This window comes from Coptis chinensis, chromosome 1 (genome assembly GCF_015680905.1).
Source record: "Coptis chinensis isolate HL-2020 chromosome 1, ASM1568090v1, whole genome shotgun sequence".
Taxonomy (NCBI): Eukaryota; Viridiplantae; Streptophyta; class Magnoliopsida; order Ranunculales; family Ranunculaceae; genus Coptis; species Coptis chinensis.
The window spans coordinates 57,711,430-57,855,608 of NC_141456.1; the positions used below are offsets into that span (position 1 = coordinate 57,711,430).

Genomic DNA, 144,179 nt, shown 5'->3' on the forward strand with positions numbered 1-144,179 from the left:
AAGGATATACTAGCCACCACATTTATAGAAGGATCAGGTTTTGGCCCAACAGCCTGACCCGCCCACGTCTACTAAACTAGAGAAGCAGGATAGTAATGAAGTAATCCAACAATTGTAGAAAACCAAGTCCAACATTTCCATATGGGGTTTACTCATGGCATCACCCCAACATAGGCAAGTAGTTCTTCAAGCCTTGAACCAAGCTCATGTTCGGCTTCTATCCAAATTTAACGATTTGGCATCGCATACCGCTTCCCTCGGGGAAGACAAACTCCATAATATTTTCTGATGATGATCTGACTGCAGATGGAATAACCCACATGAAAGCGTTGACTATTACGGTACATTGCAACAACCATAAGGTGCCATTTGTACTGATTGACAACAGATCCGGTTTGAATATTTGCCCGGTTAATTCTGCGAAAGCCATTGGAATCATGCCCGAAGACTTCACTTTCACTAAGGATACAGCAAGAGCAGTTCATGGGTTTGATAATCAGAGAAGAGAAGTCTTTGGCGAGTTCACAACTGACATCCAAATAGGTCCAGTCACGTTCAAAGTCACATTCGTGGCTATGGACATCGAGGCTAATTACAATTTCCTTTTGGGCAGACCATGGCTACACCAGGCCAGCGTAATTCCATTTACATTTCACAGAAAGCTTAAGTTTTTATGCCAAGGGAAGATTATTTGCATCACTGGTGATTTGGAGGATCTGGATTCTTCAAAGGAGCATAAGATAATATCAATGATTGAAGGAAATTGTAACTACACTGAAGAACCACTAGGGATTGTAGAGTTTAGAGCACCTGACAAGGAGAAGCTCCCTACCCCGTTTTGCCATGGAAATCCCAATATGACTCAGTTGTTCCGTGAGCAGAACTATTTTTCAGACTTGGATTGGGAAAAAACCAAAACGGCATCTTAAAGCCGCTGCAGATTCCTAGTTAAGATGATCGAAAAGGGCTAGGCTATAATGAGGAGGTTGTGGAAGGATTGTCAGAATTATTTATCGATTCTAGTGCTACGGAGAATTGTCTCGGATTGGCTCTACCGATCTAGGGGCAGAGATTAAGGCTATTATTGATTCCAACATATTTTGGGGCGAAAACAATGACCCAGATCCAAACTCTGAAATTACTGTTTCAGAGCCATATATTAATTCCTATTCAGGATATCGCCAGCTTAGGTTGGATCAAGAGATTAGGCAGTTTAGTTGGATAAATGAGGTTGGATCGACATCCTCCTCATCAAGTATAGACTATATTCCATCTTTTACTTTAGTCAGTTCCCCAGGGTTAGGATTTGACGCAGGAGACAAGACTGTCACACCTTATCATGTCCAATTGGACCCTCATACCACACTTGATTTGGATAATTTGTTAAATATGGAATCTATTATTGACCCAGTTCTAGTGGATGTTGAGATCATGCCACTTTCTGACTCCCAAACGCAATATGAGGTTTGGGAAATGTTTTTAGATACCTTGGATTCTGATGAGGATCCTTTCATTGATGGAAACTATGATGATTAGAAAACGCAAGTCATTATTGATCCAATCCCCAGCCATCATGTTACTCCGGTTGAGCCACCGAATGAATCCGATAGGACTCAAAGGCCATGAATCTTTTTGTTCTAACTCCTTTTGTATATAGTAATATTTCAAAAATCCAAAAAAAAAAATCAAATATTTCAAAAACCCAAAAAAATTCATATATTTCAAAAATCCAAAAAAATCAAAAAGTTTCCAAAATCCCACATATACGATTTACCCGCTTGCCTTAGTGCAAGATGAATGAATGATTTGTGCGGGTTATTATGATCCCTTCCCCCCGACAATGAAGAAGGAATGGACAATGAAGCTGCTGAGTCCATTCTTTCTCATGAGCAGTCTGAGGATTGACAGACGCTAGTCATTATGGAGACAAAGACCATCAACATTGGCACCCAGATAAACCACATTATGTGCAGATTGGTATAACCTTGATCCCCTCTGAGCATTGAAGCCTGATCAAATTACTGAAGGAATCCATAGAAGTGTTCATCATATCTATGACAATCTATTGTCTTAAGGTGGTACATGATTTTCATTGTTCAAAAATGAGAGAATCACTCACCGAGAAGTAGAAATTGAGGAGGAGGAAAGTTCAGCGGTTATGTTTGAGAAGATTTTTCAAATGTCTAAGATCACCAACATCAACATCAACATTCAGTATTATGCATTTACCCTTGTGAAAAGGGCAAAACTCCACAACATCATTTGATCAACTACCCTACTGAAAAAGGGGAATATTCTGCATTCCATCAATCAATGGCTACTTAGCCAATCAACCAACCAACTACCTTACCGTGGAGAGGGCAAATTCCATATTGCATCATTAGCCTCGATCGAAGACATGAGAGCTATCTATCAAAGAATTCAACTGACTCGAATCTGACTAGATCAAAGAGCAGAATGCTGAGAGGAGTTCATCTACGATCAACATTCTTGAGAGCCGAGATATATGAAAGAGGGCATTGATTTTCCACTAGGACTTAGATACCAATGGAGACAGATTGTTGCAACTAAAGTAGAGCAAGCGGATCCAAACTAGAGTGGAATCAATGAACCAAAAAGTTCAAACCCAACAATGAATGTCCATTCACTATGAAGATTCTACATGGAAAATCCAACCAATGCCAACCAATTAAAGATGTACTACTTTTTATCCAACTTTGTTTATTTTAAGACGAATAGTATAGTGGAAATCTTAGAGAGATGATGGAATAGACCATCTTTGATCGTTTTGTTTTTAGCCTCATAAGCCCACCTAATATCATATATTCACGATTGAAGCCCATTTGAGCCTTAGCATATTCTTTTGTTTCCCATAATATAAGCCCATATCTTTTAGGAAGACTAATAAATCCTTAGCCTACCCATAGATTACCCATACCCACTCTTACAGAACTTGTCATAGTCCAAGGGCATCATTCCATCCATTTTTTATCAGGAAACAATCACCCCCATGTTATTTATCCCAAGAAGATGTTAAAGAAAATCCTAGTTCAAGGACCCAAAAAAAAAACCTTTAGAACTCAAAATGCTTAGAGTTGCACAAAATAATCAACACCGGTCCAAAATGGAAAACCTAAACAAGGGGCAGTTTCATTTGAGATTTTGGATCCGTATCATCATCTCATTACCATCATTCCAATTACTCATCCCTTTATATGACAAGTTCTACTCCAAAAATAATTTTTGATCTTATCCCTTCTTTCTGAGCCCATCACCTAAGCCTACATTATAGTCCTATGAAAGTCCGCTCTTGATCTCTAAGTCCACTATATCTCCTAGTTGAGAAGTACTCGAGGCAAAAAAAAAATGCAAGGCATTGGAGGATTCACTACTAGTGATTGCGATGTATGAGTAAGTTGTCTCCGAAAGATTGGTCCTATATATGCTTTATGCTCTCTCTGTTTTGAAAGAAATTTTTTGGGTGCCATTTAGTACTTTGTGAAGGTCAAGCAATCAAAGGGAAAAGAATATCATCTAATTCATAGGTACCAAGTTTGATCGTACTTCTATCATATGGTCGTCCTCATGCTCATCTTCTTGTCGGTAACTCATTCCCCCACCTTCACTTGTTATTCAATCATTTGTGGTATTTCTTGTTCTGTGGATAAAAAATGTTTTGTTTTCCATTGTTTTCAAGATGAATTTCAAAAAAATAAAATAAAAATAAAAAAAATTATTTGTTTTCAAAAACTTGGTTTGCTTTGGATGGCTTATAATGAGAAATCTAGGATGACATTACAAGCACATTGAAAATTCTGAGGCCAATATATCCTAACTAAACCATGCTTTTTTTTCTACTAACATTGCATTCAAATAATTTGTTCTGTACATCCATCATAATCTATTCACTCATGCATATTCCACTAATAACATAATTGCATTATAGTTTTATGTACTGTATATTATGTATATTGCACTAACCTATCACTGAAAGAAATAATGCCCGTGCCTAATCTTTGCCAAGAAAGTTCCTCCCAATTCAAGTTCCACAGGCCGTCCAAGACCACATATTCCTGTATGTGGCTGATGAGTGTTGGTGAACAAGATGAGCTTCAATAATAAATTGAAGGGAGTAAAGAGGCGTTTCGGTTTACCACTGCTTTGTAGAGCCACCATAGCCCGATATATCTGTCTGGATGACCCATTTGAAAGGTAACTCTTCGCGTTTTGCTGATTTTAAGTAGTTGGGATGCATGACGAGTATAAGAGTTGCATGTCATTGGAGTTAGTGCATACGCTTAAGTCAGTAGAAAAGTTGTTCAATCGATTTGGTTTGACTTACCATGAAACGGCATGGTGTGGTTTGGAGTTTTTTACTGTGTGCTTGTGTGGCGCTTTGGCTCCATCTCCTGCATGTTCTCCTCTGGACGGTGGCAAGGTATGTTTATTCCTTCCTTGGTCCTGTTTATATAGACTTGGTTGGACGGTTCAATTAGAAAGAGCATGTGGTCTTGTTTAGAAATCGTTGATTTTGTTGACAAAAAGTGAAGTGTTTGATTTTTGTTTACAAATAAGAATCGGTTGCTTTTGGAAAAGAGTCCGGATTCAGAGAGGGTACCCGCACAAAGAAACTTGTGTGGGCACATCTAATCCCGTTAGATTTCATTGGGATTGTGACGTGTTAACGTGAGGATTAACACCGTCATATTTCAGTGTTACTAGAAATAGCCTGTCACCCTTTTTTATTTTGGTAACTAAATCTCAAAGATAGAATTCTACATGGAACTATTCATCTTCTTCCTTAACAAAAAAATAAAAAGGAGATATAATTCTGCCCCTAACAATTATAACTGCAAGTGGAGTGGAAAATCTACAAGTGCAAGACCTCATAATATTCTAATAAGCTTGACAACATAGCAAATCATAATTTAAGTGAATACGTGTTCGTTTTAGTAAGCTACAAGTAGCACTACCTCATCTTCTTAGTATTACACAAGGCCTTCCTAGTAACGCATAACTGATGTCCGGCACTTAATATTCCATTGCTATGTTATCAAGCTAAGTACAACTGATGTCCACCGGTCATAAACCCATGCTTAGGAAGTCTTTTATTTTTATAGTAAATTTTTTTTTTTTTTTGTGAACTATCGCCACGATAGTAGTTGTCCTAGTTCGATTAGTAAAGGATTCAATCTGATCATTGCATATCTTCATGACAGTAGAATTTAAGTAAATAAAAGGTACAACCATGTGTACAATTTAACACAAGAAGTCATAGAAGAAAAAGATTGCTTGGCATCATCGAACGGAAGAGATAAGTGATAGAAGAAGAACGAGATATGTATGATTAGATTGTTCATTAGAAATGGTAGTAGCAATACAGGAGGAAGAAGTGGCGGGAAGACATTGTTTCTTATATTTATTCCTATTTATTTTTATCTTTGTTAAGGAAGGAGATGGCTGAGATTTAGTTACCAAAATAAAAGAGGGTGACAGACTATTTCGGGTAACACTAAAATATGACGGTGTTAATCCTCACGTTAACACATCACAATCCCAATGAAATCTAACGAGATTGGGTGCGCCCACACAAGTTTCCTTGTGTTGGTACCCTCTCTGAATCCGGACTCTTTGGAAAAAGACGAAACAGTTTGATTTTGTCAAAGATTCTTTCCTTTTAAAACTGTTCTTATTTAGTGTTTCGGTGCAAGCACTCAAGGTAGGAAGGTCGGTGACCCTCACCTATTTTGGACATGGTTTTTCCGGTTTGGATATAGTTCACTGGGTTTGGCCTGGTTCAACCCGTTTGGTTCAGGTTGACCCGGTTTTGACAGTTCACCAAGTTTGAAAAAATTAAAAAAAAATCTTTCAAAAAAAAAAATTCAAAAAAAATAATGAATATTAGTACCATGGGGTTTTTACCCTCCAGTATAAGAAAATTATTCATCAAGTTTTGTTTTTCATCGCACTATTAGCAACCACGTGATTATTAATATCATTTCGGTAACTCCATTTGTGCAACATTAAAATTGTTTGCGAGAACAATGTCAGTTTTACTGACAGCCTCACGAATGGATCAACCTAAACTCATAGTGACAGTCTTTTCCAATCCGAGTACTTGAACGTAATTGATTGATTGATTGATTGATTGAACTTGAATATCATCATCCCCAGCATCCATCTTTCATCTCCAACACATCTTTTATCTTCCCCAACAGTGTTTGTCTTTGTCTTTGTCCATCTTATTTAGAATCTCCTATCCCCAGTGGATCTTCATACTCTCCCCGGTGAGTCTTTCGTAAGTGTTCGGTTATCACCATTATATGAGAATCTTTAATCTAAGTCAAAATCATGAATGAATTGATCTATCCACTTGATTTCACCAGTTTTCCAAAATGAATTTGAAAATATCAGATTTCAAAAAAATTGTCCCTTAATTTCACAAAGTTGTTCATCCTTATCCATCATCATTTTTGGCATATGTGACTGGCCTGAGCGCCATTATCCTGGCACACACTGATGTAATGTAAGACGTAAAATACACGCATTAGAAAGAGTGATACCTTTGGTTGACTACTGAAAAAATGTAAGACGTAAAACACGCATTTGTAAAGTACGCTACCATCCTATCTTGAGTGACAACCATTTTCAACTGTGCTTTCACAAACAACTTGAAAAAATTGAGGATTTCAAATATCCAGGGAAAGGCCCTCTTTCAAAAATATTTTTCAAATGAATTTTCAAAAAATTGCATGAGATCTTCTGGCTGGAGTTTGGCAAAAATGGTGTGTCTCCATGGCTTTGCAGTTTAGTTGCAAGCAACCTCTGCCAAAGAGGGGCAACTGTAGACACCCCATTTTTGCACCCCAGGAATAATTCATTCACGATTTTGCCTTAAATTAAATTTGATCATATAAGATGATTTGCTTTCTAGAGTCTTCATTTCTACATCAAACTTCTTTCTTTTTATCTTCTTTTAGTGTCTTTAGACTCTCCTCATCATGTTCTAGCTATGGCTAAAGTTTTGTTGCTTTCTGAGTTTTGAGCTGAAAATGACCAAAATGCCCCTATAACCCTTTGGAGCCCAAATTTCGAATTTTTCACTCTTTCTTTGGATTAGATTATTTCATATTTGAAATCCCCTTGAAAAATCCTTCGAAATGAGTACAAGCTTGCCTAGGTTCCTTTTGGATTTTAGAAACCCTAATCTTACTCTATCCCGTTCTAATCCGTTGTGCACACTGTTCAGTGCAATATATTATTAGAGTAAGATTTCGACCCAAAGGTATTTTTAAGAGTTCATGGGCCTTCCTAATGGATTCATGAACAACTTTTGTGAAGAAGAGTTTGCCTATTTTTGACCCGATCAAAAAGGGATTTGTAGCATTGAAAATATGGTCAAAATGGGCCTTTTTTGTGCATTTTGGACCCGTGCTCGTGGGCTGTGGATCCAGCTCGTGTCAAACCTTTTCATTAGGGTTTATAGACCATTCTCAAGCCTCCAAAAACCTAGAGAACCTTCCTTATTTGTTTGATTTGATTTGATCCCAAAAATCAAGAATATTCTGGAGAATATGCCATTTTAGCGCCATGTTTAGAAACCCTAGATTATGGGCTCATTGAGGACGTGTATGGCTTGATTTTTTTCCCTAATACATCTAAAAGATCTAAAAACAAAGGGCCAAGATCACACCCCTTATCCCACCTCTTGAATCAATGGCCAGATTTAGGAGGTGCAACCAAAAAGATATCAAGCCATTGGATTTTTCTTAATCAATACTCAGTCATTGGATCAAACTCATTACTATATTTAAATCCATCCCAAAAAGCTATAAATATGATTCTCATTCACCCACAAAAAGACATCTGGAGCTAGTATTTCGGAGTTAATAATGTGGAACTAGTTATTCAGAGCTAATAGCCTAGTAGTCTTCTTTTCTTGAGTGTTCTTCTTTTTTCTTTTCTAGTTCATCATTTTAGGGTATAATTTATTTAGTTTAATCTTGAGTTGAAGGTAAAATTTCAACTTTGAGGTTTTTCTAATGAAGTTCTTCGTGTTCTTCGTCTTGAGTCTCTTTTTCTCTTATTTCAATCCTGAGTAGAAGCTCTACTTCACCAAAAGTTGTTTATTCTCCCAAATCACCTGTTTCCATCCAAAAATCAAAGTTGTCAATTCAAAATCAAATTTATCATCACCATTCATTAACAATCAATCAAGATCAACAATCAGTCAATCAATCTACAATCAAGTATGAGGCAACATTCCAAACAAGGTGACATCTTTCTTTTCTCTTTTGTTTTATTTAGCATTGCATATTAGGTTATTTTTTTAGTTTTATATAGCATTTAGTTATTAGTCTTTAAATAATTTAGTGAAGATCATCCGACTTGGTAGATTAATTTCCAATCTTTCTCCGTTCTCCTATCTCAAAACTTTACACATCAATAGAAGTAAGGCTGGTTTTTACCAGGCGAGTGTGGGTGCCTAACACCTTCTCATATCGTACCTTGACTCCCGAACCCAATAATCATCTAGTTTCGAGGGCTAGTCCTTCACATAGGTTTTACTCAACTTTTCCTTAATAAAGTTAATGGCGACTCTAAAATCAATTGCATAGACCTAGGTACACATTTTTGTGCATAGACAATCAATCCTCTCAGTCTCTCTACCTTACTAGATCACTCCTCTCTCTTTACAGTCTCTGCAATTATCTCTCTCAGTCTTGGTCTCTCTCAAAATTGGGTTTCTTTTTCGTGACTTTTGTGTTTTCTTCGTTTTTCTCTTAGGTTTTGCCAAAAACCCCCTTTCTTATGCTGCAAACTCGCGGATCTCAAAATAGAAATTCTGACGAAAATAGACTTAAGCGCGGGCGCGCCCTTAAACAGGCCATTTCAAGCGCGTGCACGCCCTTTTCAAATTTCTCAGAAAAGTCCAGTAGACTTGTTTCGGAAAAAACTGAGAAAAAAACTATCTTCTTCTTCTCCAAAGCTCATTGGGCAAGACTAGTTTCGAGCGTTCACTCACTCAAACTTCTTTATACAAACATCACCGGATTCTCTCCTTCTTCCTCATGTGAGGGATAGCTCCAACAATGATATTGATGATTCCCAGTGAGAGCCGGACTTCACACTTGTACCAGTGCTATGGTAGCTTTTCATAATTTGTCTAAGCGCTCCATTTAGCTAGTCTTTGGCGAGGGAGTAATTCATGGGATTTATTAGTCAAAGATGGAGCCACAGATCGAGCTGGCCTGCAAAACTATCGAGAAAGATGAAACTGACAGAACATTGAACTCCTACTCACCACTGGTACATGTTTGATGTGGATCAGCATCACCACATGCTACTTGTCGAGCGAAGATGAAGATAATGACATAGCATGAAAGGTTGGTGGCTATGATCAGTGGTAATAGGAGGAAAGTTTTTGAATGTGAACTACCATAGTTGTTTTATTGGATTTTCATGTAAATATGGGTGACTAATTTTTGTACCAAACTTGTATAGTGGAAAGTGCATTGCCAAAATGTACGCAAAAAAAAAAGAAAGAAGAGAAAGTGATATGGCGGGGTTAACACAGTAGAAGATGTTTCAGTTTATTTTTTCAGTGTAATTTCATTCATGTCCGTGCACCTACTTAAACCCCCTTTTTCCGTGGAACATGTGATGGTTTCTGTTTCACTTTTTTCAATTTGTATGATAAGGCTTCTTTTAGGGTGATCTTGGACACACCCATAAAAATACTCTCGTATCCAATAACTAACCTAAGTTTTTGTTGTACACCAATAACTACCAAAATTCAATAATATCTCCCAAATTAATTTGGAGTATTTCCAATAGGGGTAGAAGGATTAAAAAAAATAAAAAAAATAACACACAAGTCTGTTTTTGTACGCATTTTTCTTCCCCCGCTCTATCTTCTCCAAAAAAAAAAAAAAAAAAAAAAAAAAAAAAAAATCTTTCGAGCCTTGCAATCTCCATGCAAACTGAGCTTTACTTTCCAGACGCGGCCCACCTGCCAGATTGTATAGGTTTTGCAACTCGTCCAAAATCACTCTAAAACAATGAGATTGTATTTGATCATGGTATTGATCATTTTAACAATTAACAGAATGCCAAGTTTGTGGCATTTTATCTGATGAGCTATATTATGATATCATTATCCTTATCTTAAATCATAATAATCATCTTCTTTTTGTGAGAATTTAAGCTTTTGGTAGGTCTAATGGAGATCATTTATGACTTTCAGCTGGTAACTTTAGCATTTTCCAGGGAACACAAAAGGTTGCAAATTGCAATATATTCGAGTAATGGATGTGGGGGTTTTGATACGGACATATCTATCAAATTGTGTTCTTCAGAGTCCATACACACCAACCATGAATTGTTGGAGCTATGATCCTTGTCATCATTGAATGAGGATTCAAGTTTCACATCTTAAAATTTCTTCTCCTTTTTTACTTTTTTTAAACACAATGGAAGATTTTAAAACTTTTAGTCATTCAGGATTTAATTGAAATAATTTGAGTCTATCGGATAATCTGGAAGTACATTCAAAAAAGGAAAATGTGAAGTGAACTAATGAGGTTGCCAATTGGTATAAAATGTTTTCACAAATCAGAACAATGGAGTATAGTATTGAAGCATTGAGTTGCTTTATTTTTGGCAATTCTAACATGTTTTGCCTAAACTTAAACGCTTTTTCTGCGGTATCAGATTGGCTAGTTCTGTTGTGACAGAAGTCACAGAATCATTGATCATAACTTTATACTTTTCAATATGAACCAAATTACTAGTTATACGGTTATACCAACTTTGATCTGTTCTAGGTTGTATGGTGCATTACGACCTCCATTACACATTAGTCTACTCAAGGTTATATGGAACTATGGCTAACAAGAGTGGAAATGCATTTGAGACATCTGTAGCAGGTATGCACCCCTCATTTGTATATTGTAAGCTACTACCTGGAAAAAAAAATCATGAGGTCCTCAAATAATTGTCAAACTGAAGATAGTGCATGAAGCCCAAATATAAAAATACAAGTTACACTCCCTGCCTTATAAAGAACAAAACCATGGTATTAACAAGAGCAAAAGCTCAATTGAACTGCTAAAGAGAAGCACACGACATGTTTATCATTACTTACAAACACAAAGCTCCTCATTATGTTGATGAACATCACTATTACTCCACTGACATCTACTATTACTATCAAAGCTTCTGTCAGTGAAGGCAGCAAATTATTTGATAGATTCACTTAATTGCAATAAAAGAAGAGGTTATTAGAGAAGAAGAAGAAAAGAAAACCGCGATCTTTTTCTTCTACAAGTGAATCACGTAGAGTAATACGTATGGTTTAGTATGGATCCCACGAGTTATATTTAATGTAAATATGACTTGTTTTAGTAAATAAATATCTTGGGTACACTTAATAAAAAGAAGGGTAATTTAGGAAGCTAAATGTGTCTAAAATCATTTTATTTATTTATTTTAAAATTGGGGTACGAGAGTATTTTAATAGGTGTGTCCAAGATCACCCTTCTTTTAGCGTCAAAGTTGCACAAAGCATCGAGTGATTATCTTTATATTATGTTAAAAAATATATAGTGGATTATGGGATCGCTGATGAGTACCCGTTTAACCGGAACCATTAAAAAAATCATAGTTCTCGTTCATATTTTTAGGAACTGTTTAAAAATGGGTACTAGAAAACATAAAACTGTGGTAAAACCCCTAATTCCGGTCTTTATTAGCCTAAAACTCATTGACTTTGGCAATTAAGACTAAACCCACCCGATTTTTTAAAGTGTGAAATAAAGGTTCCGATTTCGTTTAGTGATAAGTGCTCAAAAAGTGCTATTTAACCCTCGATTATGCCTCTTGTTTAGCCATCTTAGTGGACTAATAGTGTTTATAAGTTGTGTTTTAAGATTCTACAGGTGAAAAAGAGAGTTTTGTAGAATATTAGAGAAAATGGGATAAAACGAAGCAATTTGGAGCATTAAGGATCACATGGGAGGCCCGTGGACAATCATGGAGAAGGCCAAGGAATTGGAGCTGTTAAAGATGCGACTTGGACCTATTTTAAAGTCTATTTGGAAGCCCAAGGCCAAAAGATTCGTTATTTGGACCAAAGCCCGCAAAAGAGGATAGAAGGATAAAGCAGAAGAGAGAAAATCGGCTTATGCGTCTGGGACGCATGTATCGAGCGTCCAGACGCATTGATTAAGTCTGGGACGCATGAATAATGCGTCCAGACGCATGAATCGACACTGTAGCCAATTCCTTCTCAGTTTTGAAGACGAAGTCGGACTCTGGAAGAAGTCTATTTGTATTAGGAAACAAATAACGGTTTGGAATGCTTCTAGAGCTCATTGTAACCCCTATAAATAGAGGACCTAAGTGCCTCATGTAAGGGGCCAATTCACTTATATTCTTGTCTTCAGAACTTGAGGCAGAGAGAGATTAATAATAAAAGATCGGTTTTAACTAGCTGAGTCTTCATAAATTAGTCTTTCTAGTCTTATGTTCTTCAACTCTTCTTCTTGTTGTTCTTCCTTCTTTATGGAAGGCTAATCTTCTCCTTCAAGGGAGAAGATGAAGTCAGTGCTTAAGGTTTAATGATTCTTCTGGTTCATGGTGTTCTTCAATCAGGTTAGTTCTTTATGTTTATAGTTATTAGTTCCATTGCCCACACCAGGGGATGGAAGTATAAAATAGGGTTTATGTTTTGCAATATTAATATCATGCTAGTGTTCTTTACTTTTCTTCTAGTAGTATAGTTCTTTAGAGTTAGGAAAGTATTCTTTGTGTTTCCTTAGAAGGGGTAGCTCAGGGAGTAGCTGCATAGGGGAAGTATTCTTTGTGTTTGCCTTAAGTGGTGATTCATTGAATGGCCGCCCTATTAGGAAGTACTCCTTGATGTTGCTCTTGGTAATACATTGAATGGCTGTCCGAGCTTACATAAAAGGAAAGAAGATATTAATAGCATAAACATAGGAACAACCTTAAGTAGAGTTAATTGTTAACGATGTTTCGTCCAAGAGGGCATCGGCACTCACTCGATTGCCTAATTGTAGTCTACTTGTAAGAAAAACCATGAAGCAGAAGGTCATAGATCAAAAGTATTGGTGGATTCTAATCTCTTGAATTCCCTCTCTTATAAATTCTCAACAGTTTAGTTAGTTTAGCTTAGTTTAGCATTAGAATCTACAATCTCTACAATATTAGTTTTTAATCCATCAAACCCCCTTTCCAGTCCTGTCCTTCACATAACATACACTTAAAAGTGGAACGATACCCTACTCATCCTTTACTTATTGAGGGATAATTAGGTTTTGATACGCTTCTATTTGTTCAACGATCATCATCTATCTACATCACCCATCATCTCATCTACACACACAAAAAGAGGTAGTGTCATTTAGTTATGAGAAAAAACCAAACGTGCCTTATTTATTTTTTAAAATACCATATATACCCTTTTATATCAAATTTGTTACTCCTCAAATTAGTTATTCATATACATTTATGTTTCTTCTTCTTCTTCTTTTTTTCTTCTTCTTTCTTCCTCTCTCTCTCATTTGCAGGCCAGGTAGGATCATCAGGTTGTTTTATCTATTTCTTTTGTAAAGAAGTACAAAGGTATTCATTTAAGCTAAACCTTAACTTTAAACATTTCAAATATGTCAAGATTCATACGTTTATTTGTTTTAGATCTAATTTCGGTTTTGCAGTTGCGTTTAAGAATGGGGAAATTAAATTTTGGTGAGTTACCGCTACCAGCGTTGCTCGAACAAGCGTTAAAAATATATACCATGGCCTCTAATTCCACTGTCAACAAGGTAATAACTTTTTTGTTTTTTTATTATAATTAGTTGTAGTTTTTATATTAATTAAGAATTCGTTGTTGTTTGGGTTAATTTTGGGTTCTGTAGGACAGAGTTGAAAAAGTGGTGGAAGCTATGCACAAGTGTGAGGATATGTTAAATAAAATTGAGTTGTTTTCTACTAATGAGACTAACGAAGATGTTGCTACCACTAATCTCAAGTATAACCTGGTAATCATTTATTTATTTACTTTTAGTTTTGCAAGCGTGTGGTTGTTTGTTATTTTCATTTATACGTAGAGTTAAATGAAATACGTGCATTCGAATTGTTTTTAGGAATTATAGAGAAAATCCTAGTAGCTTTCTTCACCAGACGACCTGAATTAGAAAATACGAGGCTAAAGGCTTGGGTATAGAGTTATAGAACAATTTTAATGTTACTCCAGTTTTCTATTTGGCCCTTTACCGTTACTCCATTAGCTCACTTGAAGTAATACCTGAGATTTCGGATTATTGATTTGGAGGAAGTTCAAGTATTGTGATGGTACCTACTTCATGAATTTTCTTCTAAAAGTTGGATTTTTAGTGAGTTGAAATAAATTTTATGTAGGAGTTTTGGTGGAGCCGCTTCCTATATGGAGTTGGTTCGTATTGTGTTCGCATCCACAACTTATGAAATGTGGTTGGATGAGTTTAGTTTTGTAGAGACTTCTTCAGTAGTGAAACTCCATAATTACATTAGTTCCAAATAGTTAGATTCAATTATATAGCCGGTGGAATGGATGCTACAATGTCCCCCAATTGGATTCAGCTTAAGCTATATATTGAAATTACATTTGGGTATGTCTTGGTAGAATGAAATAATAAGAACAAGAAAGTGGATGGGCAACCTTTAAAAAAGTAATTGGCAAAGAGAAGGAAAGGAAAACAGTTGAATGAGTATTGTTTGTATGTATACTGAACAATGAGAACTCTACTTTGCATAAACCAAATAATCAACTTCTTTGAAGTTTCCATTAAGAGTGTAGTTTGCATATTTAGTAATGAGAACTCTACTTAACATATGAAAAGTGGTCGATCTTCTCATTTTTATTGTGAAGTACTTATGATTGCACTTGCAAAAAATATTCTTTTTGAACTTTGGAGTCATCATCACTTCTGCCATCTTCGGCACACTTATCATAACATCTCGATCTACTTGCTCTTTTTCGTTTTATAGTAGGAAAAATAGTAGGATTTTGCTTTTCTTAGTTTATTACTTGCGTTGTTACAAGTACCTTTCTCGTGTACAAATTCCCATTTGTAGAATGTCTCATGTTTGGGTCCCTTAATAGTGCAACTGATCCTATCATTGTTTTAATCAATATCTCTGCAACTAATTTGTCTACTCATTATATATTAGTGTGTGAGTATAATAAAATGATCCATACGCTCAAAATGGAAGAGCGCTCATTAAGTGTGAGGGTGATAGATGGAATCCATCTGGATCAAATTACTACTAGTTCTGGATTAATAAGAAATATGGTTTTGATGGTAGTATATATATGTATAATTGACAACATTTGTACAACACTTAGGTGAGTCTAACTGATTTTGTATCTAATGTAGTTATGGTTAAGAACAAGGTAATTTCAATTCATACATAGTTCTTATCTAATATCTCACTGCAACAAGGATATTGCACTGTGAATTATGACTGCAACATGGGTGTTACATTGTTAACTCTACTGCAACATTGATGTTGCACTATGAATTACTACTTACCCAAGCATTTGTACAACACTTATGTAAGTCTAACTGATTTGGTATCTAGTGTAGTTATGTTTGAGAACAAGGTAAGTATCATGCATAGTTCTTGTCTAATATCCCACTATAACATGGATGTTGCATTATGAATTATGACTACAACATGGATGTTGCACTATGAATTACTACTTACCCACAAGCATTTGTACAACACTTGTGTCACTTTAGCTGATTTTGTATCTAGAGTAGTTATGCTTGAGAACAAGTTAAGTCTCATGTATAGCTCTTGTCTAATATCCCACTGCAAGATGGATGTCGCATTGTGAATTACGACTACAACAGGGATGTTGCATTGTTAACTCTATTGCAACATGGATGTTGTACTATGAATTACTACTTACCCAAGCATTTGTACAACACTTCTGTAAGTCTAACTAATTTTGCATCTAGTGTAATTATGTTTGAGAACAAAGTAAGTTCATACATAGTTCTTGTCTAATACCCCACTGCAGCATGGATGTTGCACTGTGAATTACTACTGTAACATAAATGTTGCACTATGATTTACTACTACAACACAACGACATCCATGTTGTGACATTTGTAGACAGTGGGTTTTGGGGTTTTGAAGTTGTTCATCTTAGATCTAATGTGAGTAGAATGGTGATGGAGAAAGCCCAACTTTTTTTTGACTTCCTTCTTGTTCTTTGTAAGGTTTTTGATATATGATGATGTTGAGAACTAATTATTGTGGTTTTGATGATTAAAACATGAAAACAATAGTTATTATAGATTGAGAAACATGAAGATTAGATAAGAAAAAGGTAGCTTGGTTAGCAAGTTATACTCATTTGATTTAGTATAACCAACTTTGGTTGGGTGAATGAATAATTAAGAAGATGTTTTGAAGAACTATTGTTATGAAAAGCAAGATTAAACACTTTGAATGGAAGAAAACCAACTAGATTGCTTGAAGCTTTAAAATAATGAAAATGGAAAACAAAGAATTAAAAGTAATTAAAAACAATTAACTAAATTCTTATCTCCTACTCCTACTAGAGTCTAGCTATTAGTTAACTAGCTCCCTTATTTTGTGGGTATCTCTACATTTATATATGTGTAAAGATGTACAAGTTTGCCCTCGTCTTATCTTATCGAACAAGCAACTTAATCTAGAAGCTTCTTGTGCATTCTTTGAGTGGATAGGGTCAAGCCTTTTGGGCCCAAGCCCATGTCTTTGGGAATTTGATCCTTTGGTATTTTGATACTTTTGTGCTTAGTCCTTGTCTTGCAAAGGGTTGAGTCTTTGGTCCTTGAAGCATTGGAGTGTTTCCTAAGCTTTTGAGTTTTTGGACCCTTGAGTTGACTTTGACTTTGACCATTTTTCTCATATGTCTCATAAGGTCCCTCTTAGGCTCATTTTGGCTCTAGATCACGTCTTTTTGAGGTACTTGGTCTAGAATAGGGTTGTATCCTGAAAAAGCAATAAAAACATGAATTTTCTAATTTGACTAAATTGAAGCATTATAAGGGGATAAAAACGCATATTTGGGGACTGATCATGTTACAGTGTCAATTACTACTGCAAGTCTGCAACAACTACTCTTAACTCTCACTACAACATGGATGTTGTAGTTGTACTATCAACTATACTACAACATGGAATTTGTACTGTGAATTACTACTGTAACGACATAAAAATGTTAAACTCATTTGACATTGGACTTGACATTTGGAAAAATCATTGTCAAGTTCATTTGACATTGGAAAAAATCTAGCTATATTTGGACTGATATTCTAACAACATACAAATTTCACCAAATACAAAAATAATTAATTTGACATTTAGTATCCAGTGTACACCTGATAAACGATATTACGATAATAAAACTATATATATAAGCACAAAGATTCTTATATATATATATACAAGAATCTTTGTGGATTTAAACCACCATCCTCTTGGGATGCTAATGTTTAGTTTTCTTCTCCCAAGCACTCTATCTTTTTGAGCTAAAGATCCATTTTTTTTTATGTTAACTTTTCATCACGACATAATACTAAGAGTACATTTGAATAAAAAGTAATAATAAGTGCACTTTTTATTGTTTATAGCCATTAAGTTCTTTAACATTCATATATGAGTACAATATCTAATTACTAAATAATATATGGCAATTCAAATCAATTAAAGCCAAATATAATGGACTCGACACTTTCTACAGTACACAATAAGCAAGTTCAACCAAAACACAAAATAAAAAAGCAACCAACATAATTATTTGACCAATAATTGTAAATGGATTTATTCCTAGTTATAGTGTTGCTTTCAGTGCAACACTCATGTTGCAGTGGCAATTGACACTGCAATTTCGACCAAACAGTATTTTTTTTTCTTTTCAAGAATACATTTGACGCAACACTCATGTTGCAATGAATAACCAGACACATTCAAAAGATTTTAACTAATTTTTTCTAATTTTTTTTTCATAAAATGAAACCATAACGAATCAAAATTGTGAAATTATGAACGAATTCAATGCAACAATTGAAATAAGAATAGAATTGGACAATCTTTTTTAATTCAAGCAAGACGTATTTACCCTGTAAACTTGTAATAATGATGCAGGATGCGTGCCTTGTTCCTGAATAATAGAAAGTTGTATTCAACTTCCTTATTATTTGGAAGTCGGTTTACATGTATGAAGTTGGGTTATTTTAGAAGTCTGGTTTTCACGTATGGTTATAGTTAGGAATTCTATTTTCTTTGTTATTTTGCTAGTATAAATAGAGAGATAGACAAAGCATGTAGGATCTTCGGTCAAAACAATTGAATATATAAACTTTCTCTCCAAGTTTTTATTTTTATTCTTCAAATACATTATTTTCGTCTAAATCGCATCTCTTTCTTCACTTCGCATCTCTACGATCTCTGCATCGTGTTCTTCCACAACAAGTACTACATCAAATAATAACATCAATCACACAATTGTAAGTAGATCGGTAACTGGATAGATAACTCATTTTTATAACTCGTCCAAGTTGATTAATTAAGCAACATACTTTTTTTCCTTAATATAGAGTCTATTATTAGAAGTACTACGAGAAAAAATGCACTAACAAGTTAACATTAATAACTCTCGCACTCCCAATTTGTTCTCAAGAATTTTGACACTTCTTGTTTTGACATTGGTTGTTGAATAGTAACTGACACTGCAACATAGTGTAATATGAATGTTGCAGTGTTAATTCACAATGCAACATCCATGTTGAAGTAAAGTTGACAGTGCAATATCCATATTGCAGTGGGAATTGACAATGGTTATTGCAGTTGTAATTGATATTGTGCAGTAGAAAACAACATGTAAAACCAAACAACAAGCATTAGCAATTAAGCTTCATGTTTATCTACTCAAGAAGCAAGTTCAACCAAAGCACAATATAAAATAGAAACCAACATATTATAATAATGTAAATGTATTTCTATTTTGCAGTGTTGATTTCAGTGGAACACTCATGTTGCATTAGACCCAACACTTTCATCACGCTATCTCATTGTTGCAGTGTGGCGATAATCGAAACCGTAGAGTGTGAAATTATCACTAGGTTGAATGTTAATTAAAGGCAATGATTTTAAACATATATATGAATATTAAAATTTAGTTTCTCACATTTTTAGTAGTTGGTTGTCGTTTGTTTTGAGTAGATCTATCCCGGTTTTTGTTGCACAAAATCCATCGAATTGTCGTTAATTTCTTCATTTCGGGTTTCCATATTGCACTTTCGGTTCAATTTGGGGAATTAGGAGTTGTTTTTTAGCTAGCGATCTATTTAGATTTCTGGAAGATGGGGTGATGGACAAATTTGAAATATTACCAAAAAATTGACGGAGTGGGCTTTTGACATAATTACAAAAGTCTATGTCTTTTATCAGAAATTAAATTGGAATTGTGGGTTTCAGGCCCAATCTCTGACTAAAAAACAAGACTATATACACCATAAAAGCTTTTTTGTGACAGGGGCTTTTCCCAATTTGTGACGCCAAATAGGCGTCAGAAAATTTGTGACGTCAAATTGCCGTCAGTATTGTTGTTTGGTGTCACAATAAGTCGAAAAATTAGTTTTATTTTATTTATAAAATTTATTGAAAACATAGTGACGGCAAAGAGGGATCACTTATTAAGATCCAGAGGCACGTGTTTGGCATGTGCCACAGGATGAGGCGTCAACTTCCGATCTTTGCGATTTCTTTTTGACCTCAACTCTTTTTCTTCTCAATATAGTAGAGAGAAACCCCTTCCTGCATAAATCTCTTCTCCACTTTTCTCAATCTATTCGAATTCCACTCCCTTTTCGTTCATCTTCCCCAAATTTCGATAAAAGTGAACTAAATGAGGTAGGTTGTTCATCTCAAATTCTTCATCTTAAACAAAGGTACCATCTTTCCGATCTTTTAGGGTTAGTTTCTATAAAGATTCATTTTTTTTTCCGCAATTTTGGGTTTTGGGTTTGAAATTCTTGATTTCGTTTTCTATGGTTTATAATTTTCTTGAATGAGTTTGTTTATAATAGTTGGTTTCCAAGTTAGACTTACTGCACTACTATTATTGAAAGTTAGACTTGTCAGTTTTTTGCACTACTATAGAATTGCAGCTGCTCTGTTCCTTTAGTAAGTATTTTAGCACTTGTCAAATGTAAATGTAGAGAATCACTATGCACCATACATACTTCATAGGTTCAGCCACCAATAATTTACCTTCGGACACTTGGGTTCATATTGGGTCCATATGTATATTCCTCTTTTTTGTTTGATTGGTGATCTGATTCATTTTAGTAAGATCAGCTTTATATGTATCAGTTAGTGTATATATAATTTTTCTTACTAGAGTACTGCCAGATAAATCTTTAAACGAAATGATACGGATTTAAATTGTTCCCTCAAGGAGGTGTTGCGCCTTCTAATCTACAAAGTTTAAGTACGTTGTTGTACTTACTTCTGAATCTTGTAGCATGAACATAACCCCTCTTTGAATGAAACAGTGAACATGCTACTATTTTACATGATTTCCCTTCTAGCAAGGTTTGACATGATCTAATAATGGAAGTCGTCGCACACACGTTCTTGTTTATGCATCAAAACAGGAGTTCTACTATAGTTGGATTCCAAGTTTAGACTAAATTTTTGTAGTAGAACTCATTGCACACTTTGTGCCACTTCCTAGAGCGTATAATTTGGTGGGGATGCGTTTATGCACAGTACTTGTCTACTTCCTTAGTAAGCGGGCCCTAGGTCAGGCCATGTACCTGCTCTTGGAGTTGGAAACAGGTTGTGCACTCAATGGAAAATAGGACACGGTAGACGGTTCAATTATATTTTAACTAAACCCATTAGCCCTATAACTAAACCCGGCTGGTTGGATGGTTTAGGCCCAAACTCAATTTTAGTTGAAGGGCTAGTAATAAAATTGAGTTAAAATAGAAGTGTAGCTAGTATTTGATGTGACATTAGTATTTTAAGTGAGTGTGTGTGTGTTTTGGTTGGTAAGTACTATTTTGTAGGTGTTTATAATTGACAAATTGTAAAGTCCAATGAGTTAATGTGAAACCCACATTTTTTGTAAAGAAAAGTTTGTGAAAAAAGGATATATTGAGAACTGAGAACCATAATGTCCCTTGTTGAGTATATTTCATGACCTTTCTTTTTATTTTTTTTGGGTTGAGTTTATGTTGTGCCAATATATCTTATCAAGTAGCTAGGAATGGCAGGTCTGCTATTGTTTTCTTGTTGGTAGTCTGGAGTGGAGGTTGGTTGAGTTGCTAATGAGAATTCTCTTGTAATGTGGGGCTCCATGTTAAAGGGACATGACGTTTCATCTAGTAGATGACCGGCCTGCTGATCTCAACTAAAGCTGCTGCAAGGTTGGTTTTACTCTTGCTTCCTTTTTATTTTATTTTTTTATTTTTACAAATACATGCTTGCACAAAGTTATGTACTTGCAACTAGGGTGGTCAAGTTTAAGTTTGGTTTTTTGCTTTTGTTCATTGGATTTTATTGATTGTTACTAATTACCGTCGCGTTAGACATTAAGATTTCAATTTGTCTCAAGTAGTGAACCAATGTTGAAAGAACTGATGATTTAGATTTTGAATCTTGCAGTGCTTCTTTGATATTGCGACTCATGTTTCTTCTAGTTTGTTACAACTGTGTGGAGGGTGTAACGCATTACCTTGATATGTTATGGGCCATGACCAACTAGATACTAGGCCTGGTGAATAGCAGCTTAAGTCTTTTGATCTCTATCCTTTTAGAAACAGATAATGATAAGTTGAGGACTTATCATGTTAGTTTTGAAAAAGAAAGTTAGAACTAGAACTAAATGACAAAATAAGATAATTTCTCTTATAGCTTATGCCTCAATCAGGTAATCTTTTCTCTCCTCTTAAGTTATGGGACATTCATTTTCCTAGCTATTTCCTATAGAGCAACCATCAACAAGATAAGTATCTTTCAATATATGGTTTTGATTCTTTTGTTTTCATGTTTACGTCAATTACTTGTTTTAAGTTCTGATTTCCACCAGGTATGTAGTCAAGGGTAAGTTGGTATGGAACAACACACACAGTGTAATTATATTGATTGAACAATGAATTTCAAAGACAACATGGATTAGTACCTTCTTTCCCTCCATATTTGGATTTAGTACATTCATCTTCATTTTATACCAAGTTAGATAAGTTGTCTGATCTCAATATATTGGGTTATGCTTACTTGTTCAATGCAAATTGAACCGCATGCATGTGTTAACTTTTGCTAGTGGACAGAGTAGTCCATGCAAACCCACAGTTGTTTATAAGTCCACTACTCCATTCTCTTTAATTAGTTACTTAAGAACCCGCAGTAGTCAATTTTTGGGTTTTTTGTTGTAAAAATCAGACTTTGTAATTCATTCTATAGCTAGCCAGTAGCCACTGTTCTTCATATGTTTAGTAAGGTAGCTTTCGATATCGAATCCAAAAGTATCAAGGATCAGGATGCATAATTTCCTAGATAGTTCCATCCCTTCCATTTTGCTGTTGCAAAATAGTTTTAACTTACCTAAGTTCATGCTGAAAATGGCAAAGTCATGATTCCTACTGAATTTATTCTTTGATTATATATATATATACTCCCACATTCTAGCAAAACTTTATACCTGAATTTTGTAGAAGAAGAAACAAAACAGCTTTGTAAGTTATTTCCTTGTCTTAGTCATATATATCCTCATGTAAAAGCTTTTTTTTTTTCTTCGTTAGAACAGTTAAGAGGGTAGTCTTATACATTTGTTCTACTTGTTCTTGTGAATTGCTGCCTTGTTTTTCTGCTTGAAACAATATGTAGGTTTTACTATTTGTCCTTGTGAATTATAAGTTCCACAGCCACTCATAAACACGCAGGGAGCTCCTGTTACAGGCAAACATGCAGCTGGCACCCTTGATCGCTCAAATAGAAATAATGCTTGGAGCGGCACGGATGAGGGAAAAGGGGTATGCTTTACTTCCGTAAATTCCTTGTATTTCTATTTACACTTGAGGCAAATATGTAGGGAGTCATTTTTCGTGTGTTCTTAGTGGACTGCAGTCTACATTGAATTTCATTATTATAGTCAATTTCTTGCAATTCTTACTACGAAACCCTTCTCTAATCTCTGTGTTCTCTGTTGCATAAGCAATATGGGCTTTGATACATCTGACTTCACATACAAGCCATCTGAATCGAACATGTACCAATGAATGGAAGGACGGGTACCACAAGAACCAGGCACTTGTACCATAATGTGATTTTCATTGATGTTCTATGAAAAGAGGCACTTTTTCCATAATGTGATTTTTATTGATGTTCTATGAATTTGGACCAAACGAGACATGATTTCTGAAACAAGTTTTTGCTGGATTTTTGTGTGTAAACTACTAAATTGTATGGCATTGGTTGATTGAAATAGAAAGGTTAGTAATTCATGAAAATATATGTATTAAGAGTCATTTTTAGTGCAACTTAGTAGTAGGAAGTTTTTGATCCTTTGTTCCTGACCCTATCATCCTTTGGCACTACATTCTGGATAAGTTTCCAGACAATGCCTGCTGTTCTGGGGTGCAAGTTTTTGATTCATTAAGGTCTGACAGCTTCACATTAAAAACCTTCCAGGTGATGCCTTGAATTCTATCGGCTAGAGCTACTCCTGCCCACTCATCTTGCCATAATCTAATACTTTTGGCTTGACCCATTACCCACTCAGCTTTCATGGTGCATTTTTGTCAGCAAATGCAGCAAATGATGCCAAAAGGTAGTCTTTCTTCCAATTTTCAGTTCTGTAGCATTTGGTATAGACTAAAGGGAATGCTAAGTTATGATGATGTTAACACTATTCTTAAACTGATTGTCCCAGGATTTTGGCTAATCATCAATCAACAGCTCATTCCAAGGAACGAAAGATAAGGTATATATCTTAGAATTGGAATACGAAGTTCAAACCTTACAAACATAAGCAACTACGTTTATGCGCGGCACACAAATGACATTACAGGTGTGTATTCTTTATTTCTCTCACCCCTTTCTCTCTCCCCAACACACACACACACACACACACACACACACACACACACACACACACACACACACACACACACACGAAACACTGCCTACCTTCATTTTTTGTTCTAGTTACCTCTTTTTTACTTTAGTGTGCCTGAAGCGCTTGCCTTACTCACTCTCACACTCAACCAAATACAAATTCACTTCTTTTTAGTGTTTCAGCTCTTAGGCTAAGAAACAAACTCTTTCCAATTTGCTAAAATTTGAGTCTTCCTGTGGGATTTATAGATATTTCAGCTCTTAGGCTCTCATACTTTTGGTAGCTGGGGCCCTTCGTTGATTCTGAACATCCTAAGCTTAAGAAAGGAACGATTGAAAGAAGCTTTGATGACATTTTTCACTCAGATATTCTAAGAAGGGTACAAAGTCTTACAATTTTTTAGACTCTCATATGGAAGACGTTTTGCATTCTATAATTTTGAGTTGAATATATGGGTTATGCTACTCGAGTGGTTCTTGTACCATCTTTACAAGATGCTTACCATGATTTTACACTACACCATAACAGCATATTTGTGATGCAAACTTTTTTTCATTTGTGACGGCAGATGGGCGTCAGGAATGTTGTGACAGCTGTTTAGCGTCACCAATTGATAAAAACCGTTAGAAAAAATCAAACAATTACTTGATTTTTTTTTTTTGGTATATACTGAAAAGCTTTGTGACGGCATCTAGGCGTTTTAAAAGATGCACGTGCTAGGTTGTGCATCAAGTGTTAAATCTCTCTCCTAAATTAGTTCCAAGCTTTATCGACTTCTTCTCTCTCAATACCTAAGAATACCAACGCAATCACCAGCCTCTCTCTCTCTCTCTCTCTCTCTCTCTCTCTCTCTCTCTCTCTCTCTCTCTCTCTCTCTCTCTCTCTCTCTCTCTCTCTCTCTCTCTCTCTCTCTCTCTCTCTCAATTCGTCTATTTTTAGTCCACGGTTCGTTATCTTTTAGAGATTTGTGTCGGTATTGTTTTTAAAGAGATTTCTTAACTACAAATTGTTCGTTTAAAAACAAGTATGCATTTTGGATTTTGTTTATTTCTTCAATGCAAGGTTGATGGATTGTTTTTGTCTTTGTGTTTGTGGGTTTCGACTTTTGAGAGAGTCGAAGTAGCAATGGGTTGATGAACTTGTATCAATTGTATGTGTTAAGACCAATGTTATGTAGAGTGGCTTTGGTCTGGTGTAGAGTGAAGTGACTATCTCAAGACATGAAAACTACAAATTTGAGGGTTAATGGAGTTCAATGTGTACAGGTCAATCGGTTGATGGAGTTCAATGTGTACAGCTCAATCGGTTGTGAATTTCAATTGTCCTCATAAGTTTCATTACATACTATTGCATTCCGTTTAGAATTAGTTCCCAGTTAGACATCCTAAGGACAGATTCCATTTTCAGAAACGCATTTAGGCATTTGTTTAATTAGATTTTATTCCAAGGAATGGGAAAATCGATCTGCACTGTAAGTTGAGTTGTGGATATATACTTCTTGTGTAATCTTACTATTAGTCTCGTAAAGGACTAAGCTTTACCTTTTTGCGCAGGATTCTAAGAAGCTGCTCAATTACTAGCCCAATCCCTTCATACATTGGAGAAAGAATGTTAAACATCAAGAAACTGTAAGTTTCTTTGTGTCTCCGCTAGTTTAGGTTTCTTTGTGTTTTGCTAGTTTAGGTTTATGCTATTCTTTTTTCTCTATTGTTTATTTGTTCTGTGTGTATCACTACACCAAAACAGGATATTAGTAACGCTCCAGTTTTTTGCTTAGTAACAGTTTTAAAGTGTAACTAGGTTCCTAACGTTTTATAAGCGTTACAATTATATATAAAGTGTTACCTTAATTTTGCCAAATATGAGAATTAATTTGTTACGTTTTAAAATTGTTTGTTTGGACCAAAAAGCGTAAATAAATCGTGAGTATTAAATATAACATTAAAATAATAGCTAAATTAAAATTTAAGATTTCTAAATTAAAATTTTCGGTGAGAGGAAAGAAATTTCGGTGAGAGGGAAAGACCAAAATTCTCACGCTCTTCTCCCCTATTTAAGATTACTAATGAACAGCCCTATTTTCATCGCTTCTCTCGTTCAACAAGTTTTGGGAATCAGCACCGGTCGCCGCTGCTGCCGCTATTAGGTAACGTACTTTATGCGCCTTCTTCTTCTATGATTTTCTATGTTTCATCATCTCATATCTCTTTTTCAATTTTTCACACTACTACTAGGTGATATCACAACTGAAATTAACTTGGGTGTTGGTTGGCTACAGTTATAACCAAAGGTGCGATTTTTATTACTTGTCTTATTCATTAAAAAATTCGATTTTTGTGGTTTGATTTTGCTCTTCTATATGTAATTAGTAATTACTTATTTTAGTTATGTTATGATTTATATTTTTCCTGGTTTGTGGATTGTTAGATTAATATTCATGCTAGCAAACACACACACGATCTGTATAATGAATACCACCAGTCCTGTTGATGACAAACCCAAACCCAAACTCAACTTCATACGGTTTAAATATCAAACCCAAGAAAGATACAGGTGTGGACAAAAAGGCAACTAATAATAATGTTGCTCTTGAGTTGAAATTGTTGGAGAAATTTCATGAAGATATCAAAAAGTTTCCAGATGATAAAGGGTTGGAAGAGTTTATAGGTGTTCCGGTTAATGGGTATGGGAAAGCGGTACTTGCTGGGTATGGGTGGTATAGGGAGAGGGATTGGGAAGAATGCGGAACGAGATGTTAAGGTTGTTTAGTATAGAGGAGTGTTTGAAGGTAAAGCTGGTATAGGTTTTGTTCTTCGAAACTAACTAATTAAGGTACAAGTTTACCAAAGAGTTTTATTATAACGTTATGAGTGCCAAAGAATGAACCCGAGTAACTCCTCTCGACTTAAACCCTAGTTTTTGGTTTTTCCTCGCCTCAAACAACGCCGGCGACAATGAAGCTCGTCGGGTTTTGATGAAGTTGAACAACGAGACAATTGTCGATCGAGCTTAAGAACGGCACTATTGTTCATGGCACCATCATTGGGGTAGATATCAAGATGAATACTCATTTGAAGACGCTTTTAAACCGAGGCTGAAAGGAAAGAATCTAGTGACTCTTGATCATCTGACTGTGAGGGGCAGCAGTATTCGCTATTACATTCTCCCTGACAGCATAAACCTTGAGACTTTACTGGTTGAGGAGACAACCTAAGGTCAAGCCAAAGAAACCAACAGCTGGGAGGCCTATGGGACGTGGTCGCGGCCGTGGCCGTGGGCAAGTGATAAGAGCCCAAAACTGTAGTTTTAACCCTTTAACAGTCATACTTTTGGACCAATTATGTGAGTAATAATTAAGAGTTAACACTGATTACGTGTTTTTATGCATTTCAGGCTTCAAAGTCCATTATGTGCAGAAATGTGTCACTTTAGTGAGATAAAGGAGAAAAGGTCGGTTACTAAGGAGTTCCGTGATTAAAGGCCAAGATTCAAGAGGATAAAGCCTTCCTAAAGCCCGGTCAAAAGCTGAAAAGTCGACACGGGCCAAAAAAAAGACACAAGTCGCCAGAACTTCCGAAAGCCGTATCTTTGGACTCAGACCTCGGAATTGGGCCTACCTTATGTCAAAACGACCGACTCGGAAAGAGCTTTTCAATGGTCTAAGCCTTGATCCAATCAAAGGAGCAAAAGTGGACGAAAAGTCTGTGGAAGCCAACTATAGCTGAAGAGGCCTTTTTGGACTGAAAGAATTGGGTTTTGGGCCTGATTCTCTGGCCCAAAACATGGCTCCAAGCCCATCCACGATTTTTGGATCTGAAAGTATAAAAACCAAAGTTTAGCTCTTTGTTAATGGTAGCTAGTTAGACCTAAAATAATATAGATAATTCTAGATCTGTTTTCATTAATTAAATTAAGCTTTAGTTCCATTTTCAATTCTTGTTTTAGATTAAGTCTTTGAATCATTGTTCTTGATTGATTAGATAAATAAAATAGTTGTTTTCTCAATTTCAAATTGTGTTATTTCAATTTATAGATCTGATTTTAATTCTTGTTGATTATCATTCCGTAGTTTAAATAGATTGAACCATTGTTAGTTAATTTAGTTAAGTTAGAATTCTAATATGATGTGTAGTTATAATGAAATGGGAAATGATAGTTTGATGACTCAAGGCTAAAACCTCCATTAGAGGGATTGATGAAGCCTTGATGAAAACTTAGTGGTATAGTGTAGAAACATTGTAGAATCTATTCCAATCTAGAAGGTCGTGATTCGCCATGAGAATGGGTGGATGACCTCACATGCTAGTTAGTACTCGGTAGAAATGCCATGAACACTAGGGATTAGAACTCGAATTTCTTGCCGTAAGAACGTAAGAATCGAGATACAAGAATCTATGTTAGGCTATTAAGTTGGATTCGAGGTGGATTCAATTCCCCTCTAATCCTTTATCTAGATTCAAGCACAATCATATTTCCATAGCATTCATAGTTAAATTCAAGTAATCAAATTCAGTAAGTATCGTAGTATATCACCTTCGTAAAGCTCTCATTGACTTAAAACTGAGTAATTAGATTAGAAAACATTACATGCTAGAGCACTAGGAGTGGAACGAATTCGTTACTCCACTCTATTACGATAGACTTGAGAGTAGGAAACTTTGATAACATAGCAACATAAATAGTTTAGTTTACTTACGCTTTGATTTCATCGCTCATTTTCGTAGGTAAGCTATTCATTTTATCATTTATCAAATGCCACGCCATCTTAGTTGCACTTTAGCATTGTTTTCATAGTAGAATTAGTCATTTTTAAGTCCCATTAAACCCACCCACCCTTGTTTGATTCATACCGTGGTTATTCATTTTCGTTGAAAAATTCGGACGTAATTACACGGAGCGATCGGCGCTTATAAGGAGCTGGCGCTGCCCTATAGTCTGACTTCGACCCGAACCATACCATCTTGAACGAGCGACCGACCCTCACTTATCGGACTTCTAGCGACCGCCCTCATACCAAGCGTGACTCAAGGCCACTTATCGGACAAGGAGCGACCCGCCTATGACCGCGCCCTATGCAAAATTTTGCGGATTTCTACAGGTTTGTTTCGAACTTCGATTTTTAAGTTTTTTTTTCAGTGTTCTAACTTGTTATTTACATTGAACACGCGTAAACAAGACGTTATTCATAAGCGAAGCAAGGACGCTTATCGTATTCCTTTCTTCCATACCTCGTGATCTCCGTTAGAGGTTCATACTAATATATCAAGATTGTTTGGATTGTTTTCGTGTTTAGACTTAGACTTGCATGAGATTAAGGTCCGGCCGGAGAAAACACCGAACGTAATTAACCGCCAACAAACAAACATATCGAAAGTATACCAATCACAACACCTCTAACTACTATCCCACCAACCATACCGACATAATGGGTGAAGAAAGAGAGACTCCTCTCTTCGACTTCTACAAAGCTTTGAGCGATAGCCCTAAATCTTGCATCGTTCTAGCAGATCCAGTGGAGGATTTTCGAATCCCCCCAAACATATTTAATTTGGTACCCGTTTTCCATGGTTTAGGCCATGAAAACCTTACCAACACATGCGGGATTGAACAAGTCCTTACAACATTCCATCATCCTACGGTTGGTGCGGAACAAATTAAACCGAGGGTATTTCCCTTCACCTTAGCCAATAAAAGCGTCTTGGTTAAGCGCCCAAGCGCTTAACTCGTGGACTCGTGGGCTAAACTTGTTCAGCCTATTTATGGAACATTTTACCCACCCCTAAAGACGGATGAAATGCTTTCCAAGATTCATTTCTTTCGTAACCCTCATGAATCATTTTCTCGAGGCTTGGAATCGCTTTCACCGACCGCTAATAGAGTGTCCACACCATAACCTAGCAAAAGACACATTAATTAGGTGCCTTTTTCAAAGGACTTCAACATCACCATAAAGAAGTCCTTGACATAATGAATGGGGGTAGTTTCCTAAGTAAAGGAGCCTCGAGGCTTACAAATTTTTAGAAGAACAAACTAAACGCTAATAACAATTGGGAGTGATGATATCCCCCCCTACTAGTTCCTCTTCAACGCTTAAGGCCACGGTATGTTTGAGATGAAACCCGATCCGTAACTTAAAAATTTAATCGAATCTCTAACTAAAAAGTAGAGGCTATTTCTATTCAACAAAGCCTATTCCCGCCATGAATGTCAACTCCAACCCATGTAATTTTGTTTGAGTCCCGAAAGCACCTCGACTCCTATTGTCCTCTCAGCCTATGAACAACAACAATTAGAGCAAGATAATGTTTGCTCCATTAATAACTATCCTATTCCTAATGCCCCATGGAGACAACATCCCAACTTTAGTTGGCTTAAACAATCAACAAGTTACAACCGTGGTTTAATAACCAAAATGTTAGGCAAACAAACAACTATAATCAAGCTCCACCTAGGCAAGGACAGGGGACAAGGTCGTGGAAATTATAATAATTATAACAACCAAGCTAAAACCACGACAAGGTGTAGCACAAGGTCAGAATAATTATAATAATTATAATACCAATAGAGGTATCGTTCGGTAACAATAGTAACTATCAAAACCCACCCATAAATAATCAACGGAGATAGTTCCGCCGCACCACCGCGGACTACTACACCTACACAACCGACCATATCGACGCCTTTATACAAGTTACCTAACAACTTTTCCAATCAATGACTCAATCAAACCAATGATATTACAATCCATAAATCGGGGCATACAACAGTTAGCCCAAGAGAAAGCCCAACCAAAAGGTGTTTCCGTGACAAGCGATACCAAACCCTAAAACAACAAAACAGCCTTTGAGGTAAACGGTAATACTAGTATGGAAACGACAATAGTAGGTGACCTAAATGCCATCACCACTCTCCGGCCTCGAAAAGTGGTTGATAACAAAGTAAATATGCCTATAGTTACCCCATCGATCCTCCCTACACCGGATATCGAACTAGATAATCGAAATAGAAACCAAGAACCTACCACCGTAGAGGTACCGGTTAAACCACAACCTAAGAAACAGAAAAGCCAAGGTTACACATCAAGTCGAGCCATACGCTAAATATAGAGCTTAAACCACCATTCCTCAAAAATTAGCCATGCTAACTGTGGATAGCAACTTCGAGGAGATTAGGAACGTTTTCAAAAATCTAACGATAAACCTTCCTTTTCTCGAAGCTATTAAAAGCTACCTAATCACACTAAGTTTCTTAAAGAGTTCAGGCACTACTAGGCGAAGACCAACATACCTAAAGACGCTTTTTAACCTGAACAATTCCCAACTTTATCCAAAAATAATGGAATTGTTAAGTACAAGGACCCCGGTCGCCCCATCAGAAATGCACCTTAGGAGATTCCCACACGACGACCGCTTTTTATTAGACCGGGGGCAAGTGTTAACTTACTCCCCGTATTACTTGTATAAACAAATAGGTCTACAGGAAATGCAACCTACAAAAAATAACATTGCAATTAGCGGACAGTCTATTAAGTATCCTAAAGGGTGTAGTGGAAAACGTGCTTGTTAAGGTTCAGGATTTCTACTATCCCGCTGGATTTTGTTATCCTCGATACGTAAGTCGCTAATGACTCAGCATCCATCATCTTAGGGTTTCCTTTTTAGCAACCGCCAACGACTTATTAATTACCGCTGATGGTAAGATGTCCTTATCTTTGGCCATCTCACAATTGAGGTAAATGTTTTAAAATGATGAAACAGTTACCGATTCATCTATAGATGGGGAGGTTAGTATGATCGGAGAGCTTAGCTCAAGATTATTTTAACAACACGCTTCCCGAAAACAATATGTACAAATTCCTTTCTTTTGGAAAGTCAAATTTTGTAAATGACTCCTACTTAGAGGAAGTCAACACCATCCTTGAGTCCACACCATTGTAGACACTTCGGGTTGCTCCATTATATTGAGTATGAAGACTTGCTACCTAAGCAAGTATTCATTATGCAAAATGAGGACCCCGATTTAAACATCTATTGATTTTCCTTCCACCCCCTGCTTAAACCCTTCCCCGTGAGTTAAAATATATTCAACTCCGATCCGATGGTAGTCATCCGTAATTATATCTTCTCTGTTATCTATGGATGAAGAGACACGTTTAATCCGGGTGATTAGGGAACATCACCGAGATTGGTTGGTCCCTAGTCGACATTAAGGGAATTGACCCTAATGTTTGCACTCATCGATCCATTTGAGGATAACGCCAAGACTTCTCGCTAACCTCGCCACTTTGAACCCCCGCCATGAAAGAGGTGGTTAGGGAAGAAGTCTTACGACACTCGACGCGGGTATCATATACCCCATCTTCGATAGCTTAATGGGTAAGCCCCATTCATCTAGTTCCTAAGAAATCGGGAGTTACCATGGTTCAGAACGGAAAGGGTGACTATGTTGTCACACAAGGTCCTATGAAATGGAGGGATCGTATTGATTACAGACGCTTAAATGCTATGACACGAAAGGATCACTTTCCTTTACCTTTATAGATCAAATGCTCGAACTTAGCCGGGTCATGCTTTTTATTGTTTTCTCGATGGCTACTCGTGCTATTTTCAGATTATTATTGATATTGATGACCAAGAAAAGACTACCTTCACATGTCCCTTTGGAACGATGCCTATAAACTAATGCCTTTTGGCCTTTGTAATGCTCCCCGAACCTTCCAAATGTGTATGCTTCATATATTTAGTGACATGGGTATCGCTTTATGGAAGTTTTCATGGATGATTTTTCTATCTATGGAGACTCCTTCACACGATTTGTTTGTCTAACCCGCCTAAGGTTTTGACAAGGTGTGAAGAAAAGAGCCTCGCTTTTAAACTGGGAAAAGTGTCATTTCATGGTGAAAAGGGCATAGTACTAGGTCACATTATATCTAGTGATGGCATCAAGTGGATAAGGCCAAACTAGATAAGATAGCTTACTTTACCTAAACCACGGACCGTCCGCGGATATTAGAGCCTTTCTAGGCCATGCAGGTTTTATAGGCAATTTATTAAAGACTTGTCGAAAAATAGCTAGGCCTTTAACTAATCTGCTTTTGAAAGATGCAATCTTTGATTTTAATTTTAACCGTAAGTAGGCTTTTGAAACTTTAAAAGTCGCCTCTAACCTCTCGCACCAATTATACAGCCTCCCCGATTGGTCTAAACCTTCGAACTCATGTGTGATGCTAGTGACTATGCAAAGGTGGAGTGCCTTGGGACAAAAACTAGATAATAAGTCCACGGCCATTTATTATGCTAGTAAAACATTAAACGATGCTCAACAAAATTATTCAACTACGAAAAAAGAATTTTAGCCGCCATTTATGCTTTAGATAAGTTTCGGCCCTTATTTGGTTGGTTCTAAAACTTTAGTTTACACACGGACCATGCAAATTTTAAGTACCTTCTTGCAAAGAAGGATGCTAAGCGAGATTAATCCGATGGATCCTTCTCCGCAAGAGTTCACATTAGAAATAAAGGACAAAAGAGGGTCAAAACGAAGTTGCCGTAACCACTTATCTAGACTCACAAATGACGCATCGATCGATTCTCGAGTCCATACCGGACTCTTTTCCCCGATGAGCATCTCAGATGCCATTTTTTCAAAGACCATGGTATGCCGACATTGTAAATTATCTAGCGGCTGATGTTATGCCTTATAATTGGTCAAGGAATGAACGTAAAAAGTTTTAGCCGAGTTAAGTTATACTACCGGGATGAGCCCTACCTTTTAAGTATTGTGCGGATCGATTATTTGTCGTTGTATTCCCCGGTGGGAATATAATGAAGTTCTATCGCTCGCCATGACAAAGAGTGTGGTGGACATTTTAGTGGGATGAAAACAGCCGCTAAAGTTCTGCAATGTGGATTTTATTGGCCCCCCTTTTTAAGGATGCCCAACTGCATTGCAAGACGGTATACGCTGCCAACAACTTGGGCTTAATTACTTAAACGTAATATGATGCCATTAAATCTAATCTTGATCGTGATAAATTTTCGACATTTGGGGCATTGATTTCATGGGTCCTTTCCCCGTTTCCCACGGTTTCATTTATATTCTAGTTGCCGTGGACTACGGTCTAAATGGATAGAGGCCCTAGCTTGCCGTGAGCAATGACCATAAGACCGTTGTATTTTTATTAAAGAATATATTTTCTCGGCCGGTTTGGCATTCCTAAAGCCATCATTAGTGATGGTGGAACACATTTTTGCAACAGAGTTGTTGCATCCCTAGTGAAAAAGTATGGAGTTACACACAAAGTAGCAACTCCTTATCATCCACAAACCAGCGCATAAGTAGAAGTTTCTAATAGGGAAATCAAAAAGATTTTAGAAACAATCAGAATCCCGATAGGAAAGACTAGTCAAAGCATCTATCGGATGCATTATGGGCGATAGAATTGCTTTCAAAACTCCTATAGGTATGTCTCCCTTTAGACTTGTTTTGGGAAACCATGTCATTTGCCCGATTGAATTAGAGCACCGCGGCTCGTGGGCTATAAAAGCTTTTAACTTCAATATTGATGAGGCAGGTGTCAAACGAAATTGCAATTGAATGAGCTTGAAGAAACCGTGAGCGATTCGCTCGATCTCGCTGAAGGATTATAAAGCTAACATGAAACGGTTCATGATAAGCATATCTTGGCGAAAAGAGTTTGTGGTCGGTCAAAAGGTTTTGTTTTTACAACTCCCCCGCCTACATGTTTTCCCAGTGCAAACTAAAACCCGCTGGTCTAGCCCTTTTTCTAGTTATCAAGTCACTCCTTACGGGCAATCACCTTGGTAAATCCAAATGACAACAGTACCTTTCAAGTTAATGGTCAACGGTTAAAACATTTTCACTTAACTTCTCCCCCTCGATGTAGAGGAAGTCCTTTTTACAGTGACCCGCTTCTATGAGGATCGACCTTTGTCATTTGGTGTACTTACTTTCATTTCCATATAATCGAAAAGTACACCATTCAGGTAACCGGGCCCTCCCTATGGAGTGTGTGGCTGTAAGTACCGGATCCTAAGTCCACAGTTTACATAATTCACGTTTTCCATTTTTGCATGTTTTCTCGGTTTTTTAGTCATGTTCCTCTATGGAGTGAATTATGTATGTATTGTTTTTCGTGTTTCTTATAATAAACATACAAAAATAAAATTAAAATTCTTAAAATCATAGAAATAGCAATCCAACAAGTCTTGGGAATCTGACTTTAAACGACCCACGTTGTAAATAAATTTTGTGTTTAAAAATTTGTTTGGGGGTGGGCAGTTGATCTTTCCATCGGGATTGTTCGAACTTTCCATTAGTTTTGTTTAGGCCCATTAGTTCAATTGGGTTGACGTAATCTAAACTAAGATTTCCTTCGTTCGCATAACTTACGTCACACACGCACTTTGAGGCATTCTTCCACCATCTTATACGTCACCCATGGTTGGAATTGAGTGTTTTATGGATCATTGATTGGAAATTTCTACTGATCATTTCCATAACTCATTCGGCCAAAATCGGGCCAAGAACGTTTTATAAAAAGCAAATTGAGTTTGAAATTTGGACGATATCTTGTATAACATAGAGACTATCCACCAAAGAACAACAAACCCAAGATCAGTGATATCGAAAGAGACTTCGGTGATCGAGATGGAAGCCCAACGCTTTGTTCCGAATAGAGATGAAAGGGAAGATACGACGAAGATGCCACCCGTGGAGGACTGGACTTATATCTTGTCTAACATGGAGATATCCAACAGAGAACAACAAATCCCAAATGTATAAGGGAAGCAACGCTTTTGTTCAAGATGAAATTTGGAACGCCGAAGTCCGACAAGCATGAGCGTCGCCACCAAAGGACAGAGGGTTCAAGCCAATCTCCATCTCGTGGTCCATCATCATCACAAAACTAGGTGTTCACCCCAAAGCTTTGTTGGAGTTATTTGTTATTTCATAATTTCGCTTTATTAGAAGGATTTTAATTCAAGAGTTAAATTTAAATAGTAATGTGTTTATTTAATGTTGTTTGGATTTATATTTTATTTTATTTTTAATATAATTGGTTATTTTCGAAAGTATCTGCTTGTTTTATCATTTATCCCACCTTCCTAAATTTGTTTGGGGGTGGAAATATTTAGACCGAGCATAAGTCGTTATATGATCATATATATGTTAAGTTGTCTTGGAGGAAAGGTTGATAATTTGGCCGATATCGGCATATCTATGACTTGTGTGGTGGTAGCATGAAATCTAGGAGATTTTAGAAGTTCCTATTCTAAATCCAGTATGAAAGATACCAGGATTTTTAAGAAATCATGAAAATGGCTTGGTTTCCGTTTTCGGTTTTGGAAATTTTCCTATTTCCGGAAATTGCCTTCAAATAAATAGGGAACTTCCCGATTCGTTTTGGAAGCTCCTAACCTATTTAAACTCTATCCTTTCTACACTAACAAACCACAATACATCCCACCATCATCTTGCACCATCCACTCCAAGTTTTACCTTCTTTTTTGCTCTAAACTCCGGTTTCAAAGATTTACGAAGCGCTTACGCTTTGTCGAGCGCTACCGCCCTTTACATTTTTGAAGAATTTTTGTCGAGCGCGACCACGCCCTCCTTGAGCGCGACCAGCGCCATAACACTGTAAAAGCATTTACACAAGAGCGCGACCGCGCCCTCTTTGAGCGCGACCCGCGCCCAAAACACTGTAAAATCATTAACACACACCCGACCGCCTATCTACACGCTACAGCTACCGCCTTCGTGAACGCTGAAATTTCCAATTTTCACAGTGGTCATTCCAAGATTTTTGTGGAACTGTTCAAAGAGTAGTTAAGATGATATCTCCCCGTAGTCATATCCAAGCAGTCTTTTCAAGATGTGTTGGGCACCGGACCTATGGACACCGGTTCCGGCCCACGATCCTCGTAGTTAGGATGGCGCCATCTATCCGTAAGTGATGATGAGTCATATTCACCACAACTTACTGCTTATTTCTATGCCCATGTTAAATTCTATTGTAATCGGGATGGAGATCAAGAATTCTCCGTCAGAGTCGATGACACGCGACACATGAATTCAATAAAAATTTGGTCGCCTTTAGTTTTAGGAATACCAATACCGATCCTATTCACATATGGGCATATATGACCGATAATGCATATCTTTATGATTATACATATTTCCATGATTATTATGGGGGAGGGTATTTCGAGTAATGGACTAGGGGCTTATATAGCATTGCCTCTTGGTAGCCTTTCCCTAAACGTAGGCACCACCATGTTATTCATCCCGATGAATATTTTGGGGAATGGCGTTCATTTCGCAAACAAGATCGCTGGTGACATTTTCCTCGCTTTTAATCGAGGGACGTCGCCGATATGACATCCCCCGAAGTTTTAGTCGCTAGTCTTAAGAGAGCCCAAAGCATGAGGCATAAGTATCTTCTTATGCCTGTTTTGGTAAGCCGCATTATGCGTAGTTGTTTACCTGAATTATGTGCACAATTCACAGATTGGAAAAGGGTTGAAGTCATTAGACCCACCAATAGGGAGGTTCGCTAATCGCGAATAATGACTTGGTGGGATGGCAAAATTTCATTTGGTCGCCCGCACATCCCATCATACATAATAACACTTAACAAAGTTAGCATTAGTAGATGATAAATGGCGGCAAGCTTGGCAAGTTATAATGGACTGGCAGGATGCGAAGGAACCTCATATCTTTAATGAGGAGGAGGATGTTTAAGCGGGAGATAAGGTAAGTTTTCAGTAAGTGTCTGCTTATGTCCCAAGCAATTTCATTTTTGTTAACCCCATAATGGGTGGAACTTGTATAGAGTTGTGTCAGTTTATTTCCTATAGTAGTACGTTCTAACTTTGTTTTGCAGATGTTCCTGAATTTCACACGTTTCAATGGTAATTTTCCTACCCTCTTTATTTACAATACTTTGAGGACAAAGCATGATTCTTGTTTGGGGGGGCATAGAAACACATGTAATTGAGGCATCTGTTAGGATATAGATATGTATAATATGCATTTGTTTTCTAGTTAAATTTTTTTTTTAAAAAAAAAAAAAAAATCAAAAATATAAATAAATAAGTTATGTTATACACTTAGGAATATTGGTATTGTTTTTTTTCTCCATGCTATTAACAATCTAGAAGTCTCACGTAGCTTTTGCATTAGAATAATTGTTAGAAACTTAGGTTAATATATAGGTAATAATCTTTGCATCTATCTATAAATATATTACATGAGTATCTATGATTGTTAGCAAGAAGTTTCAAATCTAGGCTAGAGTACTTATTCTACAAAACTCGTGAGAATATAGCCTAAAGCCTTATATGAGCGTAAACAATTGAGAAATGACACAAGGGAGAAGTAAAATCCGGATAGAGATATCACACGTCCACTTGCTTGATCACTATGCCATATCCTAAGCGAGAATTTAGGCCCCTTTTGGATCGATATAGCCAGAAATTCAAACCTATGAATTATTTTCCGCTAGTCGCCCCTCTGAGCCTTTCTTTAGCCTTCCATAAACCACAATTCCTTTACCCTGTTACAAAAACAAAAACAAAATAAAAAAATAAATTAACCTACCCAATTTAGAATAAGTCTGAGAATAGAATGAGTAAAGAAAGAAGAAGAGAAAAACCTGTGTAAACAAAAATTATCTAGTTGCTTCAGAAAAAGAAAAGAAGTTTCCATCCGAGGAAAAGAAAAAAAATATAATATAGAAATAAATAAAAACTCCAAAAATAGAATAAAAGGGAGTCAAAAGCCAAAGAAAAGAAAAAGAAAAATATGGCTAAGGATGGAAACAAAGTATAGAAGCAAAAGAAAATAACAAGGTTTTCTCTAAGTTACATAATATGAAGACTCTATTATCTCAGACTTGTCCTTTTGAATATCCATTTCCTTCCTTCTTAAACCATCTCCTAATCCCAAGAACACCTAATAAAGACCTCTAGCTCAATTAGGAATAGGTTAGTGTGATTGTAAGTGGCAGGATGTGTTTGATCGAATCTCGCTTCTTTGTAGTCATTGAGATTGTAAGGTAAAGTGTGCCCACCGCATTAATCGGAGCAAAATAAACTTGAGTGGAAAAATCAGAGTGGTTTTGTCTTGACATTTATGTGAGGACCTACTTAAGGACGTTATTCCGAGTTTTCAGAAACGAACCTGCTAGGCATTTCATAGTATTACTCATAGTATATATATTTGTATCTGATACTATTAAAATGAATAGCTTTACCTACGAAATAAAGCGATGAACTCTAAACGCAAGTAAAACTAAACTTAATCTTATCGGTCTATATTTATCAAAGATTCTACTCTCAAGTCTATGAGATATAGTGGAGTAGAGTGATTCGCTCCACTCCTAGTCCTTCCCAAGATGTTTGTGTTCTCACGTGTTCGTACTCTCTACTTAAAGTCTAATGAGAGATTTTAAAAAGGCAACTAGACTACGATGCCACTACCCACGAATTGCAACTAGTCGACAATGGGAATAACTAAGGGAATGCTACATTGATTCGATGATAAGGAGTTAGAGGGGAATTGATTCCACCTTAACTCGACTTAATCCTATTAACTACAAATCGTCGTAATCCGAATTGAACTGCTTCGCAGAACAATTGGTTCTTCCTAATCCCTAATTACACATGGCATTTCTACCAATTAATAACTAGCATGTGAACGATAAAACCCATTCTCATGGTGAACTAAACGTTTCTAGAGTGGAAAGGAAATTACGACGAATCTACGTTAATCGAAATCAAGCTTTCATCAAGGCTTCTCAACCCCCTCTAATGGAGGTTAAGTCGAGAATCATTATGCAATCATTTCCGATTACTTTTAAACTAAACATGATATAAAGAATTGAAATTTACTTAATTAAACAATAATGAAATCTAATTTAATGACTCAAATGAAATAAAGACAGGAATTGAAATTAGATCTAGAAATGGAAATGACAAAATCGAAATTGATAAAAATACTACTTTATTGATCTAATCAAAATGAAGAACAAGATTCAAAGGTTTAATCTAATACAATAATTGAAATGGAACTAAACTTAATTAATCTACATGAAAAACTAGATCTAGAAGCTATTTTAATGGCTACTTTCTATTCTAAGCTACCTTTATTTTCTAACCTAAAAATCTACCATTAACAAAGAATTAAGCTTTTGTTTTTATACTTTCAGATCCAAAAATCGTGCATGGGATTGGAGCCATGTTTTGGGCCAGAGAATCAGGCCCAAAACCCAAATCTTTCAGTCCAAAAAGGCCTCTTCAGCTGCAGTTAGATTCAACAGACTTTCCATCCACTTCTGCTCCTCTGATTGGGTCAAGGCTTAAACCATTGGAAAGATCTTTCCGAGCCGGTCGTTTTGACATAAGGTAGGCCCCATTCCGAGATCTGAGTCCAAAGATATGTCCTTCGGAAGTTCTCACGACTTTTTGTGTCAAGCTTCGCCCGTCGACTTTTCAGCTTTTGGACGGGCTTTTAGAAAGGCTTTGTCTTCCGAAACTTGGCCTTTAATCACGGAACTCCTTAGTAACCGACCTTTGCTCTTTTATCTTGCTAAAGTGGCACATTTCTGCACATAATGGACTTTGAAGCCTGAAATGCATAAAAACACGAATCGTTAACTCTTAATTATTACTCACATAATTGTTCTAAAAGTATGATGTTAAAGGGTTAAAACTACAGTTTTGGGCTCTTATCAAATCACCCCAAACAGCATTTTGCTTGTCCTCAAGCAAAGATGAGAAATTAATATAAGTGACCAAAAATGGAGTTTATCTACTTCTCGTTTGAAAAGCGATTGCATTGACCATATGCAACAAAGGCCTTAAACCACTAGGAATTCCCTAGTGGATGAGTTATAGCCTCATGAGAGTTTTCCAAAGTGAAGGTACTCACAAACTTCATCTATACTACAACGACTAAGAAATAAAACTATTGTTCCCTTTATTCATGCTCTAAACTATCTATACATCTCACTAGCTATGAACAAGAATAACCAAGTCAAAAACCTAAGCTAATATATGCATAATAATCAATCATCTATAATAAACATATATACAATGAGTAATACTATGAAATGTCTAGCAGGTCCGTTTCTGAAACTCTAAGAGAGGCCCTAAGTAGGTTCTCACAATAATAGTCAAGATACAACACTCTGATTTTTCCACTCAAGTTTCGCTACTCTAGTGCGCAGTGGGCACACTTTACCTTACAATCTCAATGACAACAAGGAAGTCGGAGTCGATCAAACACATCTGCCACTTACTATCACACTAACCTATTCCTAATTGAGCTAGAGGTCTTTATTAGGTGTCATGGGATTAGGAGATGGTTTAAGAAGGAAGGAAATGGATATTCAAAAAGGACAAGTCTGAGATAATAGAGTTTTCATATTATGTAACTTAGAGAAAACCTTGTTATTTTCTTTTGCTTTTATACTTTGTTTCCATCCTTAGCCATACTTTTCTTTTTCTTTTCTCTTTTTTTTTTCTTTGGCTTTTGACTCCCTTTTATTCTATTTTTGGAGTTTTTATTTTATTTCTATTTTTATTTTTCTTTCCTTGGATGGAAACTTCTTTTCTTTATTTTCTGAAGCAATTAACTAACTTTTGTTTACACAGGTTTTTCTCTTCTTCTTTCTTTCTCATTCTATTCTCAGACTTATTCTAAATTGGGTGGGTTGAATTTTTTTTTTTTTTTTATTTTGTTTTGTTTTTGTAACAGGGTAAAGGATTTGTGGTTTATGGAAGGCTAAAGAAAGGCTCGAGGGGCTTAATTAGCGAAAATAATTCATAGGTTTGAATTTCTGGCTATATCGATCCAAAGAGGGCCTAAATTCTCGCTTTTAGGATATGGCATAGTGATCAAGCAAGTGGGACGGTGATATCTCTATCCGGATTTTACTTCTCCCTTGTGTCATTTCTCAAATGTTTCGGCTTCATATAAGGGTTTAGGCTATATTCTCACAGGATTTGTAGAATAAGTACTCTAGCCTAGATTTTAAACTTATCGCTAACAATCATAGATACTCATGTAATATATTTATAGATAGATGTAATGATTATTACCTATATATTAACCTAAGTTTCTAACAATTATTCTCGATGCAAATGTTTCAATTGAGACTTCTAGATTGTTAAGAGCATGGAGAAATAAACAATACCAATATTCCTAAGTGTATAGCATAACTTATTTATTTATATTTTTGAAATTTTAAAATTTTAACTAGAAACAAATGCATATTATACATATCTATATCCTAACAGATGCCTTAATTACACGTGTTTCTATGCCCCCCCCCCAAACAAAAAGCATGCTTTGTCCTCAAAGCAATTAAATAAAGAGGGTAGGAAAAATACCATTGAAGCGCGTGAAATTCAGGAACATCTGTAAAACAAGGTTAGAATGTACTAATATAGGAAATAAAACCTACACAACTCTATACGGAGTTCTACCCATTATGGGGTTAACAAGAATGAAATTGCTTGGGACATAAGCAAACACTAACTAGAATGAAACTTACCTTATCCCCCGTGATTACTCATCATCTTACTCATCCTCTTCTTCCATAAAGAAGTGAGGTTCCTTTGTGTCCCCGCCATGCCATGATAATTTGCCGGGCTTCCCTCCATTTATCATCTATGATTGCTAACCTAGTAAGAGCCACTTGGTCCGACGGGTGTAGGTGCAACCCGATGAGGTTGTATCCTCCACCCTTGCCAAGTCATTGCACCGGAAAGATCGAATAATACTATTGGTGGGTCGGGTCGCATGGTGTCGCACCGTAATCCAATCCGTGAAGCGCGGTACAAAAACAGGAAAGAAACATAGCATAATACGTGAAATTAAGACATGGGCATAAGAAGGTACTTATGTCTCATGCTATGGGATCGAGCTAAACTAGACATCAAGGTTCGGGAAGGTCATGACACATACGCCCCGTGGCTAAAGCAAGGAAGACGCCGCAAGTGGCATCATTCACGTAAGAAAACGCCATTCCCTAAAATGTTTAGCATGATCCAAAACATAACCGGTTCCTATGTTCATGGACAAAGCTACAAAAGGCGACGTTATATTCCTCTTGGTCCTCGATAACGAAAATGCCCGCCATACGACTCATGCAAAACTCGTAAGTGTAGACATACATATTATCTACCCAATAGCACCATGGGTCTTGTATTTCAGCGGGCATAGCAAGTCCAAGAACAAATGCTAGCAAGAACCTGGTAATTTCCATTGGTTCATTATCAATGTTGATGGAGAACACTTGTTCTCCATCTGGTCTTTCAAAGAAAATGCAGTTATCATAAAAATAAGATGCTAGAGTCGGAGAATAAAGTGCATCGATCTTACCATAAGCGGCTCCCCAACCAACGAATGTGATCGCCACAAAACCAAGCACCATAAGTAGTGCTTTGGAACAAATCTTCGAAAAGACTGTTCGGTATCAATGTTGGAGATGTCATCTCAAAATTACGCCTACGGAATAGCTGCGAATGATCCCGGATACTACGCCGAAAAACTGGAAATTTCCCGGTCCACGGAAGTCGGGCTGAAGTCGCGCGATCGATAGGCTGTAGCGGTCGCTTCTAAAGAAATTGAAATTTCCGGTGTTTGAGAGCTGGGTCGCGCTTCGCGCAGAAGCGAAGCGCGCTCTAACAAAAAGTCAAAAATATAAAAAGCGAAAGGCGCCCTCAGTAGAAGCGAAAGTGCGCTTTCGGAGTTGCGTAAAACTCGAAAATGAGCCAAACGAGGGAATCAGCGGTAGTGAAAGGTGAGTGATGGAGTTTAGGTGTAGTGTGAGTTGTGAGGATAGATTGTATCAAGTTTATATAGGTTTAAAGTTGCTAAAATGGATCGGGAAGTTGCCAAAACTAATTACGGCAGTTTCCGAAATCCTAAAATTTCAAACCCAAAACGGAAACAACTCATTTTCTTGATTCTAATTCAAACCCAAAGATCTTTTAGGTTGATTTTATGATAGAATGTACCTATTTAATCTAGATTTCATCCTACCATGATATTTATTCATATATATGCCTAAACAGCCATATTTTCACCTTGACTCGCATAATAAATTCTAACACGAGGGTTATATAAAAAATCATGCCGAATAGATAAAACCACCCCCAAACAAGTTGGGAAGGTGGGGTCAATATTAAACAACCACGCATAATGAAAATAACCCATTATATTAAAAATAATTCATGTGGAGTACATTTCACTACAAAATTCAACTTACGGAAATAAACTTACATAAAAATAAATGACAGTAATGAAACTACAAATAAAACATAAAACATCAAACTATACTATCCCTAGCTACTCCGGAACCGGTGGCGGAAGGCACACGCTATGGAGACTGCCCCTGAGCTCCTGATGGACCAGCACCATTCGCCTTTTCGGGCGACGGGCGTGTCCCGAGGGTGTATCCTCGAAGGAGAGTCCCCTTGACGGGAATCGTGTCGCATCTCGCCCCTGAACGGCGCCGAGCTTCTAGCTCGCCCCTCATCTGTTCCCACCTCGCCCTCTCTCCGGGTAACGGAGCTCGGTTATGATGCATCGTTGTCCGTCGAGTCCCGAGGTCTTCACAGATAGTGTTGAGCTTAACGATGCCACGATGGATCACAGCCATGTGTTCTCAGATCCGACCAAAGACCTCTCCAAGGCATCCGTGTCAAAACACGACAAGTCCTCCTCATCCTCCGAGGCATCCCGATTTCCCCTGACCTCCTCTTCATTCTCAGCCACCATCCTCTTCTTCTTCTTCTCTATCCTCAGCCAATCTCCAAACCCATTGGACACACTCCTTATAGATGCGAGGGTTACGGTGGAGGGTGATGTATGTCCGATCATCGCTCGAAGCTCCTCAACTTTAGCATGATCTTTGTTATCAACACAGGAGAGGGCAAATGCGGACCTCCCTACTCCCCTAATCATGCAAGTAAAACTCTAAGATGCAGAAGTCATACTTCCGCCCTAGAGTATCCATAAGATGTGGAGGCAATTCAGGCCGATGTCGCCGACCTTCCCTTCCCCTTCCCCTCGACATTCCGATTAATCCACCGAAGTCAGAGCGGTACCGGTTGGTCCTATGGAAGTTCGTCGAACACAACGCGATCTCGCGATTGTAGTCCCTCCAATAACTGTCTCGCATCAATGGCTCTACCCCATTATGTTGGGACTCCTGTAGGGTGACATCCAGATGGATTCTAGGTGGAATGCCTAGAATCTCAGCCAACCCGTCGTCCTTCCTTCCGCTTCTTCCTTCGCCACAACTACAAAAATCCTCGTCCCTTCCAACTCCCTCAGATCGTAGAACCGGCCGGACTAAGTCCTCGTGGTAATAGGCTTCAGTCGAAAGTACCACAAGCTACTCCGATCTCGACCGATCATCTCATCACCAGAAAACGGCGAAGTGGTCGGTAAAAAGCTTTTGTTCGCAAAATTTTGGCGTTGTTGAGCCATTGGAAGTTTGGAATGTAGTGGGGTTTAAATGTGATGTGGTGGTGGGATTTTAATAGACCGGTTGAAGCAAACAGTGGTGGTGGTGGTGGTGGAGTGGTGGCAGCACCAAAATTTGTTATTTTGGTGGATTTTTGGTGATGTAATTTGGTGGTAGTGGTGGTCGGTGGTGTTTGGAGTCGATTTGGGTTGGGTTTTGATTTCATGCTGGGTTAATTTTCGTTTTCTTTTATTTTGATTTTGTTTTTTTAGGTTTTGGAGCTTCACGTTAATGGCGGATGGAGAAGAAGATCGAACTGTTGGTTAAGGTAAGGACGCGATCATGCGTATTGTCGGTGCTGCCGGGGGCCCAAGCCCAAAATCGAAATTTGTGATTTTTTCCGATTTTTCGCGAAACTTCAAATCAAAATTGCCGCTTAAGATACCGGGTCCGATTTTTTTGAATGAGATATGGAAATTATCAGGAGAGAATTTCCAATCCAATGATCCATAAAACACTCTATTCCGACCGTGGATAACATATAAGATAGTGGAAAACACCTCGAAGTGCGTGCATGACGTACGTTATGCGAACAATTGAACTCTAAATTCATGGATTATGTCAACCCGAATCATAATACAATAAAACGCCTAAGCAACTCTAATGGGACATAAATATTTAGTAATGCGAACATTTAACACCCCACCCCCAAACAAATTTTTACAACGGCTTAGAAAATTTGTTTTAGCAAAGGGTCTTTTAAAGTCGATTCCCGAGACTTCCTAGGTTACTATGCTTATTCTTTTTATATATATATATATATATATATATATATATATATATATATATATATATATATATATATATATATATATATTTTAATTTTAAAAATAAAACAATAAACAATAAAGACATAATTCACCCCATAGAGAAACATGACTCAAAAAATCCGAGAAAACATGCAAGAGTGGAAAACGTGAATTATGTTTAAACGTGGACTTAGGATCCTGTCACAGCCCGAATTTCTAAACAATAACAAAGTGAATATTTGAAATATAATTATCTCAAACATCACTAGGTTCACTTGTTTAAAAACCCAGACTATGACGGAGAATACTACATATACAAACCCTAATATCCATGTCATAAAAGAAACAACTTTAAATAAAATAATCCCAATAATTATCCAAAATCTCTTTATTAAGATTACATCCTTCCAAATAAAACATCAAACAACTCTCCAAATAAAATTCATCACTACCATGTTCTCATGCCATGAAAAAGGCAAAATACGTTATTACATTCTTCCAACAAAGAAATCAAACCTAAAAGAAAACTATCAGACCGCTCCAGGCACGAATCACAATCACACGCCGCGGTTCCACTTCCTTCCACCTATGTTCCCTAAGAACACACCCACGCCAAAGCAAAACAAAAAAAACATGGGTCACAAATTTGAATTTGTTTGGTATGAATAGACTAAACACATATAAACATTTTAAACTTTTCTTATCCAACTAACACTTTAAATTCTATCATAACCTAATCATTTCAAATTTGGAAGACAAGTAGTTCCGTCATCTCAAACGGCATAGTTTCTTCCCAAGCAAAACTTCCATTTTATTAACTTCCATCTCATTAACTTATTCTAATAACTCCTTTTTAATATCTAAATAATTGAATTTCAACTTACCGATATCCGGCACAGATAAGGGTAGGGGATAAAGCGTCCTCAAGACAAAATATTATTAAGTCCTACCCTCCCCGCTAGAAAAGAAAGTTAGAACTTGTATATATAACAGATGTAGATATTCTATATGTATTCAAAGGTAAACCCAAGCACGCGTGGCAGATAAACAAATCCATTTCTCTTATCAATTAATCAATTACTTTATCTTATACACCCACCCTTTAGTACCTACTCCACGATTTGCACTCCACACATTTGCCAAATCACACATTCCGCGGTGCCTCTCCCACCGAATACCACAATATCATAGCCATCTCCGGGCTTTCATACACATATTTCACAACCTCTTTGGGACGCAAAACTCGTGTCATTCATGGCACATTCAATGAATACCTATCATATCACTAACGGGCCATTCATGGCACATTCAATGAATGCCCTGGGTCATTCCCGCCACATTCAAGGAATACCCAATCCTACATTCCCCGTACATTCAAGGAATACAACTAACCCAAGGCTTAATACCTTAGTTCCTCTTTAGGGCAACTCAACTACAACCGGTCATTCATGGCACATTCAATGAATACCGGGTCATTCATGGCACATTCAATGAATACCCTTATATAACACTAACGAGCCATTTATGGCACATTCAATAAATGTCCACCTACATATGACTTCATCACCATAAACTCAATTCTAAAAACTGAGGTGGAGAGTTCTAAAAGGGTGCGGTAAGTTTTGTTTACGCATTATTGTATTTTATTGAATAGATTATTTCAGAGAACGTAGGAATATCTTGATTCAATTAATTTTGGTTTACGCGTTATTAATTTCATGAATGTATAAGTGTCATAACGTGGTGTATTGCAAAAGACTGAAAAATCACCAAGCAGTAAATACACGTACACAAGTATATTTATAAAGGTCCTAGCCTAAATCAAACATGCTAATAGTCCTAGATTTATTCTAATAGACCGAATCATAATTTTAGGAAAAAGTCAAATTTTCGGTCAATCGGGTCAAAGTCAACCCCTGGTCAAAGTCAACGATCAACTCTGGTCAAAGTCAAATAACTCTGGTCAACCCGCCTAAACTCCAAAACCCAAAAGCCCAAATCCTAAGGCCCATAGTCTAAAAAGTCAAATTTTAAAATCCAAAACCAAAAAGAGAATAGCCCACGATTTTGGCCCAAGCCCAAAATCGTTTTTGGGTACTGTTCATCTCCTTCTTCAAACCAAACTTCCTCCACCACCGACCACCACACAGCCACCACCGGCCACCCATCAGTAAAACAAACCCCGCGGTTTGGTTCCTCGCAAAAACCCCCATCTACCCATATCAAAAAAACATAGTTCTGTCATACTGAGAAAAATCGACCGACGCCATTAAAGCCAATTCAAGCTTCAATTCTCAAATTTTCCAACACCCAAATCAACCCCCAACCATCAACATTAACCCAACAACAATCAGCAGCAAAATTCCTACCCAACAAACATTCCAAACAACACAAAAATTAGGACGGTTTGGGTTCTTGTTTGAACGACCATTAATGGTCGTTCAAAGCTCTCACCGTCCATAACATACCTCCACCACGCCTCGTCATTGCCCGGCAACCCACACAACCTATCTAACATCAATAACATTCACAAGAACCATTTCACGTAACAAAAAATAAGAACCATACAAAAAAGAACCAATAACGGTTTGAGTGTCTGGCGATGGCGACGCCATCGCCCCTAGTGTCCGGACTTCGGGCAGTTAATTGCCAAGAGTCGCCCTAATTCCTCTACTGTGGTTCCAAAGTGTATCTAACCCTTTAACAGAGTTTACAAAAACGCAGTAGAGAAAAAACGTCACCACTTGGTGTGTTTAAATCGAAACCAAATAAAAATATGATATAGTATGACTACTTCGGCTGTTAAAATCGAAGCGCCGAACGGCTCCAAATCGAAAACCTCCAAAGCCTGAAGTCGACAACGATCTTTCTTGTTCAAACCCCTTTTTTTTTCTCTCAGTAAAACTCTCACCTTTTTTTTCTTTTCTCCAAACTCTACGTGAGAAACCCTTATTTTCTAGTTTCTCCCAAACCTCTCCAAAAAACCCGGGTTTTAAACCGATCTACTTACTTACGGGCTTTTATCCTATCTACTTACTTACGGGCTTTTTTTCTAACAACTGGATATCCTATTTATGTATTCTATTTACATTATTATTATTATTAATATTTATATTATTATAGGAAAAATGCAATTAAAAAGACGGGGTGTTATAGATCCGGTACTTACAGCCCCACACTCCATAGGGAGGGCCTGGTTACCTTAATGGTGCACTCACCAATATATGGAAATGAAAGGAAATGCACCAAACACAAAAGTTGAGTCGTTTATAGTCGATACTCAAGACTTTATCTAGACATTATGTATGAACATGCAGTTTATCATATATCAACAACAGCGAAATAATTGTGGATCATTCCATAAATAAATATCACAGAAAACATATCCAAACACAATCAAGCACCAAGATTTCTATGACTCAACCTAGTGAAATGAAAGCGAAGTCGGATAACCCTATTATCTAACCTATCATGCACCTTATTTTTCATTTTTTGAATGAGTGGGTGTTCTAGTAAATAAGTGTGGAAAAGTGAATGGTTGTGGAGAATATGGTGGATATGGATAAGTTGTAGAAAGACGACATTGTAAACAATGAGGATGTGGTTTTAGAACAAAACTCATTCATTGTGTGTGTGTAGCTGTCTCAATTCTAAAAAATGAAGGTGTCAAATGGTTTGTCCTTCCAAGTAGTTGTTTACTAGGTGGATTTAAAAAATTATGTAGCCTGGAAGAAACAACAAGATCGAGTGCAAACTCGAGATTCCTTTGAAAGAGGGTGGGAGGAGGGAATCTAGGAGGTGGCTGTTGTGCAAAGTAGTTCTTGATAGGGTGATTCATCACCGCTCGAAGAAACTCATCGAATTGCTCATCTAGATTGGTTATATCCTCGTTACTATGATAGTCCTCTACATCTTTGAGAAAGTCATCTATCTCATCCTCATCCGTAATATGTGTATCGACTAGTGTAGGGATGGAAATGTTCGAGTCGAACTTCCAAAGGAAAGAAATTTGGGCATATGATTATCGGGGGGCGTGTTGTTGAAATAATCTCGAAAGCAACGCCTCGATCATGCTAACCTCTCCATCCATAGGCTAATCGAAAGTAACTATGTCTTTGTTTTAAAAACATTGACTTCAATGACAAGATGGCCAAAAGACATGGACATTGAACCATGCGGCAATTAATGGCGATTAGCGGTTGCCGAAAAGGGCCCTAAGATGATCGGGACGAGTCATTAATGACTACGTCGAGGATGACAAAATCACCCGGATAGTAAAAATCTTGAATTTTACCGAACATTCGGCGACACCCTTAGGATACTTAATAGACCGATCAGCTAATTGCAACGTCATTCTAGTGGGTTGCATCTCATCTAGACCTATTTGTCTATACAAATAAAAGGGGAGTAAGTTTACACTAGCCCCCAAGTCTAATAACGGTCGTCGTATAGGAATCTCTAAGGTGCATTATGAGGATCTGATGGGGCGACCCTTTGTCCTTTTAACAATTCCATTATGTTCGGATAGAGTTGGAAATTGTTACGTTAAAAGGCGTCTTTTGGTATATTAGTCTTACGCCTAGTAGTACACAATTCCTTAAGAAACTTAGCATGGTGTGGTAGCTTTTTATAACTTCGAGGAAGGGAAGGTTTATAGTTAGATTCTTAAAACATCCCTAATCTCCTCGTAATTTGTATCCCTAGTTAACATGGCTAATTTTTGTGGAAAGCGGTGGTTTCGTTTATATTTAGCAATGGTATTACACGGATGTTTAACCGTGGCTTCCCGCTTCTTAGGTTTTGTTGTAATTGGTACCTCTACAATGGTAGGCTCTTGGTTTCTATTTCGGTATCTAGTAATATAGCGGTGTAGGGGACTCTTGGTGGGGGTAACTATAGGCATAGTTACTTTGTTATCAACCACTCTGCTAGAGCGAGAGTGGTGATGGCCTTTAGCTCACCTACATTTTCATATTCACTACTAGTATTATCGGTTACCTCAAAGGCTATATTTGTTGTTTTAGGATTAGGTATTTTCGTGACTGGCAACACACCTTTGGGTTGGGCTTTATCTTGAGCCAACTGTTTGGTTAAATTATTAACCGATTGTAGAAGCGTTGGTTAGATTGAGCCATGGTTTGGAAAAGTTTTTGGCTCACTTGTATGAAGGTGTCAAGACGATCCGGTTGTGTGGGTGTAGTAGTCACGGGTGGTGTGGATTGGAACTAGTTCACGTGAATTATTTATGGGTGGATTTTGATAGTTATTATTTACGGAACGATACCTCTATTAGCATTATAATTATTATAACTACCTTGACTTTGTGCTTGATCTTGTCGAGGTTGCACTTGGTTGTTATAATTATTAAAATTCCCCGACTTCGCCCTTGTCGTAGTGGGGCATGGTTAAAGCTATCGTAGAGGCCTAACATATTGATTATTGTACCCTTGAGGTGTGACGTTTTGGTTATTTCTCCAACCGAAGTTAGGATTTTGTCTCCAAGGGGCGTTAGGTTCACTATTAATGGAACAAGCATGTTCATAGGCTATAGGACAGTGGGAGTCGGGATGCTCGGGGCTCCAACAGAAACTACATGGATTTGAATTTACATTCATGACGGGAATAGGATTTTGTTGAACCGAAATGGCCTCTACCTTTTTAGTGAGTGATTCGATTAGAGTTTTTAGCTCAGGATCGTGTTTAATTTCAAACATACCGGCGGCCTTAACTGTATTAGAAGAACTAGCGGAGCGGTGGATATCGTCACTACCCCCCCAGTTGTTATTTCACTTAGTTTGGTCCTCTAAAAATTTATAAGCCTCCGAGGCTCCTTTGCTTAAGAAACTACCCCCATTCATTATGTCAAGGACTTCTTTATGGTGGTGTAGAAGTCCTTTGAAAAAGGCACGAACTAACGTGTTTTTCGCTAAGTTATGATGTGGACACTCTATAAGGAGATCGGTGAAACGAATCCAAGCCTCAAAATGTTTCATGAGGATTTTGTCGAAAAAGAAATGAATCTTGGAAAGCATCTCATCCGTCTTTAGGGGTGGGTAAAATGTTCCATAAACAAATTTGAACAAGTTTAGCCCACGAGTCCACGAATCAGGCTTGGGCAATTAACCAAGACGCCGCCTTTATCGGCTAAGGTGAAAGGGAATACCCCTTAATTTAATTTGTTCCATACCAACCGTAGGATGGTGGAATGTTGTTAGGACTTGTTCAATCTTACGATGTGCCGATAAGATTTTTCATGGTCTAATCCATGAAAAATGGGTAACAAATTAAAATATTTGAGGGATTCGAAATCCCCCACCGGTCTGCTAGAGCGATGCAAGATTTGGGGCTATCGCTCAAGGCTTTGTAGAAGTCAGAGAGAGGCCTCTCTTCTTCGTCGGGCATTGTGTCAGGTGATGTGTGTGAAATAGTAGCTAGAGGTGTAGTGGGTGGTATACTAGATAGACTTGTTTGTTGGCGTTGTTGTGTAATTACATTCGGTGTTTTTGTTCGGCCAGACCTTAATCTCATACAAGGCTAAAACCAAACTTAGCTAAACACATCAACACTCCAAACAATTCTTATATACTAGTATAAACCTCTAATAGGAGGCGAGGTGTGGAAGAAAGGAATACCGACAAGCGTCCTTGTTTCAGCTTATGAATAAGCGTCTTGTTTACGCTTGTTCAGGTGTATATAGCGAGGTTAGAACACTGAAAAATATGAAAGATCAAAGTTGAATCAAAACCGCCGAAACGAAAAATTTTGTTAAGGCGCTGGTCGCGCGATAGAAGTGCACGGTCGCTTCGGTGTATCTTAGAATTCCGAGTTTAAAGGTCTGGTCGAGGGCCGATGAGTTAGGGGATGGTTAGGCTCGGGAAAAGCCAAGGCCATCGTAATTAATTTCGCCCGAATTTTTCAACTCTGAAATGGACAACCACAGTATGAATCAAACATGGGTGGGTAGGTGAAATGGGACTTTAAGAACAGTACTAACACTACGAAAACAATACGAAAGTGAAACTAAGATGGCAGCGGCGCCATTTGATACTAGTAAAATGAATAGCTTTACCTACGAAATAAAACAATGAACTCTAAACGCAAGTAAAACTAAACTTAATCTTATCGGTCTATATTTATCAAAGATTCTACTCTCAAGTCTATGAGATATAGTGGAGTAGAGTGATTTGTTCTACTCCTAGTCCTTCCGCATGCTGTGTTCTCACGTGTTCGTACTCTCTACTTAAAGTCTAATGAGAGATTTACGAAAAAGGCAACTAGACTACGATGCCACTACCCACGAATTGCAACTAGTCGACGATGGGAATAACTAAGGGAATGCTACGTTGATTCGATGATAAGGAGTTAGAGGGGAATTGATTCCACCTTAACTCGACTTAATCCTATTAACTACAAATCGTCGTAATCCGAATTGAACTACTTCACAGAACAATTGGTTCTTCCTAATCCCTAATTACACATGGCATTTCTATCAATTAATAACTAGCATGTGAACGATTAAACCCATTCTCATGGTGAACTAAACGTTTCTAGAGTGGAAAAGAAATTACGACGAATCTACGTTAATCGAAATCAAGCTTTCATCAAGGCTTCTCAACCCCCTCTAATTGAGGTTTAGCCGAGAATCATTACGCAATCATTTTTTATTACTTTTAAACTAAACATGATATAAAGAATTGAAATTTACTTAATTAAACAATAATGAAATCTAATTTAATGACTCAAATGAAATAAAGACATGAATTGAAATTAGATCTAGAAATGGAAATGACAAAATCGAAATTGATAAAAATACTACTTTATTGATCTAATCAAAATGAAGAACAAGATTCAAAGGTTTAATCTAATACAATAATTGAAATGGAACTAAACTTAATTAATCTACATGAAAAACTAGATCTAGAAGCTATTTTAATGGCTACTTTCTATTCTAAGCTACCTTTATTTTCTAACCTAAAAATCTACCATTAACAAAGAATTAAGCTTTTGTTTTTATACTTTCAGATCCAAAAATCGTGCATGGGCTTGGAGCCATGTTTTGGGCCAGAGAATCAGGCCCAAAACCCAAATCTTTCAGTCCAAAAAGGCCTCTTCAGCTGCAGTTGGCTTCAACAGACTTTCCATCCACTTATGCTCCTCTGATTGGGTCAAGGCTTAGACCATTGGAAAGCTCTTTCCGAGCCGGTCGTTTTGACATAAGGTAGGCCCCATTCCAAGGTCTGAGTCCAAAGATATGTCCTTGAGGAAGTTCTGGCGACTTTGTGTCGTTAGGCCGCGTCGCCGACTTTTTAGCTTTTGACCGGGCTTTTAGAAAGGCTTTGTCTTCTCGAAACTTGGCCTTTAATCACGGAACTCCTTAGTAACCGACCTTTGCTCCTTTATCTCGCTAAAGTGGCACATTTCTAAACATAATGGACTTTGAAGCCTGAAATGCATAAAAACACGTAATCAGTGTTAACTCTTAATTATTACTCACATAATTGGTCTAAAAGTATGACTGTTAAAGGGTTAAAACTACAGTTTTGGGCTCTTATCAGTATCATAGATGATTGATTATTATGCATATATTAGTTTAGGTTTTTGACTTGGTTATTCTTATTCAATTGCTAGTGAGATGTATAGATAGTTGGGACATGAATGAGGAAAACAATAGTTTTATTTCTTAGTCGTTGTAGTATAGTTGAAGTTTGTGAGTACCTTCACTAGAAAACTCTCACGAGGCTATAACTCGTCCACTAGGGAATTCCTAGTGGTTTAAGGCCTTGTTGCATAGGGTCAATGCAATCGCGACTCGGTAAACGAGTAGATAGAACTCCATTTTTGGTCACTTATTTTAATTTCTCATCTTTGCTTGAGGACAAGCAAAATGCTATTTGGGGTGGTTTGATAAGAGCCCAAAACTGTAGTTTTAACCCTTTAACACTTGATCATACTTTTGGACCAATTATGTGAGTAATAATTAAGAGTTAACATTGACACGTGTTTTATGCATTTCGGGCTTCAAAGTCCATTATGTGCGAAATGTGCCACTTTAGTGAGATAAAGGAGAAAAGGTTGGTTACTAAGGAGTTCCATGATTAAAGGCCAAGATTCAAGAAGATAAAGCCTTCCTAAAGCCCGTCAAAAAGCTGAAAAGTCGACACGGTGAAACAAAGACACAAGTCGCCAGAACTTCAAAAGCCGTATCTTTGGACTCAGACCTCGGAATTGGGCCTACCTTATGTCAAAACGACCGGCTCGGAAAGATCTTTCCAATGGTCTAAGCCTTGACCCAATCAGAGGAGTAAAAGTAGACAAAAAGTCTGTGGGAGCCAACTACAACTGAAGAGGCCTTTTTGGACTGAAAGAATTGGGTTTTGGGCCTGATTCTCTGGCCCAAAACATGGCTCCAAGCCCATCCACGATTTTTGGATCTGAAAGTATAAAAACCAAAGTTTAGCTCTTTGTTAATGGTAGCTAGTTAGACCTAAAATAATATAGATAATTTTAGATCTGTTTTCATTAATTAAATTAAGCTTTAGTTCCATTTTCAATTCTTGTTTTAGATTAAGTCTTTGAATCATTGTTCTTGATTGATTAGATAAATAAAATAGTTGTTTTCTCAATTTTGAATTGTGTTATTTCAATTTATAGATCTGATTTTAATTCTTGTTAGTTAATTTAGTTAAGTTAGAATTCTAATATGATGTGTAGTTATAATGAAATGGGAAATGATGGTTTGATGACTCAAGGCTAAAACCTCCATTAGAGGGGTTGATAAAGCCTTGATGAAAACTTAGTGGTATAGTGTAGAAACATTGTAGAATCTATTCCAATCTAGAAGGTCGTGATTCGCCATGAGAATGGGTGGATGACCTCACATGCTAGTTAGTACTCGGTAGAAATGCCATGAACACTAGGGATTAGAACTCGAATTTCTTGCCGTAAGAACGTAAGAATCGAGATACAAGAATCTATGTTAGGCTATTAAGTTGGATTCGAGGTGGATTCAATTCCCCTCTAATCCTTTATCTAGATTCAAGCACAATCATATTTCCATAGCATTCGTAGTTAAATTCAAGTAATCAAATTCAGTAAGTATCGTAGTATACCACCTTCGTAAAGCTCTCATTGACTTAAGACTGAGTAATTAGATTAGAAAACATTACATGCTAGAGCACTAGGAGTGGAACGAATTCGTTACTCCACTCTATTACGATAGACTTGAGAGTAGGAAACTTTGAGAACATAGCAACATAAATAGTTTAGTTTACTTACGTTTTGATTTCATCGTTCATTTCGTAGGTAAGCTATTCATTTTATCATTTATCAGCTAGGACGCGGACGTGGCAGTGGTCGCTAGAAATGTTGGACTTCTGCAAATTTTTGTAGGATTTGCTTATGTACAAGAGTGGGCATATGGAGAGATTTGGTGGATGTTAAGGATAGCCAGATTTTCGTTTACCATTCTTACTTTATTGAAATGTTTTTAGCTTAAGCCTACTTGGATGGATGCTTAGTAGAATTGTAGAATTGTTTGAACTCATTTCATGTGAATGCACGGTACAATTTGGTTCAGTATAGTTTATCTTTTGGCATTTGAGGATTATAACAATTAGAATTGACTGATTGGTGATAACCCACATTTCTCTTTTGGAGGGAAGGTTCATAGAATGGCCACCTTCTTTGTTTAATGACATTAAAATTCAGATTTGAAGAAAATAGGTGGCCATGGAGTTTCATTTTTCAAAAAAAAAAATGAACCTGAGTAAGTTGTTATACTTTACTATATTGACCAAATGTCATCTGTTAGTGTCCTCCCCTTCACCGGTTGAATGATTCTAACACTGGGTCAATATCTCAGCTCTGTCTTGAGTGATTAACAAGGTATGCTTTCGAAATGATGGACTCCCATCGATGTAACAACCGGTCCAGTTATCGTCTCACATAACAGATTAAAGCTACCCATTGTCGGCATTGGTTTGTGGATTGTTAGATTGTTAATAGTGGTGGAGCTAGGGGGGGGCGAGTGGTACTCGCTCACCCCGGATTTTAGCAGAAAAATTAGTGTTATTTTTAGAGAGTACTAACTTTACTTATTTACTTTGTTTGGAGTACTCCTTTCCATATATTCAGCCCAAAAAAGCAGTTGATTTGAAAAACAAACCCAGTTTCACCCCTCCATAACTTCCCTCACTTATAGATAAGATAATTTTCATTTTAACAAAAATTTAATGGTATATTGTGTTTGAGGGAGTAATTTGGTAGTGAATTAAAAATGAACCCAAATGCTTCTCTAATCTAATCTAATTCCATTTCTTTAATTCAAACTCCCTAAACTCAATCAAACCTTACATTGAAATCCAGAAAACCAGTAGGCATGTTTTAGAAATATTTTTTTCAATCAATCTCTCTCTTTTCTATGGAGTGACAACTGAATAAAAGAAAGAAAAAGATTGGACTGTGGAAATATTAATGAGAGGGGAGAATCAACAAACAAAGTGGTAGGTTATATAAGTATTTTCGTTTTATTTTAGTGGAACTCTCATTAACATCTCTGTATTTATTATTTCCATCTTATTCATCTCTCTCAAATTTTTGAAATAATGGCGATAACTTGATTAAAAAGAGGTTGCCTTCGAAATTGAGAAATGTGACCTTTGGATCTTTGGAAATTGAGAAATTTAACTAATGGTTGGATCTTTCTGTGGTCATAGACACACCTTTAATTTCGGGGTTAATTGAGTTTATCATAAGAAGAGATCGAAATGCAAAATTAGAAAGAACTTTCAAAACAAAATAATTTCTTTGAAAAACAAAAACAAAGATCTGACGGAGGCAAGTAGAGCGACAAGCTCTCTAATTTTTGGCATTTTTTTTCATATTATTTTTGTATTCCGCTTGTTCGTCTAATAGATGTGGTCTCTACGTAGATCGAACTAGCTAATCGTGATGCACACCATCCGACTCTAAACTGAGATAACTAGTAGCTGTGTGTCTATGAATTGTGTTTCTACTTTCCTACAAGTTATCTGTCTACGAAGTTGTAGCATTCATTGGCTCACCCTGGAACAAAATCCCTGGCTCCATGCTTGATTGTTAGTAGTATCTAACTTTTTTTTTTTAGTTTGATAGCGTGGATAGGGTTTTCTAGAGTTCATGCTGGAATGGGTTGAATATTTAAACAAAGAATAACCCATGTCTTGTTTCTGGTAACTGTGGGTTTTAAAAGATAAAATCTGAACTAGTACACAAAGTATCTCTTTTTGAAATTCAGACTCATATTTGAAGCAAGTTCAAAATTTTCAAACTTGTATCGAAGTGATTTGACAGTCCGCATCCTATTGGCTGAGCCTTTGGAATAAAATCTACAATGAACTACATGAGTTTGTATATATGTGCAAACCGATAGCATATATTTATATTTTTTTAAGACTGAATTTCAGGCAATTATCTTGAGTAGAGTGTACGCATGTTGGGGGGAATGAGAAGTCTTTTATTTTGTCTTGCATTTTGTGCTTATATGTTATAATGCCTTCAAAGTAAAGCGTTTGAAATCAGTCCACACTTAATCCTTCCGATTGCCAAGTAGTTAAGTATCTAATTGTGTTTACCAATTGAAGTACATTTGATCATGTTTAGCAATTTAATGGTTAAAATGTAGGCACCGTTTAGCTTGTTTACGAGAGATAGTTCAATATTTATAGAGCGTTATGCATCAAATTTTCATAAACAGATAGTGCTAAAAAGCGGGCTAGTAGGAAATGACATTGACCCTATCACTTGTTCCTTGTGTTTACTTGATGTGCTACTTGCAGATCAACCTGATTCCAAAAGATTGGATGAATGAAAATGACAGACTTGGGGTGTGTATAGGCAGGGGTTTTCGATTTTATTCTATTAAGCTAGTGGCAAAGGTGAAAACGTCGACCCGTGTCCTTGCCCATGTAACAAATGTCGAAATAGGAAAAGGTTTGCATATGATATAGTTAGAAAACATTTGATTCATAACGGTATAGAATCAACATATCATGTATGGGTTTTACATGGTGAGAACCCATATAAGGATCGAATGGTAAACCGAGTTGAAGAAGAAAATAGTGAGAAAGGACTAGGGATAGGGAATTTTGTTGATGTTGCTTATGGCATGCATGAAGAATTAGTGGGTGATTTGAGTGGAGGCAATGGAAGTCAAGCCGAAGATGTTGAACCACCTATTGTTCTAGAACCTGATTTGGGTAAGAGGTACAATGAATATAAGAAAAAAGCAGAAGAAAAATTATACCCCTCATGTGAGGCTCCTATCATAACCCTTTCAGCAGCTGTGGACCTCCATAACTTGAAGAAGCAGTATAATTGGTCGGGAAATAGTGTGACCGCGCTTTTGTCTTTGTTGAAAACGTGGTTGCCAAATGGAAACACTTTGCCTTCTAAGTATCCTGCAATGAAGGCAATGTTGAAAGATTTGGGAATGAAAGCTGAGTGCATAGATGCAAGTGAAAATAATTGTATGCTATATTATAAAGATCAAGTTGATTTGTGATTGTGTCCTCAATGTGAAACGCCCTAGGTACAAAGTAAAGGAGGGGAAATCGGAAAGAAAAAGAAACAAAAGAGGCGAGAAAAGTATTGAGACATTTCCTTTGATTCCTAGACTTAAATGGTTGTACACTATATCATGGATAGCACGTGAAATGGCGCGGGCACGATGAAGCGACACCTTCTTGGAATTATATGAGGCATCAATCGACTCGCTTCGATTGGAAGACATGTAAAGATGATTGGCCAGATTTTGCTAAGGAAGGGCGTAATGTTTGGCTTGGAATTGCAACCGATGGATTCAATCCACGTGGTGTTCAATCCACCGGTTATAGTTGTTGCTTTGTTTTCATGGTGCCTTATAATCGCCACCGTCTTTGTGCATGAAATCTGAGTTCCATATGATGTCGTTGTTAATACCGGGCGAAGGCACCGAAGTCAAAACATCGATGTATTCCTTAGACCACTAGTTGATGAGTTACAACAGTTATGGAAAGAAGGGGTGGCGACTTATGACATGCACAAACAGGAGCATTTTACTTTGAGGGCTATGTTGATGTGGGGCATTCATGATTTACTAGCGTATGGCAATTTATCAGGCTGTGTAACACATGGTTACAAAGCCTGTCCTATTTGTGGTGATGAAACTCCGTCTATGCATCTTCGGAACGCAAGGAAGATCGTTTATACAAATTACCGGATGTTTCTTAAATCTGATCACCCATTTAGGCAAGGCAAGTACTTAGGAGTTAAGACAAAAAAGTTAAACCCTCCTCCGCCAAGGTTAAAGGGAGAAGTAATTGAGAAAATGTTAAAGTCGCGGTCCATTATGTACACGGGAAAGTATTAAAAGGTACCAAAGCGGAGTATAGATGATGTGGATGTGTTTGCTATTGGAGATGATGAAGGCGATGAAGATTATGAAGTTACTAAAGCATGGTATAAGAGGTCTATTCTCTTTGAACTGGAATATTGGCCGAAGCATAAAATTCGACATGTTATTGACGTGATGCACGATGAGAAGAACGTGGCAGAACACATAATAAATGCGATTCTTGACAAGAAAGACAAAACAAAGGATACAGTTCAGGCACGAGAGGATTTGAAGAAAATGGGGATTCATAGTGGTCAATGGATGCAAACAGACCCAATCACAGGGAGATCTGTTAAACCAAAGGCCCCATTTGTTTTGAATAAAGATGAGAAGCTTGAGTTCTGCACAATTTTGAAGAATTTGAAGCTTCCTACAGGTTTTTCATCAAACTTAAAAAACATTGTCACTTTGAGTCCTCCTGGTTTGCTTACAATGAAATCACATGACTATCACGTGATTATGTGTTACTTGCTTCCAGTTTTGCTTCAGCACGCTTTTCCAAAACACCGCGATTTGCATAGAGCTATTCATCAGATTAGCTTATTTTTTAATCTTCTATGTTCGAAAGTCTTAATCCGAAAGGAAATCCAAGATGCCAAATACATGGTTGCATAGGCATTGTGTGTATTGGAAAAGTATTTTCCAACCGCTTTCTTTGATATCAGCATCCACCTCTTGGTGCATTTGGCTGATGAAAGGCTGATTTGTGGACCTATGTATCCTAGGTGGATGTATCCATTTGAACGGTATGTAAAATGCCTTTACTTTTATTTTTTATTTAGTGGCAATTATTATCGACAAAACTACAAAGTACAATTTTGGTTTTGTTTATTTTAATAGGGCAATGAAGGAGTGTAAAAATATTCCGAGCAATAAACGTTATGTTGAAGGCTCCATTGCGGAGTCCTATATTGTTTCTGAGTCTGTTAGGTATGCTATGGAGTACATGCCAAATTCTCGGGATGGAAATCACAATACTACTCGTGAGGCATTTCTAGATGAAGATGGAGAGTATAGTGATGAGGGGCCTATACTTGAGGGTAAAATTGTGATCCTAGGCAAGGAACAATGGATACAAATCCGTAGGTGTTTTTCTTTTTTAATTTCGACATCGAAAAGCTTGATGAACATTACAGGTTTGATTGTTTTTGATAGATTTGACTCAAACATTTACTAGTCTAAAAAGTCGTAATAAATAGTCGTGTCAAACTGTATAAACAAATTGTAGTGAATATCGTGCCTTGCAAGCAACTGCACGTGCTAGAAGAAAAGGGGTAGCAAAGACAGAAGTGGAGATACAGACTGAGTTTATTGTGTGGTTATATGACAAGGTATTGTTTTATATATAATTTAGTTTAGTAGGATATTACAATTAGTATTTTAATTTTATCTTTCTAATTGTCATTTTTTTTTACTTCACAGTTGTTGGTTGCAAAAGACACAGATTGTGACTTATGGCGATTTGTCCAAGGACCATTGTTCAAAGCTAAAACATATAAAAAGTACTGTGTTAATGGTTTTGTGTTCTCTACTAGGTCGCATGATCTAAAACGGTTTCCACACAAGATAGTGGTGTTTGCATGAAAGCAATCACTACGTTTACGTCGAGTAGGAAAGACAAAAATCCTATTGATGCATCGACTAAGTGGTATGGGGTTATCGAACAGATAATAGAGTTGGACTATATGACCTTCCCACATGTTGTCTTTTACTGCAATTGGGTGAGGGTGGAGGACAAGACCAATGGTTGTAAACTTTGTCCAGATTCTAATTTGGTGATGGTTAATCTCAATAGGCTAAAGAGTGTTGATCAATACTTTGATGAGCCGGTGATTCTTGCTTCTGAGGCTAGTCAGGTGTTTTACTCGGAGGATTTGAGAAATCCTAACTTGTGGGTAGTCATAAATTCGCTTAGGCGATTGACAAGTCGAGTTGATGAACTAGATGCACCAACTGACTTCCAATCTATTCTTGAGGACCAACCTAATTTGCAGCCGTTGATGGAAAGTCTAACCTGATTGTAATAGTTGCACTCTCATATTGTGAGATTTTTAGTTGCATGCGAACTTCTCATTTTCTACTTTTAAATATATAAACTCTTTCTATTTTGAAGTTTGTGCAATGCGGTTGGGTGAAAGGTGTGTTTGAGTTGTTTTTTTATCTTTTTTTTTAATCAAGAATAGTCTCTATAAATGTATACTTTTGAACTTTGTCATTTTTTTGTGGTATCCTAATTTTACCTATTTGTTCTAATATTTTTTTGTCATATAGTAGGCTATTTAATAATGGCACTAGGTCAATCTCAATCTATTGCTTCTCAGCCATCGAGTTCAGTCCCACTTCCATCTCATAATTCAACTTCAGACTCTCACACATCTCAGCCTTCGGGAAACTCACCAAAATATGTTGTCCAATGTTTAGTGTGCACCAAGATGATTAAGAGTCTTAATTAGCTAATTGTCCGAAGCTTGTGGTCCTGCTTTTGATGAATAGCAGTAATGGCAGCTTGTGGGTTGACCACTTGGGTAAATAGTGGGAGCATTCAATTCTCTCTAAACAGTGGGATCACTTTAAAAACGATTTGAAAATTAGAAAATATGAAACCTCTTTAAAAGTGATGTTAAATGTAAAAAAAAAAAAAGCAAGTCACTGAATAAGTGATGTCCTGTGGTTCCAGTTTTTTTATTTTTTCACCAAATTAGCTTATTACTTCTTACTTGTGTTCGGTCTTGGATGAAAAACTTGAAAACCCAGTTTATTGGTCAAGATTATCTTCAAGTTCAAAGTAACAATATTGATAGCATAATGGCATTTGGATTTGGAGATCTAACCATGGATACTACTGCAGTATCGTATAATCAAAACCAGTTGTGGAATGAAAACCATTTGGATATGATGGGACTTGATGCACTTGACCTTGCTGGTCTAGAGGAAAATCTACGGGTTTTTTCACACTGTAACTTCAATGAACATAGTTTTTCTGCCCTCACTAACATGGGTATGAACATTTCCCCTTATTATGAGATGGTGGATCACCAATTTGAAGCGAGTCCGGTCGTGGTGATCGAAAAGTTTGTATGGATTTTTAAACTTTCCCACGAGTCGCGAAGTTACACAAAGCACTTGGTCCATCTCTCCAACAAAGTTGCAATGATTATCTGTGGATCCCAAATGGCTCAGGTGATGATGTGCGTAGCAGCTCAATTTGCAATACAGATTTCACTGGAAGTAGGGAGCCATCAGCTGGGGTATCCAATGGATTTATTTTGAAAAAAGGAGATGCAGATAATCTATTGGATGCAATGGTTTCATATATGTGTGATGCTTCTGGGGATATTGCATCAGTTAGATCCAATAGTATCAGATCACCTACAAGCTCCTCGGGGAGATGCTTCTTGCCAAACGCAGAAGTCAATCGAATGCGGTCGGTTGGGAGAAAATGATTCAGTCCATGGAGCTCAAGAAGAACTGGTTTTGTTTCAGGACGGGGAAAGATCTTACAAAGTGTCCATCTAAATCTTCACTGAAAAGATCGAGCTAATTTGATTGCCGAAGAACAAGAAATGGGTTTTGGGTGTATTCTATCTAGGAAGGATACCAAGCCATGTCACATTGGCAAAAAAAGAAGGCCAGGAATAGTGATATTCAAAAGCCAAGACCGAGGGATGACAGTTGATCCAAGATCGAAGTTAAGGAGCTACGAGAGCTTGTCCCAAATGGTGGAAAGGTGTATACTTGTTTTATAGTAGTATATCCTCCGTTCTCTGTGTGGTTTTACCGACTTTTCTGCCTTTTGCTTTCAAGTAATTCACATTTTTCTTACGTGATGAAACGATGTAGCATTGATTCTTTGTTGGATCAAACCATAAAGCACATCTTTGTTTCTAAGAAGTGTTACTAACCAAGCTGAGAAGTTAAAGCGGTGTGTATATACTGAGATGTAAGTTGTCTGCGTCTAAAAAAAGCATTCTTCTTTTTTTCCCACCTAGGTGGAATGTAATTTATTAACTACGTATCAACTCCAAATCTGAAAACAACAATCTCTGCAGGCTTAGTGGCAGCATGCAGACCGCACAATCCACCTCCATTTTCTGAAGGAGCTTTGGACAAACCAGGTTGGATATGACCCTGAAATCAACTCCTACCCAAAGTGGCCGGTTTCTCAGCCTTATTCACACATGCTGCCTTCTGTCATAGCTCCTAGAACTTCAGTTGGCTCGATGAAAGAGGATGTTAGAGTGCAGTTTGGTATGTTATATGTTTTGAAGGCCGATGATATTGCAATATTCTAATAGAGAAAACTACTTGTCATTTTGAAAGTCATGAAATTAGAGAGTGAACATATTTGAACCAGTTTTCTTGATGCTATTAGGTTCTCTTAAGTGAATTTTGTGAAGCCAGTCATCTTTAGAAGTTTAGCAACTGCTGTCAACGTTGCACCGAGTCCCCGTTCTTTTCACTATTGCCTAAGCTGATTTTCCATACCCAACATGGCGGGTTTTCCAAAAGAATGTGTTATCATGCAGGGGACAACAGATAGCATAGTCGCTTTTCTTGCAAAAGCCGCGTGCTACACAACCTGGGAAAGGAAAGTAGTAAGACATTTTCAAAACTCATCTTTCTTTGTATTCCTCCTAGAAACTATAATGTATTCTTAAAGCGAGAACATCACGGATATAGTATCAACAGATTACACCAAATGCCCATTCCATCTCATTATTTTGGATGTTTTGAAATATTTGACCAACTATTCAAATTTTGTTTATAGAGCAGTTTTCGGGGAACATTCATTACGTATACTATAAACGTTTAATAGTGTGGGTATCTTTCCCTTAAGTCCCTTGCATCCGCTTGGTTTTTCCTTACATATGTAGCTACTAATGAACTCCATTGTATACTTTGTTAGGTAACATCGTTAGGCTCAACGCTTGCGGTTAAACTCCTTAGCACGGGCGAAGTCGATGATTCACGATATGAGGTGTATAGTCATCGTCTCGATGATAGGTGGCTTGTTGGAGGTGCCTCAAATCTTGGAGGAGCTGTTCTTAGGCAGATTTTCACGGATGACCGGTTGGGAAAATTGAGTCGACAAATAGATCCCAAGAGATCTTCTCCTCATGACTACTACCCTCTCCCGGCCGGTTGGCAAGCGGTTTCTGTGGCGGATCCGGAAATGCCACCCGGGTATTACCCTCCTAATTTGTTGAAAAGTTTTTCAGCTAAGGTTCTAGTTAGCAATCTTTTGGCGGTCAATAATAAAGCTCGAGTATTGTTTTAGCCCCAAGTCTTGGGCACAGTTGCAAACAAGGACCAAGACCCCAAAGTGGTCCATGCCAAGGGCAATCCTCGAAAACGAATGAAGATCTAAATTCTCTTTGTTGTAGGTTTTCTATGATCTTTTATCATCAAGAAGTAAACAGTTGTTGTTTTTATTAGGTTACATCCAAGACCAGCAAATGATGCGAGTACCTACATGGCATTCTAGAATCCATTGCTTTCGCATTGAAGTGAAAACTTATTTGTTCTAAATAGTTTGTTTTCGATAGCTACTAACAACTAATTTTATATCGTTGGGTTTCAAGGTCTTACCACCAATGCTCATATCTGCAAAATCATTTCAAATTGCCTATTTACATGTGATTCGGGCAAAGGCTTATGGATTGTTAAAGGATCTAGGTGCAACTCGAGTGGAAGAAGTGTTCTTCCGGGAGGGGAGCTAAAATGAGAAATGGACATGCAGCTCTCTTGTTGGCTTAGTACTAATCATACATGCACGTGGAATCATGGGAACAAAGGGTAGTACTCAATATATGGAAAACATGTTTCCCCTTTATAGGTGACCCTTGATCTAATATTCTTATAAATTCCAATATGTCACACGTGCTCTCTTGAAAAATCGAAGTTGTTTTCCTTGTCTCTTGTTAATCTTGAAATGTAAACTTCCCTGCGGTTTATTTGGATTAGTTGTATAACACATGTTCATGTATGATGTCAACATATTCTTTTGGAGGCGTTATCGTGTCAATTATCCATTTATATTTGGTTTCAAGCAAGGAACGAGTTAGGATGAGAGAAGTCTTCCTCGTCACAAGACTGACTCTAGCGACACTTGCTCTCGCGAGCCGTGTCTTTGTCAAACTTGGACATGGAGATGGACCCCAAAACCAAAGATTACGCAGAAACTACAGAGTTAATGCCTTTAGGATTAGTTCTTGTAAGATTTGGAGCTAGACTTGTGCAATTTATATAGTCGTTTACAAGTTATATCTTGTCGATATGTGTTACTTAATTAGCGGTGACTTTCCCCTGTGTAGCTTGTACTTTTCATAACGGTCGCCCATTTAACTTTTTATATACGCTCAAGTCGTTTCTTCCTACTCCAATTGTCTATTCCATAGTATCGTGCTCCTCTCTATAAGGTAAATATTGAACTAAACTTTAAATCAACAATTTCTACAACTCGAGCGTAGAAAGGATAATGAACATTACATTTTCATTTTTCCTTGATTTAGGTTACATTACCGGACTTTTCTTGGTGACCCAGATTACTAGCTAGGTTGGTTCAACAAGATGACATTAAATTTTATACACTGTGTTCTTCTCTAACTTGGATATCTTATACACAGCAATGTGATCATCATCTTTTATGGTGGATAACAACATTACAGGGTCCTCTAGAAACTGAGTAACCAAGTGGCCTCGTCATCATCATCTTTTATGGTGGATAACAACATTACAGGTCCTTTTATGACTTTATTTAATTTGCTTGCAGGTCCCGCTTGGTATTGATTTACACACATGCAATCTTTGGTGCATTTGGCTAGTTCGGCCGATTGGAATTGGAAACACCGATGCGGTTTTGTGGTCTTTGGAAAACTCCTTAAGGTATGTTCGTGATTTCTTTGTAGTTTATTGATATTCCAATCCCATCCAGTCAAGCTATGTATGAAAGCATAAAAACCGTTTAAACCTAAGTAAGATGGACATTTCATATTCTTGAAACCCCCCCCCCCTAAAAAAAAAATCTTCCCCGCTCCGCTCATGCCCCCACTGCAATGCAGTATACTAGTGTATATAGTGTCCTTTTGATTCGAGGATTAGTTATTTGACTTAACTGGCATTGGTCGAGATGGTTAGGTAGCTGGTTCTACGAATCAATATATATTTGAGTAGTTAGGTTTACGACCAAGGTCTGAGGTTTTAATATATGATATGAAAGTATATTATTTGATTTTCAGGTTATGACGGGATTTATGTCTATGAAATGTTGAAAATACAAAGGAGATTTTGCCGAAATTTTTATGTCTTTCGTCAAGGTGTCTGACAAGGTTATAGGGTTTTGGGGCGTTACATAAACTTTCAATACTATGCTTCTATTGCTACTAGTCTATTACCATACTCTCTTTTCTGAATTTTGTAGTTTGAGTATAAGGAGCTGCTACTTAAGAATAAGATATAATGATATAAGTATATATCTATACATATTTGTTTTCTACTGCCTGACTCCTTTTTATTTATTTCTATTGGTGTATATGATGAAAAAGACTTTTCTGATGATACCAACCCAAAGTCATCCCCTGATGCTTGCAACTATTGAAAGTGGGAGTTCTGTACAAATGACGTGAGAGCTTGAGTTTAGGGACAAGTCCCATTGATTTGGAAAACAATGTATATTTCATTTGTGACAAGTTTTATTTATGAAAAGACGTTTTGGTGATATTATTTTAATAAAAGATTATGTGATTAGATGTACTTGTGAGATTTTTTGTTTATGTTATGGACGATTGTAGAATACCCAATAAGTGGGGACATCTTTATGCAAGTTAGTAGTCTCCCAAAAAGAGTGGTTTTGGGGGAAATTATTTTTTTTTACATATGAAATAGTTTTGTAACGGTGGAAAACCGTAACTAAGCTTTGTTATAAGTAACACTTACAAAGCAACAAAACCGTTACCAAAATGTTACAAATTCTATAAATCAGTTACATAAATAAACGTTACTAACTTTCTAAAACTGTTACTGTTGTTGGAAAAGAGTAACACACAAAAGCGTTACTAATACTATAAAACCGTTACTGTTGTTAAAAACGAGTAACGGTCAAAAAGCGTTACGAACTCTATAAAAGCGTTACTAATGTTAGAAAAGAGTAACACAATTAAGCAAATAAAACCGTTAGCAAATATTTTTAGTTACGGAAAAAACCGTTACAATAAATAATTATGTAACGGTTTTAAACCGTTACAAATATTAATAACGCATTAGAAACGCCAAAACTGTGACGCAAAAAAACCGTTACAAATGTTTTTAGTAACGATTTCTGACCATTAGGAATGTCTTGTTTTGGTATAGTGTATCCTTTCTATTACTGCTAATGGATTTTGACAATATGGATTCATGTCATTCGAATGAGTGATCCATAGATGTCAAAAGAAGGGAAGTGTGTAAATAAAGTTTTGTATATTGGTAACACTAAATGTAAAAGTGCATTTGCTTCTCTAAACATCATTTTACTGGCCACAAGAGTTTATTAAGTTTTCAGCATATCTTATGTCTTGTCCTTGGTTAGCAATTGTCATATTCAATATATATACTTAGGTGAGATATATATTTTCTCGTTTCTATTAGTTCATTAATAAAGTTTTCTTCGTTTTCTTCTTTCTTTGTGAAGGGCAAGTTAAGAGTTAGTTCTTTTCACTTGATGGGAGCTTTGAAGGTGCAGCTTCATTTATGCTAGACCTTGGATACTTTCGAAGAAGATGTACCTTGTAGTTGTATATTGCAGAAGTGTGAAAATTATCTGATAATAATTTTGAGAGATATAGAGTAAATCGTGACTGTTCATCTTTATGTACTTTGTAGACTATTTTTGAAATGTGAAATGGATTATTTGGCAATTTTGAGTTATAGTAAAATTTTAATTGTTGAAGGTATACTTGTGTATTTTGTGGATTAATTGGATTGTTTTTAAAATAAGTTGTCTCTTGACGATTACTCTGAAAGGCAAAATGATTGATCATATAGCAAAATAATAATAATTATTTTTTTTAAAACTAAAACACATTTACTGACGCCAAAACACCGTCACAAATCTAAAATGTTGTCACAAATTTGTGACGCCAAAACGCCGTCACAAAAAAAGTGAAGCCAAAATGCCATCACAAATGTGAAAATGTTGTCACAAATTTGTGACGCCAAAATGCCGTCACAAAAATTACTGACGCCAAAATACCGTCACAAATTTTTGTGACACCAATTGAGACGCCAAATTTCTGACGCCAAATAAGCGTCACAAAAATTATTTGTGACGCCAAATAGGCGTCACAAAAAAGCTGTTATGGTGTATATATAGAACCGAAACCAAATGATTTTTTAAACAAAAAAACCAGACTAAAACTGGAACCAAACGTTATCGTATTTTTAATATAAAAAATATCGAAATAAAACATTCATTTATACATTACTAAAATTTATTTATTAATGTAATATGTAGTTTTCCTAGTATTTAATGTTATAAATAATATAAAAATATAGTTTACAACTTTAAATATATGGTTTTATTTAACTTATTACTGAATGACATAATTACTTATATAAATATATTTAAAAAGTGATTCGTTCGTGCGGTATTTTTGTGTTTATAGTACACATTTTTTAATAAGACCAATAAAAAATGTGTGTAAATAGTGAATCTATTAATAACCGAAATGACCCAAACCGGAAATACCCACTAGAAACCAATGATTATGGGTATGGTTCCACAATTTTAAGAACTGCTAAGAACTGGAATCAGAACCAGAACTGTAAAATTAAATGGTTTTTAGTTCTTACAACACTAAAAACCGAACCGTTGACACCCCTGGTGGGGATTGCTTATATGAGTTCCAATTGAACAAAATTATGAAGTAAAAAATAATAATAAAGAAATAACAATGCTAGAGTACGCGGGATGTATGGGTGCGCAGTTATCTCGTATTTTGGTTATAGACTTTGTGGAGTAGTACACACGTACCCCTTGGTTATTATAGGGCCCAGATTCTGGAGCACAGGTACAGCAGGCGCATGCTAGATTTTGCAATAAATAAAAATACTACTTTAATAAATTTTCTGAAATGGGAGAAGGGAGTCTTTGCCATTGAATAGGGGGTGATAAAAACACGGGCGGGCTAGCCCGCCCTCAAACCATAAAAAAATAATAGGGTCAAGCATGAAAACTCAAGCCCTTAACCCCCGGCCCTCAAGGGCCAAATGAGGGAATTCGGCCCGGGCGATCTAATTATACTTCACTAGTTTACTATTTTTTTATTTTTTTTTTTTTTTTTTTTTTTTGTAATTGATTTAATGATATGTATATAAGTATACAAAACTAATTCTTATATCTTTAGAAAAAAAAATAGATAGAGATGGTGGAAGAGATGATATTCTTAAAATATCTACATTTTTAATACTTAACTATGTTGTTAGGTTGGATTTACTTTTATGTATGACTTATATTTCATTAAATCAATTACAAAAGTGCATATATTATATTATGTTATAATTTATCCCCTATTGAAAACTAATTTAATAATTTTTTTATACAATTTAGATAATTATAGTATAATACATAAATATAATGTAAAATAGTAAAATATGGTTTTCTTTTAGGGTTTACACAAATATATAGTATAATACATAAATTATCACCTCTATTTTGGGTTACACAAAATAATCATAATTCACTTTTTTTTTTTATATTTGAATTTCTTTACTCAAATTACAAAATACCTCATGATATGTGGTAAACTACTATTATTAAACATCATTTGTAGTGAAAATATTTGCAAATAATATATAAATACTACATATATAATGTAAAAAAATAAAATATATCTTATCGAAAAAAAAAAAAAATTTTCTGAAATGTGGAGCCAACTTTTCGGGGTTTTGACGCCAAGATTTTTGAGGGCGGTCGGGCCGGGTTGAGGGCCTGAGGGCCAAATTATCACCCCTAATTGCCGATGGTAATAATTAATAAACCTTTAGATTGTAGTGTGTATAGTCAGCGTTCAATCTTAAAAGAAGGGTATATAGGAGATTAGGAGTTACTAATATCATCCATAAGATTCTGCGTCCATGAAAAACGTAGAATTGTACCACTGATGTCACTATGACACCATGCTTACAACCAGTACCAACTTGGAAGTAAAAGGATGGTAATACTCTTGTACTATTGTTGCTTTTTCACAAATCATGATTATGAAAAATGATATTTGTAATCCACTCTTGTGGTTGTTGTTCGCACTTTGTTTATCCACAAGAAAAGCTACTTTTGTCTGCATTAGTTCTTCAAATATCAGCAGACGCATCTATGAAGGTGCAACTTCAAGACAAAACAAGTTAATCTCTCCATCACAATCATAATCTGAAAATCTTTGCACACAAACAATATGACTATGATTCATTGTGATTAATCTCCTGCTAGGGTTGAGTTTCGGGTTTTTTGTTTATACGTGTCTTTGACAAGATAGATAATATTCCAATAGATATCAAAAAGAGACACTGTTGGCTTTCGCTGATCTGGAAAATACTTGCTCCAACATTGTATTGGGATTTATACCAATACCAATCGATTTCTCCACTACACAGATAATTTGTATTTGAACTCAATTCAAATCCAAACAAATTATAAATATCAACTACAGCCTATACTAACATGCCTAACTCGTTAAACAACTATTAACAACAAATAATAATATAAAGCAGTAAAAACAAACCACAACACAAAGATTTATCATGGTTCGGCCAATGGTGCCTACTTCCACAAGAGTTAGTCCTTTATAAAGTAGGAAAGAAGATTATAATCTCTCCTTTAAGTCTCTTACCTTACTAGATCACTCTTATCTCTTTATAGGGTTATCTTTCTGTAAAGGTTATCTCTCAATCTTGATAACTTTCAAGATTGGGTTTTCTCTGACTTTTGTGCGTTGCCTCTCGTGTGTTTTCTAGGTGTTAGGTTTTGCCAAAAACTCTAACTCTTATTGCAAACTCGCGATCCCAAATTTCTTCTGAAAATAGATTTGGGCGAGGGTCGCGCTGAAGGTACTGGAAGTCTTCCACGGCATGGCGGGCCGCGCCTTGGTCAAAGCCAATATGAGCGCGGGTCGGCTCAAATATTTCCACGCAAAATGAACTCCTTTTCTCTCTCCTCATGTGAGGGATAAAACCAACAATCTCCCCTCCCGAACAGTGAGGGGGGCTTCCTCCATGCAATTTCCAAATCAACAAGAGAAGTGTGCTGCCATTCCGGCAATAGCATAACAAACATCAAACTTACCTTTCGGTAAGACTTTGGTTATCATATCCGACCCATTCTTGTTCGTATAGATCTTCTCGATACACAAATGATTGTCTTCGAGTACTTCTCTAATCCAATGATAACGCACGTATATGTGCTTAGATCTAGAATGAAAACTCGGATTCTTGCTCAAATGGATGGCGCTCTGACTATCACATAGAACTACAAACTGTTTCTGCTTTAGCCCTAATTCGTTGAAGAACCTCTTCATCCATAACATCTCTTTGCAACTTTCGGTGGTCGCAATATACGAACTACGTAGTGGAGAGGGGGCAACACACTTTTGCAACTTTGATTACCAAGAAAGCTGCTCCCCGCAAAAGTAACCCGGATAACGGGAGGTGGACTTTATCGAGTCAACAAAGACGCCATGTATGCGCATCAGTGTAGCCTTCAAGTAAGGGATTACTTCCACCAAAGCGCAAACATGATTTGGAAGTGCCTTTGAGATATCTCAATATCCACTTAACAACTTCCTAATGCTCCTTCCCCGGATTTGATAGAAAATGGCTTACAACGCCCACGGCGAAAGCTATATCCGGTTTTGTACACACCATTGCGTACATCAAACTGCCCACTGCGGATGCTTAAGGAATCTTTTTCATCTGACTCTGCTCATTCTCACCCTTCGGACACATCTCTTTAAGCGGACAACTAACTGGCTTCGCTTGATCCATGTTGAATCTCTTCAACACCTTCTCAATGTAGCTTTCTTGAGAAAGCCACAACTTTCCACTCTTTCTGTCACGAGTGATCCGCATCCCAAGTATCTGCTTTGCTTGACCTAAATCCTTTATTTCAAAGGACTTACTCAAGTCTTTCTTCAGCTTGGATATCTTGTTGATGTTTGGTCCAACTATCAACATATCATCCACATATAGCAATAGCATTATGAAATCCCTATCTGAAAATCTCTGAACAAACATACAATGATCGGAAGCAGACTTCTTGTATCCTTGCTTCGCCATAAAGGAATCAAACTTTATGTACCACTATCTCGGTGCTTGCTTCAACCCATACAAGCTCTTTATCAACTTGCATACTAGGTGCTCCTTGCCTTTGACCTCAAACCCCTCTGGCTGGTCCATATAGACATCTTCTTCAAGGTCTCCATGAAGAAAAGTTTTCTTAATATCTAGCTGCTCAACCTCTAGGTTCATACTTGCAATCATACCCAATACCACCTGGATAGAAGTCATCTTCACTACAGGAGAGAAAATCTCGTCAAAGTCAATCCCTTTCCTTTGACTGAATCCCTTCACAACAAAGGCGAAGCTTTTGTGCCTTGGGTGAGGATTGTTCTCCTCATGCTTGACTTTGTATATCCACTTATTTTTGAGAATTTTTCGTCCTTGCGGTTTCTCAACTAACTCATAAGTGTGATTTTTATGCAAAGAATCCATCTCGTCATGCATGGCCTTCAACCACTTCTCTTTGTCTGTACCTTCAAGTGCCTCTTGATAGTACATAGATTCTCTACCATCTGATAGTAGCACGTACGTATGTGGTGGATACCTGGTTGAAGCTAGTCTCTCTCTGTTTGACCTCCTTGCCCCATCTGTTGGTGCCTCAGGAGGATGTACTTCTGCTTGCTCTGGTGGTGGTTCATGCATCTCATTTGCATCTTCTATACCAATAGGTTATATCCCATCATGAGCAATAGGATTCTCATCATAAGCTTCAAACTCATGGTTCTCTGCATTATCAATGTCTTCTGCACGTTCCACAGTAGGAACTTCTGGTTCTGAATCAACAAGATCATTGGTGAAAGCCTGTAGCTTCTCACCCTCCTCAAAGTCTACTATGGTTTGACCTTCTAGGAACACAACATCTCAACTTCGGATTACCTTCTTGTTAATCGGATCATAGAGTTTGTAACCAAACTTTTCATCTCCATAACCCAGAAAAATGCACTGCTTGGCTTTGTCATCAAGCTTAGATCTCTCATTTTTTGGAATATGCACAAATGCCCTGCACCCAAATACCCTCAAGTATCCATAATCAACATATCTGCCTGACCATAATCTCTCTGGATAATCACTATTCAGAGGCTTTGACGGCGATAGGTTGATCACATGCACGGCTGTACGCATTGCTTCTACCCAGTAGGTTCTAGGTAGCTTAGAGTGAGACAGCATATATCTCATCTTCTCTACAATGGTTCGGTTCATTCTCTCTGCTATTCCATTCTATTGCGGTGTCATGGGAACGGTCTACTCATGACGAATTACATGACTCTGGCAATACTCTTCAAACGGCCCAATGTACTCACCCCCATTATCTGAGCGAATACACTTCAACAACTTCCCAGTCTCTCTTTCCACTATGATATAAAATTTCTCAAACACGCCAAGTACTTCATCCTTGGTCTTCAGACTATAGGCCCATATCTTTCTTGACGCATCATCAATGAAGGTCACGAAGTATGAAGTTCCCCCATGGAACTTCATTTTTATAGGAACCACATAAGTATGTGTGCACTAGTTCAAGGACATTATCCTTTCTATGATACAGGAATCTTTGGAAAGACACCCTGTGTTGCTTTCCTACCAAACAATGAGTACATGTATTTAAATGTGTACCTTTGATGTCTGGCAAGGCCTTCTGCTTAGCAAGAACTTCCATCCCTTTTATGCCCATATGACCGCGACCTCTTGTGCCCGCGGTTGAGGAGGAAGCTTCTTCTTCTCAGTATTCACTTACGCTTTACACAAACTAGCATGTGTTTTGTAAAGAGAGCAAGTTTTCTTCCCTCTGGCTGCTACAATGGAACCTCTGCTCAATTTCCATACCCCGTTACCAAACGAGTTTACAAAGCCATCGCCATCTAATTTCCCAGCTGAAATTAGGCTTAGCCAAATGTCAGGGACATGTCTTACATCCTTGAGTGTCAAGGTGTAGCCAACATTGGTTTCTACATGAACATCTCCAATGTTTATAATCTTCGAGACGCCACTGTTACCCATCTTCACTTCACTATATTCACCACAGCTGTAGGTAGTGAAGAATTCCCTATGCGGTGTGACGTGATAGGATGCTCCTATATCTATCACCCACTCCGTATCCTGACATGAGGTACTAAGACAACACACACCACAGTCTGACATAATTCTCACTAGGTCGTCGACTAGTCTTTGTAGTATCTAAATGCGTGTTTCCATTCCTCGCACCATGTCTTCATGTACACGGTTATTCTTCTCATCCCCTCTTGGTGTTCTACACTCATATCCGAAGTGGCCCTTGGTGGCACAATAGTAACATTGCCTCTCTCGCCTTAAGAGTTCTAGCTTCACCCCTAGATTTACTTCTGTCATCACCTCTAGAACGAGATGGTTTCCTGTATCTATCTCTCCCCCATTTTTCTGTGACAAGAATCTCTGAGCGAGAGGAGCTTCCTTTTGAACTCTTTCTAGTCTCCTCATTCAACAAAGACGTGGTAGCCATCTCCATGGTAACAATTCCATCCTTAGGCGCTCGGGTGTAGAGGCGCTAATGTCTCCCAGCTTTCGGGTAGAGAGCCTAATAAAAACAAAGTCTCAACTTCGTCTCCTAAATCAATCTTCATCAATTTCATCTGATTGATGGTATTATGTAATTCGTTAAGATGCTTAGACATTGAAGAACCTTCTTGGTACATCGTGTTGGCAAACTTCTTAACGACCAGCACTTTGTTCCAGCCCGACTTTCTCTCATAAAGGTCTTTGAGTTTCTTCCACAAGCCAAAAGTTGTTGTCTCTTGGGATACATGGTAAAAGACACTGTCATCAATCCACTTTCGAATGTACCTAATTGCTTTTCTATCAAGCTTGCTCCACTCAGCTGCAGCAACTGTTTCCGGTCATTTTCCTCCATTCTCAATGGGTTGTGCCAACTCCTTGCAATAAAGCGAGTCTTCCATCTTAGTTTTCCAAATGGTGTAGTTCTTCCTATTCAGACTCGTCATGCGAGTGTTCATGGAATGGTCCATTTCTACAAGTTATTTAAACTCAAATCTTCTCTCAGAAATTTTGTCAAATACCTTCCGACCAAGATTTGGATAACACTTTAGGCTAATCTAACCAAGGCTCTAATACCACTTATTGGGGTTTATACCAATACCAATCGATTCCCCCACTACACAGAGAACTTGTATTTTAACTCAATTCAACTCAATTCAAATTCTAAATATCAACTACAACTTATACTAAAATGTCCAACTCGCTAAACAACTATTAGCAACAGATAATAATGTAAAGTAGTAAAAGCAAACCACAACACAAAGATTTACAATGGTTCGGCCAATGGTGCCTACTTCCACAAGAGCTAGTCCTTTATAAAGTGGGAAGGAAGATTACAATCTCTCCTTTCAGTTTCACCTTACTAGATCACTCTTATCTCTTTACAAGGTTGTCTCTTTGTAAAGGTTATCTCTCAATCTTGATAGCTTTCAAGATTGGGTTTTCTCGACTTTGTGCTACCTACCGTGTGTTTTTCGGGTGTTAGGTTTTGCAAAACTCTAACTCTTATTACAAACTCAGCGGTCCCAAATTTCTTACGAAAATAGACTTGCTGGTCGCACTTCGGGATAAGACCAATAAAGTCAAGCTGGTCGGCGACTGAAGAAATCTTGGAAGTCTTCCGCGGCATGATGCGAGTCGCTTTCAAACATTTCAGTAAGAAAATGAACTCCTTTTCTCTCTCCTCATGTGAGGGATAAAACCAACACATTGTATTTATTCAACAGACATAAAAGGGCATTGCTCTGATAGCAGAGATGAACAAACGAGTTCCTATAATTTTCAACAACAAATCATACTATCAACATATATAAGTGAGTGTCTCCGAGCTTTATCATATATATATATATATATATATATATATATATATATATATATATATATATATATATATATAATAAATAAATAAAAAAATAATTGTCTCGGAGCCTATTCTAATATATTAATAGAATTGACCGTTCACATAAGTTTGAGCTTATGAAGAATTTGACAATTTAACATAGTATTAGAGCCTTCGGGTTCAACTCCTGCCAGATAAAGATGTCCAATCATTCTACCTGTGCATTTCTATTCCTGCTGGCCACGTGAAAATGTCCAGTCCTTATACCTGTGTATTTCCAGTGTGTCCCGATGAAAGAGAGTGTTGACATATATGAGTGTTTCCGAGCCTACTCTAATATAGTAATAGAATTAACCTTTCACATAAGTTCGAACTTATGGAGAAATTGGCAATTTAACACATACAATATACTATTAAAGTATCTTTATTTCCAAAATCACTAAAAGTGTGGTTGTGGATATTGTTATCTGAGTCTGTGGATATATGTAAGATTTGATGATACTGAAATACTAGAGATGAAGTGTAAATTTGTCTCTATGTTTCTTGTCTAAAGCTAGTGTGAAGTGTGAAGTGTGAACAGAGGATCTATTCAGTGTGTAAATGTTTCAATTCAACCCTTCAATTTTCTAAAATGTCTTTAACTAATTCAACAGCAGCCAATTCTAAGATACTGATTGATAGAACAGATATATCAACATAACAATACAAAATCTGCACTTTCAGATACGTATGTAAAATGAAATATAGTATGTCCTTATTTCAAACTCACTGCTAAGTGCTAACAACTTGAAAGTCTCCTTAAATATGAATACACAGTAATTCAGCCTCCAAAACTGCTTATTCAGTGAAAAAGAAGAACTTCGTGAATGAAAACTCTATACATTCAACAAGAGATAAGGTCCACTTCCCAGTTGATAATGTATTTACTAGCACCTTAACAGTAGAAGTTTGGAGTCGTCAAATTCCTCTTTTACCAACCTCGTGGAATTTCAAGTATTAAATTTTTGTTCAGTAGTACTTGGTGAAGCCTGCATGATTCAATAACAAAATTCAAAACAAGCATTACAACGGGGACAGAAAATTAGATGTACAGAAATTACTAGAAAGATATTTACAAGTGGAATGTGTAAGCATACAAGAAAGAAATACCTAGACCATGCATATTATTTTAGAGACATAGAGCAGTGCCTCTGTTAAGGTTATCTGTGTTTAGCATTTTCTTGTCAGTGTGAACAGAACAAGGTCAGTTACCAATGCACAGGACAACACAAATGATATCTGAGGAAACTCTTGTAAAGTCATATCAACGAAATAAGCCTCATCCTAGCTTTGAGTAGCACTATAACTAGATAATGTTGGTCCTCACATCCCCAACTTCAGTGTAAAGTTTGTTCATCGTTACTTGAACTTAGTTAGCAGTGAGCACCAAAATTTCAGCTATGTGATGGACATGTGGTGTTTTTGAACTTAAAGGTTATGCACAAGAAGGAAAGCACTTTTATAACTGCATGTAATATAGTAGACTGCACTTTTATTACTAATGAAATATACTTACACCAACTGATGTCACAAAACTGCAAACCGCACATTTTACAGATCGTGCGCCATATTGGTACATCAACAACATTCGGCAGTTCCCACAGTTTACATGTGCAACTTGATTTGCTGCAACACAGTGTTACGTTTTATATACATTTTCAACAAGAGAAAAAAGAATGAAAGTGCAAGAATTAGAATAAAATTCTCTGATAGTTAAGTAGGAACTAATACAATTGACTATGAAACTGTCTAGCCAACTTATGTTTGTTTGAGTATATGAGATGATTTCTGATCAATCTTTCTTCACTAGGAGTAAGTAGATATAAAAGGAATTCTTGAATTAAAATCTTGATATGACATGTATTTTGCGACTTTTGAAGCAGGATAGCGGATAGATGTTCTGTATTCTTTTCTTTTTTCCTATGGCGATCAAACTTTAATCCTAATGCACAGAGGAGAGAAGCTGACAAACATATATGAACAGCTAATAGATCTAGTACCTTCCATGGCTAAGTTAACAGTGTGGCAACAAGAACATTGTACACTTGTTGCTCCACGTATGTACATCAATAAGGTGTGACATCCTCCACAGACCAGCTGAGCCATTTCAGTGCCTATTTAGAATTCGAAACATCAAAGAGCAGGAAAAAAGGTGAAAAAAAATTCAGAATTTAGATAGATCCGCAAAGAAGATATGCAGAGCAACATTGAAAAGGTATAAATAGACTGTACCAGGAGGAGGAACAGCTGTTACAGCATTGCAAACAGCACAACAGACTGACGTCGCTCCAACAGGATAGAGAAGAAGGTTTCGACAACCAGAACATACAAGTTGGCTCTGTGCACCTGAGGGGTGAAAAAAAAAATCTATTGACAAAATAAAAATCAAGGGGTCAATTCCCCCAATTGTTCTGCTTAAAAATACCAAGCAAGCCAAAAAGCTACATGGAAATCCTTCTTTGATTTAACTAACCAAAAATAGGATTAACACAACAATTTAAGCAGGAATGACTAGCTTTCTACTGAAATCAATAACTTCATCCAGTTGTGCAATTCCTCTAGTACTTTCTTTTTTAAAAATATATGACCTCTAGCTCTGTAATATGTTCGTAGGCAGTGGTTGATGTAGGAAGTAAATGAAATATCATAATACAGTAATACTGCCTGTGGCGAAACGTCCAAGCATATCTCATACCAACCAAATTATATTTCTTAATCCCAAGACTAAAAAGTTCTTTTATCCATCAAAAGACAAAATTTCATCACATTTCCCGATTTGTATGTCATCCTTTTGCAGGGCCATGCTAATCCTCTCTGTATCGTTCCAATTGCAGCGGATGTTTCCTAAGAGACAAAATGCTGTAAACGCCAAACTACAGAAAATTGAAAGGAGATACCATTAGGTGGCGGCAGAGTATATGGTGCTGGAGGAGTTGGATACGGAGCGAGAGGAACTGGCATTGCGTATCTATGAATGAATGTGTCCTTCTCCTCCAAGCTCTAAAAAGCTTGTAGGCTCAAACACAAAAGAAGAGAATCATCTTTCCCATCCTCATCTACTCTACACAAGTAAAAGAAACACAGGTAAGATAAGAAAGAGCACAAATAATGGTCAAGTAGTCTCAGTAAAATTCTAAAAATGAGCACAAAGTAAGTCATTTCCCATTACAGAATTTCCGATTACAATGAAAAGTAACCAAGTACGAAAAAAATCTAGTAAGTAGCAGAACATGCATACAGACAGTTAACCGTAGGGGTGTAGGGGTGTAGGACAATACAATTATTAATCACACTATGGACTCAACTCATTACATTGGAGATCGACTAAAGTACCACATATTATTTCAGAAATTCTATTAACAAGCATAAAGAAACAAAAGTGCTATAAAGGATATATGACAGAGAAGTCAAAACTAACACATGCATTTAAGAGAAAAAATATGTATCTTCTGTTTAAAGACACACATGAGAGCAGAATTTTAGAGGTACCCACATGCCCAAGCAGCACTTCTAGAGCAATGAAAAGAGTAGAAGTTCTGAAAATGTGGCAAACACATACCTTTGCAGATTGCAGATGAAGTGGATAGAGAGAGAAAGTAAGGTGTGTAAAATTGAGAAAATACACAAAGTTGTGTTAATAACTCAGTGGGAATGGATACTTTTACCACTTCCCTTTAATTTGTCTCAATGATAAATGCACTTTTCTTCTTCCATTTATGTAGGTGGTCTGGTGGTGTTTCAAGATCAGCTTTGTCAGAAACGAAAAAATGAGTTGGGGTCTACCCAGCCTTTCACTGTCTAGCTTTAATTTAGAGTAATCCACTGCATGCACGTGAGTTTCTACTTCACCATGTTCAATTCAACCACAAGCTCCATTACTCACTAACACAGTGAATGGTTTATAAGGAGACACGTATACCGACATGGCCATTTGGCTGTTCAAGATATGCATGCTACGGTTTGTGCAAAACTGCCAATACCGAATCATGCTTAGCTAGCTGGTACGTGGTCCTCTACGTCCTACGTCAATTCCAATAATAATCTCCTCCTCTTCTCTCTCTTAAAAGTATAAAACTCAGCTCACTCAGAAAGTATATGAGTATATCCCCGCATCGGCGCATCATATGGCTGATGTATCCCTCCATTTGGAAAGGTCACGGGTCTGAGTTCCATTAATTATGGCAGGCCATGGAGTAAGCCATGTCAGCTAATGTGTTAGAATAAAACTAGGCAAGTCCTAGTTGGATTAAACATCCATTTTCTCTAAAGTAGGAGAATGCCCAACGCACACCATTACGTCCACGAGTTGTGCATATCGATACATAATGCATGTTGACGAGCACAACTAAAAGTGTGCATTGGGCATTTCGATTGCCTCATGTTGAGATTATTCTACCTCATTTTTAGGTGTGTTCGACCAATCCCTCTCTATGAGCTTGAATATCTAGCAGTCGTGATTTGACACCTCAAATTTTTTTATTATTGTGAGATCGGAATTGTAAGTAGTTTTTTAACAAGATTTTATAACTGTTCCTGGAAGATGACTTTCCGATTTCTGTCCATTACGTATCCATCGGCTAGAAATTCTCCCCCCATTAGTGTATCTACAAATAGAACTAAGACCACCATATTTTTAAGAGTCAATTTTTACTGAAAAAAGGGAATGCAACATTTGTTTCCAGCTAAAGCAAAAGTATGTAGAAAGCAAAGCAAGAAAGCTTTTTGAAAATCTAGTACTGTTTAGTGATGTGGACTTTATCCTTATCCATAGCGTAGAGATCAGATGGTGGTTGAACTTTCGTTACTGCTTTTCATATAGGAATTAGGACCAACTCATTGTCATTCCTATAGGAGATCTGAAGTTTCTTTGATGGTGTACAACCAAATTTTTTGCTCGTATTAACAAGACAAGAAGTCGGATTGTGCGCTCTAAATTTGGTTATATAAATATATAGATATATTTCGTGACTAAAGTTCTGTGATATGGTTCTATGGAAAAGGTATGGTTCTATAGAATTAGTAGCGAAAAAAAAAAAGATATGGTTCTATAGAATGGTGGGACCAAAAAGAGTTAATGCAACCATGGGGATCTGTTACTCCCTAAAATGACACTTATTAACAGGATCTAGAGGCAGGACCACAGTCCACAGGACTCGGATGAATAATATAAAAACCAAAAATATTGAAGCCTTCTGGTCCTAAAATCTAACGGTTATTCATATTTTTTTTCAATCCAAAGATTTTTATCAATATAAAGAAAAAATTGCACCGGAGGCGCCAAGCGCTACAAGTTGTACATTTATTCGTCACATTGTTGTGCATAACCCGCAATCTTTTTTGAGTAACGAACTCATCAGAATGTGATGCCAAAAAACCAAAGATATCGAAGGCAAACTAGTTAGCATTATTGGCTGCCTTGCCCCCACCTCAAAAGCACTATTTACAAGCCCTACTATTCGAGAAACTCCAGTATCATCAAACATGTATGTTTGACCTCATACCAACGGTAAATCAAAACATTAAATTAATTTTTTATTATTTTTTTTGGGTAATATGACATGGCTTGTTCATTCTTTCAATTTTGCGCACTAATTCATTCGTTCCTTTTGGTATATGCATTTTTTATTGTAATTTTTTTTTTCTATGTTAGATATTTTGCCTGTGTTCCTAACGGCCCTATACAAGTTCATGAAAGAGACCAGGTCCCGCTTACGCCCAAGTTTTAACCCTACACCTCTTCTTAAATTCAAATTGCGACCAAGACAGCACGTTTTAATACCTTTAAATTCAACTTTATGCTTGTTTTGAAGTCTGTATCCTTCGTGATGGATGAGTAATTATTGTACCTGGCCAAATTTTTAGCTACATACAAGCTTTTGATGGAATTCTACCCTCTGCATTCCCTAAATTTTTTGAACGCTCTACAAGAGACGTAAAAACATTTAACATTGCTACATACACCCGACGCACTTACGCCTTGCTCTGCTATTTTTGGTTCTCACCAATCAGTGTCATGGCTTTGCAAAACCAAATAGGGGACCATAGTTTGGAGTCGCTTCACACTTTCATGTATTGTCCTACACTCCTGCAAAACTAAATGTGTTCTCAGCTAAGATAAAGACTTGAATGGCTCATAGAAGAGGCTTTAGGCACAAGTACAGATTAAGGTTTACGACTAACCAGTATATTTATTAGTACGATATTGAAAACCAAAGAAAGAAGGCATATACAACCAGAATACGGATGGCACACTACAAGGAAGTCAAGGAGGATGGGCAGCAGTGTTTCGGGATGTGAATGGGGTTGTAGTTGCAGCAGCACATGGCAAAGCAGACTATGATTCAATAGACTTGATTGAATTGCAAAGGCTTGAACAAGGGCTGAGACTTGGATTGCAAAAAGAATATCAAAGAATGAGGGCGCAAACAGACTCGACTTGTGTAACAGCGTACATGAAGGATAAGCGCAGCACCCATGGAGGGCACATCACATGATGAAAGAGATACATGACATGATAGAACAGCTAAAAGAATTTTCAATTATGCATGTATTTAGAGAAACAAATAAACTAGCAGATATACTAGCATCTACCTTACCTACTGTTAGTTATATAGAATATAATCTTAGTTCTTTTTCAGAGGATGTAAAAAAGATTATATATGATGATGTCACGGGCAAATAATATGTAAGAATGTAACTGAGCTATGATTTTATTATGAATAAAATAAGGGTAAGGGACCTCTCAAAAATCCTGCTTGCCGTTCAAAAAAAAAAAAAAAAAAAAAAAAAGAAAGAAACTGATAGATGAATGGATAAGAAACATGTCAAAAACTAATATATAAGCAAGTTTGTAAATTAAAATTTGTGTTCGACTTATTATCATCGAAAAAAAAAATGTGTTTGATAGGTTCAGACAAAAACATTGACATCATAGCCGTCATTATGTTATTATCTGAAAATATGCCTCAATGTCATCTGATTACAACTAACAGACTCACAGGAACAAAACGGACGAAAAAATCATTCTCAAAACTACCTTTTTTTAAAAAAAATCACTCACAACCAGTGTTCTACAAAATGTTAGGCGGCAGTCGGGCTGTGGGAGAGCGCCTAACGCCTAGGCCTTATAGGCAGTGTCTAAACAAGCTAGGTGCTAGGCGGGTTTTTCCTCTATACTACAAGAAATTAAGAAAATCATTTACCATAACTCAAAAAATAAACACAAACAAATATACATATTACAAAAATATGTAATAGTTGAAAAATATCGATTTCATATAAAAACATACTCTTTGTTATAGTGGCATATAACTTATATTAGACTTTAGTCTTTTAAACTCATTTAAATCTTAAGCTTATACGGGCCTTTAATTTTCGACATTTAATCATTTTAAATAATTTTCGACCTCTAGTCTGCCTATACCCGCCTAGTCAGTTCACCGATTTTTTAAACGACTTGGGCCTAGGCAAGTCGGTTGGGCACCGCCTAACTCCTAGAGACCGCCTAGACCAATTTTTAGAACAGTGCTCACAAGGACCAGGTAGATGAAAAGTTTATGTATACCCTTGACATGAAATAATAAACGGCCCGACCCAACATATATAGTATGAACCATTGTTCATACCTCAACATGAGCTATGAACAATCACCGTTCATACTTTAACATAATGTATGATCAGCGAGAACACCATCTGGGATATGAACAATTACTGTTCTTACCTATTAGAGTAGGGTCCGGTTCTAGGGACTCAAGTGTTTTTTACTCAAAGTTTACTCAAATTTTTGACCGCCAGATTAACATCATCTAACGGTTCCTTATTAAACTTTGTTGGTTGATGTCATGTAGGACTCACCAATTTTACTTCAGTTTTTCTTGTTTGTCCAACTTGTTCCAGTAATCATGTTCTTCACCCCCTTCTTCTTTCTCTCCCATCCGCTTCACAACACCCCCTCACCAATCACCATTGTTGCTACTTGGTTCCCAATAATGTAACGCTTCGATTTTTTACCAGAGAATAGTTGAAAATTAAAGCAGATTCATTTTCATGAAACCAATTAAAAGGCCATTACCATTATCTCTCTTGTACAAAAACTCAACAACTTTTGCAATTCTTCTATTGTTTTTTTTGTTGTTATCACTTAAGACTAAAGAGGAAGAAAATCATTGAAACAATGAAGCTCATTTTCTTCAATTGACAATTAATTGTGACTCATTATCATTTCCCACAATATATTTAATTTCATTGAAACCATAACATCTTTAAAATTAAAATATAACCATCATTATGGGTTATGATTTGGATGTCAGTAAACAGTGATAGTAAGGTGTTGTGAGAGAAAGAATAGTGAGAGTGGTTGGCTGGTTGCGTGGTGCTGTAATGGGAGCAGAGTGAGCAAAAGAGAGAAGGAGAAGAAAAAGTAGAGAACTCTGTTTGGCGAACGAAGTAAATTGAGTGAGTCCCACATGACATCACAAGAGAGGGAATAGAATTGTTTTACCTGTGCAATTGAGAACCATTAGATTAGATTAGATGATGTTAATCTGGCGGTCAAAAAATTGAGTAAACTTTGAGTAAAAAAAACTCGAGTCCCTAGAACCGGACCCCAGATTGAACAATTATTGTTCACACCTATGAACATGAACTATGAACAATCATTGTTCATACCTATTATAATGGAGTATAAACAATCACTGTCACTACTAAAAAATAAATGCTAACTCAGATTTAAACAGAATCAACACAACAACATGATTTGTAATGTCGGTTTCGATAAAACTAACACAATTGAAACTTTTGTATGTCGTTTTTCAGTGAACTGACATAAGAAACATGTTTCTAATAAATACCGACACAATAAAGTTGGTTGTGCCGGTTTCTTATATACATGACACAATCTGTTTTTCTGAACCGACACAACAACCCTTTTTTTAGTAGTGTGACTTCAACATAATGTATGATTAGTGAAAACACTTATTTGGGCTCCATGAACAATCATTATTCATAACTCAACATGAGATATGAACAATCATTGTTCATACCTCAACATATTGTATGATCATTCCCGTCAAGGCCACTGGTGAGGCAGTACCCAGTCGAATTTTCAACCAGGGCCCTGGGATTAATCGAGGTGCGTGTAAGCTGGCTTGGACACCCAGTTAGCAAAAAAATAAAAATAAAAATAAAAGCTCCTATTAGAGTATGAACAATCATTGTTAATTCCTATTTTGGGCTCAACATGAGCTATGAACAATCATTGTTCATACCCTCAACATAATGTATGATCAGTAAAACTCATAGTTCGTGATTTTGATGGAATTTGAATATTTCAATTTTTGAGAAATTCGGAATTCCGATTCAAGGGTTGAAAAATATGGAATTTTATAATGTACTTGAAATATAGTGGAATAAGGGCCAGAATTCCAGATATTCCAAAATTTTGAACTATGGTAAGAACACCTATTGGAATATGAATAGTAATCGTTCATACATATTTGGGTTATAAATAATCACTGTTCATATCTCAACATAATATATGAGATGTGTTCACCTATTTGGGGTACCTCAACATTAGGTATAAACAATTCATACCAAAAACGACATAAAGGCAAACTCAAAAAACATTAATTATAAATCCGGACTATTTGTCTTTTACAAATTATTTTCACATGAAAATCGTCATTGTTAGTGATTTTGAAAAAGGACTATCCTAGAGAGTGATTTTGGCTGGAAATTGGTCTTCTAATTTATTGTTACAGTTTCTTGTTACTTACTTTGTCTTTTGTCTTTTTTTTTTGCTCCTTTTCAATTCTTTTTTTTCTCTTTTGTTTTTTTTTTTTGTGCGTGATAATAGCTTAATTAACTAAGAACAGGACCTAAGAGCGAGTCCAATGGAGAGCTGCTAAAAGGCGCCACATCAGCTAAATAGCAGGAGAGTCAAATTTGAAAGCAGCTAAATAGGAAAACCGTTCCAATGGAGGGATGAAGATAAGATGCTAAAGGGATACGGACGACATAGTTTATGTCGTCGGTCCATTAGTTGCAAACTTAAGTTGAAATTTTTTTGGACACAGTTTCTGCCATCCATCAAAATTTAACACATGGACAGCAGAAACCAGTGGCGGAGCCAGGAATTTAAGTGAGGGTGAGCCACCCAGAAACCAAGCATAAATATATATATATATACACTAATTTTTTTTAACTAAAAATTCAAACCCGATCACAAAACAAGTATATTTCAAACATAAAAAAATCATATAAAATGATTGCAATAAGTGTAATATAAAAAAATGATAAAAAAATAAAAAAAAAAAAAAAATCCTAAACAAGTACTTCTTCATAGTTGTCCTCGGTGGCCTTCTTTTTTGTCATCCTTCTTCATCTTTTGGAAACGTTGCAAGATCAACTCGGTATCAATGATATCAAAAACTTCTTTTTCAATATATGTTATTAAACAATCATTCAATTATTCATCCGCCATCCGTTTGTGCAGACGATTCTTTATGATATTCATAGCAGAAAATGTCCTCTCCATGTTAACAGTAGCAACAAGTAAAATCAGCGCCAACTTAATCAACAAATAAAGTACACAATGTCTTTTTTCATCTCGACCATTTTTTTGGCTAGGCCACTAATTCTATTTACTTTACCAAACTTAGTATCGGAACGCACATCAATGATATAATTCTCAAGTTGATCCCTAATTCCATCTGATCTATCTCTGAAAAATTATCGGGATAAAGTCGAGCAAAATTGAGCAAAATGAATCAATTTTTGCTTATCGAAAGTAGCAAATGATTTCGCTTTGAAGAGGATCCTACTTCAACACTAACAACATAATATGTGTTACTAGTTGGTTGAGTAGGCAACGACTTTTTTTTTTATCAAATACTTTAGTATAGCTATTTAAACAATTAAAATAAACCACCAATCAATTTAATTGAAATTGCACGAATTAAAATAAACCACCAATGATGTGCACAAAATAAAATAATAATCACAAATATATAAAAATCTAAATAATATAGTTTAAGAATCGGTACAAAAAGACGACAAAAAATTAAATAATATAAAAGTTATCTAGTTACCTACACAAAACCGGTAGGTGTAAAAGTGTTTGTTTGGATAGAAGAGTAGGAGACTTAAATTTTAATATACAGTAATAGAGAATAGAAGAGAAGAGAAATAAAATACGTGAGCGGTTTTTTTTTTTGGTACTGTTCTCACTTCTCACGAGTCACGCATCACCACAATTCATGCGCATTTTGGTTTCATTTTTACTTTTTCCTTTTTACACATTAAGTACATAGTAGATCAGCACATGCCCATTCCTTTTTTTATGCTTCTTAATTAGCACTTGCGCCTGATAAGTGATAACTAATTTTCTTTTTTGGGTCAAGTTAAGGGTACGTCATGGTATACCCTGGCCCCCCATGGCTCCGCCACTGGCAGAAACTATGCCGTCCGTCTCCCGAAACTTATTATAGCAGCTGCTAGTGAAGGTCTTAATTTTGGGCTGAATTTATAACTCCTTCCAAATTTCAGAGCCTTTTAGCAATCCCATTAGAAACACATTTTGGTAGTTGGGGTATATTTACCTTTAGCATCCCATATAGCACCCATTGGACTAGCTCTAAGAAGACCGGGTAGATCCTCTAAGTTAGAATAGCTAAAAGTAATCAGAATAACTCGTAGTAGTTATTTTCGAAAGATATATCGGCCTCTCTATGCCTGTGTAAAACTGTGTAAACCAAGCAGTTCTTAAAGAGATCCTTACTCTTTAGATTGATAAAAACTACGATTCCACAAATGGCTCCTTGGCACATGGCAATTGGGCTCGTGGCTCGCCTACACCAGATCCAGATAAATTTCACGTCTGGATCATACAAAAGAATCAGAACAAGAGTCTACACGAGTCCGGAACAAACTCAGGATCCACAATAGGTCAAGGATATTCTGGGATTTCTCGAGGATCTTCAACACAGGCTTAAGAGTATAATCTTAATTACATTGTATAAGTTATTTTTGTGGTTCTCAAAATCTCAAACAGAGGTCTTTTCCTAGAACTTGATATACATTAAAAGGTTATTTTCTAATAGTCTTTTCCTAGAACTTGAACAAGGTGGAACTAGCAGTGTTGCTAGTGATAGTTCAAAAAAAAAGAGGAAGAAGGTAGTTGATGAAGAGGAATCTGATGGTGTGCAAGAGTTAATTGGTGTGGTGAAGAATCTAGTGACACATATGGAGCTTGAAAGGATTGAAGTGAAGAAGAACATGGAGTCCTATTCTATGTCTATATGCATGGGTATTCTGAATTATCTAAAAGAAAATGAACAGATGACTATGGATGTGTATATGAGTGCAATGGTGAAACTTGCTGCAAATAAAGAATTTAGGAAAGCCTTAGTTGAATTGGAGGATATAGAGGATAAGAAGATTTTTCTCACGGGATTGGTTAGCATGAGAGTTTAACTTGATGGGGATGTCTTAAAACATACTCGGTCAACTTTTTTTATTATGTTGTAATGTGATATTTAATTAGTTATGCATATGACAATACATTATCATTTAAGTGGTTATGAAATTAGACGTGAATTGGTACTATATAATAGTATGTAAAATAGGGTTATATTTGTCAAATAACCATCTATAAAATGTTGTATGTTTGTTTTTTATTTTTCTGCAAGTGCTTATAAGAACTTAAAATAAAAAACAAACCAGTTTATAAGACCCTCTTGTAATTTAAACCAAAAAAACAAATAGGCCTTTATACAAAGTACACAAGTCTGTGATCCCTGATAGAGTGATAGCCTTTGACAAAGTACGTAAAGGATGGTGTAAACAGAAACTTTGCTAGTGAGGGAGAGGCCGTTGGAGACTTGGAGACATACTAGGTAGGCGACGACATTTTCTGATAGCATTTGACAGAGTACATATGGTCTGCCAAGCTTGGAAACCTTACCAGGGTGGAGAGGCCGTTGGTGACTTGGGAGGCATATGTGGAAGAATATTAAAAAAGGAAGCATAAGATGACTAAACAATTTTGAGCCATTTACCTGATAGTGACAGTACAAAGTTTCGAGCAAAACTGCAAAGAAATGTCACCTAGATATAATTGTCTATATTGATAGGTAATCTACAACTACAGAAGGTCTAGATATACCTGAATTCATTATATTAATACAAATCCAAAATGCAAAAGCTATAAGTGCAAATGACATTGCATCTTACTGTTTATCAGTTTCTGCATCCGAGACTTCATATACAACACCAATATAATGGCTTACTGTTCTTAATGTAAGACCTGGAAACCTGTGAAATCCCCTGGTTGAAAATCAATTTTTAAAAATGGCCATCCCATGGACTGTGCGGCTTCACATTCTTCCCAGCCATCTCCAATCACACAAAACCGGACATTTGGGCTGCTAAACCGCTCCTTGATACATGAAAAACACTGCAGTTTCCCCACATCCAAGGAGCTGTAAACTGAAGGGAGGACAGAATCAATAGGTTGACAATAAATCATGACGTTGAAGATTTTTATAGGAGCAGGAATAGAGTACCTACCAAATATACTTGACACTACAAGGACAGAGCACAGAAAGGTGAAAGAGCTGGCAAGGTTTTGGCGGGAAGATCACAAAGGTGATCCCGTCAATGATAGGATTCTAACCCTTGAATAACCATCTCATGCATTACATGTATAACCTTCCAAATGAAGGAGCTCCAAACTACTACGAAACATGAGTACAACTCCAATGATGAGATGTAATAAACCTTCTTTACTATTGGTCCATTGACTCCATTCCCACCAAATTGATGGGAGTAAAAGTCTCATTTATCCTAATCTGTTCGTCTAGATTTTACGATAACATCATTGAAATCTTTTGTTTCATTCTTTTGTGCTAACGATAACGTTTATTAATAGCTAAGCTAATCACAAGTTCAAACAATTTTAGTGGTCCATATGGATCAAGATTTACAAATGGTAATCTTGATGAAAACGCAGGGGTGCAGGGTGCAGGCTCTACCTATTGAATATTGCATTTGAACAGTATACGATGCTTATCTCGATTTCCACATAAATCTACAACACAACTGATAAGCACCAAAAACTGTGATCCCGTCAATGATAGGATTCTGACCCTTAGAAACATTTCATTTTGGTCAATTATGTATTTATTAATGTGAAATAATTGTGTTTTCATGCTTTTACAGGTTTCGATAGTCAAACGATGAAATTTCGACAAAACCGATATTTTAGTATGGAAATATAGTCAAAGTGTTGTTGAGCCCACAAGAAGCCTAACTGAAGCCCATGGATTCCGGTAAAAGAAAATGTGCAAATTTGATGTATGGAATGCATGACACAAAACACACATAAACTTACACAAAGTCAATTATCTTGCTCTCTAAACATATTGAAATATAGTTAGAGCACGAAAATCATTCCCATATCTACACATTGAACACATATTCAGTTGTGGATTTAAACATTAGGTTAGTCCTTGAGAGAGAAGGATTTCTTGTTGTTGATTCTAAATTACTACCTTGAATGAGAATTTGATTACAAACTTTGATTTACTTAAACACTAAAGAATGAGAGAAATGTGTGGAGGGTTAAATCCACCAGGAGTAGGATCAACTTCCACTGATTGAAGCTTATCACTGTATCTCTAATCTTTCATTGGATTTATAGACAAACCTAAGGAAGGAGTTTAGTATTTAATCCATAGCGAGGATGAACTTATCTCTAAGAACATACTGCTAGCATGAGAAATCGCCTCTAAAATATCCTTTAATTTCTAGCCAAAATCCACACTAACCGTCCAAATCAAGAAGACTGACTACACAACAAAATCGCACACGCTACTAGGTACAGAGTAACCAAGGTAGCGTGCACGAGATTGACCAGAGATTAGGTCTTCAAGTTTGGCCGGGTGCTGCCATTTTGTGGACGATGTAGACTTAGACTTGTATATCCTAAGCAAATGAGTTATGCCTCCGTAAATGGAGTTCGTTCTCACATGAGCTTCATTAACCCTCCACTAAGGAGGAGTTAGCTCATGATCATAAGAGATCAAGAACTAAAGAGATGAAGAACAATTAAATTAAAGAAAATTTATTGTAGGATAGAACAAAGAAGAAAACAAGTTTTTACATTAATGGAGTCTCCTCCATGAAAACTAGAAGCTAACTAAGAAAACTAAAAATGAATAATGATCGAGTGTCGAATTAATTATGTCTTTCCACATTTGTCTTAAAACAAAACGAATGGAGAATCACTCACCATTTTTGTCAAATTTGTTTTTTATATTTTTCCATTTTTTTCTTCCATGTTTGGTGTCATATTCTGTACTCCATAATTCGTGCAAATTTGTCTTTAACTTGCTTAATGGGCCTTGAGAATAGACACACCCAACTAATCCCAAATAGTAGTGGGCACGTGACCAATGGTCAAAGCCCACAAACCCACTACTATTTTAGATTAGTTGGGTTTGTCCATTATCAAGACCCATGAAGCAAGTCAAAGACAAATTTGCACAAATTATGGAGCACAAAACATGGCACCTAACATGGAAGAAAAAAAATATAAAAAATATAAAACGCAAGTTTGACAAAAATGGAGAGTGATTCTCCACTCGTTTTGTTTTAAGACAAATGTGGGAAGACATAATTCATTCGACACTCAGTAATTCTATTTTTTTAGTTTTTCTAGTTTTAGTTTTTATAGAGGTGACTCCATTAATGTAAAAAACCATGTTCTCTTCCTTCTTCTAATTCTACCTTAATCTTCTTCATTTTATGTTCTTTAATTCCATTAGCTTAGGATCTCCTAGGATCATGAGCTAACTCCTCCCTAATAGAGAGTTAATGAAGCTCATGTGAGGAGATACTCCATTTGCGGAGGTATATACATCCTGCCACAAAATGACACCATCAGGAAAAATTTGAAGGCCTGATGACTTAATCGCTACCCAGGTTACTATGTTTCTAGTAGCGCGTGCGAGGATATTGAGTAGTCAGATTTCCTATCTTTGTTGGTTGGTGTAGATTCTAACTATAAGTTGAAAGGGTATCTTAGAGATAGGATATTACTTCGATTTCTTATGCTAGCAGGATCTTCTTAAAGATGAGATCACCCTACTAGGAATCATACTCAACTATTTCTTTTGGTTTGTCTATGAATCAAATGAGAGATTAGAGATGCAGTGACAAACTTCATTCAATGGAGGTAGATCCTACTCATGATGGATTTATAACCCTCCACACATCTCTCTCCTTCTTTTGTGTTTAAGTGAATTAAACTTTTGTATGTAACTTCTCATTTAAAGTAGAAATTAAAATCAACACAAGAAATCCTTCTCTCTAAAAGATTCACCAATGTTTTAATCTAGCAACTTAATGTGTTCAAATGTTTGGTTATGGGAATCATATCCGTCCTCGATTTATACTTCAATATATTTAGAGAGCAAGGTACTTGACATTGTGTAAGTTTAGTGTGTGTTTTGTGTCATGCATAACATACCTCAAATTTGCACATATCAACAACCCTCATTTTCTTTTGGTGAAGGTACCTTTTTGAATTTGGCTCATCATTTATAAACTTAAAGGCCTACTGGACTCATAGATATGCTGTTCTAAAAGAAGGTTCAACTTTAGGCATTCCGGTATCACCTAGGAATCTGAATCAACTGAACAACCATCAACTAAATCTCACAAGTCACCCAAAAAACCTTGCATTTCTTGACCTCTGAGTCTTTGAACAGCAAGGGCTCCATGTGGTATTCAGTCTTTCCAGCATTAGTAGATCCAAAAGCTAGTATTTTTGTAGGCGACACTGATAATGGTCAGACGGTCCAAATTTGACTTAGTACGAAATGTCTCAAATGTGATGTAAATTCACAGAACAATGCACAAAATGTTCATGAAATAAATTTATGAAGATAACAGAAAAAATAGAGGAATCTTATACCCCGCAAGTTAGAAATTGAGCTTTGATAAAAAAAAATAGGTGAGTTACAGCAGATTGCATTTAACGATTTCTACACTATACAATGATCACGGAGAAGAAACTCAGACAAGCATAACATCAGAGGCCAATATCACAACCCCTTAAAATAAGAGCAATACTAAGACATACTCCTTTAAAGGTCACCAATAACCCTCTGTAAGACTGAACTTGTGGATCACAAGAAGATAGATATACCTTAATAGATTTCTTATGCATTGCTATCTGCAAAATCCTCATCTTTTAAAGGGTGTCTTCGCACTTTACCCTTAAAGGTGGTAGATCTTAGCATTTCCCCTTAAAATAAACGAGAGGAAGAAAAAACAGAAAAAAAAAAACAAAAGATCGTAACTAACCATTTTGATGCTCTAGCAAATCATCTAGCCTGAAAAGCATGCATTTCACAAGGCTGGGGATTAATGAACCAGAAGTAACTAAAAGATTGATGTTCTTTGATGAGATATCAGCAGAGTCAAGGACCTCATCCACTGAAATAAATTGAGGATTTAAGACTCTTTTTCCTCCAGATGATTGTTCCAAGAAGGCCCGTGCTGCAGTTTTCATACTGAATCTTGTAAATACAAACACACAATGCAATATTACGAAAATCGTTACAGACACAATTATAGTTCAGACAATCAACATCTTTGGATAAACAAACGGTGTCTACGGAGTTCCTATGACGTATTATCTACAAGAGGCATCAAAGTAAGAAGATGTATTATCTACTGGGATTTAAATATGGAAAACCAGGGACAAGAGCTTGTAGAGATTGCAAAGTTCAGAGCTGAAAATATGTACATGTGTAAGTGATGCCACGAAAAATAGAGATGAATGGTCCACGTGTAGATACTAGATACAGATGAGATAGGTTGATTATTGGTGCATAAATGCTAACCAACAATGAAATCAACACTAAGCATTTAGTTGACGTCTTCAGATTTTCAGTGCTTTTCAGATAAAGGTAAACTTGTCAAAATGAAAGATGTATTGTGATGGAGTCCATAATGAGAAGATGACCGGTACATGATTCTTAGCGTCTCCATGAACTTTCACAAGTACGTTTAACACGCCATATGTGTCTCCCAACTTAAAACAGCAAAATACATTTTTTTTAAGGGTGTTAATATCTACCCTGTCAGTCTACAATCTTTGGAGAAATGATTGACAGTACCTGTTAATATCTACCGTGTCACTAGCTACTCTCTCTCAACCACAACTGCCACCACACCTCTGGCTCTCTCTCTCACCCCTACACTCACCACCACCATCATTGACTATCAATGTTTCGCTGATCAAATAATTAAATATAAGGGAAAGTGAGTGACTAGAATCTACATTTGATTTTTTGGTTTCTTTCAAATTTTGTGATCAGTAAAAGGTAAATTTTATTAGATCAAAGAACATAGATATAACCTACAAGGCTACAAGCACAAAACAAAGCAACAAAAAACAACACAAAAGGAAAAACAACCACGCCTACTCAAGACTCTCTATGCATAATATCCTCCCAAGTCCCATCTAGTAACAAAGTGTTCAAACCAAATAATTCTGAGGTCTACAAAGATTTTACTCAAATAACAAAGAAGCCCTCTGATGGCTAGTGCAACTTTCTGAATCTCCATGGCTTTGCCCTCAAAGATGCATCTATTACGTTCCAACCAAATACCCAACATGACTGCAACAGGTAACAGATTTCATATCCTCTGCCCTTTAGATGAAATTGACCCTGTGTGCCATTAAGTAAGGAGATCCACCACCCTCCGAAGACAGACCCAAACCAACTCGGACTCCCAATAAAAACAAGACCAAACCAGCCAAGACAAAGGACAACACAAAAGTACATGATTGACCGGATCCTCGGCATCAAACATAAAGGCAATGGTCCAAAGTTTGACTCCTAAGATTATCAACAGTAAGTATACGCTCTAAAGCTGCAAACCAAATAAAAAAAACAACTCTCATTGGGACTTTGGAACCCCAAATTTTTGAACTTGGAAAATATGTAATGGAAACACCCTCATTGATTGGGGACACCAAGAACGAAGGGCAAAATAAAACGACTGTGTAGAGAAAATCTCATTTTGTCCGGATACCAAACCATTGAATCAAAGTATTGTTAATTGAGATTTACTTCTCCAAGCCTAGCCATGGGATAGGCCAAGTCATCGATGACATAATCATCAAAATCACTACGAAAACCGAGGTTCCAAGAAATTTCTCCACTAGATCTAACCAGGAAGGGCTTTGAGATTCAGGAATTAGGAAACATAAAAGAGGGCTATTTTTATTTTTAATAATAAAACACACAATATTTTTCTACTACCAATATTATACATATGTAAACAAAAATTTATTTTTAAGGCTTGATATTGAAGTCGATGAACAATCAACACAAAGAATTCCACTCTAGAAATAATGAATTCCACACATACCAGCAAAACGAAACAATAACCATCAAAAGCAATTGATGAAGGATTTTTCTCTTTCCCCTCTTTAAGCCGTAAACCCTTGTTAGCAATTCGGCGAATTATTCGCAAATTAATTATACGCGGATCAAATTATATGACAACAAAATGTTTCATACGACCGAACCTCTGAAAGATTCTGAATAATTCACGGATTTTTAGATTGAAAAGTTTAACACACGAATTTAAGTATTTTCGAAAATTCGTTTCAACAAAATGCCAACTTTTAACTGAAAGAAATAGAGATTGTCTCTTTTGAGGAAGATGAAACCCAGATCTTTTGTTCTTCCCTATTTCATATTATATGTGAAGGAGAAAGAAAAAAGATTTACAATGACATTAAAATGAAATTTGGGTTTGAAAGAGATTTAACATAGTAAAAAAAAAAAAAAATGGAAGATTACTATTTAAACAAGATATGTTTCGCCGTTGAAGGAGGTTATCCAATACAATTATGTTGTTGTTGCTTACAGACTGAAATTGGGAACCACTTAGATCTAGGATCTAATGTCCACGTGAGTTGTTTATTGAAATAGTTTTGTTATTATACTCCCATTCACAAATGCTTACACATAGTTAAGTCACATATATATGATTTTGTTCCCATACTCCGTTTTCATAAACAACTAAATTTTGCCCAAAACCTAATGGATCTGCCAGTTAATATATTTGTAGGGTTTTTTTTTTTTTTTGAATAAAGTTTTTGGGTTTTGGCTGACCCTAACTTGTATTAAGAACGAAAATAAACTTTTCCCATTTTGTCCTCCTCAACATAACATGAGAGCATTGAACTCAAAGGAGGTACAAAATAAAAACATCCATTACAAGATTCCAAGCCTGCTAGATGGTCTACTACCCTATTTGTTTCCCGAAAAACATGAGAGAAGTCTACACTAGTAAAACTAGTAGTTAGGTGAAGGATAGAATTTGCCACGTTCCTACAGTACCATATATATTTGTAGGTTTATTACGGGGAATATTGCGCATTATTTGATTTTCACATTTTTTTACGCACGCTTAAAACAAGTATATTTGTAATGCGCATTTGCGAATTAGTAATATTTTACTAAATTTTATACTGAATGTTTGACTGAAATAGAGAGAAGATCTGGCCTTTGACAAAAGAGGTGCAGTGGGAGACTAAATTTTGGCCATTGGTTGAGAAGGATGAGGAATAAAAGATTATGGGCTGGGAAAGGATGCCCTAGCCAACCAAATGTTTCTAGAAGCTAGAGTTTCCTTTCTGCACTCCAAAATGGACTCCATGGAATATTCAAGATTTTGTGGATCAAATTGAATCTCTAGGGTTAAAAACGTTTTGAAAGCAAGCAAAAATTGCAAGAAATAGATAAAAACCGTGCCAGAGGCTCATACCATAAGGTCATGATCACGAGTCCACGTAAGTAAGTAGCATCTAGAATAGGCAGCTAAGAAAATCAAATCGAGTGGAGTTGACATTTCTGTTTCGTTCCCGCTCATGGACATATGGCCAAAAGTCCATTCTAATTGCGGCGATTTCTCTTCAACCTCTGAAATTTGGCAAGGCCTTTTCCACAAAGTTGTTCCTTATCAATTTAGAAGGTCCATGAACTCTCAAAGACACCCTTATGTCAAACATACATACCGACAATGTGTTACACTCGACTGTGCGCAAAATGGATATGGATAGGGCAAAATTAGGGTTTTTGAAATCAAAATGGAACCTAAGCAAGATTATAGTCATTTGGAAAGATTTTTCGAGTGAGATTCAAATATGAAAATATGAAAAAATCAAATCCAAATGAGGAGTGAAATTATGAAATTAGAGCTCAAATTGCATTTTGGTCATTTTCAGTACATAACTAAAAATCTAATGGAACTTCAGCTATCGATAGTATATGATGAGGGAAATCTAAAGACACTAATAGAATATCAAAAGTACAACGTTTGATGTAGAAATGAAAACTCTTAAATGGAAATCATCCTCTTTGATCTTATTTGATTGAAGGCGAAATTATGAATGATTTATGCCTAGGGTGCAATAATGGGGTGCCTACATACCTACCTCTTTTTAAGCATGGCAACACCTTCACGATGCCCCACTAAACACCACACCCATAAGGATTGCAAATAGGTTATCTCTCACAACCAAAATTAGATCCCTTTGTCTACAACCTCTAACGCTCTAAAACTTTTAAAGAAAACAGCTGTAGACCCATTCACAAGCAATGAAAAATAGGTGGTAAAAATACATTTCCGAATCCAACCTCTTCATGTAGAACCAAAAAAATGAGATCACCAGTGCTAGAATCAGTTTATTTCTTTCCATTCACAAAGGGGCACTTGATTAGTAACAGAGTAGCTTGATGAACTCAACTATGTTGAAAAACTCAGAATTCAAGAGTAAGAATCTCATGGCACTACTCTTCTTCCATTAATGGCATCCAAAGCTTTTATTTCTTGAGTTGCGAAAGAAAGTGAGAAATTCAGACTAAATGGGGTTTAATTGTAAACCTTCATCAAATCGCCATATGCTAATGGAGATCTAAGGTTTAAGTCAATCAGAGATAGGTTTCTTTTGAAATGATCATCATCAAGAAAATGAAGAAGAACGAGGAAATTGAACCAATTTTTGCCACTTAGATATTTGTTATACATTTACACATCACTCCACAACATGCAATTGATCTATAATCATTGAGTGAAGTAGGGCTTACAATTGATAGTGGCGGCGAGTCGGGAGAGAGAGGTGATTGACGAATGATGTGGTGAAGAGAGGGGGGCATAATGGGCAACGTCAATCTTTTGGGGGAAGTTTAAAGATGAAACAAGGAAAATATAAAACACCCCTTTCTTTCTTCTCACTATTATTATCCTAAGAAAAGAAAAAGAACAAAAAATAAAGATATAACTTCACGTAGTGCATTTTTTTCAAAGGCAATAAGGTCCAGTAGTGTTGCGCACTCCCTCAACTTTGTAATTGGTGATAAGTCTAGGGATGAGAGATAAAAGGATGTTGCAGTGGTGGTAGGTGTGGAGAAGAGGGGCACAATGAGCAATGTCAATCTTATGCGGGGAGTATAGAAAAAACGGGGAAAGTATTAACATCCTTTTGTTACTATTATTACCAACCAAAAATGTAAAAACAATAATAATAGTAAGAATAATAATTATAAAATAAAATACAAAACAGTACAATATGATTTCATGTATTAAATTTTTGGAAAGGCAATATGGCTTAACAACCCTAGCACTTCCTCAACTTTGTAGACTAAATAAATAATATGTTTTCTGGCTTAAAGAGTCCATTTACTCCATGTCACCTAAGTATGTTTGTACACATGTTAGGCTCAAGTAACGCCTCAAGTGAGAAGGCGTGTTGAGATATTTAATACAATCCCGCATGGGACATTGAAAACCTTGCGTGACAGCATACAATATAAATTCGCAGGCTTCTCTACTAATTGCCAATTGGTTTTGAGTTGGATGCTCTAAAAGTTAAGATCATTCACACTAAATATATTCCTTCCTCCGGCCAAGTCCAATGGTTTGGTGCGCCATCGCGCCAAACCACAATAGCACAGTGTATAGAGTTAGTGGGATCGTGTTTGACCCAATGGGTTTTTTTGTACCCGCCAGTGGCATAGGTGCGCAGTGGAAAAGCCCAAAAAAATCCCCATGCTAGCCGCCATTGGCAGGTGAGAAAATTGCTTTTCCTATCCGCCACTTACTGAAGCGTGCAGAATTCTTTTTTTAATCCCCTACCTATTTTACCCTTTCTCCCAACTCTCTCTCTTTTATTACCGAAACTAAAATCAACAAAAAGAAAAAGAGTAGGATAGAAAGGTAACTGGCCAAACTATGTACTTTCAAAATCAAATTTGATCAACTTTGGTTGGAGTTCTTCTACACACCATTCATACTAGCGTGCAGACTATACACTATCTCGCTAAAACTGGCAGTATAGATAGGTAAAAGCGATAGTGTTGGCAGGATAGTAGGATGACGCACCATTGAATCTCAATTTTCCTCATATTTGGTGGGATGGAACACCATTGGACTAAGCCTCATCCTAGGGCAAGCCAAATTAGGAAGTCGAACAAAAACCTTCGGAAATAGTGATAACCAAATTTGTTTTTATTATAGGTAATTTAGAAATTCGATAACAAATAAGAAGAATACCAGCACCATTCAAATTCATGTTCTTAGAAAATTTGGCAATGCAGGTTTAAGCAATCGAATGATATCAATTCTCAGTTTTTGGTTGGTTGGTACAATATAAAAGCTCGTTCTTTTCAAAAAAAAAAAAAAAAAGAATTTCAAACAAGTTAGTAATCAGCAAATATCAAGATTAACCCCTTTCTTGGGGTCGATACTCGGTCTTTCTTTTCATGTTTTTTTACAGTTTGGAGGAGAGGGGAGACAAATAAGAAAGAAACTTCCATGTTATGAAATAAATTAAGGGGGTACCAAATTAAGGCAAATGCAAAATCTAAAGTTTTGCCTTCAAAGTCTTATACCTGAGGAGAGCCATCCATCAGTATAAATATCTGTCAACTCATACAGATCGTCCCATGACTTCATCATTTCCTGATTGATAATACTATGAAGACCCTGTAGTAATCAAAAGAAATGGATTTGCGGTAAATTTTAATAAATAGAAAAGAGAAAAGGAAGACTTCTATTTTGGAACAGAAACATGATTAAACAAGACAGATGAACCATCTTGAGCTATATAATCAACCAGTGCAGTTTAAGCGTTAAGGGATTGCTAATCGGTTAAGGACTGCAAGCTTAGCCTCATTGCAATATAGACTACTGTCTAAATAAGTGAAATAAAAAACACAAAAAGTAACAAAAACACAAAGCGTACATGACTCTGCTCAAATGTTATCGTGGGGCAAGTTGGTTTAAGTTGGGTTTTCTCTGTTGTGGGCTTTTTGGTGTATAACTTTATTTGAACATATCATGTTTTGCGGGAAAAAAAAACCCAACAAACCCCACACCTGTAAAGCGTTGCTCGCCCTATTAATCGGGACTATTTATCGATCTCGCTCAGACCTGGGTATTTCTTGCTAATCGTATTGGTCAAGTAGTGCACAACACCTATGCGACTATTACTCACCGTTAATCGACGCTTAAATTGCATTGTCGTCAACTACATCTCCCATGAATCACAAATAATGTTGACAGTATACTACATTATCTTATACTCACATGGGCAGATCCAGGATTATCAGTAGGGGGGGCTGCTAAGTACCACTACAATATTTTTTTTTGGTGGGTAAAATAGTACACTATCATTACTACTAGTTTAATTTCTTTTGGGAAAGTTGGGGTTGGTGCTGCCCCAAACTCCCCCAGATCCGCCCTTGTATACTCATACGCTAAACTTTAATTACAAGTTCACACATCAAACGTCATAATCCCACAGAAGAGCATGTACATCAGATCCAATCATTGACAAAATATGGCAGTTTCAAATTCAGTATGTCTAGGTTGGGCATACAGCATACTGTTGATAATGCATAAATGGTGGAAAACAAACTTCACTTGAAAGTGTCGATCAGAATACATAAATTGCTCAACTTAAAACCAGAGACGTCTCAAACTACAGGGTTAAGGAATGTCTTATTTGATCACTCTCAACATCGAGTTATCTTGGCTATCGCACCTGAAGCCTTTTAGGAGATTAGCACACTGAGGCTTAAGCCTCCATGGCAGAGTAACCCAAGATCCTAAAAACTTGTTTAATTTTTTCAGTTTATTTTACTCATTCTTCTCACAACCACCTTCAGTCTTGTTCAAAGGACAAAATAACTTATTCTTATGGAAATTGTTACATTTCAAAAATAAAAAATAAATAAAGTTTTTTTTGCCATTGAAGCGTAAATGAGGCTTACGCCTCAAGCCTCCCAGAGGCAGAGCACATTGAAGCTAAGATGCGTTTTCTCAAATCTTGCTTGGCTGAGACATGAATTATGAAGAGATGCTTGAACAAAGTTACACAAGGAAATTTTATTTCATACCTCTGATTAGAAAGAGATCTACCTTTTAGAGTTGGAATATATTATATTCCATCAATTCCTCTATAATAACCAAGTTCAAAATCTTGATATCAGCTGAAATTTCAAAGGGCTAAAAACCCAAACTTCTCTTCAAAATAACCAAAACTTTGGAGCATTGCCTGCACTTTAAAGCACTATCTCTCTTTGGTCTTGTACTCTACAGAAGAGTTTAATCTGTTGCATACCCAACTAAATACTCCGAGACAGCAGCTCAAGGTACAGGTACACTGTTAGATTAATGAACTGCAGGAATAGAAACTCAGGCTGATCTCCTAACAAGAAGGATTTTCCTTCGTTTTGGAAGGAGTTTGATGATGTTTATGACTTTAGTTATTGGGGGCTTGGTGCTTTGCTGGTTTTAATGTGATTCTATGATACCCCAATACTGCAGTTTACCCATTGCACCCATGTCCATCGGGAACGATAATAGTACTGGTACAGGCTACGCTTCAGATACGGCTGAAACAAGTATCCTCACATGGGGTGGGGAGGGACAGAAAAATAGGAAGAGGAACTCATACGTACAACGCTAATCAGTAATCACAAGACCGCTTTATGTTCAAAGTCATAATAAAATGCAACTTTTTCTTAAGGAATGTGTTGTTTATATTCCAGATTTCCAGTAACCGTATCCGTACCCGTCCAATATCTTCAAAAATTCTGTATCGTACCCCGTACCCGTGTTGGTACCTGTATCTGTATCTGTGCATCTATGATGCACGGATACGGGTACAAGTACCGGTACGGGGTACGATACGGCATTTTTGAAATATTAGGATACGGGTACGGCATATGAGTACAGCTAATTAATATAAATATTTTAAAATATGTGTATTCTAGAAAATTATGTTAGTAGTTCTTTGAGTAAAGTTAGTCAGGAACATGTGAAAAACTATTATAACACATGTCAAAGTCAATACAGCTTGAAGCCTCAAGAACAATTTACATTTCAATGGGGTAGAACTATCGGATCAGGCCTATTTCAAGGATTCCAATACCCTAGAAGTATCCAGTACCCGTATCGGTATCGTACCTGACCGATACGGGTGCAATGACATTTTAGGAGAATCCGTGCATCATAGATGCGATTACATTCTCTCATGAGAAAATAAAAATTAGAAGGGGGAGTAAATTTATGTCTGAGACATGAATTTTAAGTTTTAAGGAGGTGTGAGCTCATTGATCTCCCTCTTGTGGGGGGTAAATTTAAGTCATCTAGTCAGAAGGAGGTTCCTAAAGTATCTAAATTGGACAAATTCTTGGTTACCAGTGAGTGGGGAGAGGACAAATTAGACCTACACCATTCAGGTTTGAGCTTATGTGGTTCTCAAACCCCAAGCTATTTCTGCAGAAATCAGGTTTCTTTCCTATTAGACCAAGAATCGATGATGAAACCTTCAGATGGTGGGATCGGTTCCTACTCCCTGTTGGAGCAGAAGTCAACCATCCTAGTCTCTTGGGATTTACAACACTTAATGAGCTCGTCCCTCTCTCATGGATCCTAAATTCATGTTCTCTTTAATAATAGCTTCCCTCCTAATAAAGTTTACAAGACCTGTTTATAGTTGTGGGAAAGATTTACTACATACTAGGATACAGAGCGCTTCCAATTTGAATTTGAGGCTAAAACAATCTAAGAAACAACATAGGGATCACAGAATCAAAATAAGTGTGACATTCATTCTTAAAATTAGATCATGACTAGCACTTACAAAAATAAGTGCAACAATAACTCAAATAATTATTCATGCAGCTTGTTCTCCTTGACTTTTGGCATTTGCTGTTCTTTGGTTAGCAACCTTGAACTACTGCTTTTGAGTTTGCAAGATAAAAGTTGTATAAACTTTTAAACCCCATAGATCTCAATATTGAGCCACCCTAGATCCCCTAAATCAACATAGATCCTCCTGGATCACTTGCTGAATAGCATACGGAAGGATGAAATTAAGGAAGCGTCCGATAAACCTCATGCAGCAACAAATATCAGAAATACTCGTGTTACTCTCATTATGTAGCATATAGCCCCGATAATGGAAGTATGATCACAGCACTATAAAAAAATAACAACAGCACAATAACAAAGTTTTAAGAAAAACTTAACCACAAACTATTGTGCGCATCAACAATCACAAGAGAAATCTGTGAGGACAGTGGAATGTTTACCTTTGAGTACTTCTGGGCAACGACACGATGCCGATAAGCCAGTTTCCTTTTGTTAAAATCATCTAAAGGAGGACTTAATCCGTCTTTGCTGAAGTCATAATTGGACAATTCTTGACCATCATCATATGCGCTCAAGGCATCGAGAAAGGGATTGTTGTAGTTCTCAATCTGCCACACGTGTCAAAGTAAGACAAAGTTTTAATTGCTCTCTGCAAACTGTTAAAATAACAAGAAATAGAAATATCGAAAACTTCCTTCCATTGACAGAAAAAACTATGCAAGAATAGAACACAAGCTATTAGATCATCCACAAGGAGCAACCCATTTCTGTAGCATTTCTCTTTGAAGCAAGTTAAAGTCCATATTACATGAGCAGTCTTTAAGAGTATAATAAAATGAGATTGTGGATTTGTGGTACATGATCAAGCATATTTACTAGACTCAAAAGGGCTACTAAAGAAGCCTTGACATCCAAAAAAGGGATCATCCCCATATTTACTAGGTTTTGGATACCAGAATAACAGGATACAGCTAACTATGCGCTCGTCACAGTCAGGATAATAAAATACAAAACAGAAGACAGAAAATATTCGCAAACAAGTGTCCATAAAAGAGAGGGTGCCCAAACAGACAGTAATTACCCCCTATTAGCGAGATGCTAAAAAAACTCCAATGCAAGATTAGTAGATTACAAAATAACGGTATCCCACTCCACTCTAAAATGACAAAGGCCAAACAGATGGTACACAAAGTCCAGAGTCCAAAAGACTGGCACGTTCTCCATTTCAGAAAAATAAATTGATCCTTGAATAGGCTATTGTTTCTCTCCATCCAAATGCACCAATTTATGGCCACATGCATCAATGCCCACTTCTTCCCTTTTCCACATGGTGCACCCATTCAGAAGCGTTATACCGCTCTTGACAAGTTTATACATCATGAAAATGTTGTGTAAAGCAGTTGTTCAGCAAAAGAAAGTAATCAAACAAAGTATAGAATTGATCCACCCCTTCTTGTAATGCACCCGTAATAGATCCAAGTTAACTCACCAACTTCCTATGAGAACAATCTTTTGCTAAACATTCATATTGAGATATAAGCTGAAATATTTGTGCTCATCACAATTGCACCCAAAGATTATCAGAAACCTCCATTTCTTCATCATTGAAACTCCCGAACATAGTAACAATCCACAAGTACCAAATCACCTGTTGCACCAAATAGTTGACATACTACATGACCAGATATCCGAGTATTGTCTGTCCTCCCAAAACTTAATAAATCTTCAATCTCCTAGCTTGCAAGAGATCTCTTTCATGAGAATGGTACTTTGGTTCCCTGCACTTCTCCCAGAAGTCATTCCGTAAGGGCAAGAAGGATATCTTTTAGAAACCTATCAGTAGGTGGTCCATGCTTGATTACAGTTAGACACGCCTAACCAGTTTGCATGCAATGCCACATTTATGTTGCATATATTTGTGTCCCATCCTCCATTTCTAAGAGGAAGACAAAGAACATCTCATTCGACTAGGTGAATTTTCCATGTTGGCTTCACTTCCTCATATGAAGTAGCCCATAGTTTTCTCTAAGGGCTCTGCCACACCTTATAGATCAATATGGAGGCACAAATGGTATTCTGTGCTTTACTGCGTTTTAGTATAGTTAACCGACCACTTATCGAAAAAGCTTCTATTCCTGTCCCTCCAAATGATTGACAATTTATGCAGTACCGGGACCAGTATGTATCTCTTCTAGTCTTTGCACCTAAGGGGAGGCAAAAGTAGCAGGAAAAGTATGTGCATTACACCCCACGAAACCGGCTTAAAATCGAATAAAAGTGGCATATCCAATCACATAAATAGTTGACTTAGCAAGGTTAATTCGAAGACACAAAACAAACTTTTTTTTTTTTTTTTTTTAACAAAGTTATGGGATTAGGCAGACCCCTACCTGCATTAGAAAATCAATATCTTACATAGATTTTTCCATGTGCATCCTCTTTTACAAAAGAGTCCAAAGATACATCCATAGGTGGTATAAAATGGAAAATGGGAACTGAGTTTCAAGTTTGGACAAATAGTCAGCCACCCTGTTAGTTTCTCTATAGCAGTGGCTGACCCTACAGATATCCAACTGGTTGCATAGATTATTGATAGATTGCACAATATTCAAGCAAAACCATGGAGGTTGTACTAGACCATTGACAATCCGAACCGCCAACAAAGAGTCAGAACTGACATCAACCCTCCCAAAGCCATGTACCTGACATCCTTGTAACCCTTTCTCTATAGCCTGTTGTTCTTGAAAGAGGACAGACTTTCTTCCAGAACCACCACAAAAAGCAAAGACAACTTCACCTAGATGGTCCCTTGCAGCACCACCGTATCCAACACCAGTAGGACTAACCGAACCATCTGTGCTTACTTTAATGGTACCTATAACAGGTTTACTCCATTGGCACAAAATCAGTAGCCTCAGTTTGTATTGTGTATCAACTCCTAATCTATCGAGTAGTACTCGAAGACCGATACTGGAGGAAATGCTTCTTTGACTAGCCTGGATATATATACTCTCATTTCCTCCAGCATTTTCACGATTACCGGTTGAGGTAGCCTAGACTTGCCTTGAAATAGTCCTATTATTCCTCTCCTGCCAAATGGCATACATAGCTGCACACACATAAGCCTTCCTCAATTCAGAACCAATCTTAGAACTTTGGCAATTTTGCAGAATACATAACCGTTCAGTGTAACTGAGCTGTTGGATGTAGAACCCATGCCAATCTTAGACTTGAACCCTTGCCAAATCAGTTTAGTGTAAGAGCATTCAAAGAAAAGATGCCTTGAATTCTCTATATGCACACCACACAAGCTATCTTGTGTGGACATGCAACCAGACAAGAGTTGGTTAGGTACTAGCTTTGACCAAACAACCTTGCATTTGACTTTATTTAAGGCTATATAAATTTGGAATAACAACACAAAAAGGACGCATTATTTAAATGTAAAAAAATATATGTCGAGAAGCTTACTTGCTCGTAAAAGAAGTGTTCATCACAGAGTTGGAGAATGTAGTCCTCCCATTTTTTGGCGATTCCTTTACCTTTCTGAATATCCTTTGAACTACTGAAAGCTTGTGCATATGTCCCGTTCAACAAAGACTTTAACAATATGAGTGTCTCATCCATGTCCCATATGTACACATTCATTATCTTCTTCTGTTGTTCAATGGTATCATTAGAAACAACTTTCGCCCTTTTTCGAGGATTAATTGAACTGCCCTCTGAGTCGTCCATTTCGTATTTGGCCCCTGGGATACAAAGATTGAAGGACTACTATAGAATAAATTGGAGGAAACAAAATGTCCCGAAATATTGCAATTTCAATGGCATGGTTTGGGCACGTGTTATTCTTACTTACATTTGGAAAATTGCATCAGGCCGATATATATTCAGAGTCGGAATCGGTATTTCCAATCATTGTCACCAAGTATGGTACGGGTTTAAAACTGTGTATTTGAAAAAAACTTAGTTCATGTTTTAAACGGAACGTCTCGGGAAAAAAACGGAAAAAAAAAGTATAAAAAAACGTGGGGCATAAAAAACGGGTTTAAAACGTATAATACGTACAATACATAAAAGAAACGGTTAAAACCGATGATAAAGAATATAATAGATAAAGAATTTGATTTTTTTTATAAGAGTGGAAAAAAGAATTGACACATAAAATAAAAATAAAAATAATACAAATAAAAGAAAATTCAAATGCATGAAAGTATCAAATTATCATTACTTATCCAAATACTAGAAGTTTTAGATTCAGTACCAAAACACGACTCTAAATAAGATACTACTAATTACCAACCATAATGGCATAATCAAGTTCTACAAATAAGTTAATAACTTTAAAATTTATAATTAATTATTAGTAGTCCAAAACAAAATAAAACTGTCTCAATAAGTCAATCTAACACCCACTTTTCAAAAAGGTAAACTCCAAAACCCCTTTTTCTTCTTCGTGTTTTCTTTTAGATTAAAAAAAAAAAAAAGTTTTAAACCGGAGATTTTCAAAATCTCGGGTTTTAAATGTTTTTTAAGTTTAAAACGTTTAAAACGGGTTTTTTAAGTTTTGAAAAACCCGGGTTTTAAACTGGAACCAGACGCTTTGCCAATATCTCGGGTTTTAAACGCGTTTTTTTTCAAAAAAACGCCGAACTTAGTGACAATGTGTTCCAATAGTCCAACTATCCAAGTACTTGACGAACCCAACTTTAGGGGTTTACGGGTGGAGTTTCGGGTATGACTATATGAGTAATTAATTTGATAAGACTTAATAGTAGGGGTGAAAATTTGGCCCTCAACCCGCCCCTCAAAATTGCATGTTCCAGCCCTCAAAAATTGGCCCTCACAAATTTGAGGGGCTGGCTAGGGCCTAGGTTCTGACGCATGAACCTGGCCCTCATTAATCCCTCACCAACCATCACTTAGGCCTCATACGTTTTCTTGTTATTTTACATTATATTTATGTATTATACTCTAATTATCTAAGTTGTATAAAAAAAAAAATCACTAAATTAGTTTTCAATAGAAGATAAATTAGACCATAACATAACATATGCGTTTTTTGTAATTAATTTAATGATATGTATATAAGTCATACATAAAAGCAAATCCAACCTAACAAGTAACAACATAGTTAAGTATGAAAAATGTAGATGTTTTAAGAATATCATCTCTTCCACATCATCTCTATCTATTTTTTATTTTATTTTTTCTAAAGGCATAACAATTAGTTTTGTATACTTAGTTAAAATTGATATACATAATCAAAGTATGATAAAAATAAATAAAAAATCACAAAAAAAAAAAAGTAAACTAGTAAAGTATAATTAGATCGGGCCCGACCCAGCCCTCATTTGGCCCTAAAAAATGAAGGTTGAGGGGTGGGTTAAGGGCTTGATTTTTCATGTTTGACCATACTTGACCCGACCCTCAATACAAAATAGAGGCGGGCTGACCCGACCCTCAATCATAAAGGCTTTTATGGTTTGAGGGGTTGGCTAGCCCGGCCCAGCCCTTTTATCACCCCTACTTAAGAGTTAACAAATTCGGGGTACCCATTGATTTTGGGTTCGACACATTTTTTAAAGGGTCTTGTATTGGGCAACCACCGAATTAGATTAGGCAGCTTCCAGCCCAAGCCCAACAACAAAATCCAAAGCAATAGTCTAATGCACCCTCCATCTAAAACACGCATACCAGGAACAACCTTTTCTCACCGTTCTAACTGGTATTATCTCTCTCGCGCACTCACCAAAAAAACCAAAAAAACATTATCCAAAAACATTTCGAGTTTCGGCAACCGCCATTGTTGTTAAGAAAGTGAACCATTGTTAAGAAAGCGTCACTGTTAAAAACACTTGTATGCTCTCATTTAATTTGAGTTTGGGCAAACGTCATTGTTAAGAAAGTGAAGTTTTTTTTTCTTTTGTGCTCTCATCAAATACCAAATACGTACTATATGTTTGTTTTCTATCTATTCTATTCGTTTTAATTCATTTTATTCAATTTCATGTAGAATGTTTATGGGTAGATTGTATTGAATACGTGTTGAAATCAGATAGAAATAGAGTTGAGTGATTGTAGTGTTTAAGTATTTGTGAATTCAACTATCCGTCTTAGAGTGTTTGTATTTTGTGGCACTTGTTTTTTTTTTTTTTTTAAAGTTAAGCTAGGGTTTGGTAGGCCTTCACCTGTTGTATTACTTAAGAAATTCTTACATAAACTCTCCCTTGTGCATCCTCTTCAACAATGTTGTTGAGGGTCTCATCAAGGGGTGGTATAAAGGAAGCAAAATTTACATAAAAGGCCTGACTAATAGAAGCTAAAAAGTATCTTTGCCGGTTAGTTTCTCATTTGCATGTCGAAAGGAAATGAACTCAAAAAGAGGGCCCAAAAGTTGGATAGCCATGACTATGTCCAGGCAGTACCAAGGAGGCTTTTCCTTCTTATTAATCACGTTAATTGCTCTTAATGAGTCTGAATCAACTTATACTTTCAACAGTCCCTCATTTAGACATTTTTTTAACCCGACTTCAATTGCTAAAAGTTATTGGAAAAGCACCGATAGCATTCCTCCACTTCCTGTGTACGCTGCAACAACCCGACCAAATCTGTCTTTGATCGTTCCACCATGCCCTATACCATGACTGCTCAAGCTACCATCAACATTAAGTTTAACTCGATTCTCTAAGGGAGGGTCCCAAGAACATCTGTTAAGACCTTTGGGTTGGAACTGCATGTCCCATGTCATTCACATCTCTTGACACAGGCGCGTCTTTTAGAGTAGGCTTCAGAACAACAAGATAATTTTTGAGGTCCCTTACTAGTTTGTTAAAGAGGACTGAAGCTGTCTTGGAAGAACCTTGAAACCTCCGGCCATTTCTCTCTTTCCATATCGCATCTACTGCAGACATATGTAGACTTTATAGACTTCCCCAATTTCATGTCCTTTACAAAGCCTGAAAATAGAGGACCATTCTCGATTAACAGATCTCGAATCCGTCACGATGCTAAGAAGTTGTTTGATTTTGGAGATGACCTGCTGGGAGTAAGCACACTCGAAGAACAGATGCTTAGAGTGTTCTCTACTATTGTTACAGAGACAACACGCTGAATAAGTTAACACTTTCTTATGCACCAGACGATCTTGGGTAGGTATGATGTTGGAAAATAGTTGTCCAGCATGTGAAGGAATGCCTAGGCAATACCCACTTTCCCCACACAAAACTAGACCATCACACTTCATCCCTTTCTGGACTAAGAGCAGTATAGGCACTACAAGAGGTGTAGTTTCCACTCTGGTGGGGAGTCCACACAATTATGTCTTGAGGGAGATGCCTTTGGACACAGGTGGAGAGTATTTCTTTCTTCAAAGCTGAATTTGGCATCTGTAGCACTAGGTTGTTCCATTGCCTATTATCTAACAAGCAGCTAACCTTGGCATTTAGAGGGAGTTGCCATCGGCGACACATGCCGACAAAGATTAAATAAGAGAAATGAAGTGCCACACCAAATATCGTGCCAAAGAAGGGTGTTGTCCCCATCAGCAATTGTATACTTGATAAGCTTCATAGCATCCTTTCTTGCATTTAGAATGTTCCGCCAAGTCCAAGTGAAATCCTTCGGGGTATTCATAGTCCAGAAGAATTGTTGTTTTATATGTTGCCGCCAAGTCCAATCTACCCATACAGTGTCTTCCTTGACAACCACCTTGTAGACCAAGCCACAGTAGGCTCCTCGATTCCATCTATGTAGCCTTGAGAACTCAAGACCTCCTTCCTTTTTTGGTTTACTCATAGTACACCAACTCGCATGGTGAAAGCTTTCTGTGAACCATTAGTAGACCATAAGAACCGAGCACAGATTCTCTCCACTTGTTCCAGAACCGTTTTAGGCAGGATAAACGTTCTCGCCCAGAAAATGTGGAAAGATAAGAGTACTGACTTGATCAACATTGCTTTACCGGCATGAGATAGTTGTCGGGCTTTCCAGTTAGTGACCTTTTGAGTAACTCTTTCAATAAGTGGTTGACATTCTCTTATACCCAACCTCCCTGAGATCAGAGGGAGTCCCAAGTACCTAACCGGTGGTTTTACCAACTCGACTCCTAACAGAGAAGCAAGAGATAAAGCATCTTGATGATTTAGAGCGTCGGTCAGAATGGTAGTTTTGTGAGTATTAATACTAAGGCCTGTCGCCCTTCCAAATTATGCTAGACCCTCTTTAACTGCCAAGATAGAGTTACTATCCCCCTTACAAAAGAGAAGGACATCGTCAGCGAAGGCCAAATGTGAGAGTCTCACTTTTCTGCATCTCGGATGAAATTGGATTTTCTTCTCATTGATGCTCCTTAGAAGGATACAACTGAGGATTTCCATGACCAAAACAAATAAATATGGAGACATAGGGTCTCCTTGTCTCAAGCCTCGGGCACCAGGAAAGTAACCTTCTGCAGAGCCATTGATCATAACTGAATAGGAGGGAGAGGATACACACATCTGGATCCAATTACATATAGTAGGGGGGAACTTGAAAGTATTCAGCATGATTTGTACAGTGTCCCAGCTAACCATATCATAGGCTTTCCTTATATCAACTTTGATAGAACATCTCGGAGTACCATGTTTTCACTCATATCCTCGCAAAAGCTCATGAGACAGTAAGATGTTGTCCTGTATAGACCTGCCAGGGATGAAAGCTGATTGGTTAGAGTAAACCAGATCATTAATCACCAATTTCAATCTATTAGTGATAACTTTAGACATGCACTTGTATATGGTGTTGCATAAGGCAATAGGTCTAAAGTCTTCTATCCTAGTAGGGTTATTAACTTTAGGCACAAGGCAGAGAAAGGTTGCATTGACTCCTCTAGGGAGTTTACAACATCTAAAGGCATTTTTAATAGCAGAGACAAAATCTGGTCCAACAATAGCCCAGCATTTCTTAAAGAAAATCGAAGTATATCCATCTGGCCCAGGAGCCTTATTGTCCTCCATATCAAAAAGAGCTATTTTGATTTCTTCATCCGTCACTTCAGAGTCCAAAGAAATGGTATCTCTGACAGTGGCTTTGACAGATAAATTTTGAAAGAAGGCAGGACAAGAGATCTCCGCCCCCTTTGTGCCAAGAATCCCTTTGTAGAACTCCTCAATCATATTGGAAACCTCTTGTCCTTTGACTGTGTCACCTTGTGCATCTTGAAGATTCCAAATACCACTTCCAGCTCTCTTTTCCTTTAATAGATTAAAGAAAAAGGCTGTGCATTTATCTCCTTCCATTATCCATTCACTATCCTCCTTAGTCTGAATTTCAGAGGCTTCCGCTCTAGCAAGCATTTGGTACTTGTTAAGAGCAACTTTTTCATTTTGTCCCAGATATAGATTGAAAGGGTTGTCCTGCAACTGCTTCTGGATGTCATATAGCTCCTCTCTAGCTTTTATAACTCTGCCATTAAGATTAGAGAAATTCTTCCTGGCCCAAGGCTTTAATCTTTCCTTCAGAAGCTTTAGTTTCTGCATGAGAACATACATGGGATTGGTGAAAATTTCAGTCTTCTACACCTCTTCAAGAATAATATGAAACTCCGGTTGCTCCACCCAGTAGTTTTTTAATCTAAACAGTGATGTGTTTCTGCTCTGTACATTCCACTCAATAAGAATAGAGGAATGGTTAGAGATTCCATGTGGTAGGAATTCCACTTTAGAGGACGGAAATCGTGTCAGCCATGGGCTATTAACCATGCACCTATCAATCTTGGTCATAATCCTTCCAAGCCCATCCACCTTGTTGCTCCAGGTAAAGAAGAAACCATTAAAAGCTAAGTCAGAAAGACCACAAGCTACTAGACAATCAGTAAAATCACTAGCTTCTCTCGGGTGCATAGGTGCCCCACCCATTCTCTCCTCTGCCTTGGTAATATTATTAAAGTCACCAACAACATTCCAAGGAAGATTAATAGAGTTCTGGATAGTTCTAATGTCTTGCCATAGCTTCAATCTTTCAACTTTAGCATTCCTAGCATAGACCACTGTAAAAAAGAACACTTCATTGTAATGGATAACGGTTACCTTACAATGAATATATTGGTCAGATTCTATAATCTTGACAAATTGTAGTATACTTGGGTCCCAACATATCTAGATTCTACCTGAAGGATCTCTACTGTAGTTATTCATATGTTCCCACTGAGGACAACACATATTCCGCATGAGTTCACACTTGTCTTGCCTTACTTTAGTTTCTAGCAAGCAGAACGCACTCAACTTCTTCTGTATTCTCATTTTATTTATTTCTTTAGCTTTTTGAACTTCATTAGTGCCCCGCACATTCCACACACAGATTGGCGTAGACATTAATGACGTTTATTTTTTGCCCTCTTGGGCCTACCCCTTCTTTTACTACTACTTGGTTGCTCAGATGAACTTCCATGCAGCACTTTCTGTTGTAATGCTATCCTTTGATTGGGGATAGCACTTTCTGTTGTAATGCTATCCTTTGATTGGGGATAGCACTTTGTCTTATCTCACCTTGTCCACTCCTTGTACCTGCTCTTGTTACAACACCAGTCAGAGGAGGGGAGAGCTCCGGGTTCGCATTCACAGTTTGAAGAGGCTTGTCTTGCCCACTCCTTGTTCCTGCCCTTGTTACAACACTAGACGGAGGAAGAGATAGCAAAGAATTCACATTCAAAATAACCTCATCTTGAAAGTGCTCAGTTTCCTCCTCAGATATCTCACTTGGGTTAAGAACACTTTCTAACTCCTCTTCAAGAGCAGAAAACCTGTTATGGTCCAAAACATAGAGCATTTATTCCCCAATAGTGAGAGAATCATCAACACCCATCATAGCATTAGGAACAGAGTTGGCCAATACCAAGTCCAACATCACCCTCTCTTGTACTGCGGTCGACTCGTCAAGGTCAAACTGCACTATTGCATTACTAAACTGGGTAGTAGGTTCCCTAGATTGGTCTGCATGTCCCGAATTTTGGGTGATCTCTCTTTTTCCTCAGTTTGCATTAGTATAACTTCCAGAGTATGCACATCATCTCCATGTTCTGCTTCTGTGCTTGGAGTATCTCGAGAATTTTCTGCTTCCTTAGCTCTCCTTCTTACCCTCCTTCTCTGACTCTTGGAAAGAGAAGGTTCAACTACTTTTTCCTTGCCTTTGTCACTGGTTGTATTATGGCCAGTCACTTTTCTGCATTCATTAATCGTATGACCAATTATTTTGCAGTGGTTGCAGAATTTTGGCATCTTCCCCAATCGAATTTCTTGCCAAAACTCATAATCCAGTCTCAACCACTTCTACCGAAATTTTGTCAGGAATCGGTTTAGAGAGATCTATGTTCACCAACACACTCGCACAAAAACAATTATCTCTTTCAATAGAGTTTTTGTCCACCCGAATAGGTCCTCCCAACCCTCTACCCATTGCCATAAGCGTTTCTACTTCCCAATACTCAAGAGGGAGACCTAGGAATCTAACCCATACAGGAGCAGAAGTGTGCTTGTATGTCTATGTACAAAAGTTAGGCGTCCAGAGCTTAAACCGAATGGGCTTACCTGCAATACTCCATGGACCACCCAACTGAACTCGATTGAAATCAGCTTCATTGTCCATCTTAAACAAAACAAAGCCTTTTCCCATCGGTGTAAGCTTTACCTTACCTGAAAGTCCCCATTTTGCATATACCTCAGCTTTAATAGCTTCCAGCGTTGATACTTGCATATCCAACCGTCCCACCAGCGCATGCTTACATGCTTCAATACCTTTTTCAACAGCTTTCAACGGTATTTTGATGGCTGGTTTAGCCCCCTTTGTAGAAGGGATGGGGATCTTTGATAGATCGAAAGTGTGTTCCACTCCTGCTGAAGTGACTGCAGCGTAAGAGGGAGCATCAACAGGAGTAGCCACCGATACTGTCACATTATTCCTACCTCCTTGGGTCGACGAATCTCCATAAAAGAACACCTGATTTCTGCCACAGCCCAAACCGAGTGGAGTAGAAACCATACTGCAGAAAACGAAGCAAAAAGATAGAACCTTGTTTTGAGCTGAACTGAACTAACTGCGAGGCAGAACCAGAAAAAGACAGAGAAGGTGAGGGGGATGGAGACCAGCGAGACAACCCCTTGTTATGTACTGAACTGACCGACACTACCTCAGGGAACCAGCAGAGACGGAACCTTCAGGGACCGAACTGAAGAGATGACCAGCGAAATTCCTTGTTTTGAACTCACTAAAGAGGATTTACCAAACAAAGGACGGAGAAGATGCGCGGGGAAGGAGACCAGTGAAGAACCTTCAGAGAACGAGCAGAGAAGATGACCAGCGAAGAACCTTCAGAGAACGACCAGAGAAGATGACCAGCGTATTTCCTTGTTTTGTTTTACCGAAACAGGAAATGAAGAAGGAAAAAGGAGAAAAAAGATGTAGCGCTTCTTTACCCAACACTATAAACTGAGAACGATTTGCTTCCCTCACCTTTCAGAACACCCACTGTTCAACAATGGTGGATTTTACCTGAAAGGGAATGAAAAAAGAAGAAGGAGAGGATAAGCCTAGCTCACCAAACATATTTAACTAAAAGCGGCAATAATCTGGAGTACTGGATAAGGAAATGAGCTGAATTAGAGTAAGCTTAAGTTACTCCTTTTCTCATCCTCAAGGTCCCCATTAATATATCTTGATACTTTGCGAGATTATTTTTCTCTATTTTGTGGCACTTATAATGTCAAAAGAATTGTAATTTAGCTCGAAATGTAGAAAGCATTGTAATTTAGCTGGAAATGTAGAAAAAATATATGGAAGCTTAATTTGAGTAGTAATTTAATGTCTGATTTAATACCAGAGTTTGTTGATTAGTTTTATTTCGATTCCATTATCTATCGGAAATTATTTGAATTTAATGGTGTTTTATTTTTCTTTTAATAATCTTAGTGGTATACCAATTATGGCATTTGTTTCGTTGCGAAGTAATCCTTGTTGAAATTTTTGGAAGTTTTAGAATCGTAATAGTAGTATTAAAAATCAGAATATGATTTAGATATGATTTAGATTTGATTAAACTTATTATAGTTACTAATACTTAATTTATTTTTCTTTGTAGCAATGAGTTCTCGATCAAAGAATGTCAAGAATGTAGCGAAATCTACATTCAAGGGTGTGCAGAAGTTCTTTGGTGCCGGCGGTTCCTCTTCGGGTCGCGGTGTCGCGCCTGAGCCTGAGAAGAAGAGAGTTAGGGGGTCGAATACACATCGTCTTCAATCCATAGAGACGATAGAAAAGTGGATGATGTTGATCCTACTAATGTAGGTGATGTAGAAGGAGATAATAAGAGAAGAAAGGGAGCGGGCACCTCGGCCTCAGTGCATAGAGGGGACCACAAAGAGATTGTTCCGAGTAATGTAGATACTGAGAGTGATAGTGAAGCTGAGAGTGAGGGTGATATTAATGTCGAAGATTTAGAAGTAGATAAAGATTTAGATGATGTAGATAAAGATGTAGATGTAGCAATAGATCGTGGGAAAAGTGTAGTTGAAAGTGATGGGGATGATGATAGGGAAGACTTAGGTGAGGAGGGAGATGATGGGGAAGAGTTTGATGATGAAGAGGATGACGACGATGAGGAGGATAATGATTTGGAAGAATTGGTGGAAGTTGAAGCACCAATGGAAGTCGAAGCACTTCTAGTGGGAGATTATGTGAGAAAATCCAAGGATAATTTGGAGTACACACGACGTGTATATGGTGATGGCCCTAATGACTCAAAGCTTCTATATGACTATGCGGTGCATGTGGCTCACGATGTTTGGGAAAAGAATGTATTATCATAGACTTAGTATCTTGATTTTCCTTTACCTTTACATAACCTTTTGCTTCTCCTCATTGAGTCTTTGTTGTTTCAGCTGGAGCGTAGAGTGTTAAAGTGTATTCCACATCTATCCAAGTTAAGCCAATGGGATGTCATGAATGAGTTCAAAAATTCTCCCAAATTGGAAAGAGAGCTTAAGAGGACTGAGTTTTATGATCTCGTATTTGGGTATTACAAGTATCATGATCCGCCGTTGGTCTCTGCGTTTATGGAGAGGTGGCATCCAGAGACCAACACCTTCCATATGCTGTTTGGGGAGATGACTATGGCTTTGGATGATGTCTCCCAAATCCTTGACATCGTGATTAGAGGCAGAGCAATGGAAGGGAAAATGGAGTTGAGTTGTGAACAATCGGAGAATCTCCTGCACCGTGCTAAGGGTATCTTGCTGCCTCTGATTAAGGTGGAGATGGACGCGAATCAGTTCATTTCAAAGGTAAGGCTAAAATTCCTGCGGAGCCAGTTTGCTGGGAAGGTCCACTATAAGGATAAAGATGGGAAGGCAAAGACGAAAGCGTTGACTTTGACGGAGGTACAATGGGCTGTAAGAGCTTATCTATTATTTTTCTTTGGATGTACCCTCTTCACCGACAAGTTTGGGACTAGAGTGCCTATTTATTATTTGAGGTTGTTGTTGAAATTCAGTGAAATTAGAGACTATGCGTGGGGTGCAGCAATTTTGGCCTTTCTATATAAAGGACTTGGGATTGCCACGTATGCGAAGGTGAAAGGTGTTTCAGGCTTCCTGACTCTTCTACAGGTAAAACTTAAGTATTTTGTGAATTCTTTTTAATGTTAATTATATTTTTTTTTATAAGAGTATTAACTGTGTGTATATATATCTAGGCGTGAATCTATGAGTATTTCCCGTTATTCAGGCCAATTCCAAACTTGGAGTATAAGTTGTCTGAGTCGTGTGTTCTTAGATACACAGTTACCGGTCTGCACTATGAGGACACATGTCATGCATTGCAGTATTATCGAGCGATACTTGATAATATGACGGTGTTCAATGTAAGTATTTTAGTTTGTTTCTATTTTTTTTAGTAATTGATAATTGGAGTATGTGATTGACACATTTGATTTTGTTTAAGGTTGAATGGCATCCATACGATAATATCAGAGTTACACGCCCAGTCGATGACATTGCCTTTTTTGAAAGAGTGATATGCTTTTTTGACATTATGGAGGTTTACGCTATTGCAAGGGTCGTGCGTCAGTTTGATCATGCGCAGTTTATACCCGCAACTCCTCCAACACTAACTTGGACAACCAGGACTGTAGCCGACGTGGGTATGACGTGAGATGGGCGACTGTTGGGCATGTATATTTGGAGTCATAGAAGAATCACGTGATCCAACCCAACAGCCGAGGATCCATCTTTACTTATCCATGGGAGTGTCATCCAAACTACATAGAGTGGTATGTAAGGCATTCTCACATTCGATTGGTAAATCCTGAGCAGCTTCTTATCCATTTCTCCCTACAGACACTTCCCACTTGTGTACCGATTGTGAGTATTGTGATTTTCTAATTATGTTTTGCTTACGCTATTTTAAAATAGTAATTAATAATTGTTTTGCATTCTTATTTCGACAGAACAACATCATCGATGAAACGAGTCACTTGCTAGAGAGGGGTATGCAATTGGGTGGGAATAATATTTCCGAGGAATCAAGGTCCGAGTTCCAAGAGGCGTACAACTTGACTAGGTGCAAATACAATGGTGGGCGGTACAATAGTCGAAGCTGATTTTTGAACGCGGCTTCCTATTTTGATGTAATTGATGTATTTTTGAATTTGATATATTTTGAAGTGGAATTTGATGTGTTGGAAATGAATTTGATGTATTGGAAATGAATTTGATGTGGGAATGAATTTAATGTATTGGAAATGAATTTGATGTTTTGAAATGGAATTTGATGTTTCATTGATGTAATTGAAAGTGTATATGAATTTGATGTTTGGTATATGAATTTGATGTTTGGTATATGAATTTGATGTCTTGAAAGTGGAATTTGTTTGTGTTTGGGATATGAAAGTGTTGTAAAAACAAAATGAAATTCTAAATTTGTTTTGTCCAAACGACCTAACCATGTCATCCACTTGAGTGCCCAAACGACCAAGCTATGTCGTCCACTTAAGTGCCCAAACGACCTTTTCAGATCATTCCATGAAACAACCCAAGAGCTCTGTCTCAAACGACACGCTCAGACAGGTTGGTTCGAAGTTCAAATGACTTCAGTGTACCATTTGGGATCTCAAACGACCAGTTCAGATCGCTTGGTATGAAGCCTAAATGACTTGGCCATGTCGTTTGGGGTAACAAATGCTTAATAACATCAAAATAAAATTAAATTACACATGTTCCAAATTACATCAAAATAACATGCCGAACATTATTTCCAAATAACATCAAAATAAAATAAAATTATACCATGTGTTCCAAATTACATATAAATAACATGCTAAACATTATTTCCAAAGAACATCAAAATAAAATCAAATTACGCTTGCTCCAAATTACATCAAAATAACATGCCAAACATTATTTCCAAATAACATCAAAATAAAATAAAATTACGCTTGCTCCAAATTACATCAAAATAACATGCTCAACATTATTTCCAAATCAAATCAAATTACACTTGTTCCAAATTACATCAAAATAACATGAAAACAACTTTGAACAACTTAGTCGATAACATGTACTATTGGGTATTCAATAGGCTCATCTTCCCATATTAGATTGGGAATGTTCAATGCCATAAATTGCATTTGCATTGCTGTGAATGCTTTATTTCAACTTTCAGCAATGTCATATCGAGCTCTAAGCCATTGACGCATTACTGGAGGAACCAGACAATCTTCAACAAGTTCAACATTAACAAAATGATTTCCACCAACATGTGCGCTACCTAACACTTTTTTCACTCTCTCAGGATTTGTTTGGGTTCTTAGCGGCATGATAAGGAAGCACTGATGACGTCCTAAATGCAGGAGGACAACATTAAATCTTGAAGCAAATAGGTATCCAACAAAGGGCATGCTCATCCACTTATTTAAAGCTGTGTAACCTTCTTTTATGTGGGATTGTTTTCTTCACAAAAACAACCTCATTTTGACTGTATAAAGTACAATAAAGGGGAGGTGGCCAATAAGCTCTTGGTACAACTCCTTTCTCATATGCAGCTAATCTTCTTGACTTTTTCCTATTGCAATACACATAACTCTATACTAACAGTTTCCATCGCCAACAGGGTCATTGACTCTAACAATGTATTTGTGCAACTCGTCAGGAATATCCAACCTATAATATTTGGGACCCTCATATTTCACATTTCGTAGTGTGGTTGTTTTTGGAGAAGCCTTATTTCTTGATGTGGTTGTTTTTGGTATTTTTGGACAAACCTTCTTTCTTGGTGTGGTGTGGGTGTTTTGAGTGGGTGTTTTTGGAGAAGCCTTTTTTCTTATTGTGGTGTGGGTGTGGGTGTTTTGGGTGGGTGTTTTTGGAGAAGTCTTCTTTCTTGGTGTGATGTGGGTGTTTTGGGTGGGTGTTTTTAGAGAAGCCTTCTTTCTTGGTGTGGTGTGGGTGTTTTGGGTGGGCATAGTGTTTTGTTATGGACCCACACCTCACGGTCACGTTGAGAATATTCAAAACGAGATGGATCTCACTTTGAATAGTTCTTAATTATCTCAAGTTGGAAGCTTTCTCTTACAGCTACCTTTCGCCGACCTTTGGTTTTTGCTTCCTCACGAGGCGGTACTAGCCATGTACTTTTTGATATGGTAATCTCCATAAGCTTCTTAATCATAACCCTCTGCTCTTCTTCAGAAACCATTGCAAACCTTTTCATAAACAAGTTCATCGAAGGTCTAACATCAGGACCAACACCCACTGACACATTGGGAGAAGTAGACAATATTTTCCAAAAGGGGTCGATAGCAGTCAAAGGGATGGACCGCTCTTGCTCTTAAAACTCAATTAATTCATGAGCACATGGCAGTCCATGGCTCGTGTGCAAATAGCACCAACACTTGATCTCTCCATCTTTAACATGTTTTACACGAGTATCTATTTCTTCAGAAAGCAAGTCCAAACATTTGCATGAGACAAGACCTTTGAGTTTACGAAACAACATAATCTGGTGGTGGTGTTGAGTTACAATCATACTCTTCTCGTAGATGTAATCTCGAACATCTGGATATCTAGAATCGGGTGGATTAAGCTAAACATACTAAAAAAATCATAACAATTTGCATTTCTTAGTACACGTTTCACCTGAGCATGAGAGCCTTCAATTCTATTGGTCGTTGTACTCCTAAAGTGAATGTGTTGGTCAGCCTAACAACATATGAACTGATCCCTGTGAGGAAACCAAGTCTCTCGCAAATAACTAACAAAATTAGAGTACTTAACCCTATAATATTTTTCCAAAGTATCTCATCTACATTGGCAAATAACCTCTGTCTTCGATTTGACTACAGTGTTCCATGAGAACTGGGCCTTCTCTACAAGTTCTGTGCTTGGAAAAATATCGTAACATTTTGAAAGGACGTACATAGCGATATGCCATCTACATAGATGCGTGTGTGCGTTAGGGAAAACTTTATCAACGACACTCATTAGGGCCAAGTCCCTGTCAGACACGATCACGGATAGGCTTTTGTCACCAAGCAAGCCACTAAACTGATGCAGGGCCCACTCATAGTCGACTATTATTTCAGACTGAAGTAGCACCTGACACACGGTGAAAGACTTCCATATTGAATGATAAGCACCCAAAAGTATAGTTTAAACCCCTTAATAGTATTACATTTAGGCCAATTATGTTTATAATAAATAAAAGTTAGTATGGTTTATGTGTTTTTGTGTATTTCAGGTCTTGAAGCTGTTTATGTGCTTAAAGATATCATTTTTCTGGAAAAACAAGTCAAGATGATTGCTAGAAGAGTTATATGTTTAAAGCCCAAGAATCAAGAAAAAAATTCTTTTCAAGCCCAGCCAAAGCTGGGAAGTCAAAGTCAATTCGCGCGGGTAGAAAAAGAACAAAAAGCCTCAAAACTTCAAATGGGCATATCATTGACTCAGGCCTTGGAATTGGCCCTACTTTATGTCAAAACAACCGGATCGAAATAAGCTTTCCAATGGATCTAGCCTTGCCCCTTCAGAGTTTTAAAAGTAGACGAAAAAGGCACTAAAGTAATGTCTAGCAGCTGTGGCCTCTTTAGACTTAACCTAATAGACTTTGGGCTCACATTAGAGGCCCAAAGTCCCCCTTTTTGGCCCATGCATGAAAATATAACCCTAACCTTCTCCTATATAAAGAGGATTAAAGCTAAATAAAGCTTGGCTACTCCCACTTTAGTTTAGTTATAATTACTCTCTCTCTCTCTCTCTCTCTCTATAATTTAGTTTAGGGTTATAATTAGTTTTAGTTTGTAGCCTCCATTAATACCTTTCAATAAAAGCTCTAGTTAAATTCAATTTCTTTTATTATTATGTCTTTAGTTTATTGTCTTAGTTTAATTAATCCAATAATATTAGGCTAATCCCCCCCCCATTAGAGGGAGTGATTATGAAGCCTAATGAGGAATAAATTGCTTAGTATAATTATTTAATTATGTATGTGTTTCAATGAGTTTAGTTTATTGTATGACTTCCAAAATAAGCATATAGTAGATTAAACTAGGGATTGTTATGATTAAGTCGAGAGATTTGGTTGTAATAATCCTACATGCTAGTAATAATGACTATAGAGATGTAGGTTGTTGCTAGGGATGATAAAGTTTGAGGCTTTAGGTTGGATCATTACGTGGAAACCTAAAGACGATAGCTTTTTAATATATAATTCGATTCTTGCATGAAACTAATCATTAGGTGGATTTATTACTCGCTCTATATCTTTATCTTATCTTTAATTAACTATTTTCATATTACTCTAATTAGTTAATAGTAGTTTAGTCTAAATTCGTGTCAAGTACGTGCAAAACAAGAGTGGTCCAAACACGACTACTCCCTTTATTTTATGATGTTGAAAGTATTATAATAAATTGATTAGCATGTTTTAGTACTGTCAAAACACTGTTTTTACACTATCAAAACTTAGTTATCAAATGGCGCCGCTTGCCATCTTTCTTTGTTACATATAGCGTGTTTAGAATACAAAAACTGTTTTCACTATTAAATAACAACACTGAAAACACTGTTCACAATTTCTTCAAATTTTTCTGCTACTGTTTGAGTGCATACGAGTTGCGCAATCGACTCCCTGCCCTCCCGTGACCTGACCCTAAAAGTTTAAAACCCTAGTTTTAACTCACGAGCGCATGCACGCCCTCTATTTGCCTTCATAGAGCGTGACCCGCTTTCTACTCCTTAGGCGCGACACACGCCCAATTTGCCTTATTTCAAAGTGCGCACGCGCCCTAGGTTAATTAGCTTAGAATAATATTTTTATATTCATTGCAATATTATCTCACGAGTACAGTACAGTACTCGTATGCTATCAACTACAAAATTTTTAAAAAAAAAAAATTCATTCTAAACGGTGTCTAGAAAACTCAAAGAATTGGGGTTCTCTAATTAAGGAACGTGCACGCATGGACAACCTCCCTCAATTCTTAAGTGACATGGCCGTTGGTTTGATACAAAAATACAAAAAAAAAAAAAAAAATAATATTAGTTAAATTAGTAAGCCCACCCACTACCAAAGCTCGTTTCATAGGCCTGACATCAAGGCCCAACACGAAGCCCATAGTAATTAGCTTAAACCTTATTCTTAAATGTTAGCACTAATCAGGTTAAACTTTTTACAGGGCTTTACAATCCACCCCGTGAACCTAGACCAGTACCCGTATAATTGTTCAAGTAACACTAGACGTGCTTCAAGACTGTTGAAGACGCTATTTATACGCGTAACAAGGACGCTCTAGGTAACATCTCTTTACATCCTCGAATAGCCAGCTAGAGGATTATTTGGGCATTGTTTTTCTCATAAATTTTATAGTTAGAGTTTTTGTATATTAATTAACATAGAATATATCTTTAACACCAATATGGCTTATCAATATGTAGACCAACAATTATGTGGTTATTATACAAACCTTTCACCATGTTCATGTTGCGGTAGTCCTTACTATTGGGCTTCTCAGAGCCTATCATACCAAGAGTTTGGGCCTACTATAGGATATAATTATAATTATGAGCCTCAATTTTCAAACTTCTATAGTAACCCATACAATCAAGAGTTTTCTAGTCATCTAAAGTATTCATGGAGTTCCACCAACAACAACCGACTAACAATTCAGCCTCAACCTTACCCATCACAGTACGAAATCAACCAGAGTCACTCAAACGCCATATCCTGAAGTTTTAGATAGTTGTAGTAACTTCAAAAGAGTTAGTTTTTAGAAGTGAGGTTCCTCCAAAATTATTTAGAGTTTGAGTGAGGGAGATGTGAAGAAGAAAGGTAGACTCTTGTATGGATTAGAATGGTTCTAAGCTAATGAAAATATTGAAAGCATTGTTTATTTGTATTGAAATGACTTGAAAACATGAAAGAAGATTGATTAAAACTTGAAACAAGAACAAATAAACAAGATTGATTGAAAGGAAATAGGAATAAGTAAATAAGATTGATTGAAAGGAAATAAAAACAAGTAAACAAGATTGATTGAAAGGAAATAAAAGAACAATAAAGTAAAAACATGAATTGAAAAACAAGACAAGAAATTAAACAAACCAAATGGTTTGGATCCTAAGACAATGGATGGTTTCTCTCTCCCTTGCTTTTTGATTATATACCCCTACTTTTGCCTTTTACAGATTTGCCCTTCTCCATTACAAACTAGACACCTCACACTTCACCTTTGCTTTTGCTTTTTGGTGCCTTCTTGACCAAGATAGGTTTAGGAAGAAAGTCATCATATTTTGAGATAAGGGCCTCCATTTCTAGTTTTCTCATTTGAGGGATTTGACTTTTGACCTTGACCGGTTAACTTTGACCGGTTGACTTTGACTTTTTCAGCACTTTTCTATAGCAGTTACTGGTTTTCATAATAAGCATGATTAAGGCTCCTTTTGGTACTAAGACACAACTTTTATGATAAGTAGTCTGAAATACTCCTCAACCTGAAAAGGGTAGTAAAAGTTATGAGTTGTCTTTTCGTTAAGCGTAAGAGAGACTGTAATGCAACAATATAAGGGTAATAAAACGCATATTTGAGATCTAATCACCACCCACAAATAGCATCTTGTTTGTCCTCAAGCAAGGATGAGAGAAAAAACTAAGATTACAAATGAGTGATTTATTATATGTTATACTAATCTTGTTTCGCAGAGTGCGATTGCATTGACCGTATGCAACAAGGCCTTAAACGAGCTTTAAGCCTCATGAGAGTTTTCTAGTTAAGGTACTCACAAACTTCTTCTATTTAGTACAAAAGGTCTTGTTTCCTTATTTATTCTCAGAAGTTCATACATCTCATTAGCGGTGAATAAGCACAAGCTCCTTTGAACTTAGAATAACATATATATAGTAATTTAATCATCTAAAGATAAATGTGCAAAACATGAGCAATGAAATGCAAAAGCAGAGTTGTTTCCGAGGCTTTTGGAGAGCTTCCTTAAGGTGGGTTCTCACAGGGGTGTGTTGCAATCACAACTCTCTAATAGATTCACTCAAGGTTTGTTCTCTCAAGTGCAGCGGGCACTTATATTTCTCGTATACTCAAATGACGTCCAAATAAACCGAGGTCGATTGATCATGCTTGCCACTTACTATCATATTATCCTATTCCTAATCGAGCTAGAGGTCTTTTATTAGGAGTTATAGGGCAAGGGTGGTGGTTTAGAAAGAAAAAGGAAGGGAAAAGCAAAATCTGATAACTCGAGAAACTAGGTTTTCAAGATACTTGTAACCAGATAAGAACCTCATTTTGTTATTTTGTTTCCGAATTATGATACATTCTTTTAACCTTACGGCTTTGTGACTTGATAAAACATAAAATTGATAGTTTACCTATGAAATGAACGATAAAACTCAAAACGTAAGTAAACTAAAACTATCTTATGTGCCTATATTTTATCAAAGATTCTACTCTCAATCCTATGAGATATAGTGGAGTAGATGATTCGTTCCACTCCTAGTCCTTCCAAGATCTTTGTGTTCTCTACGTATAAGTAATCTTAACTAAAAAGTCTAATGAGAGATTTACGAAATGGAAACTAGACTACGATGCAACTACCCACAAGATGCAACTAGTCGACTATTAGAACAACTATGGGAATGCTACGTTGATTCTATGATAAGGAGTTAGAGGAGGATTGATTCCATCTTAACTCGACTTAATCCTACTAAACAAATAATCGTTAGTAATCCGAATTGAACGCTTTTATGAACAATATGGTTACTCCTAATCCCTAATTACACATGGCATTTCTACCAATTCATAACTAGCATGTGAACGATTACACCCATTCTCATGGTGAACTAATCATTTATAGAGTGGAAAGGAAATTACGACGACTCTACGATAATCGGAATCAAGCTTTCATCAAGGCTTCTCAACCCCCTCAAATGGAGGTTTAGCCGAGAATCATTACGCTATCATTCCCAATGGAATTCAAACAAGACATGATATCAAGATTTGAACTTTGCTTATTTAAACTCAAATGGAAACTACTCATGCAAAAATTGAATTAAACTAATAATGACAAATAATTGAATCTAAGAATTAAACTAAATAAGTAAATGGAAAATAAAACTAGATTACCAAGAACACTATTTTATTAATCTAATGAATAATAAAACAATGATTTGAATACTAAATTAATAATCTACTTTGTTCTAAAGTAATTAATTAAACATGAAACTAGATCTAAAACAAGATATGAAAAACTAATTAATTAACTAATTGAAAATCTAAAACTAAGTTCTAAAACTAATTAATGGAGGCTAACTAATCTAGGTCTAACTATCTACCATTAACAAAGAGTCAAGCTCTTGTTTTTATACTTTCAGATCCAAAAATCGTGCATGGGCTTGGAGCCATGTTTTGGGCGCAGAATCGTGCCCAAAACCCAGTCTTTCAAATCAAAAAGGCCTCTTCAGCTGCAGTTGGCTTCAAGAGACTTTTCGTCCACTTCTGATCCTCTAATTGGGTCACGGCTGGGACCATTGGAAAGCTCTTTCCGAGCCGGTCGTTTTGACATAAGGTAGGCCCAATTCTGAGGTCTGAGTCCAAAGATACAGCCTTCGGAAGTTCTGCTGACTTTTTGTCTTTGTTTACGCCCGGCCGACTTTTTTCAGCTTTTGACCGGGCTTTAGAAAGGCTTTGTCTCCTTCAATCTTGGCCTTTAATCACAGAACTCCTTAGCAACTGACCTTTGCTCCTTTATCTCGCTAAAGTGGCACATTTCTGCACATAATAGACTTTGAAGCCTGAAATACATAAAACACGAATCGAGTATTAACTCTTAATTATTACTCACATAATCGGGTCTAAAAGTATGACTGTTATAGGGTTAAAACTACAGTTTTGGGCACTTATCAAACCCCCCAAACAGCATTTTGCTTGTCCTCAAGCAAAGATGAGAAATTAGAATAAAGTGAAAAAAAGAGAGTTCTATATCTACTCGTTCAATCGAAAGTGCGATTGCATTGACCATATGTAACAAGGACTTAAACCACTAGGAATTCCTAGTGGACGAAGTTATAGCCTCGTGAGAGTTTTCCAGTGAAGGTACTCACAAACTTCATCTATACTACAACGACTAAGAAATAAAACTATTGTTTCCTTATTCATGCTCTAAATTAACTATACCTCTCACTAGCAATGCATATAGAGTAATCAAGTCGAAACCTAAGCTAATATATGCATAATAATCAATCATCTACAATAAACATATATACAATGAGTAATACTATGAAATGTCTAGCAGGTTCATTTTTGAAACTCGGAATAGCGTCCTTAAGTAGGTTCTCACAATAATAGTCAAGATACAACACTCTGATTTTTTCACTCAAGTTTCGCTACTCCAGTGTGTAATGGGCACACTTTACCTTACAATCTCAATGACAACAAGGAAGCCGGAGTCAATCAAACACATCTGCCACTTACTATCACACTAACCTATTCCTAATTGAGCTAGAGGTCTTTGCGGGGATTAGGAGATGGTCTAAGAAGGAAGGAAATGGATATTCAAAAGGACAAGTCTGAGATAATAGAGTCTTCATATCCGGGTTTTACTTCTCCCTTGTGTCATTTCTCAAATGTTTTGCTCATATAAGGTTTTAGGCTATATTCTCACAGGATTTGTAGAATAAGTACTCTAGCCTAGATTTCAGAAACTTACTGCTAACAATCATCGATACTCATGTAATATATTTATAGATAGATGCAAAGATTGTTACCTACATATTAACCTAAGTTTCTAAAAATTATTCTAATGCAAAAGCTACGTAAGACTTCTAGATTATTAAGAGCATAGAGAAAGAAACAATACCAATATTCCTAAGTGTATAGCATAACTTATTTATTTATATTTTTGAATTTTTGAAATTTTAACTAAAAACAAATGCATATTACACCTATCTATATCCTAACAGATGCCTTAATTACACGTGTTTCTATGCCCCCCAAACAAGAAGCATGCTTTACCCTCAAAGCATTTAAATAAAAGAGGGTAGGAAAAATACCATTGAAAGCGTGAAATTCGGGAACATCGCAAAACAAGGTTAGAACGCACTAATATAGGAAATAAAACCCACGCCTTAACTCTATAATGAAGTTCTACCCATTATGGGGTTAACAAGAATGAAATTGCTTGGGACATAAGCGGACACTAACTAGAATTAAAACTTACCTTATCTCCCGCTTTACTCATCATCTTCCTCATCCTCTTCTTCTATAAAGAAGTGAAGTTCCTTCAAGGCCTCGCCATGCCATGATAATTTGCGGACTTCCGCCATTTATCATCTATTATTGCTAACCTATTAAGAGCCGGCATCCGGCGGGGTGTAGGGTGCAACCCGATGAGGTTGTATCCTCCACCCTTGCCAAGTCCTTGCATGGAAAGATCGAATAATACTATTGGTGGGTCATACGATTAATCTAACCGTAATCCAATCCGTGAAACATACAAAAAAAGGAAAGAAACATAGCATAATACGGGGAAATTAGAACGGGCATAAGAAGGTACTTATGCCTCATGCTATGGGATCGAGCTAAACCGGACATCAAGGTTCGGGAAGGTCATGACACATACGCCCCGTGGCTAAAGCAAGGAAGACGCCGCAAGTGGCATCATTCACGGAAAAAACGCCATTCCCTAAAATGTTTAGCATGATCCAAAACATAACAGGTTCCTATGTTCATGGACAGGCTGCCAAAGGCGACGTTATATTCCCCTTGGTCCTCGATACGGAAAATGCCTGCCCCATAGGACTCATGCAAAAACTCATAAGTCTAGACATACATATTATCTACCCAATAACACCATGGGTCTTGTATTTCAGCGGGCATAGCAAGTCCAAGAACAAATGCTAGCAAGAACCTGGTAATTTCCATTGGTTACATTATCAATGTTGATGGAGAACACTTGTTCTCCATCTGGTCTCTCAAAGAAAATGCAGTTATCATAAAAATAAGATGCTAGTGTTGGAGAATAAAGTGCATCAGGTCTTACCATAAGCGGTTCCCAGCCAACGTATGTGATTGCTCATGAAACCAAGCACCATAAGTAGTGCTTTGGAACAAATCTTCGAAAAGACTGTTCGGTATCAATGTAGGAGATGTCATCTCAAAATTACGCTGGAATAGCTGCGAATGACCCGGCAACAAACCAATGAGAAAACTGGAATTTTTTCGGTCCACGGAAGTCGCATGAAAGTACGCCGAAGATTTTGGAATTCCAGTGTTTGGCGTGAGTCGCTCACCTTGAGTCTGCGCTCGCCTGTACAAAATTCGACAAAAGTGTAGAGCGAAAGTCGCTTCTTAAAGCAGCACTTCGCGTCAAGAGCTTTGAAAAATGAAAATTAAACGCGGGAAACGTGGGATTGAAAGGTGAGTGATGGAAGTTAGGTGTAGTGTGGGTTGTGAGTGTAGAATGAATGAAGTTTATATAGGTTTTAAGTTGCTAAAACGGATCGAGAAAGTTGCCAAAAGTTTTTAAAGGCGGTTTCGGAAATACTAAAATTTCCAACCCAAAACGGAAACAACTCATATTCTTGATTCTAAAACAAACCTAGTATCTTTTAGGTTGAATTTAGGATAGAATCTACCTATTTTATTGAGATTTCATTCTACCATGATACTTATTCATAGATATGCCTAATCAGCTATATTCTCACCTTGACTCCGCAATAAATTCTAAAACGAGGGTCATATAAAAATCATGCTGGAATAGATAACACCACCCCAAACAATTTGGGAAGGTGGGATCAATATGAAACAACCACGCACAATGAAAATAACCGCATTATATTAAAATTTTCATTCGAAGTACATTTCACTACAAAATTCAAATTACGGAATTAAACTTACATTAAAATAAATAACAATAATGAAACTACAAATAAAAAAAAACATCAAACTATACTATCCCTAACCACTTCGGTATTGGTAGCGGAGGGCACACGCTCAGGAGATGGCTCCTGAGCTCCCGATGGGCCAGCACCATTCGTCTTTTGCCGACGACGCTCGTGCCTCGATGGTGTGTCCTCAGAAGGAGAATCCTCGTGAGGTGGGAATCGTGCAAGCATGTCGGCCCGGAACTGGCGCTGAGCTTCTAGATCGGCCCTCATCTGTTCCTATCCTCAGGCAACCTCCAAACTCGTTGGACACAATCCTTATAGATCCAAGGATTTCGGTGTAGGGTGATGTAAATCCTATCAGACGCCGGAGTTGCTCTCAACTTCAACATGATCTTGGTTATTAAAACAGGGAGAGGTGCCATCAACTTTCCCACTCCCCTAATCATGCTAAGCAAAAACTCTAAGATACAGAACTCGTACTTCTGCTCCTAGAGTATCCATAAAATATGGAGGCAGTTCAGACCGATGTCGCTGACCTTCTCCTTCTCCAGGACGTTCCGACCAATCCACTGAGCTGCAGCCAGCTAGTTGGTTCTGAGGGATGCCTGACGAACACAATGCGATCTCGCATTGTAGTTCCCTTCGGTAACTGTCACGTGCATCAACGGCTCTACCCCATTATATTGGGACTCCTGTAACGTGACATCCAGATGGATTCTAGGCGGAATGCCTAGAATCTCAGCCAACAACCCAGTAGTTACTTCCTTCCTCCTCTTCGCCACCATAACAAAATTTAAGTCCCCTCCACCTCCTTCGTGCTGTAAAACCGTCGGACTAAGTCTTCGTGAGTAAAAGGCTTCAGTCGAGTACCACAAGCTATTCTAGTCTCTACTGATCATTTTTTCACCGTAAAACGGCGTGAAGTGGTCGCCAGTAAATGCTTGCTCCAGCAAGATTCGACGTTGTTGAGCTATTGGAGTGTTAGGAATTTTGTGGGGGTGTAAATGGGATGTGGTGTTGGAATTTGAGTCGACCGAATGAAACAAACAGTGGTGGTGGCGCGATAGTTCACAATTTTGAAATTTTCGGTGGTTCTTGGTGATGTAAGTTGGTGGATTTGGTGGTGGTTTGGGTTTAGAGAAGATTTGAAGTGGATTTTTGATGGTTGGCGTGGGTTAGTTTAGGTTTCTTATTATTATTTTTTTTTTAGGTTTTTAAGCTTTGGTGGTCGTTAATGGCGGCTTGAAAGTGAAGAACGCGACTGTTGGTGCAAAGGTAAGGGCGCGGGTGCGCTGCCGGTGCGCGCGGGTTGGGCCCAAGCCCAATTCGAAATTTTCAAATTTTTCGATTTTTCGCGCAACTTCAAACTAAAAGTGCCGCTTCGTTACCAATCCGATTTTTGCGAATGAGATATGAAAATGATCAGGAGAGAATTTCCAATCCAATGATCCATAAAACACTCTATTCCGACCGTGGATGACATATAAGATAGTGGAAAACGCCTCGAAGTGCGTGCATGACATACGTTATGCGAACGAATGAACTATAAATTCATATAATATGTCAATCCGAATCGAATTACAATTAAACGGCCTAAACAACACTAATGGGACATAAAACATTCTAGGACGGAAACACGACCACCCCACCCCCAAACAAATTTTTTACAACAAGGTTTAGAAAATTTGTTTTTTTTTTTGTTTTTTTTAAGTTGGTCTTTTAAAGTCAGATTCCCGAGACTTCCTAGATTACTATATTTATTATTTAATATATATATAGTAAATTATTGTTTTTCCTTATTTAATATATTATTGTTTTTTACTTATATAAGGAAAAACAATAATGAGTAAGGACATAATTCACCCCATAGAGAAACATGACTAAAAAATCAGAGAAAACATGCAAGAGTGGAAAACGTGAATTATGTTAAACGTGGACTTAGGATCCGGTACTTACAGCCACACACTCCATAGGGAGGGCCCGGTTACCTTAATGGTGCACTCACCAATATCTGGAAATGAAAAGGATGCACCAAACAAAAAATTGAGTCATTTATAGTCAGATACTCGAGACTTTATCTAAACATATGTATGAACATGCAGTTTATCATATATCAACAACCGAAATAGTTATGGATCATTCCATAAATAAATATCACAGAAAACATATCCAAACACAATCAAGCACTAAGATTTCCTATGACGCAACCTAGTGAAATGACAGCGAAGTCGGATAACCCTATAACGTAACCTAGCATGCACCTTCTTTTTTATTTTTGCACGAGAGGGTGTCCTAGTGAATAAGTGTGGAAAAGTGAACGGTTGTGGAAGATATGGTGGATATGGATAAGTTGTAGAAGGAAAGCATGTAAACAATGAGGATGTGGGTTTAGCACAAAACTCATTCATGGTGTAGGTAGGGACTGTCTCAAGTCTGAAAATGAAGGTGTCAAATAGTTTGTCTTTCTAAAGTATTTGTTTACTAGGTGGATTTAAAAAATTGTGAAGCACAGGAGAAACAAAAGGATCGAATGCAAACTCGAGATTCCTTTGAAAGGGTAGAAGGAGGGAAGTCGAGGTAGATGTTGTGCAAAGTAGTTCTTGATAGGGTGAATCATCACCTGCTCTAAGAAACTCATCGAATTCCTCATCTAGATTGGTCATATTCACATTACTATGGTAGTCCTCTATATCTTTGAGAAAGTCATCTATCTCATCCTCATCCATAATATGTGTATCGACTAGTGTAGGGATGAAATTGTTGGAGTCTGAACTTCCAAAGGAAAGAAATTTGGGCATATGATTATCAGGGAACGTGTTGTTGAAATAATCTCGGTTTAAGCTCTCGATCATGCTAACCTCTCCATCCATAGACTAATCGGGTAAATGTGTCTTTGTTTTAAAAACATTTACTTCAACCGCAAGATGGCCAAAAGACATGGACATTGAACCATGTGGCAATTAATGAGCGCATTGGCGTTGCCGTGAAAGGGCGCCCTAAGATGATCGGGACAGAGTCGTTAGCGACTTCCTCAGATCGAGGATGACAAAATCATTTGGATAGTAGAAATCCTGAATTTTACAAAGACATTTTCAACCACACCCTTAGGATACTTAATAGACCGATCGACTAATTGCAACGCCATTTTAGTGGGTTGCATCTCGCCTAGACCTATTTATCTATATAAATAAAACGGGAGTAAGTTAACATTAGCCCCGTGTCTAATAACGCAGATCGTCATATAGGAATCTCCTAAGGTGCATTGACAAGATGGGGCGACCGTGGTCCTTGTACTTAATAATTCCATTATGTTGAGGATAGAGTTGGGAATTGTTCGTTAGAAGGCGTCTTTTGGTATATTGGTCTTACGCCTAGTAGTACACAACTCTTTAAGAAACTTAGCATGGTGTGGTAGCTTTTAATAGCTTCGAGGAAGGGAAAGTTTATAGTTAGATTCTTGAAAATGTCCCCTAATCTCCTCATAATTAGTATCCCTAGTTAACATGGATAATTTTTGTAGAAACGGTGGTTTCTCTCTATATTTAGCAATTGTATCACCGGATGTTTTACCTTGGCTTTTCGTTTCTTAGGTCGTGTCAGAACCGGTACCTCTACAAAGTGGTAGGCTCTTGGGTTTCTATTTCGATTATCTAGTAAAGTAGCAAGTGTAGGGGCTATTGGTGGGGTAACTATAGGCATAGTTACTTTGTTATCAACCACTCTGCCGAAGCGGAGAGTGGTGATGGCCTTTAGCTCACCTACATTTTCATATTCATTACTAGTATTATCGGTTACCTCAAAGGTCGTGTTTGTTGTCTTAGGATTAGGTATTGCGTGACTGAAACACACCTTTGGGTTGGGCTTTATCTTGGGCCAACTGTGGGCTTAAATTATTAACGGATTGTAGAAGCCGTTGGTTAGATTGAGCCATGGTTTGGAAAAGTTTTGGCTCACTTGTATGAAGGTGTCAAGACGATCCGGTTGTATGGGTGTAGTAGTCACGGGTGGTGTGGATGGAACTATTTCGCGTGAATTATTTATGGGTGGATTTTGATAATTATTATTTACGGAACGATACCTCTATTAGCATTATAATTATTATAACTACCTTGACCTTGTGCTTGACCTTGTCGAGGTTGCACTTGGTTTTATAATTATTAAAATTACCCCGACCTCGCCCTTGTCGTGGTGGAGCTTGGTTAAAACCGTGCGTTGGCCTAACATATTGATTATTGTGCCCGGAGGTGTGACGTGTTGGTTATTTCTCCAACCGAAGTTGGGATTTTGTCTCAAAGGGCATTAGGTTCACTATTAATGGAACAAGCCCCGTTCATAGGCTATAGGACGAAGAGAAGTCGGGATGCTTTCGGGGCTCCAACACAAACTACATGGATTTGAATTTACATTCATGGCCGGGGATAGGCTTTTGTTGAACAGAAATGGCCTCTACCTTTTTAGTGAGTGATTCGATTAGAGTTTTAAGCTCGGGATCGTGTTTGATTGCAAACATACCGGCGGCCTTAACTGTATTAGAAGAACTAGCGGAGCGGTGGATATCATCACTACCCCCCCAGTTGTTATTTTGCTTAGTTTGATCCTCTATAAATTTATAAGCCTCCGAGGCTCCCTTATTTAGGAAACTACGTACCCCCATTCATTATGTCAAGCACCTCCTTGTGGTGGTATAACAGTCCCTTGAAAAAGGCACGAACTAGCGTGTCTTTCACGAGGTTATGGTGTGGACATTCTATAAGTAGATCGGTGAAACAATTCCAAGCCTCTGAAAATGATTCATGAGGATTTTGTCGAAAGAAATGAATCTTGGAAAGCATCTCATCCGTCTTTAGGGGTGGGTAAAAATGTTCCATAAACAATTTGAACAAGTTTAGCCCACGAGTCCTGAGAATTAGGCGTTTGGGCGTTAACCAAGACGCCTTTATCGGCTAAGGTGAAAGGGAATACCCCGAAGTTTAATTTGTTCCGCACCAACCGTAGGATGGTGGAATGTTGTTAGGACTTGTTCAATCTACGCGATGTATGCCGATAAGGTTTTTCATGGTCTAACCCATGAAAAACGGGTAACAAATTAAAATATTTGGGGGGATTCGAAATCCCCAATCGGGTCCGCTAGAACGATGCAAGATTTGGGGCTATCGCCAAGGCTTTGTAGAAGTCAGAGAGAGGAGTCTCTCCTTTGTCGGGCATTGTGTCAGGTGGTGTGTGTGAAATAGTAGCTAGAGGTGTAGTGGGTGGTATACTAGATAGAATTGTTTGTTGATGTTGTTGTGTAATTACGTTTGGTGTTTTTGTTCGACCAGACCTTAATCTCATACAAGGCTAAGACCAAATTTAGCTAAACACATCAACACTCCAAACAATTCTGATATACTAGTATAAACCTCTAACAGGAGATGCGAGGTGTGGAAGAAAGGAATACCGAAGGCCCTTGCTTCGCTTATGAATAGCGTCTTGTTTACGCGTGTTCAGTGTATATAACAAGTTAGAACACTGAAAAACTTGAAAAATCGAAGTTCGAATCAAACCTGTGGAAATCCGGCAAAATCAGCTTAGGGCGCGGGTGCGCTCACTTTGAAGCGTGGTCGCTTCATGGGTGTAAGTTCAAGTTACAGTGTTTTAGCCGTATGGTCGCTTCGAGATGGGGTGGGTATAAATCTCAAGGTTCCATGAGACTTTAAGATACAGTAGCGCAATCGCTTTGGGAGCCATTTGATAAAACATAAAATTGTGTATTTTTTCGGAACTTTTCAATGCTGAAACGGACAACCACAGATATAGTGGATAAATCAAACAAGGGTGGGTGGGTTTAATGGGACTTTAAGAAAAGTACTTATACTACGAAAACAATGCGAAAGTGAAACTAAGATGATGTTGATTCTATGATAAGGAGTTAGAGGGGATTGATTCCACCTTTAACTCTTTTGATAAAACATAAAATTGATAGTTTACCTATGAAATGAACGATAAAACTTATTTTATCATTACGCTATCATTTCCAATGGAATTCAAACAAGACATGATATCAAGATTTGAACTTTGCTTATTTAAACTCAAATGGAAACTACTCATGCAAAAATTGAATTAAACTAATAATGACAAATAATTGAATCTAAGAATTGAACTAAATAAGTAAATGGAAAATGAAACTAGATTACCAAGAACACTATTTTATTAATCTAATGAATAATAAAACAATGATTTGAATACTAAATTAATAATCTACTTTGTTCTAAAGTAATTAATTAAACATGAAACTAGATCTAAAACAAGATATGAAAAACTAATTAATTAACTAATTGAAAATCTAAAACTAAGTTCTAAAACTAATTAATGGAGGCTAACTAATCTAGGTCTAACTATCTACTATTAACAAAGAGTCAAGCTCTTGTTTTTATACTTTCAGATCCAAAAATCGTACATGGGCTTGGAGCCATGTTTTGGGCCAGAGAATCAGGCCCAAAACCCAATTCTTTCAGTCCAAAAAGGCCTCTTCAGCTGCAGTTGACTTCAATAGACTTTTCGTCTACTTTTGCTCCTTTGATTGGGTCATGGCTTGAAACATTGGAAAGCTCTTTTCGAGCCGGTCGTTTTGACATAAGGTAGGCCCAATTCCGAGGTCTGAGTCCAAAGATACAACCTTCGGAAGTTCTCGCGACTGACTTGTGTCTTTGTTTACGCCCAAGATCGACTTTTCAGCTTTTGACCGTGCTTTAGAAAGGCTTTGTCTTCTTCAATCTTGGCCTTTAATCACAGAACTCCTTAGCAACCGACCTTTGCTCCTTTATCTCGCTAAAGTGGCACATTTCTGCACATAATGGACTTTGAAGCCTGAAATGCATAAAAACACGTAATTAGTATTAACTCTTAACTATTACTCACATAATTGGTCTAAAAGTATGACTGTTACAGGGTTAAAACTACAGTTTTGGGCTCTTATCATGACTCCATATGATTTTGAATTTTGGGAGTTCTTATTTTGCTTTTGTTTCTTTTTGTTTCTGATATCATCTCCTTTTGATTTTGAACTTTTGGGAGATTCGATTTTTGACTCCTTTGATTGTTTTGGAGTTTTGGTTTTTGATAGGTATTTCTTTTCTTTTCCTTTTGAGGCAAATAACTGTTCTATTTTTGTACAAGGTCTTCTCTTCTTTTTTTCTTATATCCATCCAGTTCTCAACTTGTCAGCTGGGTAAGTTTTTTATTGTGTGTTGTAATGGGTTAGGAATTTTTGGTGAAGAATAAAAAGACTTTTAGAAATAGGGAAGGCTCAGGAGGGGTAACTAGAGAAAAACTATCTTTTTGGGTTTTTAATGTTTATTTGGCTATATCGATCTAAAAAGGGCCTAAATTCTCTCTTAGGATATGGCGTGGTGATCAAGCAAGTGGATGTGTGGTCTTTCTATCCGAACATCATTTGTGTCATCACTCAATAATCATTCAGATGAGGCTTTTGGCTAGATTCTCACAGGATATGGAACTTAATTGTTCTAACCTTGGCTTCAGAAACTCACTGCTATATACAAACAAATGCTGATGCATGCTATTCATGAAAAGATGCAGAAACTATTGTACGTATATTAGTCTAAGTACGAAGAACAAGTCCTTACTCTATTGCTATAATGAGACTTCTAAACTTTTTATTCATCCTAGAAAAAGGAAACAAGACTTTTTAATACTTAATGGAAAAATATTGTTGATCTTTTTTTATTTATTATTTATTTTTTTTTTTTAGAAAGGAAGAAATATACAATTATATATAATATATAGAAAATGCCTAGTTTTTGCAAAATGTTACTATACCACCCCCAAATAGAACTATGCTTTGTAATCAAAGTATGAAGAGATAAGGAAAGAGATTACCATATAAACATAAGCAAAAACGGCGATACACCTGTATTATGTTATTCATGATGAAAATACGCCACCCCTAAATAAGTTTGGGGCATGGGTTGTTTGATATAGAACGAGAAATGCATGGTTCATTATACTAGGGATATTTATTCTACTATAAAATATTTTTGGGTTTTTGTATTTTTGAAAACATATATGAAATGCATGAAAGAAAAATAGAAAATTTTAACATGATGTATCTGTTTTACCTTCTACTCATATACCAAATTCCACAAGAAAAAAAACAAAATAAATCAATCAAACAATATTAAGCATATAATTAAACTTATACTACGTCATACACGTAAGAAGCAAAAAAATAGAAAAATAAATAGATACAAACTATACGGACACTAGGAATCCTAGTTAGAATCCGTGCGTGACTCGTCTCTACGTCTAGAAGATCCTTCTCCTTGCTGACGTCGGGACCTAGCATGTCTATCACTACACGGGTGTGCATCTCTAATGCTCTGTAGTGTTATAGTGACACTGTGTTGAAAACGTCGCTTCTCCTGCTGGAAGGACCACTGCTCCTCTCTGAGGGTCCGCTGTTTCGCTATAATGTTTCCCTGATTTGGTGGAGGTACATCCTCTGGCCTCCATGGAGGAAGTGAATTCCATCCATGGGCTGAGTGAACTTTCGAGTGGCATCTTCAGCGAAGTAATCCACCTTCTCAGTCGAGCATGCTTGATCAGTGGCTCTGGCGGAAGGTGGAAGCCATAACTTCTGGACACAGTGGGCATAGATAAGACCTGTAATAGCGTCCTTGATTTCCACTAAGGCGTCTGTGGCCTCGAACCCCCAGTGCTTCATGATCTTGGTGACCAGCACTGGCAGAGGGCGGTTGACTTCTTCGGTTTGCAGAGTTGCTCGAAGATAAAAGAGACGATGCATAAGTTGTTCTTCTTCTCTTGAAGAATCCATAACAGATGAAGCATCGCCTTACCTATATCCGAAGGCTTGGTCGAGCCTAGCAAGTTGTAGGCTATCCACTGAGATACTGCTAGTTGGTTCCTTCGTAGGGAACTCTGAAACGTGTAGTGAAACTTGGGGTTTTTAACCCCCTCAAGAAGTGTCTCTACCATCATCACGTCGATGGTCTTTCCGTTTGGAGACTGTTCCGTCTGAACATAAGCTTTCAAAGGAATCCCCAGAACACCACTCACCACCTCCTTGGTGAACTCCAACGAGCGGCCATCCTTGACAACCATGATGCGGTCATCCTCCCCTTTAAGCATGCAGTTATAAAACGAAAGAGTAAGAGAGGGAGAATAAGCCGCACCTTCCAACACAACCAAGGGTTCCCATCCTCTTCTTCTAATCTCAGCTCTGAAGTGCACTTCAAATAGATCGGAATAGAAGAGGTCTTAAATTTTTGCTCTAGCACGATTTTAAGAACTCGAGCCATTTGGAGTAGGAATTGATGAAATTGGGGTTTTTCGTTGGAATGGGGGTTAAAAATGGGGCAGGCTGTAAAAAAAATTGGGTGGCGGTGTTGAGGTGAGGTCACGGTCGCAAGTTGGATGGGCATGGTCGCGAGTCGAATTGGGCGGCTAGGGTTGAGGATTTTGCGAGGAGGAAGAAGGGAAGGTGGGTGACCGCGTGGGGTAAATATCTTGATGGCAAGTGCTTCTTTAGTAAACTTGAAATTTTGGCCCAAGCCCAAATGAAATCAGGAAATTCCGATCTTGTCCTCAGTGCCTTGCCAACTTCAAAAGTTGATCCGCTGGCTTCGTTACTCGTCCGATCTTGACCCGTGAGGTACCAAAACGATCAGTATAAAAAATGAAATGTAACGGTATAGGATACACTCACATCCAACGGTGGATAGAAAATAGATGATGGAAAGAACTATACAGGAACTATAAGGAAATATGTACAGATAAAAAAAAAAAATTTAATTAATTTTTTTGGGTTTTGAATAAGTTTGACAGAAAATAAAAAGGTGGGTTATTTTAAGTCAGATCCCCAAGACTTGGAAGTTTTTGAAAACTTGAGTCAATCCCAACCAGATGGCTGGATTACTCTCTTATACCGAGCATAATGCACTGGAGGGTAACACATGTAAACTTTATAAACAAAATTGTTATGAGGTTAAAGACCGGGGCAAGTTGGTGTTGGACAATTCAAGCACCAACCTTCTCTCTTAGCTCGTCTCTTACGTGCATATGAACTCTTACCTAAATTAGGAATAATTTTCGGTATATGTGTCCATATTTTAAGTTGCAGTTATCTAAGAAGTGCTTGCACACGATCATTAAAACTGATCCATCTAGTCTTGCTAGGTTTTTTTTTGCTACAGAAGACATTTTTAAAAAGTTTTTTAGAAGCGAGAGATTTAGAAGGGGAAAAGATTTAAACGAGAGAGGAAAGATTTTTAAGAAAGGAAAATTTTGAAAATTTAAAATTTTTTGAGTCTTTTAATGTCAGATTCTCGAGGCAAAATAGAGAGGTGGAGGCAAAAAATATAATTAAATAGAGAATAGTATCACTTTTGATTACTCTATTTGTTTAATTCTCGTTTGGAGACGCCTAATTTTTTTTTTTTTTGGTTGGTTTTCTCATTCAAAATATATCTCTATCCATATAGAGTTTTTGCTAAGAAGATAAAATTATATGTTAATCCGATATCATTTTGGTTACTCCGGCGTATAATTTTCATTTTTACATTGGATAGTTTTGAAAACTATGGAGAGATGTTTTAAGAAACTCGTACTCAAAAGCTGTGATTCTAGATGTTACTACTTGCAAACAAATCATGACAGATAATCTTAGGCAACTTTCGTGTCGGCTCTATGGCGAACTCAATTTAGATTGACAGAACTTCAGTTACTCGAATTTGGGGATTTACTGCGCAAGATATGGAATGTCCTAACCCAGTGAATAGCTCGGTGATATAGGCGACCCTTAGTAAGCAAAACTGATCTCAAACTGCCCCTAAATTGCGTTATTCTAGGGATTGGTCTGTGTAAAATCCATTGTCCATTTTGAAAAAAAAAATCACTTAACTATTGATGTATCAAGAATCTATCATTAACATAACAAAAGAAAAACAAACATTTTTGAAAAGGAAATGTAAAATAAAGAAAAGAAAATTGGTATACTCGCTCCATAGGTTCACACTTACTCCAACGACGAGTAAAAAGTGTTTTACAAAGAATATGCGAGATATTCTGTGGACTATGGCTCCGGCACTTACAACCACACCCTCCGAGTAGAGAGATCCGGTTACCTTATTGATGTATCCCCTTAACAAGAAAGATGGAATGGAATGGGAAAGGAATACATCGGAAAAGAGGAGTCAATCCGAGATGATTAAGAAATAGTTTTTAGCTCTCCAGCTTCGTTCACGTCACTTGTTACTTCAAAGGCTGTGTTTGTTGGTTTAGGATTAGGAATAGCTTGACCTGGGAACACACCTTTCTGGGTTTTATCTTGGGCTAACAAGTTCAGAGATTGTTTCATGGATGCTAGGATTTGGATTTGCTAT

The 144,179-nt window shown here is 37.1% G+C and overlaps 2 protein-coding genes, 2 long non-coding RNA genes, 1 other non-coding gene and 1 pseudogene across 9 annotated transcripts; 3 read left to right on the top strand and 3 right to left on the bottom strand.

Moving 5' to 3' along the window:
- The first annotated feature begins 19,574 nt into the window (after positions 1–19,574).
- Positions 19,575–24,108, top strand: LOC147524674 (uncharacterized). Of its 2 annotated transcripts, XR_015220263.1 has the most exons (4): positions 19,575–21,494; positions 23,010–23,558; positions 23,758–23,896; positions 23,999–24,108. It is a non-coding gene; the product is annotated as an uncharacterized LOC147524674 (long non-coding RNA). The 2 variants fall into 2 exon arrangements; XR_015220260.1 differs by having other exon boundaries at positions 23,010–23,896.
- A 2,196-nt stretch (positions 24,109–26,304) lies between these two features.
- On the top strand, positions 26,305–63,289 carry LOC147524675 (uncharacterized). Its single transcript, XR_015197072.1, has 3 exons — positions 26,305–26,330; positions 26,419–26,474; positions 63,183–63,289. It is a non-coding gene; the product is annotated as an uncharacterized LOC147524675 (long non-coding RNA).
- A 424-nt stretch (positions 63,290–63,713) lies between these two features.
- Positions 63,714–66,419, top strand: LOC147524676 (D-ribulose kinase-like; annotated as a pseudogene).
- A 12,348-nt stretch (positions 66,420–78,767) lies between these two features.
- Positions 78,768–81,897, bottom strand: LOL1 (lsd one like 1). Of its 4 annotated transcripts, none has more exons than XM_086603999.1 (6): positions 81,677–81,897; positions 81,015–81,178; positions 80,350–80,463; positions 80,118–80,231; positions 79,634–79,743; positions 78,768–79,106 (listed from the first exon to the last, which is right to left on the bottom strand). In XM_086603999.1, the coding sequence occupies exons 2-6, from the start codon at positions 81,076–81,078 to the stop codon at positions 79,068–79,070; spliced, it is 441 nt and encodes a 146-aa protein (XP_086460125.1). In that variant the 5' UTR covers positions 81,079–81,178; positions 81,677–81,897; the 3' UTR covers positions 78,768–79,067. The 4 variants fall into 4 exon arrangements, with proteins under 4 accessions (XP_086460125.1, XP_086460129.1, XP_086460135.1 ...); XM_086604003.1 differs by having other exon boundaries at positions 81,015–81,173; positions 81,677–81,816; XM_086604009.1 differs by lacking the exon at positions 81,677–81,897 and adding an exon at positions 81,611–81,671.
- On the bottom strand, positions 80,871–80,970 carry LOC147524678 (U6 spliceosomal RNA). Its single transcript, XR_015206191.1, has one exon. It is a non-coding gene; the product is annotated as a U6 spliceosomal RNA (small nuclear RNA).
- A 9,308-nt stretch (positions 81,898–91,205) lies between the features above and the next one.
- On the bottom strand, positions 91,206–109,145 carry EYA (eyes absent-like protein). Its single transcript, XM_086604016.1, is given in 6 exon segments — positions 91,206–91,441; positions 91,444–91,602; positions 95,485–95,679; positions 102,096–102,189; positions 105,807–105,974; positions 108,838–109,145. Coding segments are annotated over 6 exon segments (978 nt in total). The 5' UTR covers positions 109,102–109,145; the 3' UTR covers positions 91,206–91,343.
- Positions 109,146–144,179: the final 35,034 nt, after the last annotated feature.

What these genes read in the sequence shown, in the direction of transcription:
- LOL1 (XM_086603999.1), bottom strand. Translation starts at nt 81,078, where the DNA reads ATGCCAGTTCCTCTCGCTCCGTATCCAACTCCTCCAGCACCATATACT. An exon ending in TACTCTGCCGCCACCTAATG is followed by an intron (nt 80,464 to 81,014) that starts GTATCTCCTTTC and finishes TTCACCCCTCAG; the next exon opens with GTGCACAGAGCCAACTTGTA. An exon ending in AACAGCTGTTCCTCCTCCTG is followed by an intron (nt 80,232 to 80,349) that starts GTACAGTCTATT and finishes AATTCTAAATAG; the next exon opens with GCACTGAAATGGCTCAGCTG.